The sequence below is a fragment of the Stigmatopora argus genome, chromosome 3 (assembly GCF_051989625.1).
Source record: "Stigmatopora argus isolate UIUO_Sarg chromosome 3, RoL_Sarg_1.0, whole genome shotgun sequence".
NCBI classification, from domain to species: Eukaryota; Metazoa; Chordata; class Actinopteri; order Syngnathiformes; family Syngnathidae; genus Stigmatopora; species Stigmatopora argus.
This window is the reverse complement of record NC_135389.1, coordinates 5217193-5361371: the sequence shown is the minus strand read 5'-3', so window position 1 is coordinate 5361371 and position 144179 is coordinate 5217193. Positions and strand designations below refer to the sequence as shown.

General features: G+C 40.1%; 6 protein-coding genes and 2 long non-coding RNA genes across 10 annotated transcripts; 3 read left to right on the top strand and 5 right to left on the bottom strand.

The window, feature by feature from the left end:
- The first annotated feature begins 6600 nt into the window (after positions 1-6600).
- Positions 6601-19494, top strand: has3 (hyaluronan synthase 3). The gene is made up of 5 exons (XM_077596020.1): positions 6601-6843; positions 14133-14226; positions 14303-14850; positions 15923-16024; positions 16097-19494. The coding sequence occupies exons 2-5, from the start codon at positions 14133-14135 to the stop codon at positions 17024-17026; spliced, it is 1674 nt and encodes a 557-aa protein (XP_077452146.1). The 5' UTR covers positions 6601-6843; the 3' UTR covers positions 17027-19494.
- Positions 19495-21628: 2134 nt separating this feature from the next.
- Positions 21629-23124, bottom strand: chtf8 (CTF8, chromosome transmission fidelity factor 8 homolog (S. cerevisiae)). Its single transcript, XM_077596023.1, has 3 exons — positions 22708-23124; positions 22457-22580; positions 21629-22307 (listed from the first exon to the last, which is right to left on the bottom strand). The coding sequence occupies exons 1-3, from the start codon at positions 22725-22727 to the stop codon at positions 22056-22058; spliced, it is 396 nt and encodes a 131-aa protein (XP_077452149.1). The 5' UTR covers positions 22728-23124; the 3' UTR covers positions 21629-22055.
- A 75-nt stretch (positions 23125-23199) lies between these two features.
- Positions 23200-36946, top strand: utp4 (UTP4 small subunit processome component). Its single transcript, XM_077596019.1, has 16 exons — positions 23200-23695; positions 24100-24288; positions 24375-24459; positions 25281-25370; positions 25470-25681; positions 27141-27312; positions 29112-29203; positions 29349-29445; positions 31594-31658; positions 31795-31917; positions 32431-32587; positions 34513-34619; positions 34704-34799; positions 34899-35084; positions 35163-35273; positions 36706-36946. The coding sequence occupies exons 1-16, from the start codon at positions 23537-23539 to the stop codon at positions 36820-36822; spliced, it is 2058 nt and encodes a 685-aa protein (XP_077452145.1). The 5' UTR covers positions 23200-23536; the 3' UTR covers positions 36823-36946.
- A 955-nt stretch (positions 36947-37901) lies between these two features.
- Positions 37902-43031, bottom strand: il17c (interleukin 17c). Of its 2 annotated transcripts, XM_077596021.1 has the most exons (4): positions 42870-43031; positions 41197-41429; positions 39404-39463; positions 37902-38617 (listed from the first exon to the last, which is right to left on the bottom strand). In XM_077596021.1, the coding sequence occupies exons 1-4, from the start codon at positions 42885-42887 to the stop codon at positions 38368-38370; spliced, it is 561 nt and encodes a 186-aa protein (XP_077452147.1). In that variant the 5' UTR covers positions 42888-43031; the 3' UTR covers positions 37902-38367. The 2 variants fall into 2 exon arrangements, with proteins under 2 accessions (XP_077452147.1, XP_077452148.1); XM_077596022.1 differs by lacking the exon at positions 39404-39463.
- Positions 43032-56849: 13818 nt separating this feature from the next.
- Positions 56850-92099, bottom strand: zc3h18 (zinc finger CCCH-type containing 18). The gene is made up of 20 exons (XM_077595616.1): positions 91884-92099; positions 90034-90995; positions 89701-89785; positions 87825-87973; positions 86782-86877; positions 85959-86101; positions 84435-84464; positions 84190-84304; positions 81742-82004; positions 74510-74692; positions 74275-74400; positions 72034-72126; positions 68130-68513; positions 65240-65356; positions 65023-65055; positions 64645-64853; positions 63364-63590; positions 61701-61803; positions 60447-60543; positions 56850-57860 (listed from the first exon to the last, which is right to left on the bottom strand). The coding sequence occupies exons 2-20, from the start codon at positions 90979-90981 to the stop codon at positions 57662-57664; spliced, it is 3600 nt and encodes a 1199-aa protein (XP_077451742.1). The 5' UTR covers positions 90982-90995; positions 91884-92099; the 3' UTR covers positions 56850-57661.
- Positions 92100-95054: 2955 nt separating this feature from the next.
- Positions 95055-124044, top strand: trhr2 (thyrotropin releasing hormone receptor 2). Its single transcript, XM_077597022.1, has 6 exons — positions 95055-95195; positions 105902-106665; positions 114354-114486; positions 115076-115227; positions 116813-116936; positions 122986-124044. Exons 2-6 carry the CDS (start codon positions 106283-106285, stop codon positions 123526-123528), a joined length of 1335 nt encoding a protein of 444 aa, XP_077453148.1. The 5' UTR covers positions 95055-95195; positions 105902-106282; the 3' UTR covers positions 123529-124044.
- LOC144071478 (uncharacterized) lies at positions 99156-99917 on the bottom strand. The gene is made up of 2 exons (XR_013299648.1): positions 99760-99917; positions 99156-99579 (listed from the first exon to the last, which is right to left on the bottom strand). It is a non-coding gene; the product is annotated as an uncharacterized LOC144071478 (long non-coding RNA).
- A 7719-nt stretch (positions 124045-131763) lies between the features above and the next one.
- On the bottom strand, positions 131764-136366 carry LOC144071371 (uncharacterized). 2 transcript variants are annotated; one of them, XR_013299619.1, is made up of 4 exons: positions 135969-136366; positions 133876-134030; positions 133552-133809; positions 131764-131895 (listed from the first exon to the last, which is right to left on the bottom strand). It is a non-coding gene; the product is annotated as an uncharacterized LOC144071371 (long non-coding RNA). The 2 variants fall into 2 exon arrangements; XR_013299618.1 differs by lacking the exon at positions 135969-136366 and having other exon boundaries at positions 133876-135955.
- Between the last annotated feature and the right edge of the window lie 7813 nt (positions 136367-144179).

The window sequence follows — 144179 nt, the reverse complement described above, 5'->3', positions numbered from 1 at the left end:
CTTGAAATCTGCTCTTGAGGTTTCTCATAGACTGCTGCAATGGCTGAGATGGGATACTGTAAATCTAATCCTGAATTCACCGTTTATTAAAAGTTTGTGCTACTTGCGCATGACTGACAATACACAGCTTTTTCATCAATGGTCAATAGCAGATTTAAGAATGTGTTTCATACCCTATTTAAAGGACAACATTTACAAAAAGCATTGTTTCTTAATGTGATATAAGGTTTCAATTGTGATTTGTTAAATAGTCAATTGTATCATAATTAGCGCATAGTTATAGATCTAAGGACCTATAAATGTATACGTACAGACAAGTGGTGGACCATCAAGGCCTGCAAGGCCTTCTCTGCTGGCCTAAAAAAATTCTGAATAACAGAATGATATTAATTATGTTTTGTCCATGAATACTTATTAAATAATTCCAAATTGTCTGTCAGTTTCCTTTCATTGCTTTTCCCCTGGTTGCACTGCTTCCAGATGTGTGTTTTCGTATTTAAGCATCTAACCAATCACATTTCAGCTATTGTTTGTTGCCAGGGTCAGAAATATGCCTTGAAGCCTTCACAATTGTTGGGTTTAAACACCAGACATTTGTATCACCAATCTGAAAAGAAGGAAATCACAGAGAATTTTAGTAAACTTTATTTAAAAAATGAGAGGTTCAGGGACTGTCCCTCGTGACAGTCCTCCAAAAAACACTCTGAAGAAAATCTTCCCTCGCCAAGTCTCTTATTGTTTTTTGGGAGTGTCCAAGTTACAGGAAGTTTCAAGCTGATCACAGGAGAGCGAGATCTCTCCCAGTTACAAAAGGTTCTTTGATCATGACCATATGCCCCTTCGAGATAACATCTTTACAGTCACCCTCCTGATATCTTGCAACCCTCACACAATAGTTCAAACAGACAGGCGTCGGCCCCCCTGGGTAGTTCCTCTAAGGTGAAACTTTCCAGGGCCCAAGACACTCTCATTCTATTAACTAACATTTCGACAGTCATACCAGAATCAGGATAACTTATATAAAATAATTCCAACAACAATCAGTTCTGCAGGCTCTTCTGCATAAAACAAGCGTCGATAAAACTGTTGCTTTAACCAATCAAATTTCGAGTTGGCGACACCTTCTCGCAGGCGTATGGATACGTCGTTGCCTTCTCGCAGGCTTAGGGATACGTCATTGCCTTCTCGCAGGCGTAGGGATACGTCATCGCTTTCACCAACTATGATTGGCTAGTGATAGAGTGGACTAGCCAGAGCTACCAAACTGTATCTGGAGCGAGCTGCACAAGCAAATATATTGTTGTGTTGATTTAATAGTGTTTTTGTCAACCAGCAATGGCTGAAGGAGGAGAATAAATTTATTTGTTTGCAGATTTACTGTCAAAGCCATTTTCAAGAAAAACTGGACATCATGAAGAACGGTCGGACAACTACGAAGCAAGCAAGCCTGTCACAACTGGGAACGAACATTTTCAGCACTAAATCGAATAAAAACGTATGCCAGAAATACGACAGGACAGGCTCGACTTTCAGCATTAGCTTCGATGGCGATAGAAAAGAAGGAGGAAAGAAAGGACGATGGATTGTGTACAAATAAAAAAGATTTTTGATGAGTAAAATATGGCTATATTCCTAAATAATATTTCAATTGTATGAGGTTATTATTGACGATTTTTATGTGTAGCAGCGGTAGCTGCAGTAAAGGTTTTATAGCCATAAAATAGTTTTTGAGCGTTGGATTGATTCAGATATAGAATTGAAGGCGTCGCTTAGAAATTCATGGCCCGCCGCTGATATATACATATACATATATATACATACATATATATATATATATATACATATACATATATATACATACATATATATATATATATATATATATATATATATATATATATATATATATATATATATATATATATATATGTATATCAGTGGTGGGCGGTGCATTTTCTGGTAGCGCCTTCAACGTATCAATCCAACCCTCAAAAACTATTTTATGGCTATAAAACCTCTACTGCAGCTACAGCTGCGACACGTAAAAAATAATCAATACATTAATACACAAAAATGGGGTAAAATCCACTTCCTAGCAGCATTTCATAATTAAATACAAATACTGGAGCTTTTCAGACATTAAAACCAGGCCAGGGGGTGATTTTCCTGGGAAAAGACAGCGATGAACGTCAATGGCGTACGGGCAAACATTGCCCGAAAATGGGGTAAAATCCAGCCGAAAACAGCATTTATTGATTAAATACAAATACTGGAGCTTTTGAGACATTACAACCAGGCCAGGGGGTGATTTTTCCCGGGAAAAGACAGCGATGGACGTCAATGGTGAAACGCCAAAAATTAAACTGGGGTAAAATCCACTTCCTAGCAGCATTTTGTGATTAAATACAAACACTGGAGCTTAAATACAAACACTGGAGCTTAAATACAAACACTGGAGCTTTTCAGATATCAGAACTTGGCCCACAATTGAAATATTATTTAGGAATACTATAGCCATATTTTACTCACCAAAAATCCTTTTTACATAATATCCATCCTCCTTTCTTTCTTCCTTCTTTCCTATCGCCATCAAAGCTAATGATGAAAGTCGAGCCTGTCCTGTCATATTTCCGGCATAGTCCGTTTTGAAAATAGCATTAAATCAACACAACAATATACTATTTGCTTGTGGAGCTAAGTTAGCGCGCTGAAAGTGCCCCACACACCATTTTCCCGGCTGTAACAGGCTTGCTAGCTTCGGAGTTGACCGCCCTTTCTTAATGATGTCCATTTTTTTCTGGAAAAGTCCGTCTGGAAAATAGCTTTGTGAGCAAACAGAATGCATTTGTTTTTGCTTCTGTCGGCCATAGTGGGTGGAGTTTGCGATCTCGGCTGCCTCGGGTACTGCTTTGGCCCGCCTACTAGCCAATCATAGTTTGTGAAAGCAATGACATGTCCCAGCCAGCAAAATGTTAACGCCTATGAAAAATCATTGTGGGGTTGCCAACTCGAAATCTGATTGGTTAAAAGCAACAGTCTAGTTTAATGCAGCAGAGCCCGCAAGAACTGATTGTGAAGGCTTTGAGGCAGATCTGATCTGGCAACAAATAATGGCTGAAATGTAATTGGTTAAATGCTTCAATATGAAAACACACATCTGGAAGCAGTGCAACCAGGGGGAAAAGCAATGAAAGGAAGCTAACAGACCATTTGGAATAATAAGTATTGATGGACAAAATATAATATGATTCAGATATTTCTTAGGCCAGCAGAGAAGGCCTTGAAGGCCCTGACGGCCCGCCACTGACATATATATATATATATATATATATATATATATATATATATATATATATATATATATATATATATATATATATATATATACATACATATATATATACATATATATATACATATATATACATACAATGCATGAGTCATTCCAGAATTAGAGGATATTTTACATCCCACTCTTCAAATTTAAATATTACGAAATTTGAAAACATGCAGAGCGGCCCGACAGCTGAGTTCAATATGTACCAGGTCTCAATCTTCACTGTGTGGAGTTTCTCCCCAGGCTTGTGTAGGTTTTCTCCAGGTACCCTGGTTTCCTCCCAAATCCCAAAGACATGCGTGGTAGGCTGGTTGAACACACTAAATTGCCCCTAGTTATGAGTGTGACTGTGAGAGGTTGTCTGACTCCTCGTGCGATTGGCTCGCCACCGATTCAGGGTGTCTCCTGCCTGGTGCCCATAGGTAGCTGAATGAATGACTAAAACATGCAGTTTCTCTGTAAATTTATTTTTCCTGAGTCTTATATACAATAATAATTAAAACAACGATGAAAAAAGAATGCCCAGGTTTAAAAATACCTCATATGTCTAAAGTTCCCCCTGAAATGCTTTTTTAAAATTCTTGTCTCACCAAATGATGACCCAAATGAATCTGGGGGGGGGGGGATAACACATTTGCAAGACTTTCATGTGTAAAACAAGAAATCTGTCACCCAAAAGATCTCACCAGTCTTAGGGTGGTACCCGAGGTAGAATAGGCTCCAGCATAGCCCAAGACACTCATGGGAATAAGCAGCATAGACGATAAAGGAATGTTTGAATTAAATTCATTGTCATTTTTGGGGTTAGAACCACCTGATGGTATAATGGTTCACTCACCTCACTTCGGTGCAGACAACCGTGGGATCAATTTCTGCTCAGTGGTGGTATCATTGTGTGTGCAAATGGTTGTCTGTCTCTCTGTGTGTGCTATGGCTGACTGGTGACCAGTCTAGGGTGTAGTCTCCCATTTTCCTGACATCAGCTGGGATACTGTCCAGCAACCCCCGTGACCCTTGTGAGGATGCGTGGTACGGATGAATGAATAAAAAGAAAAAACTTTGGGGAAAATTAGATTTTTTGTTTTCTCTTGAAACAGTGGTCACCATTGTTTTATTTATCATAATAATTTATTCATTCATTTCCTGAACTGCTTATCCTCACAAGGATCGGGGTGGGTGGGTGCTGGAGCCAATCCCAGCTAACTACATGCACCAGGCAGGGAAGACCCTGAATCGGTGGCCAGCCAATTGCAGGGCACAAGGAGACAAAGGACAACCAATCACCCTCACACTCATACCTAGGTGCAATTTAGAGTGTTCAATCAGACTACTCTGCATGTTTTTGGGATGTGGGAGGAAACTGGAGTACCCAGAGAAAACCCATGCAAGCCTGGCAAGATCATGCAAACTCCGCACAATGAGGACCGACCTGGGATCGAATCCACGCCCCCAGAACTGTGAGGTCCCCAGTTAGTCGCCGGGCCGCCCATGATAATAATTGTATCAAGAATGTAATAATATTACATAATTATTTTTCCAATATTATTCATTAGTGATGGAACGTGTGTCCAAACACATGCAAACAATTTGTTTTTATCATTGAAAGGGAGAAAAAGTTTTATCAAATGATTCTTCTTGATTAATGTCTCATACTATGTCATGTGACCCTGTTATGTAGGTAATCAGGGTAAAACTATTAATTAATTTATTAACCTATTTACAAAGAAAACAGTAGATTTTTCCTCTTGATCAAAGACTACTTCTACTAGAAACGCTGAGCCTAGTACATACTATATTATATCCTGTTAGTGTGAATATGCTGAATATTATGAATATCAAATAGAGTATTTAAGAAAAATTGGAGCATTGTATTTTAATTGAGCTAATCAAGCCTAGAGCGGCCCGGTGGATTGAGTGGTTAGCACGTCGGGCTCACACACTCTAAATTGTATGAGTGTGAGAGTGAGTGGTTGTCTGTCTCGCCGTGCCCTGTGATTGGCTGGCCACCAATTCAGGGTGTCCCCCGTCTCTGGCACGAAGTCAGCTGGGATAGGATCCAGCACCCCCCGCGACCAGAGGGAGGATAAAGTGGTTCAGAAAATGAATGAATGAATAATCAAGCCTTTGATAATTAGATTATCACAATATTTTTTGTACTATAAATTGCCCCTGAGCACAAGTCGCATTAGTCAAATATACCCAATGTAAAGGACAAAATATATTGTCTCACTGATTTATTTTAGGAGGGCAATTTTTTTATTTGATCACAAACCAAGAACAAACATAACTTCAAGTAATTATCATAACGTAGAGAACAACTGGGTAAATAGGCACCTGTTAACATAACAGTTACTCAGATAACTGTAGCCCCACTGGCTGGGGCAGTCTATCAATGAAAAACAGTGCGACTTATGGTCCGGGAAATACGGTAATCATGAATTGAAGTCTTATTTTTTAATAACTGGAGCTAAATTGTACCTCAATTCTGAAATGACTTTTTATTTTGGTTACTCTGTTCTCCTTTTGTCTAATTGAATTCCCTTGTAAGTGTTCCAAAGATAATCAAACCATTGGTTTAATCCAAGACAAGGCTCCATCACCATGCGAAAGGTCAACCAAACAGTGGGTTTGAATATTATACTACAGACCCTTTCTTCCTCATCTCTATATAAGATAATTGCACACTACAGTATTAATTCCTTGACTTGAATGAAGTCTGTTTAATGAATTTCTTTCTTTTGAGCCTGGTATCGATCCCATGTGAGGCGTGCAGGCAATCTGTTTCATGTAACCTGGAGCATGTCAGCAAGTAAGCCTCAGAGAACGGGAGGCGAGGAGGGAGGGAAGAATAAATAAGACCATAAAAGATGCTTTGAGGGAAGGAGAGAGGTGCGAACAAACAGTCCGGCGGCTTTTTGGACGGTGCTGGCTGCATTGCAGTAAGAAAGCAAAGGTAGGGGGGGAGAGAGAGGCGAGGACAGAACGGTGGCAGGAGATGGGGGCTCAGCATGTGGGACCGAGGGGGAGAAGGATGGAGCGTTTGCTGAAGTGGTGCGGGTACTGCCGCAGGGGACAGAAGGAGAGCGGCATGGGCTACCTTTAACCTTCTCAACCTCTTTGACCTGGCGCCGGGCCAACCGGGAAGGCGCTTGGGGAAGGGAGCTGATCATGTAAGGCTGGTCACGTCCAAGCTGCAAGGGATACTTACTCAGAGGGCGTCCTGGGAGACAGAAGGAGGGAGGCTGTTGGAGGAGGAGCGGACAGTGGTAGGTTAGATGGGGGGGCTGTCTCACAGAAGTGGTCTCGCAGGGGTTTGAGCTGCCGGCTGTATTTTTGGGATCCTGCGAATGAAGTGAGCACTCTGGAATAAAGATGTAGTGTGAGCTGCTGGAAGGAGGAGGACCGAACAAGGAGAGCGCTGTGCTCAGGGAAGGAGAGGACCTTCCAGCTGGACGTGCGGACTAGGAGGACCTAGACAAAGACGGCGGATTCGCTGGATCAGGAAGGTAAGGAAGTCATTCAATTTCCTTCTATGAGGAGCAGCAGTGTGTTCTTATCATGCAAATTGATGCCCATTGAGAGGTGACAATAGGCAAATCCCTCTCTTTTTTTGGTGAAAGTTTTCCAACAGAGCTCAGAATTCATGTTAAAAGAAATAATTAGGTAAACTCACAGTAAGGCTTCATGTTCTATTGTGAGCATAAAGTTGAATGAATGAAAGTATTCATCCATGAGCAAACATGTTCTGGAAGGACTGACACTCAATGGAAAAGTTTGTCCAAAGCTGAAGGAAGCGACATTAAAGTTGAGTTAGAAGACGTGGGACAAAGACCTGAGTGTGTTCAGAATTGAGTGGTCAATGTGTTTGCAATGGCAGGTACAGAAAATGTGTTTTTCTCTGCATGTTAGGAAAAACTTTTGATTCACACTACTTGCTTATACTAACTGTATATGTGTGCGGGCGGGTGTTTGTAGCTTACTATCTCATATAGTTAATTTTATTGACTTATACACTCGCTTATTTTGCACCTTTCTATATACTACTTGCTTAGATTTACAGTATGTGAGTGCACATGTGTGTCCAGGCACTTTTGAGAAAGTACAACCTTAAATAGAGAACACTCAGCAGCCTCAGGTCAATTTGGACCGTCCAATGGGGAACCAGGAACAAATGTATCAAAACTGAATTTGAGAATAAGAAGGAATTTGTTCTTACTATGGTAATTATGTTGCTATATAATCTGTGGAGGTTTAAGACTGCATTGCATAACAAGAGGTTTAATACTACATTATTTTGCTCCACTATAGTAGCCAAAAAATTGAGTAGTCTACTGTTATGAAGTGTAGCACATTTCAGTGTAATATAGCAAAAACAAATGTGTCATATCTCTTTGTGATTTCAAAAGGAATGGGATATTTATTTTATTAGAGGGTTTATTTATAACAGCAATACAAGAAAATGGAGAGCAGTAAGTTAACTTCTACAGGCATGAATTAATGATTTATTTTAGCCTTAGGGGGCAATTAATTAACTTATTGACTGCCATTGGTGGTGCTAGACGTCCAGTCTATTTTGACTGGAAGGAGCAAATGAGTGAACGTTCCTTTACCCCTCCCATTCAAAATGAATTGGACTTCTGGCACAGTCAATGGCACTGAAAGTTGAGCATGTATGACCAGTCTTCCCATTTTAATTGAATTCCATTTCTATTGCCATCAATAGTATAAACCATAGTATATAGCACATTAATTGTAGCTGGAAATTGCAGGCACACCATCTCATTTTCTGAACTGCTTTATCCTCACTAGGATCATGGGGGGTGCTGGAGCCTATCCCAGCTGACTTCGGGCCAGAGGCAGGGGACACCCTGAATCGATGGCCAGCCAATCGCAGGGCCCGAGGAGACGGACAGCCATTTACTCTCACACTCATACTTAGGGGCAATTCAGAATGTCCAATCAGCCTACCATGCATGTTTTTTTGGAATGTGGGAGGAAATCGGAGTACCCGGAGGAAACCCACGCAGGCCGGGGAGAACAGGCAAACTCCACACAAGGGGACCGACCGACCTGGATTTGAACCCAGGACCCCAGAGTTGTGAGGCCGACGCACTAACCACTTGTTCCGCCGGGCCGCCCTCTGTGTAAATATATATATATATATATATATATATATATATATATATATATATATATATATATATATATATATATATATATATATATACACACATGTATGTACATATACACACACACATATGCACACGTGTATACACACGTATATACACACATACACACACGTATATACACACATACACACACGTATATACACACATATATATACACGCACACATATATATATACCTTTATTTTCATCCCTGATAAATACTCTTTCATGTTGCCACACGATACTGCAGTGGTCCTTTCGCCTGACTTTGGCGCAGCTTGCGTGGGTTCGATTGCCACTTGGGAGTGTGAATGGTTGTCTCTATGTGTGCCACCTCATCGGCCACCAGTTTGGGTGTGGTCCGCCTTTTGCCTGAGGTCAGCTGGGATAGGCTCCAGCACCCCACAATCTCGACAAGGATCTGGGTTTTTGAAAATGAATGAATTTTGTCTCTTGGTGGTTTGTTCATTGCACTCCACATCTCCTGCTTTGTGGGGAAAAAAATGTCCATAAAAAAGCATGGGATTGACACTGCCATTTGCTGGAGTGGAATGATTTTTTAAACAATGTTTTTTAAGCACCTTTTCCAGGGTCACAGCCATACCACACCCCTTGTCCTTCCCCACTATTGGACAAAGTCTGGACTAATACAATCTAAAAATAAACCTTTGTTAGAAAGTGTCTATATCATTTTACTCTGAATTTATAGATGTACAATTATAGAAACACGTCAGAATCTCTGTGAGTCCTTACCAACTAAAATAATGAACATTTAGAACAATGACGATGCCTATGCCCGTGCTAGGCGAAATTCAGTGTATTATTGCAAAGGAAGAATTATTATAGTTATTTTAGTATAGTAGCAGGTCTATATTGATTCTTTTGTAGAGCATCAACCGTGATGGAGTATATCTTCATACATCTCATCTCATTTTCTGAACCGCTTTATCCTCACTAGGGTCATGGGGGGTGCTGGAGCCTATCCCAGCTGACTTCGGGTCAAAGGCAGGGACACCCTGAATTAATGGCCAGCCAATCGCAGGGCACGAGGAGACGGACAGCCATTCACGCTATTTAAAGTGTCCAATCAGCCTACCATGCATGTCTTTAGAATGTGGGAGGAAACCGGGGTACCCGGAGAAAACCCACACAGGTCTGGGGAGAACATGCAAACTCCACACAAGTGGACCGACCTGGATTGGAACCCAGGACCCCCACTGTGAGGCCCACGCGCTAACCGCTCACCTACCGGGCCGCTGTCTTCATACATATACATTTTTAATTTAGTTGATTATTTTCTGGTTCAGATTAGTAGATATTTCTGTGGTGTGAATCATTATCTTTAAATAATTTGCTACAATGGCTACAGGGCATTTTATCTATACACTTATATACAATTATTAGAGCTCAGCCACATAGCCTAAATTACTGCCCACTAGTATTCTGTATTGTTCATTTGCAACTAGAATGATTATAGAAAAGTATTTTCTAAAGATCGCTTCTACTCTTTCTTGAAAGACTAGTAAAAATGTTTCAACATTTCATATCCATCATTTCCCTGATATCTTTGATTAGTTGTAAAGTACAGTTTAATAGCCATCTACTAACTACGGTAAATGATCTCCATAACTACCTTAATGTCCTATGACATCCCCTCCTAGGACCATTGGACTGATATGTTTGGATTTGTGGGTTAATGTAAATGGAATGTCATCTCAAGTGGTTCTAAACTTGTAAATGGGCCTTCTAGAGGTGAAGGTAATTCCATAAATATCTAGCTGTCTTCTGTCACGGTCCGGCGAGGAGGTTCTGAACAGGTTTATTTGGGAAGTTGGGAATGAAAGGAGCGAATTGTACCTCAAGGTACATTGGCCTTAAGTACTGGCCACACCCAAACTGACCTTTAATTAGCGCTATTCACCCTGAAGTCACCAAACAAACCAGGGTATTCCCATGGGAACTTCATATAAAACAACTTCAATTTTAAACTTAGCAAACTAGCAACTTTCAGGGAAAAAAGGACCTGCTGTAGTGCATCAATTTGCATTGACATTTCGATGATACATTACTAATATAATAACAATTTAAAAAAACATCCCACTGTATTAACTAATGAGAACAGACTCACGAGGGAATAATGAATGCTTAAATAAGAGGATGCCTGAGAAGGCACAGAATGAGGGTAGATAAAAACAACCCTGATGGTGTCCATGAGTGTTTTTGACGAATTTCTATCCATATTAAATAGGCAGTGTTCCAACAGCTAACTGGATTCTCCCCAACAAACAGTTCCCATTCTCATTCACAGGAGGCTACAAACCTACAGCCCTGTACTTCCTGAGCCAAATCAGCTCAGATTGGTGTTATCTGTGCTGTATCTTTATGATTAAATGAACAGAATGTATATTGCAAATTCTGTACATTTAATCTTTGTGGTTTGTGCTTGATTGGGCCATAATGGTGGTAAAAATATGTGTTGGAAGATTGAATAGAAATCTAAATAAATTGTTTTTATATATTATTTAGAATGTGTGCCACTGGTAATAGTACTTTGTATCTATATTGTTAAAACTAGGAGTTGTAGTAGTACGAGTAGTTGTTGCACTACTAGTACAAAAAATCTATCATTGTTAGTGTAACAGAATGGGACATAATTTAAATAATCCACATACAAAATACTAATACCAAGAACAAACCTAAAAAGAAAAAACAGACAAAATTATATTACTGTATTCTCTGGACTATAAGTCGCCCTTTTTTTAGTTTGGCTGGGCCCTCGACTAGCTCTCAAATGGGACTTATATGTTTTTTATTCTCTGACCACCGACAACTTGTCATGTTTTTTTTAGACTAGTTGGTCTGCATTTTACTATTTTTATTTTAACGTCAGATCAAAAGCCTTTATTGTCATCATACACAGCTGCGTATAACGAAATTGGTGAAACGTGTGTTTGATTTTTGTTTTGGATCAAATAAAAAGAAATTGCCCTCCAAAAAGGGGCGTATACCCCTATTTTTTCCTCTTCATTTGGTATTATTTGGCTGGTGCGAGTTATACACAGCTGCGACTAACCTGGAAAATATGGTAATTTTATATTAAGTATGAGGTTGGACAGTGAATGAATGGTTAGTTAGTTGAGGGTTCACTCCCAGTTCCAGCCATGCTCTGTGGGGTTTGCATGCTCTCCGTGCCTGTGTGGGTTTCCTACGGGTTATCCGGCTTCGTCAAACATCCTAAAAAACCTGCATGGTAGGATGATTGAAAACTCCAAATTTCTGTAGGTGTGTGCATGAAGGGTTTTTGTTTGTATGTGCCCTGCAATTGTTTGATAACCAGTTCAGGGTGTACCCTGCCTGTTGTTAGCTGGCATAGGTTCTAGCACCCTTGCGATGATTAGCAGTTCAGAGGTTGAATGAAGGAATTTTTTGGTGGAATATGTATGCAACCCTGCCTTTTAGCTATACTAGAAATAACACTGTTGGATACGTTTCCAAAGAATGAGTCGGGTAAAAATATGTATATGCACATATTTTTCTCAAACTATTAAATAGGTAGCCCTTTGCTTATTTTTCCTTTACCTATATACCAGTGGTGTGCCGTCAGGGCCTTCAAGGCCTTCTCTGCTGGCCTAAGAAATATCTGAATCACAGACTGATGTTAATTATATTTTGTGCATGAATACTTATTAAATAATTCTAAATTGTCTTTTAGCCTCCTTTCATTGCTTTTCCCCCTGGTTGCACTGCTTCCAGATGTGTGTTTTCATATTCAAGCATTTAACCAATCACATTTCAGCCATTATTTGTTGCCAGGGTCAGAAATCTGCCTCAAGGCCTTCACAATCAGTTCTGCAGGCTCTGCTGCATTAAACAAGCGTTGATAAGACTGTTGCTTTAATCAATCAGATTTCGAGTTGGCAACACCACAATGCCTTCTCGCAGGCGTAGGGATACGTCATCGCTTTCACCAACTATGATTGGCTAGTGATAGAGTGGACTAGCCAGAGCTAACAAACTGTATCTGGAGCGAGCTGCACAAGCAAATATATTGTTGTATTGATTTAAAGCCATTTTCAAGACGGACTATGCCAGAAATACGACAGGACAGGCTCGACTTTCAGCATTAGCTTCGGTGGCGATATAAAAGAAGGAAGAAAGAAAGGAGGATGGATATTGTGTACAGTTAAAAAGGATTTTGGGTGAGTAAAATATGGCTATATTCCTAAATAATATTTCAATTGTATGAAATTCCAGGGGAAAGTCGTACTCCGGGCCCGGTTCTGATATCTGAAAAGCTCCAGTATTTGTATTTAATCACTAAATGCTGCTATGAAGTGGATTTTACCCCATTTCAGTGCAATTTTTGCCGTTTCGCCATTGACGTCCATCGCTGTCTTTTCCCAGGGAAATCACCCCCCCGGCCCGGTTGTAATGTCTGAAAAAGCTCCAGTATTTGTATTTAATCAATAAATGCTGTTTTCGGCTGGATTTTACCCCATTTTTGGGCAATGTTTCCCGGTACGCCATTGACGTTCATCGCTGTTTTTTTCCCGGGAAAATCACCCCCCTGGTCTGGTTGTAATGTCTGAAAAGCTCCAGTATTTGTATTTAATCATTAAATGCTGCTATGAAGTGGATTTTACCCCATTTTTGTGCATTGATTTATGTATTATTTTTATGTGTCGCAGCTGTAGCTGCAGTAGAGGGATTGGATTGGATTGAAATGATAGGATTGTTTGCTTTTGTCTCCCCTTCAAAATATTACAAAAATGACACTAATGTCCTCACAATAGAATAACTCACGACCACTTGCCAACTTGTCCTGGTGCTTTTCTCGTATTGGCGAGCCAGTTCCGTCACGCATACATACACCACTCATGTTTTTTTATCATTTCATGCTTAATATCGATTGTCATCATACGCCCTTTCTTTGTACTACCCTTCATTGCACCTGCTGGCTTTGGACCCATTGTTTTTCCCTTAATTCTGCAATGACTAACACAAAAAAACACGGGAAAAAATGCAATGCTCTGCCTAGTGCTCGTAGATATCTTTGCTCGAGGGAGATGCGTCTCGGCCACCTGGCTGTCTCATATGCTTGTATCTCAAAATTTGTCTCATATCTCAAGGCAAATATTTGCTCGGAATTTTACTCGTATCTCAAATTGCGCATATGGTAGGGCACTTGTATGTCAAGGTATTACTGTACTGTGGTGTCAGCTCAAGATAAAAACAACAAAAAAAACAACAACAAGAAACAACAACAGCAAATGGCACTTGGGCCAACTAATGACACTTACAAGCTTTCAAACAGCTCACGACTGAATGTTGGAATAGGATTGTGCAGTTTACATGGTTTACTGAAAAAATCAAAATGACAAAACTAATACTCTGTGAACCACTTGGGTCACTCTCCACAAAAACTATTTAAAAAGGGTTAAATAAATTAAACTTAAATTATTTCTCCTTACCTCCACGTTTTCCCAAGAACTTGGTTCCCCAGTTGGACTCTTCTTGGACTTTAGGTCGATTGAAAACAGTTTTGCCATCCTTTGTATTCCTTCCCATTTCCTCTATATCCATTTACTTTCTTCTGCTGACCTTTACCTTTATTTGACACTTCCCCAGATGACCTCCCGCTGCAGGAATGCGTTGAACATCGTGGTCACCACCCTTTTTGCTGTGGTGGTCCTCTTCACCATCGTTCTAGCTTATATAACAGGTTTGTCCCTTGATAGTGGTGATTTATTTTTGCGCCAATCCTTGATGAAACTTTTTGTTTCTCATGTGCTTTAAAGGCTACCAGTTCATCCAAACTGAGCAGCATCACCTCTCCTTTGGGCTCTATGGTGCATTCCTTACCCTCCACCTTCTTCTACAGAGCCTTTTTGCTTTTCTGGAGCACCGAGAGATGAAAATTCCCACCAGTCCTCAACATCTCCGTCGCTCCGTGGCCCTCTGCATTGCCGCCTACCAGGAGGATCCCAACTATTTAAGGAAGTGTCTGCGCAGTATCAGACGGATTTCTTTCCCAGGACTAAAAGTAGTGCTGGTGGTGGATGGGAACAGACCAGAGGACCATTACATGATGGACATTTTCCAGGAGGTGATGGGTGGGGCTGAGCAGGCAGGCAGCATGGTGTGGAAGGGAAACTACCACAGTGATGGAAGTGGAGGAGGGTCTAAGAAAGGACCAGGGAGCGTAGTTCACGTGGAGGAGGTGCTACGAGTTACTCGGTTGGTTAGAAGTTGCCGCTTTTCCTGCATCATGCAGGAGTGGGGAGGAAAGAGGGAGGTCATGTACACGGCCTTTAAAGCGCTGGGGGACACTGTGGATTATGTGCAGGTAAGGACCACTCACTAATCTGAGTCTTGCTAATATGATTCTCCTTTGAATCCAATCAGGAATGGGCAGAATTCCAATTTACTGAAGAAGGGAATCAATATATAAAGTAGACTGTATTAAATAAATTTTGAATCTAAATTGGATTTTCAGTACCCCTTGTTCCCATGTGAACTTCGGGCTAGAGGCGGGGGACATCCTGAATTGGTGGCCAGCCAATCGCAGGGCACAATGAGACAAACAACCATTCACGCTCACTTTCATACCTAGGGACAATTTAGAGTATCCAATCATGTTTCGAATATGGGAGGAAACCAGAGTACACAGAGAAAATCTACGCAGGCCCGGGGAGAACATGCAAACTCCACACAGGTGGACCAACCTGGATTTGAACCCAGGTCTCCCACTGTGAGGCCGACACACTAACCACTCAACCACTGGGCCACCCTCAATAAGGACCACTCACTAATCTGAGTCTTGGACTTTAGGTCGATTGAAAACAGTTTTGCCATCCTTTGTATTCCTTCCCATTTCCTCTGTATCCATTTACTTTCTTCTGCTGACCTTTACCTTTATTTGACACTTTGAAACAGTGTATGTTTCGAACCTGTCAAATTCTTGGTTTTGTTCACTACCCAAAATGCTTCATTCAGTCTCCAGCAAATTTTGATTTCCAATTGTGTCATCACACAATTGGAAATCAAAATTTGCTGGAGACTGAATGAAGCATTTTGGGTAGTGAACAAAACCAAGAATTTGACAGGTTCGAAACATACACTCGACTTGTTCTGTTTTTCTTGAGTCTAAGACATGACAAATTCTTTCAAAATGTGTTCTTAAAACCAAGACTGGTACCATGTGTATAACACTAGTTAGATATAGTTCAGTAGTCAGGACAATCTGTGCAGCAAAAGTGGTATAAAAAGGAATATTGGGTATACCCAGACTGACAGTCTCCAAATGCAACCTCTTTTAAACCCATTGTTCTTTGGCTAACAAATAACATTGTGACCCTTCCAGATTTCCTAACAGTTACAATGAGACTCATTAATTGGGCTCGTTTACTACTTATCAGGTATGTGACTCTGACACAGTTCTGGATCCCGCATGTACCGTAGAGATGCTGAAGGTCTTTGAGGCTGATGCTGCAGTCGGAGGAGTAGGTGGAGATGTACAGGTAAAACATCAGAAATCAACATTAAAATCTCTACTGGCAATGGATGATCAGTTATTCTCTTTCTCTCCACAGATTCTCAACAAGTATGACTCATGGATTTCCTTCCTGAGCAGTGTGCGCTACTGGATGGCCTTTAACATTGAGCGTGCCTGCCAGTCTTACTTCGGATGTGTCCAGTGTATCAGCGGCCCACTGGGAATGTACAGGAACTCTCTTCTCCAGGGCTTCCTCGAGGCCTGGTACCACCAAACCTTCCTGGGCTCCAAGTGCAGCTTTGGCGACGACCGTCACCTAACCAACCGAGTGCTAAGCTTTGGTTACAAGACCAAGTATACGGCACGATCGCAGTGCCAGACTGAAACGCCAACCCAGTACCTACGTTGGCTCAATCAGCAGACTCGGTGGAGTAAGTCCTACTTCCGGGAGTGGCTCTATAATGCCTTGTGGTTCCACAAGCACAGCCTTTGGATGACCTATGAGTCTGTAGTCACTGGCTTCTTCCCGTTCTTCTTGGTAGCCACGGTCATCCATCTTTTCTACCGGGGAAGGCTGTGGAACATCTTGCTCTTCTTGCTGACAGTCCAGCTGGTCGGAATGCTGAAGGCCACCTATGCCTGTTTCTTACGGGGTAGCCTGGTCATGATCTTCATGTCGCTTTATTCTCTACTCTATATGTCGAGTTTACTCCCTGCCAAAATGTTCGCCTTACTCACAATTACCAAAGCAGGGTGGGGAACGTCAGGCCGCAGAAAAATCGTTGTAAACCTGATAGGTGCCATCCCGGTCACAGTTTGGACGATGGTGCTGCTCGGAGGTGTGGCCTATACAATTTACTGTGAAACGCAGCAGCCTTTCAGTGAATTTGAAAAGGTCTTGTTGATAGCGGGGACGATTCTGTATGCCTGTTATTGGGTCATTCTGCTAGTGCTTTACCTCGCAATTGTAGCCAAACGTTGTACCAAGAGGGAGGAGCAGTATCACACACCATATGCCAAAGCGTAAAGCTACTCAATGACGGTCCAACAGGTCCATCCCAAGAAGGGCAACTGCTGTATAATCCTCACACTTGTGTGAACTGATAGAGCAAATGCAGAGGTCTATCTGGAATGCATCTGTTCAAAAGGTGAGGATGCGTAATCCAAGCAGCAGGGAGCAGATCCAGTCAGGACATATACTTTTGAAGAAATGTCTGGATCTATGAAGCACAAGATGGCTTGCACTGAAAGAGGTGTTCATGCACTATGTGACAGCAGAATCGAGGGCCCAAAGAAGCAATGAGAAAATTAAGCGTATTGACAAAAGGACCGTATAGATGAGGACAGCAATCTTTCAGATGCTCTAAGAACATGTTTATTTGCAGGAAATGCTGACGACGTACTTTAACTGATACGCAGTAGTATACCGTCAGTTTTGAGCGTTGAGATGGAAGAAAAACTGAAGTTAATAAACTGTTGTTTGCCATTGATGGCGAGAGACTTTTAGTCTATCTTGACTGGGACTGCTCACAGTGACCATTTGCCATATGTGAGGAAGTATAAGTAACAAGAGTTTCACAACTTAAAGATTGAGATAAAGTAATGTTAGTCATTTTTGGCAGAGGGCATTAAATATGTTATTAGTATAAGCAAATTGTCTGTCAAAATATGTCGAACTGACAAGTGTTATACCCTACATTGGTCTGTCTATGGCATTTTTCATTATTTGCATTAAGCTATCTCCATCAATGGCACCAATGAGTGAATAATTGTGTTGATTTTCGTCAAGCAAACACTGTTCAATTATGACTAGTTTAAGCACGAAAAAATCATACCCTGGCCAAATTTTCTAAATAATGTACCAGTACCTTTCGATCACTCTGAATATCTTTCAGTTTGAAATGACACAGGCGGTCATGAATTGTCTTCCAAATGTACATAAAAATATTTACCAATTTCATTTTACATTTAGAGCTTTCGATACAATTTTTGGGACAAAACAATGATGCTACTGAGTTTTAGCATCTATTTTAAAGCGTTTTATTCAAATGTCCATTGAAAGTACTGAAAATGCTTGTATTGAGAGAGATGACTGTGAATAATGCTGTATTCTTGGGGATTTAGCCATACCTGTATTAGAATATGTTCCCAAACAGTTTAAAAAAAAATTGATCGTCATAAATATTTTGCAATTATAATTAGTGGTCATAATCATTGTAGTGCTGAGCAGTACGTTTTCTCTTCATGACAAAAGTAAAATGAATGATTTGAATTAGCATTCACATCATTATAAACATATAAATACTATCTATAAGTAGTAGCAAACTACAGATAAAACAACCACATTCTTGTTGCTGATGTATGCTCAAAGAAGGCCTGATTTTAACATAGCAATGTTCAGGAGTACAGAACATTGAAATATGTCTTCCTCAGTGGAAATTCACAGCATGAAAACAGTCAATACGTGTATTCTGACAGACTGCTACAAGCGATTAGACAGAACGTGTGGATAACGTCCAAAGCTCAGAGAATGTGACCAAGTGACTGTGTCTGTTGGCCTATCCTTCAACTCTGACTGTATTCTCCAATAGTCAAGAAATGTAGACTGTAAAAGCATGGCTATATGTATTTAACTTATTTCTTATTACCTAAAGTATTTTAAATGTCTCATTTTTGTCATTGGTCTAATATGTTTTTCTGTATTTAAGGGATCCTGGCTTTTATACGATCACTTTTACACATTGGTAAGAGTTTAAAGCATGTAAAAAGGAACTTTTTAAAGAACCAATAGGCACTCTTGACCTTTTGAGTCGTTTTAGAACTTGATCATCTATTCCTTTGTTCTTGTGACTGTAACTGACAACCAAAGATATGTGTGTCATTTTTAGAGATTAGGGAACCTTTATTGCTGTTTCACTCATTTTTCCATGTCTTACAAACAAAATGAACCTGCCAATTTTGACTGTCAAATATACCGTATATACTCGCATACAAGCCCCCCCGCGTATAAGCCGCACCCTTAAAATTGTCTTAAAATGGTTGAATTATCCGATTTCTCGTGTATGCTCACTGATTCACAATTTTCACCTCCATATTTATGGTTTTTATAGGGAGTACAAATGTGTTACTTTGAAGGGAAAATCTTAAGAAAAATAATTACACGTGGTATTTCTGAGATACTGTATGAATCAAAAGCACATTATTGGGGTCAATATCATAAGGAATTTATTCATCCAGTAATGGTTGTTTTCTTAATGCAAAACAGAAAATAACCACCAAATAGTAAATGTTACTTTGCCGACATCTACTGGTGAAAAAGAGTATAGCAAGTCTTGTGCGCATATAAGCCGTAGCCTTGGCTCAGTCATCATTTTTTTAAGTTACAAATACGGCTTATATGTGAGAAAATACGGTATGCGTTTGACTTAGAACTCAGGAAAATACTGGAATGTTTCTCTGTCAATAAAATGTGATCTGCGTTTTGACACAACACAACCATTCATTCAGATTTGTAGGTTTCCATGACTTTATTTCATGTTGGAGTGTCATGCTGTGTAGGCCACACTATTGAGGATTAAGTGTTAAAAAACAAAGGTTTATTTTCTGTGTAGTCTAGGAGATGATCCAGTGACAATGTCCTTTGTCGGAGGGAATCTGTTCCTGGATTTTGTGTTACAACGGTCCTGGAATAGATTTTCGCCACTTTGCCCTCTTTCATTCAAAACAGTATTTAAGACTAACATGAAACACTGCATTAAGTCTATTTCCAGTGTTTGTGGCTGAATTTTAGAGGGCGGGCCGTGGGAGGTGTGTGAGAAAAGGTGAGCATGTGTCACATTAGCTGAATCAATTGCTTCATTTAGTCTTTTGAGGCAAGCAGAAACGTTTTTTTCTTCTTCTGAAAAGTTACCTTCATCAAAGAAACACAGTAAATATGAATGCTGCATGGCATTATTTCATAAAGCTCCCAGAGATCCAATACTTGAAATTCTTTACTTCAAAAGGTTAATATTAAGCATTCCATGCATGATTAGCGCTTTTGTTTACGCAGACATATCACAATGCATGAGTCATTCAAGAATTGGAGGACATTTTACATCTTTGCCTTGAAATTTTAAATAAATTATACACAAAAAAAATTACCACTTGCCCTTACAGAAAAATAAAAAGCTAAGAGAAAAGAATGCTCGAAAATATTTTATGAAATATTAGTAAGGTAAAAATAAAAAACATTTTTTCTCTCTCGTAAGAATGGGGATTTTTTTTTTTACCTTTACAAGGTACTCATTCAATTTATTCTCTGCCAATGGTACACGGTCGATTGGTCGCCGGTCTTTCAGTTGACGATCTTTTGGTCGCCGGTCTTTTGGTCGCCGATCTTTTGGTCGCCGGTCTTTTGGTCGCCGATCTTTTGGTCGCCGGTCTTTTGGTCGCCCGGAAGGTAAGTGATAATTACCATTTAAATTGTTGCTCAAATTCCCTAAATACAAACTGCGAATTATTATTTAGTCATACTTAATGCCCTAGTAATTATTAGGCTAAAGAAAAGCTCCAAATTTCCCAGACTTTTATTGTTTTTTGTTGGAGAACTTGTTAAGACCCTGAGTGACGTAGCTTCTTAAAGGTACAACGCATGTACATACAAAGTCTTATACACTCACACGTCGGCTCAGTGAAACTGCTCATGGCCATTGTTGGCTTTTATTGATGCCTAGACCGTGTTGTTTTACCTTGTTTTGTCGCCGGTCTTTTGGTCGCCGGTTGTCGCGGTCCGGGCGACCAAAAGACCGGTGACCAAAAGACCGGCGACCAATCGACCGCACACGCCGCCAATGATGGGGCTAGACGTCAATCCATTTTGACTGTAAGGGGTTGATCCGTTCATTGCCCCTTCCCGTTAAAATTGATTGGACATCTAGCCCCATCATTTGCATTGATAATGGGAATTCACAGCCAGCCCTCCAAATTCAAATAAATTAGATGCCTATATCTCTGCAAGATTTTGTACAAAAAAATTCCAACTCATCAACAAGGGATGGCTCTAGAAGTGACTGTATAGTTTCCTTCAAAAAGAGTGCATTCAGCCAAAGCACCTTCTCTGCCCGTGCCCCACATACATGGAACTCAATACCAATTACCATACGTGAACTCCCGTCTCTGAACCTCTTTGCCAATCAACTTAAAGCCTGGCTGTTAGACGGACAAAATTGCGATTACAAAGTTGTCTAAATCTGTGCTACTTGTATGTGTGTGTATGCATGTGTCATCATTTATCTTCAACCTACACATGGAACTAAAGATGGAAATTAGCCCTCTGCTACAATCTTACATATTTACATATATATGTACATTAACATGAATATGTTCATTAATATGTGCTGTCTCTTATTAAATAAATCAAACTCAAATACTATGGGGAAAAAATACATTACAGTTGCACTTTTAATCTTAATTTTTTTTTAATAATAAAATAGTCACTTGCCCTATAAAGGGTTGAAAGATTTAGCAGTGTCAAATTTTGTATTGGTGTCCAGTAAAATGAATACTTACAAAAGAAAATTTGTTCATTCTCCTATTTTAAATCTTACTGAATATCATAAAAATGAGACAATTATGATACACAAAACCCTTTGATTGGCTTTCTTTAGTACTTTAATAGAGATGTGAATGCTGAATGCTTCATCAGTCCCTTAATGTGACAGCATCATTTATTTTTTTATTTAATAAAGGTGACACATGAAGAACCAGACCAGTTGCCAAGGAAACTCTGGTTACCAGAGGATTTGATCACATTGGCGCGTGCTTGCTAGTATTTATTTGGCAAATTGCTTTTATGCCTCTCTCGACAATCAACTGCTCGCCTCAACCATTGAACACGATGTGTACTCCCCCAAATGCCCTGCTTCCTCACCCAATACATCAATACGAGCTAAAGATGAGCTTTGGGATCTAGCAATTTTCATGTAGCTAAGTTTTACTTCTGCTTAGCTTTTCACTATAATTTTGTCACCTGTACATTTTTAGGATGACACGTAATACCATGCAGTCCAACCACACTAGACTTTCTTCGGTACATTCGTTATAATGGGTTTGGGCCGTGTCTTAAAGATGATTTTTTTCTTGATAAGCGCAGATACTGAGTAGGAGGTAGATCTCTCCTGCTCAGTTGTCATGGCAACCAAGGAGGCGTCGTGTTTTTTAATGTCCTGCGTTTGGGTGGGATGCTTTGCAAGGACAGCAAAGGGTTTCTCCAATTTGACATGCTTCCCATATAACATGTGGTGCCCAACAATCAAGACAGGCACCCCCTGGTGGAGAGATAAAGAAATACACCCTGGGTTACATTGTCACTCATCATCTGTATTTGGATGACTGACTGAGTGTTGTTCACTGGCGATATGGCAACAGTCTTCCATGACAAGTTCGACATTATTGCGATATGTTGTTGATTATGCACCTCTTTTGTGTAGAGCAGGTCTCCCATCACATTCCCTGCCAGACCCGAGTTGTGTCTTGATATCACCTCTCCCTGCAACTCGATCAGCAGCCATTCTGGAGGACTGGTGCCATCAGCCCGACCACTAAAAGGATAATAATCCACCAGGTTGATGTAAATCATTTAATATTTAATACTGTATGCTATAGCAGTAGGTAGACGCATTCATTTTGTAAGGAAAAAAAAACTCAGTCCGAACGAATACGACTTACCGTATGATTATTTGAACCATTGTGATTACTCATACGCCTCTCAGAAACGAGCAAAAAACATGAATGTATTCCCAAAAAGTCTAGCTACTCTAGAAATTAATGGACTATTATGGTTCGTAGTTCTTAGTCTCGCTTCCCGCCACAGTCTTAGATTTCAAATATATAGAGCACTAGATGTGTAATGTTAGAGTCGGCAGCGTTCATAACCGACGGCCATCATTGCAAAAATCGACGGATTTTCAAACTGGTTGGTATATAACAATCCTCTTGAGTGGTGGTGGGATTCAGGCGGGACGTTGGAAAATGTTTCAAAATATTCTTAAAACATACTGTTAATTTTCTGTATATGTCACGCTGTAATGTAATGTTAATCAAATATCACCGATACAAAATGGCCGACAAGTCATAGCGGCCGTGCCGACTTGTTTACAGCGTGTATCAAACATCAAGTTCTCTCTCTATTTATATGTGATTTCTATGACACCGCCCCTGTATTGACGCATGTCCTGCTTGAGGCGGAAACCGTAATGTTCTTTTCCGGGTCAAATGGCATTAACGTGGCTGCCCATGTTTTCCAGCGTGTGTAAATTCTGTAAAAGTTGTTCGAGCCTCTCTTAAAATTGCGTGGGAAGCTTTCTCGAAGGAGATGTCGGGTTTTCAAAATGTTATTTTATTTTATTTTTTAGCTTATGCCAAGCCTTCCTCTACTTGCACTCATTTGAAATGTTAGCTGTTTTTTACTCGCTAGCACGTAGCAGAATCACGTGTTTGTCAGACTTCGACTAGTTTTGGGGTCCGACCTGAGCTTGGCTCTCTTTTGGGGGGCGACATGGGTGAGTTTAAGGTGCACCGGGTCCGTTTTTTCGACTACATGCCCAGTGCCATTCGAGCCATGGCGTTTAATAGACGAACTGAGCGGCTCGCGTTGGCCCGGGCTGATGGAACTGTGGAGGTTTTTAACTTCAGTGACAACTATTTCCAAGAGAAGGCAAGTCCAAAACACGGCTTTCAAACACAATCTGTTTATATATATATTATTATTATTATCTGTCTATTTTATGATACAACTTTAAAAGAGAAAAACAAACCATATTTGAAAATATTTTTTTGTTGCACTCTTGCGAAAATATGCTAAAACTTATCTTCCTTGCAGACTGAGAATATTTCACTGCAACATTTCTATAATAATAATCATCTAAATAAAAAATAATTGACACCTGTTTGAGTGCCGTTGGCGTTGCTAGACGTATAATTCACTGACATTCGTTCATTCGCCTCCCAGTCAAAATGAAATGAATTGGATGTCAATAGATCAAATGTAGAAATTGGGTATTAAATGTCACTCATTCCTGGTTCATAATAAACACTATACTCTCCACTGCACTACTACAGGTGATCCCCAGTCGAGATGGTGCTGGCATTGAAACTCTCTGCTGGGTAGGTCAGCGACTCTTCAGTGCTGGTTTCAATGGAGGGATCACTGAGTATGACCTGGAGAACTTGCAGCCCAAGTCCACAGTGGATGCCTATGGGGGACCAATTTGGACCATCTGCAGCAATGCCGCAGGAACGCTGTTGGCGGTCAGTAAGAACACTTAGTATCGATGATTAATCAATATGCAAATGTTTCAAAGTGAAGCAAAGATGCATTATATTTGTTTATACAGGTCGGATGTGAAGATGGGACTGTGAAAATATTTGAAATACTGGAGGATCGGATTCAGTTTCAGAGGAACTTTGACAGGCAGAAAAGTAAGATCAATTCATGAGTTTGAGAGAACCTGCATAGTTTTTGTTAGTGATATGGGTTTTTACAGGCTGATACCTTTTACTATTAGTTAGAGGAGGCCAATATTTGTAGCCGATATTCATTTGCAGTGAAAACACAATTTAATAAGCAAGCACTGAGTTCTCCCATTTCATGCCGGCTCGCAGAGTGTTGGGAGATTATTGTCCCTTTGGCTATCACGCTATTAATTCAGGATGCTACATGCGGATGATTCTAACATGTTACTGTGAAAGTACCAAATTATGTGAAGAAAAAAAATATCGGGTTATAAAAATTGACTAATCCATCAGCTAATCAAGCCATTTCAAGTTTATTTATAAAGCATTACAAACAATATACCGTATATATTTGAGTATAACGTGCCAAATTTTGTACTAAAATACTGAAGCAAAGTTCGGGTGCGCGTTATACATGAGGCCTTCACTTTTATGACAAAATCCCGGGGAAAAATGCCCTCCGCCGGTGAAAAAGTCCCCTCTGCAGTCGTTATAATGAGAGACGTAAAACAAAGTTCTTCTCTTTCCATAAACAAGGGGTACCAATGGCTGGAACTATTTTACCGTGACTTCTAGCGGCCAGGGAGGTTGAAAACTATAGGTGACATAAAATAATCTGCCCCTCGCCCTGTACTCCGTAAACTAGTTTGATTTTTGTAAAAGCCGTTGAAATCCACGGCAAGATTCTTGGTGGGCGATTTTAGTTATCAAAAATGTTGCAGTGAAAACATCCCATCTCGAATATCCCACAATTGATGAGTGACATTTGCCCTAATGTGATCTTGCAGGTCGTATCATAAGTCTTTCTTGGCATCCCTCTGGCAAGCTGGTGGCTGCTGGCATGATGGACATGATTAAAATATTTGATGCTGAAACTGGTAAATTGAGAATGTTGACATTACCTTCTACTGACTAGTCAAAACACTTGAAACACAGATGTAAGTTGAGTCTTTTGTGTTTTTTTTGTCTTATTTCAGGGATCAGTTCGCACAGAATGCTTGTAGAACGAGGTGTAGGAGCATCAAAGAGCAGGCAGGTTGTGGTTTGGAGTCTCGTCTTCTTATCCAATCACACTATCATTAGTGGTGACTCAGCTGGAAAAGTCCAGATGTGGGATGGCATCACTGGAACACTCGTCAACACTCACCTAGTAACCAAGTGGGACGTGCTAGCTCTTTCTGTGTGCCAGGCAAGTCATTAGTACAGTGGTACCCCTATTTACGAATTTTAATTGGCTTCTTGGTTTGTTGTTTCGTGACTTAGACTTTTCGCAAGTAGAGCAGTACTTTATATGTCAATTCTCTAATTCGTTCCAAAGTCCTCAAAATAACTCCCAACTAAAACCTTTAAAAATTATCAATGTCCCAATTTTGCACAAAAGATGTTGGAAACACAAAAAATGAGACTAAATAATTTATTATTTTAATAAAATGAAGAAAAAACATTTTCTATTTGTGCAGGAGTACTGTGCATTGTAAGGAGGAAGCTAACATTCACACTCGAACACATGCACAAAAACACATCTAAAGAACCTCAAATTATGAATTCAAAACAACTTCGCATCAAATAGAACTCCAAAGGGGTAAAAGTCTCGTTCAATACAGAGAGGCCATGCCAAAGAGGCGTCGCTTTTCATGCTTCCTTCTGCTTCAGTAGCGTTGCAATGCTAGTAGGTGGGTTATGGCCTGTACTGTGTGGCAATATCAGTCAACCGCACCCACTTTCTTGTCTTCTGGTTTTCCTCGATGGATAACAGGTCCCCCTTATTGATTTAATTTGCACCAATAATTTTAAATTAAAAAACTGATGAGAAATGGCGGTTAAAAGAGTTGTTATGAGGCTCCAATAGGAAGTCAGTGGAGTGTCAAGCAGGACAATTCCAACATAAAATAACAGATAAAGAAAAATGTAACTTGGATCCCGTTTTTGTATATTGGAACGTTCATTTGCATATCAGATGTTAAAAAAACACAAACGCCTGAACTGGGACAGTATTGTTAAATATGCAGATGCCACCTTAGTTTACAAAATCTTCCAACACAAAGCTCCTCCTTCACTGCAAGAGTTTGTCCCAAAAAATTCCAACACATCAACAAGCGCTGGCTCTAGAGGCGACTGTGTAGTTCCCTTCAAAAAGAGCGCATTCAGCCAAAGCACCTTCTCTGTGCCGCACGTATCTGGAACTCAATGCCAATTAACATATGTGAACTCCCGTCTCTGAACCTCTTCTCCAATCGTCTTAAAGCCTGGCTATTAGACGAACAAAATTGCGATCACAACGCTGTCTAAAACTGCTGTGTGTATGTCTAGTATGTGTCATCACATCTTTAACCTACACAAAGGACTAAAGATGCAAATTAGCTTCGGCTACAATCTTGCATATATATATGCTCATTAACATGAATATAGATATGTTCATCAATCTGTGCTGTCCCTTATTAAATAAATCAAACTGAAAGTGTTCCTTAACCTCAAAATGTCATGTAGAGGCATTTGTAAGTAGAGGTACTGCCGTAGAAGCAAAACATCAGCCTCACCTTAACAATGATTTGCTACCTTGCCTCCAAACAATGGAGCACATTTTATAGTAAAGGTTATAGACATTTTACAATGCTGACAATGTCAGTGAATTAAATGGTTTTGTACAGGATGAGAGCAGTCTCCTAACTGGGACGTCAGAAGGCACCGTTGTCCAGTTCCAGTTCCTTTCGCGCACCGTCAACCAACAAGACAAGGACTGGGTTCGAACGAGGACCTTTAAAAACCATTCACATGATGTGAGAGCACTGGTGCACACAGATACTGCAGTAGTTTCTGGAGGTACGTAGCACTCTTAACTCACTGCCTGCCATCGACGGCGTGGGGCGTTCGATCGACGTCGACTTGGAGAGGCTGGCAGTAATTGATCATTGCCTGCCCACCAGTCAATATGGATTGGATGTCTCGTGCAGTCACTGGCACTGAATAATGAGCATTCGCATACAGCAGGGGTGTCAGACTCGGGTTGGTTTGCGGGCCGCGTTAACGTCAACTCGATTTCATGTGAGCCGGACCATTTTAGATATAATATTTAGATTTTTTTTATAAATGAATTAAAAGCCCTGAATATTCAGTTTTTTTATATATCTAAAACAATGTTTATTTTAGCTTTTTTTTAAATATATTTTTAGATTTTACAAAATATTTTTGAACTAAAAAGAGAAAAAAATGATAAAAAAATTACATTTATTGATTTAAAAGGGGGAAAATCAGGAAATGTAATATACATCTATACTTTTCATTTTAATTTGATCCTAAAACAGAAAGTCGGCACTCATGATTTACTTTCCCGGGCCATACAAAATGATGCGGCGGACCAGATTTGGCCCCCAGGCCGCACTTTGACACGTGGCATACAGTCTTCGCAGTTTAACAGAATTTGACATCTATGGCCGTCAATGAGGGACAATGAATTAATTCCAAAAACAACTTAAGAGTATTATTGGGGGAATATTTTTGGCTTTTTTAATCCATTTTATTGATTTATTTTTTAATTAAAATTGTTTTAATCGATTGAATGTATTTATTCATAAAAATATGGATATTAAAAGTGATAATATAATTCAGTCATAAATAAATCACTTTTCACATTTATATTTTTAAATCATTTTAATTTCCAGGCTTCTACATTCACTTTTTAAGTCACCTGTCCATAAGGCAGGTAACCCTTCTATTTTACCTTCCCGAGGTGGCAATCCACCTGCCCTAATTTTTTGTTTACAGGATCACCATACAAAATGGCGCAACACGTGCATTAAGTTATTTTTTAAGCAGTATATGATTAATGTAGATAAAATCCCGAATGGAACATGATTTATGCGCACCGGCCTGCGTAAAAAAATATTCGTTGCAAAATGGCGGGTCCCTTTAAAACGTAGATAAATATTTCAAATGATCAGCGGAAAATGTTCACATGCGCAGCCATCTGCGCAGAATACGAAAATGTGTCACAAAATGCCCGTGCCCATGGCAGGAAACAAAAGAGCTGCTGCTGATTGTGGTTTACCTCATTTATTTTACATCACTTAATCAAAATGTTACCTGCCCTTTTGGGCACCTATCGATCGGAATTGGCTGCCTGAAACAAATACTTGGCTGCCCTGGGCATTCAGACAGTTGTTAATGTCGAGCCCTAATTTCACTGGTCAACAAATTTTACATTACTGTAAACCTTGTTCTTTTGTTATTTTGGTGGTTGAATCCAAATTTTAGTTTAGTTTTTTCTTTAAGTTTTAGTTTTCTTTTTCTTTTTGCAAATACAAATGTGTGCTTTTCATACCACGCCAAATTATTGTAAAGAGAAACAATATGTACAACATGGGTATATTGCTGGCACTACAGCTAAATAATACACAGTAAATAATAAGCAACATAACCCCTGCTATGCCATGTTCTAAACACCTGCAGACACAAAAATAATGATGGCGTGTTTAAAACCAAGGGCCAAAAATTATATAGGTTCGATTAAAAAAAAAATACTGCAACAGCAAATGAAAAAGTCCTGGTCATAAAAATGATAAATTCCTTAAAGTTATGAACTTGGCAGTTACAATTTTTTCATGCTATTGTATATGCCTCAGGTATGGATACAATGCTTGTGGTACAACCACTGCTGGACAAGGTGGAAAAGAACACCCAAGAATCAGCCTTACGTCAAATAGTCTTTCCTCATGTGAGTAATTTGCATATAGAAGTGTAGAAAGAATTGATTCATTAGTTCTATTTCGCTAGTATAATGTGTATTTTTTTTAAAATTGAAAATCAGCAAAGCACTGCACAACCATAATGTGGATCTACTGTATCTTTGTTCCATGTAGAGGAGTCTGGTGTGTTGTGCGAAGAAGTCAGGGCTGCTGCTGTTCCAGTTCCCTGATCATCTTGAGCTCTGGAGACTAGGGGAGACTGATGGGCATGGTGAGGGAACAATACAACACTAATTCTGGATATGAAAAATATACAAAAAATATTGGTGATGTATCGAAAATGTGTCCGCGTCAGATCTATGCCCAAAAATTGACTTGAAGTCTCATTTTGTTTGCTTTTTTCCGCTGACATAAATGTTGTGCATGTACAGATTTAAAGTTAAAGGGAGGCCACTGCTTTTTGTTGTATTTTCTGGGTGCGTCATGCCAAAATTAATTGATTTTCTTTTACCAAACTAATCCTTACTAATCCCCAACATTCATGTTTTGTCTTGGTACAAGGTTGACCGTTGAATGTCTGGGTAATTAAAAAGCCCACAGTCTAAATTTGAATATTTTCATTTATAAATCATGTTGCCAGGGAGTTTCTCCATTTTAGATCATTCCAAAGGTACCTCTACTTTCGAATGCTTCTGCAGTAATCCCTCGATTATCGCGAATTCAGTACTTCGTGATTTTTTTTCTGTCTTTAATTACTTTTTTTTAAGGTTCATAAAAATGTGGAAATCCACGATGAAACTCGTAATCTCAAACCACTATTGCTACTAGGACTCGGCACTGAACTATTTTTTTTTTTTTACAGGGGTGACCCTACTTCGCAATTTTTCGATTATCGCAACCATGTCTGGTCTACATTAACCGTGATATTTGAGGGATTACTGTATATACAAAATTCTCTGATTACTAAACACTTACATGGAAATCACTGTAACAAGAAATGAAAAGCTGTAAAGCAGATACTTTGATATTGCCAGGATTAAGAGTTGCAAGACAGGCTCACTTGCCACTCATCTCAATCGCCACATTCAGGCAGTTTAGCCTCGTTGACACCTATTTACAGTCATGGGCCCAGTACCTATCAGTGCTTACGCCCGCAAATGCATCACGTCGCCACAGACGAGCGACGCTACAATACACTTCCTGTATCCAATAGTTTGTCTTTTTAAATTGGTTTCAGTTGGTTTCCTAGTAGGTCTATGAATGTGCAAGGTTAGCGCCCCTTAGAAGCCACCCCGTTTAGCAGAGAAGCCTCTACGGCAGGGGTGTCAAACCGATTCCGCTGAGGGCCGCAGTGTGTCCTGGTCTTTGTTCCAACCGATCCAGTGCCGACATTTTAACCAATCAGGTGTCTTCTAAAAAAAGTAGCACCTGACTTTAATTTACCGATTACACTTGCAAAAGGCATCCTCTTGTTGAGTTGGAATGAAAACCTGCACCCACTGCGGCCCTTTGAGGACCGGTTTGACACCCCCGCTCTACGGCAAAGAGTACTTGGTGAGTCAAGATATGACTGACCCTCCTTGTTTCTCTGCTGGTGGTTTCCTGATTCTTCACAGAGTTGAGTTTTTCTCAGTGTGCCTAACATACATAAGTTGTGGGTTTATTATTGGGGTGGCTATATTATTTTTGTTTATATATTGTAAAGAATTGGGTTGTAACGCTGATGTAGTACTTAAATGCTGATCTTGCCGCTCATGTGAGTGACGTGAAAGAGAGGGCAACAGTGTGCTGAAAAGCTCAGGCTTTTTTTCAAGGGGGCGGGTGGGGTTGTGGTGTCAATTTAAGGCATTATTTAATCATTTTCATATTTTCTCATTTCTGGGTGTTTATCGCATCTTTCATACACAATTGGGAAACAGATCATTTTTAAATAGTTAGTTGTATTCATAAAAGTACTGCTCTGCTTAAGAAAAATCCATGTCATGAAACACGTTCTGGAACCAATTAATTTTGTAGGTAAAGGTACCATTGTACTCACTTACAGGTGTGCTCGGAGCATTAAAAGCATTCTGGGGTACGTTCTGTTAACGTAGTGCTGCAGTGCTCAATATGTCTAAGTTTGACTTGGTAGATTGCAAGGCGGTAAGATTTGATCAACTTGTTGAATTGTATTAAAATTTGATCAACATCACTAAAGAAGCGCAACCAGGAAGTGGTGTATTTTTAACAAATACTACTGTGTAAACATGCAACCTAGTCGCGAGTCACCTGCCTAGGAGATGCAAGGCTGCATAATACTTTAATAAAAGGGTTGGCTGGCCACCTATAAAGCTTGACAATATAAATCGTTGCCTCATGGCTTGTCAACAAATTTAAATGGTCTTTAAATCTTAACAAAATAATTACTGTCTGTTATCAGGGAAGGCTGGTGAGAGTTTACCTGTGAAGAGAAAACCAGAGAAAATAATTCACTTGAAAAAGAAGGTACGTATATTCAAGTTGAACTTAAAATGTCCAGTACCAATACAATTTAGAAATTTAGTAGATCAGACTGAATATAAACTCTCAAATTGATATCATGGTGATCTGTCGAGTAACTCTAGTCATACTCTGTGTGCAGGGTGAAGAAGTTATCTGGTGCAGTGCTTTGTCTCCATGTGGAGAGTGGCTGGCGTACTCGACTGTTTCCAGCTTTCGTCTGTACAGGCTACAGATCCACAATAAAAACATCAGCATTACAAAGGTTGGCACATCCCTGCTGACATGACAAATGTGAATTGTGGCTTCTTTAGTACTTCAAGCAAGACTTTGCAGTGCATGCAAATTAGTATGTATTACAGCCAGGAGGCGGCCTGGCGGATGAGTGTTTAGCATGTCAGCCTCACAGTTCTGGGGCCCTGGGTTTGAATCCAGGTCGGTTCTCCTGTATGGAGTTTGAATGTTCTTGTGTGAATTTTCTCCGGCTACTCCGGTCTCCTCCCACATTCCAAAGACATGCACGGTAGGCTGATTGAAGACTCAAAATTGCCCAAAGGTATGAGTGTGAGCGTGAATGGTTGTCTGTCTCCTCGTGCCCCTCGATCGGGTGGCCACCGATTCAGGGTGTCCCCCGCCTCTGGCCCGAAGTCAGCTGGGATAGGCTCAGCACCTCCACCGACTCTTGTTAGCATTAAGCAGTTCAGAAAATGAATGAATGAATATAGCCAGGAGGGGCCAGGTGAGTTTGACCTCTTGCTACTGTTCTTATTTGCCACAGCTTTCTAAAGTACCCAAGATCCTTCTGTCAGCCCAGCAACTCTGCTTTTCCCCCGACTCCTCCAAACTCTTTGCATCCTGCAGTCGCTCATCAGTCTTGGTGCTTTCCCTCACCCAGTCAGAGTGCAAACACATTCACACGTTCAAATCTCAGTCAGGTGAGTATGGAATGTACTGTATTTTTTAGACTTTAAGTCGTGCCTGAGTATGAGTCGTACTAGCCCAAAAATGCACAATGAAAGGGGAAAAATATATATATTCCTCGCATTAGAGCAGGGGTCTCAAACCGATTCCGCAAAGGGCCGCAGTTGGTCCTGGTCTTTGCTTCAACCGATCCAGTGTCGACAGTTTAAACAATGAGGGGTCTTCTAAAGTAAGAAGCACCTGGCTGCAATCAACTCATTACACTTGCAAAAGTTGTCCGCTTGTCCGGTTTGAATGAAAACCTGCACCCTCTGCTGCCCTTTGAGGACCGGTTTGAGACCGATGCATTAGAATAAGCATCACCCTTTTTGGGCTAATTTTATTTGATAAAATCCAAAACAGACCACACATGCCATCTTGAAAGGCATTTAAAAAAAAGAATAATTTTTTGGGAAAAAGTAATTAAATTTTTTCGGTGAACCAAAAGATTAGTTGAAAGTTACCTGCAATTCCATGGGTTCGCTGTAGTGGCCCCTGATGGGAGGAGACTAAAGTCCATGCACCTCCAATGTAAAAATGATCAACACAGGCCTAGAGAACCCTCTTTAGGTTCGATTTAAAAAAAATAAGAACATGAAATCATGTGTGAATATTTTCATACAGGTTTTTTAGGAGTTTAAATTGCACCCTTCGGCCAAACTAGTTAAAAACAAAAAAACTGCGGCTTATCGTCAGGAAAATACGTTACCTGTCGTCAGTTATCAAACAGTTGTATGCGTACCAAGATATGCCAGTGCCTCTTTTTTGTTTTAACACTAATTCAAGGATTCCATCTTGTGAGGAGGTATCCAAAAAGCCTCCACTATTGATTTTTGCCCCGTCATTGAAAACACCTAATGAAATCGCAGATTGCAACAGGAAATAAGCCAGGTGATGGCCAGTTAGTTTTTAGTTAAAACCTACAGTGGTACCTCGACATACGAGCACCCCGACATACGAGCATTTCGAGATACGAGTAAAATTTTGAGCAAATAATTATCTCTAGATACGAGAAAGCCAGGTGGCCAAGACATGAGAAGCTGTTTATCATTGTAGCACACTGTCTTTTTTTGCCGCATCTCTTTCGTGTAGATATCAGATATCTACGAGCATTGGGCAGAGCGTTGCATTTTTTTCAGTGTTTTTTTACCGTCACTCGAATGTCGGGGCGATCGCTAATACGGGAAGTATATATTCCTTCTCGTTGGCTGCTCATAAGAACATCGGGCACTGGCTCTCTCCCGCAACTACCTCTTTGTAATGTCTCTGCGAGCACTGGGTGGAGCGTTCCTTTTTTCCCCCCCATAGCCTGTTAGCTCCTGTTGGCAGAGCGATCGATAATTCAAGACTACTTCTCGTTGGCAAGTGGTCGTGCTATCCTATTGTGAGGACATTTGTGTGCATCATTTTCGGAATATTTTGAAGGGAATACAACAGCAAACAGCCCATCGATTCTAAGTCAGGTTGGAGGCGGGGCAAACAGCCAACCCGGCTGGAAGAATGGCATAAAAATGTAAAACAAAATTAGAATTAAGTTTAGTGTAAGGTTAGATTAAATTTATTTTTGAGTGTGTGCATCGTAATCCAAGTTCATTTAAATTAGTTTATTATATTACGATTCACCGGTGCAAAAAGCCAATTTTGAAGGGATTGGTTGGTAGTTGTGTGTGGACTGTGGAACGGATTAGAATTTACATATAAAGTACACCTATACATACGAAATTTTCAAGTTACAAAAAAAAGTTCTGGAACCAATTAATTTAGTAAGTAGAGGTGCGACTGTATTCAAATTTTTCTCTTGGAATATTGCAATGTATGACTTCTTGGCACACCATTGTGCCAAAACATTGTTCTAAATGATCCCACAGTCCTCAGGAACATTTGTGTTTTTGTGCATCAGGGTGCAGACAGCCAGTCCACCTATTGCACGCGAGTGACGACGGCAACTGGCTTGTAGCAGCCAACACAGGCTGCGAGGTTCACGTCTTTAACCTTCCAAAACTCAAGGTGATAGGAGATGGATTTTTGTTTTTCTGCACGGTACGTGTCCTATCGGCATTTAATCTCTTTCTCGCTTGCACCTGCCCGTAGCTTCACTGCTCAGTGCCAGTGTACAGCTCCTGTCCTACCGCCGTGGCCATCCACCCAACCACCAGAAACCTCGTCACAGTCCACGCCGACCAGCAGGTTGAACACTTTGTTGTTCTTCTCTGCCTCATAATTGTTCAATCTTTGCCTCGCCTCATCCACATACTTTCCTGACGCGCATGGGTTTTTGCTCTGCAGATATTTGAGTTCTCTCTGGTGCAAAAGGAGTACACGGAGTGGAGTCGCAAGCTGCAGAAAAAAGGTCTGCACCCTGTGTGGCTGCACCGGGACACGCCCATCACCCACGTGACCTTCAACCCCAGGAATTCAGCTCACATTCTTTTGCACGATGCCTTTATGTTCTGCATCATTGATAAGAGCCTGGTAAATGAACAGACCGCAATTCACTTGGAATGCCCTGCATTGTTGATCATGATGTTTTTTCTCTTCTCGCGCATGTAGCCCCTCCCAGAATCACAATCTCAGCTGTCTAATCAGATGACTCTTCGGAGTCTTCCCGAGTCTGAAAGGATAAGACACAGCCACTCGTTCAAGATTTGCAAGAGCTTTCAGGTAACCTAAAAATACCCAGGTGGTTTCATGAAATTCTAAATTTTGAACAGTGTGCATTTTTTTGGTCATTAGTGTAACAGACACACGGCTAAATGGTTAGTTTCACAATTACGATCACTGAGAGACGATCGTTTGTTACTTTTTAAAAGCTTTGCGAATGGTATCTGCTTTAAATGGTACTTGTTGTCATAGTTCTGCGCTTTTTTTTTTTGTATTTCTGTGAGTATTTACTCTGGATTCTCCGTAAAACGATACGATGTTTTCTAGTATTACAAAGTTGGTCGGGTATGATTCAATTCAAGGGGCTTCGACGTGTAACACAATCAAAGTTCCATTTCACCTAAAGCTACTAGGATATTTTTAAGGTTACAATTGCGGCCTACGTGATCCAAAATGTGATGTTTGGGCTTATGTGGGAGACTTGAGACTTACTTGAAGCTTGTACTAAATTCTGACTTGTGGTTTGCCCATTAACAAACAAACAGATTTTTAAAAGTTATATTATGTTACTCTGTGGGGTGTGTAATTTTAAAGAAAATCAAACTAGTAACCGAGCAATGCTTTTGGAATGTGCAATTGCCACGTGCCTGTAGCAAGTGGCTGGCATGGTAAATACCATTTTTTTCACACCAATAGGGTGCATTTAAGTCTATTTTTTTCTCTAAAATGGTCAATGCGCCCGCCCAATCGGTCAGTGCATGTTGTTTATGCACTAAATTCAATTTTTTTTATGACCCTGATCGCTTGACTGACTGTTTTCATTTCTTGCTGACACGCTACTTATTGCGATCAACCCAGTGGACGTTCACCCTAAAACTAGCATCCCCGTGTATTCCAAGCGTTACGGTAAATCCATTCAAAATATCCCAAACGAGTGGCGAGGCATTTGACTTCCATGTGTTCATAGCATTTTTAACCCTCAAAAACACTCCCAATACTAAAAGAAACAGCACTCCAGACCTGTACAGAGGAAATGCCTGACGTGAATGACAACAGAATGTGGGTGTGAACGCTTGGAAAATGGACTGAAGCCATGGATCGAACACAATTTAACAGCGAGGAGAAACGGCTTTGCGAACGGCTTGGGTGGGGGTGATGAATGTCGGATGGTCGCCAACATAGTAGTTCCATACAAGGAGAGGCAGGCAGCGTTGCACAAGTTACGTGACTATTTGGAATGGATTGTCGATACCTGGGCCAAAGTGGCAGCGAGCACTGTAGTTTGAGCTATCGACAAAGCTGGGATCACTATTATGAAACCCCACGGCGACAACTCTGACTGACAATGAGATGGAACCCAGCATTGTTGGCGAACTCGCCCATGATAAACAGCTCAATGCAATCACATTATTGGACTTGGATATCACATCTAGAAAAATAACCACGGCTAGTTAGCAATATTGACTCATGCCTGTGCTATTTCCTTACATAGCACCTCTTGAGTTTGACTCAGCTGGAGGACCAGTCCCTTGTCGTGGTGGAACGCCCCCTTCTCGACATCCAATCTCAGCTGCCTCCTCCTGTTCGACAGAAGAAGTTTGCCACATAATGAAAAGAACCCAATGTTGGCTTTCATCTATTAGCTTTTGTCAAAGAACTGATGCTGGGCCACATCCGGAAAGGTCGCTGATTTGTAAAGGAAGTTTTGATAAATAAACAACTAGTTACCAGTATTCTTGGATGAAACTGATTTGTTGGCCTCCATTACAATCTTCTCAATCTTGTACAATTGGTGGTTGACTAAATACTTATTTGCCCCACTGTACATATGTATGTGTATGTAATAATCGGACATAGGGTTTGTCATCATCATTGACTCGACAAAAGCCTAATTGTCATCATACCCAGAAACTGCGTATGACGAAATTGTTAGTGCTTCTCCATAAGGTGCGTTTTCCCGGCAAAAGACCCAAATAAGTGATAATTTCGGACTCGTAAGAGATGCGGCAAAAAAAGACTGTGCTACAATGATAAACAGCCTTATGTCATGGCCACCTTGCTTTCTCGCATCTCGAAATATTTCTTGTATCTAGAGCTAATTATTTGCTCGAAATTTTCCTCGTATCTCGATCATCTCGTAGGTAGAGCTGCTCGTATGTAGAGGTACCACTGTACGTATATATGTATGGCTATATATATATATATATCATACCCATAATTACGCTCTTAGCGGAATGACATTATCGTCAAAATCTTTTAAAAATTGATTGAGAGTTCACATGGTATATTTCCCAATGGTGTTTCCTCTTGCAAAGTGTTAATTGTATTTGCTGTGCGTGTCAAATGTTTCTGGTATTTTTGTTTGATCTAATAGTGCGGCTTGATGGCGGCAGTCCAGCTCAACGTGACTAAGCTAAATGCGTCATTTCAATCGCTGTGTTTGAGCGTAATTATGGGTATGATATATATATATATATATATATATATCCTAAAAGTGGCAGTAGATTGAAAATAACAATCTATTTTTGCTGATAAAAGATAATTAAAGGTGGATCTTCTACTGGTTAACTTAATTGTGGAATCTGCTCTTATGAAAAATGTGTAAATAACATTAAAGAAGCAACTTAAAAAAAGAAAATTAGACTTTGGTGAGGCATCTCATGAGTAAACAGAAAGAATACACAGAAAGTCATCACCATCATTTTTATTTAGCTTGAAAGAAGCTATAAGTCCGGTAGACTGGATCAAGTCCCACTATGGGACAACACAAAGTCAAACCCAATATCAGCTTAGACAAAAATCCACTGGTTTCCAATGTCAGACTTTCATTCACTCTCAGATCATCTAAACCTTGAAGCATATCATAAATAAGATGTGTACTTTGAAGTACTATAAATATCCTCATCCATAAAAGTGCTTTTGAAATACCCATTGTACTTAAGACATGAAATGCAGCACGATAAATATGACATGATAAATAAATAAATAAATAGGACAGATAAATAAAGGTTCATTCAACTTTGAGCTTCTCACGCCTGACTATTTTACGACAAAAAGGGGGGGGGGGGGGGTCAACTCTTATCCGTTTAGCATGTATGATGCCACATTCCAGGAATCATAGCCAACCTGAACATTGTGATACCGCCATGCGGAATCATGAGACGACTCTGGGTGTAGCGCAGGTGCAGGCCACCGAAACTGTCACAGAGACAGGTTTCAGATAGTACATTCCCTTGTCACTGCACGGTTCCCTCTTGAGAAAGACCCTGGTCTGGTTGACTGTAACTGAGTTGTAGTCGTTATTCAGCTCAGGGGGCCCTTTGTTCTTGACTATGATGCAACCAGAGCACAGACACTGGGCTTCAACGTACGTGTCAGGGTAGTGGTCTTTCATGGATTTCCGGCTAGAGGTAAACAGCATAACAGAGTGAGCAATGAAAGAAAAAATCTAAACAACTTAAAATACAGTGCACAGTGTTATTATTTGGAGTGTGTGCATCTAAATACATGATTTTTGTGGTCATATTTATGATAAAAAACACTTGTTGAGTGGAAAATTGCACATGAACACCCATTCAATCATTATCAATTTGTTAGCAGAGTTGGCTGAGATAGGCTCCGGCACCCTCCACGACCCTTGTGAGGATGACCCGGTATAGAAAATGAACGAACAAATGTTTTAATCATTTTTAGTAGAGAGTACACCATGCGGCCGTGCAACAAACTGAAACAAAGTCGGCATCAGCTGTTTTTTTTCTATGACAACAAAAACACAAAGAGCATACACGTAATTAACATAGTTGGTAACTAAAATAGTTGGTAATTAAAATAGTTGGTCATTAAAAAACATGCAGTACTAAAAGGTAATTTGATCTGACATTTGTGAATAACATCACATTTCATTTTCTGAACCGCTTTATCCTCACTAGGGTGATGGGGGTTGCTGGAGCCTATCCCAGCTTACTTTGGGCCAGAGGTGGGGGGGGGGACACCCTTAATTGGTGGCCAGCCAATCGCAGGGCACAAGGAGACAAACAACCATTTCCGCTCACAATCAAACCTTGGGGCAATTTAGAGTGTCCAATCAGCTTACTGTGCATGTCTTTGGAATGTGGGAGGAAGCCAGAGTACCCGGAGAAAACCCACGCAGGCCCAGGGAGAACATGCAAACTCCACACAGGTGGACCGACCTGGATTTGAGCCCAGGTCTCCCACTGTGAGGCCGACGCTCGAACCACTCATCCGCCGAGCTGCCCTTATGAATAACAAGTATATTTATATCCTATTACATCTCTTTTTACATTGGATACTTTTAAATTTTAATGTCTGTTTAATGGCAATTTAAAGTAAAGTAATTAGCAAAACATTTTTTTAAATATTATATACTCTTTCATCACAAAATATAAAAAAACTGATGTATGATGATGACGACATAGTGGTATGATGTAAAACGGGCCATATTGCAATTGAAAATGTTTCCTTATTGCACTGCACTCACCCTGTCAGCCGCACTATTGTTACTCAATGTGGGTGCTCCTTACGTGACTTGGTTCATTTCCTTCCTGTTGTTTATTTTTTTGTGGTATCTGTTATCATGTTACACTTTGAACAAAGGTCCAAGCAAGTTGCAAGCAACGTGAACCTAGCAACGTTGCCGTAACGCACCGTGACACAACTCTGCGATATGATGCAATTGTTAACTCTGCCAAAGGTGTCAAGCTCACTGGATTTTCCCTTTCGCGCCAGCGGGTCACATTCACTGATTCGTCAGGCCACAGAAAGGAAAACAATAACATTGTCGTTTATAGAAGTCAAACAGCTGACGTCAACTGAGTCACGCCTCGTCACGCCTCGTCACGAGAGGTGCTGAATAAACATTTCACGTCCAGTTTTTATTCAATTAGTGTAATTTCTAAGGTACTTGCCGTGCCTACCATTACTTGTAAATTGTCCAATTTTGTTATTTACAAGAAAATCTTACACTTTCAAAACATGACTGAAATTCATTTGAACTGTTAATGGTGTGTATATTTGTCAAGTAAATTTTTTCAAGAGCTGCAATTATCTTGTGTGGTTTAGAGAAAAAAACTGCAATGATTGACAAACAGGTCGGTGGAGACACATTGGATTTAGATTTTAGAATGGCACAGCTTTTGAATAGAAAATAACTATTATCTCACGTTTCTAAAGGAGAGAAATGCAGGAACGAGTTTAGGCAGTCCAAACTAAAATAGTGTGGTGTGTTTATTATTTGTGAAAGTCTTAAAATAGTAAAGACCATCTAAGAAAAAAAAAAAAAAAGAACCTGATCATCAACTTGAGCAATATGGAGTCATCAGTCATTCCTTCTTTAATTATTTTTTTTAACCTTAATCATTTGTTTATATTTGAATGTCAATTTTTGGATGTATAATTAAAAAAAATCATTCAGGTCAACTATGACTAGACTATGGCCCGCAGCAAATTTTGAAAATATCATTGAATATGGGCCAGATCAGAATTTTAAGTTAAGCCTACATTTTGTTGCATTTCTGAGCTTTAACACTAGAGAGAGCTTGTTACTTAAACTGTGTCCCTAACATACTCTGTTATACACTTCCTTGCCATAGATTTTACCACCAAAAACTCGACAGACAAGTAACAGTATCCAAGCGGGGCGGAGCTATTGTCAGTTATAATATTTAGTTATCTTAAAACAAGCACATAAGTTAAGTACAATTCATTTATTCATTCATTTTCAGACCCGCTTATCCTCACTAGAGTTCCGGGGGGTGCTGGAGCCTATCCCAGCTAACTAACGGACAGAGGTCTAGCTAGACCTGGGATCGAACCCTTGATCTCAGAACTGTGAGCCCAACGCGCTAAACACTCATTTTTTTTGTAATGAAGCTAAAAAAAAATAATGACCAAAAAGTTGCACATAAGCATCAATTACACGTTTAGCTAGATGATGATGAGATAGAGAATGATAAAGGATGCTTACACATATCTCCAGGGAGACAGAGACCTGTCTTCCAAATCCCAGAGATGCAAGTAGAGGTCCAAGGGGCACTCGTAGGGGGCGTCATGCGGCACCACCACCCGGGGCTCGTTCGGCTGCAGGTAGTGGCTGGCCAGCTTCCTGTTGGCGGCCTTGCTCAGCTCCGACTCTTCGTAGCAGCGGTCTGCGTTTGTCGTCTGCATGAAGCCCAGCAGAAGGGCCACCAAGGTTAGAATCTGCAGGGAAGAAGAGCAATTAAAACACAGGTGTCAAAGCGGCGGCCCGGGGGGAAAATCTGGCTGGCCTGCCACATTATTTTGTGCTGCCCGAGAAAGTAAATCTTGAGTGCCGACTTTTTGTTTTATGATCAAAATCCAATGAAGATTACTGTATTTTCTCGCATATAAGCCGCACCCTTAAAATTGCCTTAAAATCGTTGAATTTTACAATTTCTCGCATATAAGCCACACCCTTAAAATCGTTGAATTTTACAATTTCTCGCATATAAGCCACACCCTTAAAATTGCCTTAAAATCGTTGAATTTTACAATTTCTCGCATATAAGCCGCACCCTTAAAATTGCCTTAAAATCGTTGAATTTTACAATTTCTCGCATATAAGCCGCCCCCTGATTCACAATTTTTACCTCCACATTATGGTTTTAATAGGCAGTACAAATGTGTTACTTTGAAGGAAAATCTTTGGAAAATCATCGCACGTGGTATTTCTGAGATACTGTATGAATCAAAAGCACATTATTAGGGTCAATATCATAAGGAATTAATTTATCCAGTAATGGTTGTTTTCTTACTGCAAAACAGAAAATAACCAACAAATAGTAAATGTGACTTTGGTGAAAAAGAGTCTTGTGCGCATACAAGCCATACCCTTGATTCAATCATATTTTTGAGTTACAAATACGGCTTATATGCGAGAAAATACAGCATAGATGTATAGGAAATATTTCTTGTTTTTCCCCTTTTTTAATCAATAATTGCAAATTTTTAATCCATTTTTTGTGTTGTTTTTAGTTCCAAAAACATTTTTCAAAATCTAAAAATAAATATATAAAAATAATTTGTCTTTCACTTTCAAGAAAAATATTTTCTTTCCTTTTGAAATGAAAAACTAATGATTAAAAGATGTTTCCCTTACTAATAAACATTGTTTTAGATTATTTAGGGATTTTGATCCAGTTCTTTGAAACAGGTTTGTAAAAAAATTCTCTAAATATTATCTAAAATGTTTCCTCTTTCCCCTTTTATTTTCACTGTAAATAAACAGATTTTTAAAAATGCAATATTTACTCTTTCTCCTTTTTCAATTAAAAAAAACATAAGGTTAAAACACATGATATATTTAATATTTGCCCTCTTTTCTGATAAAAATAAAAAAATAAAAAAAATCCATTACAAAAGAATGTTTGCTATTAAGAGGCTCACAGAGATAATCAATACTTATTTGATTGTCCATAAATGATCTATCCATCAGCACGATCTGAAAAAGCTGTCAATTCATTAATCGATTCTTTTTGCCAGCCTAGTTGGAAGACATAACGGCCCTCCGGATCAAAGCGAAACTACGACGTGATAAAAAAAAAATCAGTTTGACTTTGACACCCCTGATTTAAGCCGTGCTGAGCGGAGCCGAGACGAGCGGAGTTCCCATGCACTCACCTGAGCCATCGCGTCCATGTTCTCTTGACCTGCTCCGGTTGATGTGTGCCTTCTGCAGCCGACATGCTCTTGCCTTTATTGGTCTCGATGGCACGAGGAAATAGAAAGATGCTAACGCCGCTTCAGACTTTGGATAACTGCCAACCTTCTACACACACGAACACGCCCCTTGCGAGGATTCAGGTGAGGTCACGTGACAGTCTATTTTTATCCAAATGACCACATCGCTCTCTCTTTTTTTTCTCTCTTGCAAACAACCCCAGGTTACACAGCGAACAGCAAATGAAGGTAAATCTTGCAGTGACGCAACGTTTTGTCATCATCTGATTATGGCTTCCAAAGGCACTGTTTAACTAGCAAAAGGGGGAAGAAGGAACACATTCCAAATTAGTGTAAGTCAATTGCAAATGTATTCTTTCCATCTATGAAAACCAAGCAATTTTGGTCTGTTCTTCAAACCTATCATTTTCATGACTTTAACCCCCCCCCCGAAAACTTTCATTTAAAAGACAATTTGTTAACGTACTAACCCCATCTCATCTCATTTTCTGAACCTCTATATCCTGACTAGGGTTGCGAGGGGTGCTGGAGCCTATCCCAGCTGAGAAGCACCCAGTTGTGGCAACCAGGTGATTAGCCGTTAGGACGTCGGCCTCACAGTTCTGGGGTAGAGTGTTCAATCCCAGGTCAGTTCTCACTGTGTGGAGTCTGCATGCGCTCACTGGGCTTGTGTGGGTTTTCTCCGGGTACTCCAGTTTCCCCCCCACACCATAAAAACTCTGGTCTATATTGACCAATGTGGGAAACCAGGGGGTGTGAAACTTTTTAACAGACAAAGCCATAAACAATTCATATTTTTAAATATAGGTCGGCCCGGTGGAGCGAGTGGTTGCGTGACCGGACTTTTGGTCGCCGGACGTTTGGTCGCGGACGTTTGGTCGCGGACGTTTGGTCACCCGGACCCAAACAACCGGCGAACAAAAGTCCGGCGACCAAAAGTCCGGCGACCAAAAGTTCGGCGACAAAACAAGGTAAAACAACACGGTCTACGCATCAATAAAAGCCAACAATGGCCCTGAGCAGTTTCACTGAGTGGACGTGTGAGTATACTTAGAGTTTGTATGTACATGAGTTGTCCCCTTAGGAAGGGACGTCAGTCAGGGTCTTAACAAGTTCTCCAACAAAACACAATATAGGTCACATAAAAGTACGGGAAATTTGGAGGGTTTTAACAAGTTCTCCAACAAAACACAATATAGGTCACATAAAAGTACGGGAAATTTGGAGCTTTTCTTTAGCCTAATAATTAATAGGGCATTAAGTATGACTAAATAATAATTTGCAGTTTGTATTTAGGGAATTTGAGCAACAATTTTAAATGGTAATTATCAATAACCTTCCGGGCGACTAAACATCCGGCGACCCAAAGTCCGGCGACCAAAAGTCCAGCGACCAAAAGTCCGGCGACCAAAAGACCGGCGACCAAACGGCCGAGTACCGAGTGGTTGGCATGTCGACCTCACTGCTCTGGGGTCCTGGGTTCAAATCCAGGTCACGTCCACCTATGTGGCAGACTGATTGGACACTCTAAATTGCCCCTAGGTATGAGTGAGAGCGTGAATGGTTGTTTTTCTCCTTGTGCCCTGTGATTGGCTAGTCACCAATTCACCCCCGCTTGGTGCACGAAGTCAGCCCCAGCACCTCCAGCGACCTTAGTGAGGATAAAGCAGTTCAGAAAACGAATGAACTAATGAATATGTTTTAAGACTTAAACCATTTATTGATAGTCACAGTTATCGGCATCACATCTCTTATTGACGAGGACAGCCATTGAACGATTTGCCAGGCAAAATCGATTGGTGGTCCCCAACCTTTTTCTCACTGCGGACCGGTAAAGCCCTTTCTATTTTCATTTCATGTGGGCCGGACCATTTTAGATCTAATATTTAGATTAAAAAAAAAATTGGATTAAAAGAACTGGATCAAAAGCCCTACATAGTCATTTTTTATAGATCTAAAGCAATGTTTATTTGAGCTTTTTTTTTTCTTAGTAATGGAAAATTTCTTTTAATCATGTTTTTCATTTCAAATGGAAACAAAATATATATTTTTAATTATTTTCAATATTAAAGTGGAAAACGGAAAATATCTATTTATTATTTATTTTTAGATCTTACAAAATGCACTTTGAACTAAAAACACAAAAGAAAACAATTGGATTAAAAAATTGCATTGATTGATTTTAAAAAGGGGAAAATTAGGAAATGTAATGTACATCATCTATACTCTTCATTTTAATTTGATCCTAAAACAGAAAGTCGACACTCATGATTTACTTTCTCGGGCCGCACAAAATGATGCGGCGGGCCAGATTTGGCCCCCGGGCCGACACTTTGACACATGTGCTCTAGATAGAATATAGCCAATTTGAGGCAAAAAATCTCTAGAATGGAAAGAATCATTACAGCACGAGAGGACTGACTGTACATTTAAATGCATTTCATGTCATGACTTGGTGGTTGGGGACCACTGGGCTATCGCCCTCAATGGCAGCCACTGCCAACCCACCAGTCAAAATGGATTGGACGTCCTTCATCTTCAGTGGCAACCAATGCGTTAAAACAAAAACAAAAAAATCCGAACTATTTTATTGTCGCTCTTTATGTTCATGGCTGAGGAAAAAACGCAAATCTTTGGTATTTATTTCCAATGTCAAAAACATTTAAAATTTCAAATTGTATATCCTCCTATGTTTTTTTTTACTGATCTACATAATTTAAACATAAAAAAATCTTAGGAAATCAAGGTGGACAAAAGTTGTCTAGTTTTTGCCAAATTTTTAAAAACATCCGCATCTCCAACGATCTTGGGAAAATGACCAAATATCAAAAGGACGTGATCCCCCAAAAATGCATGAATGCCCTAAAATGAACAAGAAATGATCCAAAATATACTTACACAACCACAACATACCCCAAAATATGGAGGAAATTTCCCAAACTAAACAGAGCGTGACATGGAAGTACCTTCAAATTAAGAAGAAAGAGCTGAACGGTAATTACCTCCTAATTCATTAAAACTGGGAGGAATGGCTGTGAACGTCAATCTCTCTGATTCAGCCTGCCACTAAAATCCCATTGGATGTCTTAAACAGCCCACGAGTGATTTGAAAAGCAACAGGAAACCACACAATTGCCCCACAAATGTCCTTTTCGATTTAGCATTGTCTTTGCAGTGATTGGTAAATCTCGGGAAATGGGGAGAATCTACGTATAAAGTATTTCAGAAAGAAATGAGTCTGAACACGTAGAGTGGGGTTTCCCCTTGTTAGCATATATGCAGGTACGTGCGCATGCTGGGTTTGTTGTCTTTTTTGTTTAATGCTGGTCTTCCTGTTGATAGCTTGAATCAGAATCTGACTTTTTGAAAAGAACACACATGGGTCATTCCAAAACTGGAGGATAATCCATCGTCAAAAATCTTGTCAGCCATTTAATCCCTGGCGCAATAGTTTCAGTTTAGCCAGTGCATTGTGCTCGTCGTGTGTTCATGCATTGGAAGTATCCCTCCTTTACGCGTTATGGCTACAAGAAGAAAGCTGGATCTTTCGCCAGGTTCAGCTAAAAGAGTAGCAATTATCATGGACACAAAGTTTAAAGTCATAAACAGAACAGAAAAAGGAAAGAGATACTGACAAATAGCTTTAAAATATGCTAAGTTAAACAACTTGCGGTTCATGTACCCTAAAAATAAGGATAGTAATGTAAAGAATCGGGTTTACATGTTTGTTTCATGTTCCAATGTTGATGTGCTTAGTGCTGTGTTTTCTGCATGTGCGGTCGATTGGTCGCCGGTCTTTTGGTCGCCCCGACCGCGCCAACGGCGACCAAAAGACCGGCGACAAAACAAGGTTAAACAACACGGTCTACGCATCAATAAAAGCTAACAATGGCACTGAGCGGACTTGTGAGTGTATAAGAGTTTGTGTGTACATGCGTTGTCCCTTTAAGAAGCTACGTCAGTCAGGGTCTTAACAAGTTCTCCAACAAAAAACAATAAAAGTCCGGGAAATGTGGAGCTTTTCTTTAGCCTAATAATTAATAGGGCATTAAGTATGAGTAAATAGTAATTCGCAGTTTGTATTTAGGGAATTTGACCAACGATTTAAATGGTAATTATCACTTACCTTCCGGGCGACCAAAAGACCGGCGACCAAAAGACCGGCGACCAATCGACCGTGTACCCTTTTCTGTGCTTTCCCCAAATGCACCGCGTTTCGGACTGGTGTGACAAGAAGGGGTGGAAGTTGGTGAGATGCTGGTGTTTGTGTTGGCTTTGGCCAAACCCTAACTCACCATCCATCTTGCACCATTATTGGTAAGAACAGCATCTTATATTCTTACCGTATTTACTCGCATATAAGCCGCCCCCGCGTATATGTCGCCCCCTTAAAATTGGCTTAAATTCATTGAATTTTACAATTTCTTGCATATAGCCGCCCCCTGATTCATAATTTTTACCTCCATAATCCTGGTTTTAATAGCGGTTCCAAATGTGTTACTTTGAAGGGAAAATCTAAAAAATCATCACATATGGTATTTCTGAGATACTCTGAATCAAAAGCACATTATTAGGATCATATCATAAGGAATTAATCCATCCAGTAATGGTTGTTTTCTTACTGTAAAACAGAAAATAACCAACGAATACCACCCTGGTCACAAACTGTTCCAGCTGCTGCCGTCTGGCAGACGCTATAGGTCCCACAAAGTACGGACAAATCGGCTTAAGGACAGTTTTTTTCCCACAGCCATCAGGACTCTGAACTTGCGTTAGCACGACACAAAATCCCTTCTGTGCAATAACTTTGGGGTGTCCAATAACAATGTGCAATATCTTAAATTGTGCAAAATTCTAGAATTTACCTTGCCAGGATGTGACTATATTTTTATATTACTGATTTATGTTTTTTCTTACTGGGAAAACGCACTTTGTGGAGTAGCATCACCAATTTCGTTATACGCAGCTGTGTATGATGACAATAAAGGCTTTTGATTTGATTTGAAATAGTAAATGTTACCTGGTGAAAGAGTATAGCAAGTCTTGTGCGCATTTAGGCCGTACCCATGATTCAGTCATCAGTTTTGTTATAAATATGGTTTATATGCGAGAAAATACGGTAAATCATTTCATTGTTTAAAAAAATATATTTAACTTTTTGATTATTATTTTGACGTGAATTTCGAATTTACAGTGGGGCTCGAGGACTGTGTATAACAGGGGTCCCCAAACTTTTTCCTGTGAGGGCCACATAACCTTTCCCTTCTCTGATGGGGGGCCGGTGTCAGTTTGTAACAGAAAAAGTGTGACGATCGTAGGGGAGCTCAAAAAATTTATTGTTTTCCAGAAAGCCACACAACCAAATAACCCTTTCCAGGTTCTTTACAGAAAAAAAGTCAGGAAACAAATAATAACACTATTAATGAAATAAATAATAACTAAATAACCCTCTCTGAGTTCTTCACAGAAAAAAACAGGAAATAAATAACACTATTTATGAAATAAATAATAACTAAATAACTCTCTCTGGGTTCTTCATAGAAAAAAAAGCCATGGAACATTAACTTTCTGTTGTGCCATGCACAATCTTCTCCCTTTGCTCTGAAGTTTATGCACGACACCACAACCGTCATTACAGAATCACGTCAACATTTTGCAGCACAGTGCTTGGTGGTGAATTAGGCAGTGGACTCGTAGCGGGGCGGTGAGACCCCTTTTTTCCAACTCCCGGTTCATGCGTCCTATTAAACCGCAGGTTTCGGCCACCATGCTAGGAGCCCCGTCAGTCGTGATGCTAGCTAGCTTTGACCAGTCCAGGTCCAACTTCTCCACGGTTTGGCACACTGTCAAAAATATCCTCTCCCGTTGTAGTCCCTTTGAGACTTTGGAGGGCTGCCAGATCCTTGCATATCTCAAAGTTTGCGCTAACTCCACGAATAAAAATGAGCAGTTGCGCTGTGTCTTGCACGTCCGTGCTTTCATCCAGTGCTAATGAAAAAAAGTCAAATTCTTTCGTCTTCTGCTGCAGCTGGGCATATACATTACTCCCGATTTCTTCAACGTGTCTGGCGATTGTACTCGCCGACAGACTTACGGCATTAAATGCATCTTTCTTCTCGGGACACACTTCCTCCACGACAACATCCATACATTTCTTAAAAAACTCTCCGTCAGTGAAAGGCTTACCGTTGCTTGCTATCAGTTTAGCAACCCGAAAGCTGGCCCGAACGGATGCCTGGTTCAGCTGAGCTTGGCGTAGAAATGTAGTCTGCTGAGATAATATTCCAACTTTTAGCTTTGAGAGTTTGTCTGCTCGTATTTGGCCTTGCACGCTATCGTACTTGTCTTTGTGACGGGATTCATAGTGCCGGCGAAGATTGTATTCTTTGAATACTGCCACCGTCTCTTGACAGATGAGAAAAACAGCCTTTTCTTTGCATTTAACAAAAAAATAATCGTTTGTCCACTGCAGGTTAAATACCCTGCATTCTGAATCAATTTTTCTCTTAACTAACCTTTTCGCCATTATTCCGTTCTCAAACAGGTTCCGGTTGCACAGTTTTTATATGCTTGAATAGCATCGCAATAGTGATGGCCCCAGGGCTCCGCCCTCACCTGCGATCGTCCAGATGTCTCGCTAACACTCTGCTCACGCATGCAATGGTGGAATGCCCGCATGCATCAAAGGCAAACACTCTCCCCGCGCGTGTCACCAAAGGAGCAATGCGAAGGCCCGCTTCACTGGGATGATTTGTGGGCTCAGCAGGGGTGCAATGAACTAAACACAAGATTAAAACGTCCCAGTCTTCAAGGCCAAATAGGAAAATAAATCCGATAGCGTCTCTGGTATTGTTCAGAGGGCCGGTCCAAATGTGCCGGCGGGCTGCATCTCCCCCCCCCAAATTTTTTTTTTTAAAAAAACAAACAAAAAAAAAACAAAACGATAGCGTCTCTGGTATTGTTCAGAGGGCCGGTCCAAATGTGCCGGCGGGCCGGATCCGGCCCGCGGGCCGTAGTTTGGTGACCCCTGGTGTATAAAGTTGGCAGAAAATAAATGGATTTTAAGAATAAAAGATGTAGGAGCATAAATAATGTTAACCTAAATTTAACTTTTCATAAAATACAGTAGTACCTCTACATACGAAATTTCCAGATTACGAATACCCTCAACGGGAAAATTTGTCTCTGGATAAGAAGTTATACAATACAAAATGGAGAATCTCAAACATCCTCTTGTAGCATCCTGTATTTTATTTTGAAACTGTGGCGATAGAGTTGCTCTCCCATTGACGACACAACTTTATGAAACATACGCAAAAAAGGTTACTTGTTAATAATATAAAGTATTACTAAGAGCCTTAAGCAACATTTCGTAGGTATGCTAACCTGTCAGAAAAGGTGTATTTCAGTGGGAATTTTGGGGGGGATAAGAACTTTTTTATCAGAAAATATAATGTGATTCTTGCCATACACATACTTCATTTGAAGATTTTCATGCCAACAAATGTGTCATCAACTTGTTTCCCCATGTATAGAAAATAAAAACTACGCTTCCTCTCAAAATCCCAGTGTAGGGAAGTAACGGACATGGTTAACACAAATAAGTTCCTCAGCTTTTTGCTGCTTCCTAATCACAAATATTTATGAAAAAGCCTAATAGGAAATCAAATCTCTCTTAAAAAAACAAGTTCCCTCTTTATAGGGGTAACAAAATCCTCTAATTGAAATGATATCCATACAAGTATGTAAGTATTGTAATAACAATTTGAATAACCGTGAAAGAAACCTATTAGGAAAAATGTCCAAGCTAAATTTGCTGTACAAGATACATTTGCTTGGTTTGAGCTATTAATTCTTACAAAAACAAAGTTAAATAAAGGCATCAGAATGTGTATGACTGTATTTCAGGTTGGGACAAATTACCTTTCAAAGAATGTGTAAATAAGATGATTACATGCTTGAGCGGTAATTACTGACAATGGGGGCGGAGCCAAAACAAAGAATATTGTCACTTGGTCAGCAGGCAATCATTTTTCAATCACCTGATGTGTGCAGCTAGTTTGTCGATGACGTGACTTGTAGTTTGTTTACAAAATTCTCACAATGTGCTCAAGCTCTTATAATACAACTTAAGCATTTCTTAATGAGCCAGCCACACAGGATGAGCTAATGAAACAATGAAGCATCCAATAATAGTGTAATGACAATCATGACATGTTGTCTGGTAGCAAAGTAAGGTGGAGCTAGCCAAAAGGAATGATTTATACTCTGGCCTCTTCTATTGTGGCCAACATTAACTTACTAATGGTTAGTGATATAACAGTTAGTGACAAACAGGACAAAATAGGGACATTAATGCTGGAAAAGCCAAACATATGTAAAAAAATATCTCTAAACTCGTGGCACTTGATTGGTCACGACTTCCCTGACCTGAACCCAATGGAAAATTTTGCAAGGTGAGACAATAGGCCTGATGGAAACCATTAAGGCAAAGCAGGGGTTTCAAAGTCATTTTTTGTGATGTGCCACGTTGCATTTATGGTTTTATCTGGAGGCCACCATGTCAACTAGGCTGTCACAATTTATTGGCTGATGACAGCTTTTCTGACATTAAAATTTGTCAAAATCCTTTTTCTATTGACATTTTATTAAGTAAAAAAAGGAAAACATTAACATTTTTCCTTTTAACCTTTTGCTTTTTAATCCAAAGGAAAGGAAAACAGTAAATATTGTATTTAAATGAATTCACATTAAAAACAGGAGAAATGTAAGAATTATTTTATATTTGTAATTTTTAAATCTAAAATTGGTTGGGATAATAAAAGTGAAACAAAAATCTCAAAATTAGTTTTTTAGATTTAAATTTATTTAAAGCTTTTTCTAAAATAGCAGAAAAGATTAAATATAGCTTTTTTAAACAAATGTTTTATTTACTTTAAAAAATAAAAGTGGAAAGCAGGAAATATTGTTTAAAAATATTTTTGATGATTTTTTTGCTAAATGAAAAATGTTTATATCATTTTCAGTTTTACCTAAAAAGGGTAAAAAGGAGTACAGTAATCCCTCGAATATCGCGGATTCACTACATCAGATTTTTTTCAGGAAAAATAAAAATGTGAAAATCCACACAGGTTTTTCTGGAAGAGGATGCCAGACATTTTTATTGAAGGCTTCACAGGGATTGCATGTGTGGGAATGCTGCTACGTGGTTTCATGGAAAAGCCAGCCTTAATCAACAAGTTTGACCGTCCGCATGCTATGTTTTGACAGATTTGTTTATAACAGACACAATGGTGTTTTTTTAAGTCGTTTTGTTACCTGACATGTTTAGTCAGGCGAGTACAGTAATCCCTCGAATATCATGGACAATCATCACATATGGTATTTCTGAGATACTCTGAATCAAAAGCACATTATTAGGATCATATCATAAGGAATTAATCCATCCAGTAATGGTTGTTTTCTTACTGCAAAACAGAAAATAACCAACGAATACCACCATGGTCACAAACTGTTCCAGCTGCTGCCGTCTGCCAGACGCTATAGGTCCCACAAAGTACGGACAAATCGGCTTAAGGACAGTTTTTTTCCCACAGCCATCAGGACTCTGAACTTGCGTTAGCACGACACAAAATCCCTTCTGTGCAATAACTTTGGGGTGTCCAATAACAATGTGCAATATCTTAGATTGTGCAATACTTTAGAATTTACCTTGCCAGGATGTGACTATATTTTTATATTACTGATTTATGTTTTTTTTACTGGGAAAACGCACTTTGTGGAGTAGCATCACCAATTTCGTTATATGCAGCTGTGTATGATGACAATAAAGGCTTTTGATTTGATTTGAAATAGTAAATGTTACCTGGTGAAAGAGTATAGCAAGTCTTGTGCGCATTTAGGCCGTACCCTTGATTCAGTCATCAGTTTTGTTATAAATATGGTTTATATGCGAGAAAATACGGTAAATCATTTCATTGTTTAAAAAAATGTATTTAACTTTTTGATTATTATTTTGACGTGAATTTCGAATTTACAGTGGGGCTCGAGGACTGTGTATAAAGTTGGCAGAAAATAAATGGATTTTAAGAATAAAAGATGTAGGAGCATAAATAATGTTAACCTAAATTTCACTTTTCATAAAATACAGTAGTACCTCTACATACGAAATTTCCAGATTACGAATATCCTCAACGGGAAAATTTGTCTCTGGATAAGAAGTTATACAATACAAAATGGAGAATCTCAAACATCCTCTTGTAGCATCCTGTATTTTATTTTGAAACTGTGGCGATAGAGTTGCTCTCCCATTGACGACACAACTTTATGAAACACGCAAAAAAGGTTACTTGTTAATAATATAAAGTATTACTAAGAGCCTTAAGCAACATTTCGTAGGTATGCTAACCTGTCAGAAAAGGTGTATTTCAGTGGGAATTTTTGGGGGGATAAGAACTTTTTTATCAGAAAATATAATGTGATTCTTGCCATACACATACTTCATTTGAAGATTTTCATGCCAACAAATGTGTCATCAACTTGTTTCCCCATGTATAGAAAATAAAAACTACGCTTCCTCTCAAAATCCCAGTGTAGGGAAGTAACGGACATGGTTAACACAAATAAGTTCCTCAGCTTTTTGCTGCTTCCTAATCACAAATATTTATGAAAAAGCCTAATAGGAAATCAAATCTCTCTTAAAAAAACAAATTCCCTCTTTAGACTGAGCAAAAAAGTATGGGTAACAAAATCCTCTAACTGAAATGATATCCATACAAGTATGTAAGTATTGTAATAACAATTTGAATAATCGTGAAAGAAACCTATTAGGAAAAATGTCCAAGTTAAATTTGCTGTACAAGATACATTTGCTTGGTTTGAGCTATGAATTCTTACAAAAACAAAGTTAAATAAAGGCATCAGAATGTGTATGACTGTATTTCAGGTTGGGACAAATTACCTTTCAAAGAATGTGTAAATAAAATGATTACATGCTTGAGCGATAATTACTGACAATGGGGGCGGAGCTAAAACAAAGAATATTGTCATTGGTCAGCAGCCAATCGTTTTTCAATCACCTGATGTGTGCAGCTAGTTTGTCGATGACGTGACTTGTAGTTTGTTTACAAAATTCTCACAATGTGCTCAAGCTCTTAAAATACAATGTAAGAATTTCTTAATGAGCCAGCCACACAGGATGAGCTAATGAAACAGTGAAGCATCCAATAATAGTGTAATGACAATCATGACATGTTGTCTGGTAGCAAAGGGAGGTGGAGCTAGCCAAAAGGAATGATTTATACTCTGGCCTCTTCTATTGTGGCCAACATTACCTTACTAAAGGTTAGTGATATAACAGTTAGCGACAAACAGGACAAAATAGGAACATTAATGCTGGAAAAAGCCAAACATATGTAAAAAAATATCTCTAAACTCGTGGCGCTTGATTGGTCATGACTTCCCTGACCTGAACCCAATGGGAAATTTTGCAAGGTGAGACAATAGGCCTGATGGAAACCATTAAGGCAAAGCAGGGGTTTCAAAGTCATTTTTTGTGATGTGCCACGTTGCATTTATGGTTTTATCTGGAGGCCACCATGTCGATTAGGCTGTCACAATTTATTGGCTAATGACAGCTTTTCTGACATTAAAATTTGTCAAAATCCTTTTTCTATTGACATTTTTTAAGTTAAAAAAAAGGAAAACATTAACATTTTTCCTTTTAACCTTTTGCTTTTTAATCCAAAGGAAAGGAAAACAGTAAATATTGTATGTAAATGAATTCACATTAAAAAAAACAGGAGAAATGTAAGAATTATTTTATATTTGTAATTTTTAAATCTAAAATTGGTTGGGATAATAAAAGTGAAACAAAAATCTCAAAATTAGTTTTTTAGATTTAAATTTATTTAAAGTTTTTTCTAAAATAGCAGAAAAGATTAAATATAGCTTTTTTAAACAAATGTTTTATTTACTTTAAAAAATAAAAGTGGAAAGCAGGAAATATTGTTTAAAAATATTTTTGATGATTTTTTTGCTAAATGAAAAATGTTTATATCATTTTCAGTTTTTCCTAAGAAGGGTAAAAAGGAGTACAGTAATCCCTCGAATATCGCGGATTCACTACATCGGATTTTTTTCAGGAAAAATAAAAATATGTGAAATTCCACACAGGTTTTTTTGGAAGAGGATGCCAGACATTTTTATTGAAGGCTTCACAGGGATTGCATGTGTGGGAATGCTGCTACGTGGTTTCATGCCAAAGCCAGCCTTAATCAACAAGTTCGACCGTCCGCATGCTATGTTTTGACAGATTTGTTTATAACAGACACAATGGTGTTTTTTAAAGTCGTTTTGTTACCTGACATGTTTAGTCAGGCGAGTACAGTAATCCCTCGAATACCATGGACAATGGACCCATGGCCACAACAAGACAAAGGACTTGGACTAAAACCCCCATTCACCTATTTTTTGGATTCATATCAAGCGGAGGGAACTATGTTCAAGTTGAGTACAGAATTTAAAGTTGTTACATTTTTAAGTATATACATTATACTTATATTAATACATTAGTCTTTTAGCATGCATAGAGCTGTAATCTTTAATAAATATACTTTTTGATAATTGTACTTGTGTACTTTTATTTCTGTATAGGCGCGAAAACATGTATTGTGGTAGTTATAATGGGGGTGATCCTACGTAGTGATTTTTCGCTTATCGCGACCATATCTAGTCTTCATTTAACACGATATTCGAGGGATTACTGTAAATATTTTTGACGCATCTATAATTCATTTAATTTTCCGAACCGCTTAAGTGTTGCGGGGTGTGCTGGAGCCTCTCAGCACACTATGGGCACCAGGTGGGCAACATCCTGAATTGGTGGCCTGCCAATACACAATTTAGAATGTTCAACCAGCCTACTCTGACTGTTTTTGGGATGTGGGAGGAAACTAATGGAGCCAGAAAAAAGCCACGCAAGCCCACGGAGAACATGAAAACTCTACAAAGTGAGGACCAACCTGGCAATGTACCCTTGACCCCGGAACTGTGAGGCCCGCTAACCACTTGACTACCTGGCTGCCCTATCTATGATGCCCATTTAAATTCTAGCATGAAACATGAAGTCGACACACTATTTACTTTTGTGGGTTGAACAAAGTGATGTGGCGTGCCGGTTTAGGCCCGCAGGGCGTCACTTTGAGACCTCTGACCTACGGAGTGCTACACGTTGACTGCTTTCATGTAGAAAGGAATACTTTTCAGAAGGTTGACAATTGTGATTTCTATTGAATGGTCATTTCTCATGTTCTTTTTTCAGGGGCATTTGAAGTCATAAATACCAATATTATATAAGGAATCTTTTTAGTTTTACCTCTTGAAATGAAAGTGTACATTTACACAATATTTTTCCCCTTATACGCTTTAACTCATTCGTAATTACCTTTTAATTTTTTTAAAAATCTAATTAGTAGCATTATGACAGCGCTTTTAATGGGTCACGGGTTGATCTCTTTAAAACAAGTTATTCTTTCTGAAGTATGATGTTGATAATTTGAAAAAATATTTCCTTATATCCTAAAACTGACACATTTGGACTCATTACTGTTTTACTAATTCTACAGGCATGAAATAATGCCTGCTCAGCCGTGAAACAAAACACAGTAATCTTCGAGAACCAGACCCACCTGTTCGCGATTGATTCATTACCTGAGAATGCAATGACTTGAATGAGAATGTTCCCAGGCATACAGTTCTACAAAGGACTGACTAACAAAGGAGTCACCAATGTTTTTGAATCCGAAAGCTAGTTCTTAGTACTCATTCATGCAAGGATATGCACGTTACTCAGGAAATATGTCCTCGGAAAGCAACATGTTGGAGAGCCATGCCTTACCGAAGCAAATATGGGCAACTGTGCTCTTTATCAAAATAGTTTATTTAGGCTTTTGTCACAAAAGCAAGACACAGCTTGTGCCTCCAGATGTCCCATTTGCAACCTCTCTCTCAAATACAAATATGACAAAACATTGGTTTATAACTTTTGAGAAGAGCTATGAAAAAAAATTTGTTTCTTGTTTGTTTTGTTAAAAAGGCAAAGCTCACTACGGCTTGGTGTAGTTTTCTTGAGCCTCAAGCTTGTTTTTGTTGTACAAGGTCTGATAAAGCAGTAAAACAAAACACCAAAACACACGGGCCTTTGGTTTACGGTGGGCCCACGACTAGTCGTGTCACTTTTGCGGGGACGCGAGAGAGACTGCAAATTGTTTTTGTTTTCCTTTTTTACAACAGATTGAGAAGCCGTGCCACCGCTCATACTGAGCTGGCTCTTAAGAGAGAAAACAACAGGGAGACAAAATCTAAGCGTTCAGACAACAGCAAGATCAGATTCTATTGAATTCTGAAATGAATTTTCTTTTGTCACTCAAAGATCAGGGTGACATCTTCTGTTGGTCAGTAGACAAAGTAGGCTATGCCAGCATTCCCCTCCTGTTCCTCGACTAGTAGCAGAGAGCGGCAATATGGGAGTGAAAGATGCTATAAGAAAACTCTGTTGTGGAGGCCACTTGCTCACTTACATAATGTGCACAAGAACCAGACAGTATTTGTACATGTCCACTGGAGGCAGAAAAGTAAAGGAGGAATCACTGGGAATTGATCCGACCTCTGAGTTTCCCAGGCTCTTGGTGCTCTTCGGTCAAGTTAATTGACAGCCAAGGAAACAGTCTTGCTTATTTGCCGGGGATCTTTGCTCTTTTCCGAGCAATTGCATCTTCGACGGCCTTCAGCTGCTTCAGCAGCTCCTCGCGCCGAGACAGTGTGTTGCTGGGTTTACTGGAAACAGCGGGTGGTGCAGGACCAGCAACTTTGCCTGACTGGACTCCAGAACCTTTTCCGGATGATTTGGGAGGTGGCGAGAGAGGACGTTTTCTATAAAACAAAAGAAGAAATGGATGCGTTTTTAAATGATAGTATGATTCAAATCACACACCTGGAGAGTTAAAGGTCGAAATGTGTCATTTATATTGTTCAGATTTTACTCTAGCTGTATTACCACGCTCGGGATGCATTTATGACAATATTTCCTAAAAAAATGTTAATATAGGTGAACTCCATGACCCCATATTCAATTATTATTGAGTCTTTTGCAGCTTTTATTTATTTATTTTACATTAAAATAAAAGAAAAGATTATAAATTTTCAGCTCTTTAATACTTGGGATAAAAATGTATTTTTTAATTAAAAATATTTTTATTTGAAACATTAGGGGAAACATTAATTTTAAAAAAAATGTGTCTTCCTTTCAAGGAAATAAATCTTTAAAAAAAATATCATTATTTTCTATTTATGCTAAAAATAAAAGTGGAAAATAAATATTGTTTTATTCATGTTTTATCTATACATAATTGCTAAGCAAAGCACACAAATAGTCACTACCATTTTCAGCCACCAGCCCAACTTAATTTGGGGAAAGTTTACAAATCAACCAATTTACACACTAGAACATGCAACATGTTCCTTATTGAGACCAAACATTTCTGTTAGAATTATTATGGAATATTCTATGTGTTGTAAGCATTTTTTTAAATAAGTAGTAAGGCTATAAACAGTCATGGGAACATGGACATTTTTCCTCCACATCATCGTCTCCTTTACAAGGCCAAAGCTCGAGGACACAGTGTTACGGACACTTCTCCCGGCAGGACCCAATGAGACTGTTATGACGAGACTCCAACAGCAGATTTGAAAATACTGCTTTGTTTACATTATAATCCTGCTTGGTTTACTTTAGAATGCTTTGTTTACATTATAATACTACTTGGTTTACCTTATAATGCATTCCTCACACTTGTTTTTCTAAACCATCGAGAGTGTTATTGTACTGATTACATAAACATGTTTTTCGAATGTCGCGATTAAATACAATGATTCAGTTACTGCAATTCAGAATGCACTGTGGACTGAGACGACGTCACAAGGCATCTCCTTCGAAGTTGTAAGCAGAATTTGTTGAAAGATGTTTTTCCTTTTTTAAATTAAATATTACTAATAATGATTTAAAAGGTTTGAATCATTATTCCAACAATTTCCTACCAAAGCAAACATTCCTGTAGCTGCTGGTAAAGATGACACATCCAGTGTGTTTATGTGTGTGGACACATTTGTGTAAGGAGTTAAAGGAAGTTGTTTTTAAAAATCCACACTAAGGATACAACTGTAGCTTATTACAACTACTGCTGCTACTAGAATCCGTGTTGTATGTATCAATATACCGTAATTTCGCACCTATATGGTGCACATAAAAGTCTAAAATTTTCTCTAAAATCAGCCCAATCAGTCGGTGCGTTTTGTCTGTGCAGTAAACTCAACTTTTTTATGGCCCTGACCGCTTGAGTGACTGGTTTTATTTCTTGCCGGCACGCTACTTATTGCGATCAACCCCAGCGGACGTTCACCCTTAAGATAGCCTCCCCGTGCATTCAAAGCATTACGGTAAATCCATTCAAATCATCCCAGGGGAGTGGCAGGGCATTTGACTTCCATGTGCTTGCAGCGCTTTTAACCCTCAAAAACACTCAGTACTTAAAGAAACTGCATATTAGAGCTATACAGAGGAAATGCCTGGCGTGAATGACAACACAATGGGGGGTGAACGATTGGACAATGGACTGAAGCTATGGATCGAACACAATTTAACAGCTTTGCTAACGGATTGCTGACAGATGGCCAACATTGTAGTTCGGGCAGGCAGCGTCGCCCAAGTTACGTGACGATTTGGAATGAATTGTCGATGCCGATATAACAGCGAGGAGAATCAAAGGCTTGAGAGTTATGCATGTCGGGAGTTACAATGGATTGTGGATGACTGGGCTCAAGTGTCGGCCAGCACTGTTCGAGCTTTCGCCAAAGCGGGAATCAAGTTCCCGGAATACACAACTCTGGCACTGACAGTGGAGCCTAGCATGTTAAACGCCCAACTCTTTATATCAGAGTGTATCTTTGAACACAATAAAGCATTATCAAACTTAGTTTTGCTCGTGCTGCCTTAAAAACAAAACACGCTAGTTCCAAGCCTAACATACGCTAGCGGATAGCTTAACATAGGTACGCTAGCGGCTAGGATAACATAGGTATGCTAGTGGGGAGCATAACATACGCTAGCCTAGTGTCATGCTAGCGCCTTATCGGACGAGGCTTCCAATGTATTGACAAAAAACTGAAAATATACCCGCAAATGAGACTGCGCCCTATCACACGGTGCGTTTTATAGGTGTGAAAATACGGCAGTTTTGCTCGTGCAGCCTTAAAAAAAAACATGCTAGTCCCAAGCCTAACATACGCTAGCGGCTAGCATAACATACGCTAGCCTAGTGTCCTGCTAGCGCATTATTGGACGTGGCGTCCAATGTATTGACAAAAAACACCACCCGCAAATGACACTGCGCCCTATTACACGGTGCGTTTTATAGGTGTGAAAATATGGTAAAACTTGAGAATGTCTGATAGTTTGCAAACCTGTCTCCTTGGTGGGGCACTGGCCGAGGTCCCTGCCCTCTAGGTCGATCCATTCGAGGAGAGAGTGGTGGTCGGCCAGATATCCTCCTATCACGACCTAGAAGAGATTGGTTAACCTATGAGCGATCATTCTTGACTTTTTCCAAACACATTTTTAGTAATACGAAAACGCCACCACTATTGCAATATCACACTCGCCCTCTACTGCCATCAGAAAGGGCAAACAATGGAATGGACAAACATTCACCATGATGGAGGCTTTGTTTGGTTACGATAGAAGTTTTGAGAATAAAAGTGAATTGGGATATTTTCAAGTATAGTAATACCTTGAGATACGAGCTTAATGCGTTCCGGGACCAAGCTCGTACGTCAATTTGCTCGCATCTCAAATCAATTTTTCCCATAGGAATGAACTAAAGGATATTACAATGAAGAAACATCTTTTCATTTGTTCTAATTCACTACCTACTCACAAAGTAACAAATACCTATCCAGATGTTATGGTCTTCAATACTAAAATGTGACATTTTTCAGTACAGACAGACGGTAGCGTCTTAACGAAGGCGAGAGAGGGAGAGAAAGGACAGGAGACTTGACGGCAACGCGCTCGTTAACATAAACGTTAAATTTGACTGAAATTAGGTTAGATTACTATACACACACAATACATTTTAATCTTATGTTACACTAAATTTAAACCTTGTGTGGTAACCAAGGAAAAATGTTGTTAATATATTCCACCACGGCTTTCGAGGTGGAACTTCCTGATTCTCCATGCCTCAGAACCGAGTGTTGGTTTCGCTGGTGTCTTTTTCAGATGCTTAATTTGCTTTCAAGTCCATGTAGATTCTGCTGTCTTTTTTGCAGATTATCAACTTGGTCACGCTATCTCCGGTAAAAAAAATGCAACCGGTACGGCCCGGTGCTCGTAGATATCTTTACGCGAGGGAGATGCGGCGAGAAAGACAGAGCGATGCTGTTCTCATAAACAGCCTTGCGCATACTCGACGACCCGGACGGCCGCATGGGGAACTGTCTCATATGCCCATATCTCAAATTTCTCTTGTATCTCAAGGCAAAAATTTGCTCTGAATTTTCCTCATATATCAAATTTCTCATATGTTGGGACACTCGTATACCGAGGTATTACTGTATTGTCCTACTTGAAAGTGGAATCAGAAATTTTATCAACATTTTTTTTGTTTCAAAAACATATCCATCATACCCAACTACTTGTTCGAATGGGTTTCTCACCTCTGTCAGGAGACATAGCCATTCTCTTGCTGAGCGGGGAACCAGGTATCCGGTCTTTGTCAGAAGGAAGATAACGCTTTCTACTGCCCTTATCACCTTGCTGCTTAAAAAAAAGAGAAGTTTTTAACTCAATTCACATTTCATAGTAAAAATCCAATTGACCTTTTGCACAAGCTCTGCTCCCCGTGGTTAAGGTTGTTAGCCCTACAAGCTTTGTGAAACGGCACAAGCCATTGCAGGCAGATGGTGTTAAAAGGAGGCTATCCCACCCAACAGTGGGCAGCAGGCGGGGGACACCCTAAATTTATGCCAGCCAATGTACAACCATCCGCACTCACACTCATACCCAAGGACAATTTAATCAATTGTGTTCAACCAGGATACTATGCATGATTTGGGGATGTGGGAGGAAACCGGAGTACCCGGAGAAAACACAGGCAGGCACGGGGAGAACATGCTAACTCCACAAAGGAAGGCCGGAACCCACTGGAGATTGAATGTTTGATTTCAGAACTGTGAGGTGGATGTGCTAACAAGTCTACAACTGCATAAAATATGCTTTGTTTGTTAAGAATGAAGGCAAAAAACTGTGACCATACTTGCTCTTTCTGTTAAAATACTAATATAAAAATACGTACCAACCTTTTTTCCGTTCAATGTTTATATTTACAGGTTGAAAAAATATCAGGCTTCAAAAGTTAGTCGAACGTGTTGGGTTGTAAAGAGGATATCAATAGTACAAATTTTGACAAACGAATTTAAGCTCTATCTTTTAGGGCTCAAATTTTTGACATACCGTATTTTCCGCACTGAGGAGGAACTAAAAGACTTCAATTTCCTCAAAAGCCATCAGTGCACATTAAAATCCGATGTACCTGATATATGGATCAATATTGGTTAATCATTGTATGAAATTCCCTTTAGAACAGCTCCATCTAGTTTATTTATAACACAACTCCTAACCACCACTACTACTACAGCTTGATCTAGTGCAGGGGTGGCCAACTCAGGTCCTTGAGAGCCCCTATCCAGTCTCTTATGCATATTTCCCTCCTCTACCACATCTGAATCAAATGATCAACTCAGCAGAAAGCTGTCCAGAAGCTTCATACCGATCCCGATTATTTTATTCAGGTGTGTTGGTGGAGGAAAACAGACTGGATAGGGGCTCTCGAGGACTGGAGTTGGCCACCCTGAGCTAGTGCATAGGTGTCAAACTCCTTCCAGAAAGGGCCAAGTGGGTGCAGGTTTTCGTTCCAACCCACCAAGACGACACCTTTTCACCAATCTGTTCTCTTACAACTGTAATCAGTTGATTGCAGGCAGGTGCTGTTTTTTCTCCAGCAGACTTCCTTAATGGCCCAACTCTCTGCGCTGTTTCAGTAGGGAGGGAAAACCTGCACCCTCTATGCCCTTTTTGGAATCACTTTGACACCTGTGATCTACTGAATGTATAACAGAATACCGTACAACTACTACTACCACCACCACTCCTCCTACTCCTACCCCACAATATTCAAGGGATTAATGTACCACTATATTTGAAAAAACTCCAGTTGTGTTACTTGTAAATTAAGGTAATCGCGTACTGTCTATAGAGACATTTAGAATCATCAATTGTCTTTCTTCTAACATTTCAAAATGGAACCAGCTGAATAATTACCTTGTTGAGAAGGGTCAGTTTGATGTCTCTATGTGAACTGGGACCTCCATAATTTCCTGGTGGGGGCATATTACCACTAGGGTGGTGTGCTTGATGGTGTGCAGGGTTACCACCCCTGCTTCCAGGGATTGGTCTAGGCATAGAATTGCCTCCTCTGGGTGGACCACCCGACAGGTTCATCTTTCTGCGATCTTCTCTTAAGTGTTCCTCTTTCTTCACCAGTCTCTCTACATAACAGACCAAATATATGAAAATACTGTGTATGCTCATTCTGCAAGGAACTATCACCATCAGAACTAGGCCTGGGCAATATAAGAAAAAAAATGTTATCACGTTAAATAAAAAATTATGCGTCGATATTGATTATTATCAAGATAACTATCATCTTTTTTCTTTCAAATTTGAAACGTCAAACTTCTGTGAATAAATAAATAACTTTCCTCATTCAATTGTGAAAGTAACTGTTACCTTACTTTAAAAGAAAAGAGAATATAAAATATGATTTTAAAAAGTATTTTTGTTGTTCTGTTGTGCAATAAGACAACTCCCTCTATGACCAATAATGAATAAAACCTGCAGAAAGTTTGGCAGGCGTTTTTTTTTTTTTAAATAAATTTGGCTTTAAAGCAAAAGTTGCGCTGCAATTAGAAATAAATACATTAATCAACTGAATCAAGCAAACTATTTTCAGCCCCAAACACAAAAAACGCTGAAATATACCTCACGTGGCCATTTCAAAAACATTTTGTTAAAAGTTGGATGAACTTAACCCATTTTAACCCAAGTTAACAAGTTTTAGATTTTTGCAATGTTTTCATAAAATTTGCATACAATGAGAAAACTCCTTGATATCAAGGAAGAAAAGAATTACAGGCTGTCCTTAAATGAGGAGAGTGGGGGTAAAATGGAAAAAAAGAAAAAGAAAACTACAGGCAGACTTCACTTGAGTGTTGTTCTGCATCTCATAATCGCTCATTTTGGGTGTGTTATAGTATTTTGCATTCATCTTCTGTGTTATCTGTGCTATAGCTAACCGAAGTAAAAAGAGGTGCTTCATCTTCACCATCTTCTTCGTCTACTGAACATTGGTCTGGAACGAGCATTCACATCACATCAGCGCCCCTGTACTTTGTGGTGTTCAGGTGGCGAAATTGCAGTTTAAATGTATCACATTTTATCAAAGTTTTTATTATTATTGTTGACAAAATTATTTGATGTTAATTATCATTCTCGTTTTATAACCCAAGTCTAATCAGGAATATGCATTACGCTTATACTGACCCCTGTTCTTGTCTCTACTCTGTGGGGGCCGTTCCCGAGGGGGAGGTGCTCGCTCCTTTCGGGGGTGGCCAGGCGTAGGTGAGCGAGTGCTGGCCGAGGACACGGGGCTAGCCAGGTCAGCATACATGTCATCAGAGTCTGCACTACGCAGTGAACTGCTTCCTGATGAACCTGACGATACTGATGACACGCTGCTTACGCTCAAAGACCTGTCGTAGGAAAAGTCGCAATTCGGTGAACTCTTTACTCTCAAACAATTGCATCACATATGCATTTGCACATTGCGCAACACACGCATGTTGACAGAAGCACATGCATCGTTTTAACTTGGCAAGAACAAACACAAAGACAATTGCTTAAACAAAATTTTAATCGTACCTGGACTTCCTGAAACGTTTCCCATGTTCAAGCATAAGGAAAAAATAGAGATTGAGCAATTAATGGTTGGTATTAATTAGAAAAAAAAAACAGAAAAAGGTGAGCATAAACTAATTCATTCAAAAAAGGAATTGTTGCAAATTGTAATTTGTATTCTACTATCTCATGGAGAACCAGGGGAACAAAAAAAAGTGGTGTTGAAAAAGTGTCGACGTACTTGGATTTTCTGGATCCAGAACGTGACTGTGACAAGGAGTTTGAAGAGGATCTGGACCTAGAGCTTGATCCAGTGTAACTACTGCCACTTCCACTAACACTCCCACTTATAGTCCGCCTACGAGAGAAGAAAAAAATAAATAAAAGGAATAGATCCATTCCGGTCCGGCATGCTTTAAAATGAATAATTTCATCACATAACACAATAACAATGAATATTTTATATCTTTAAAAATACTTATTTTTAGTTATGCAATTTGCACTGCCATTGGAATCTATTATTATTTATTAGAATTGCGCAATAACCACGCACACAGAAGAATTGTTGGATAATGGACCCCGCATGCTAGTTAGTTGATACATTTAAAGGTGCAACGCCAGATTATGAATACACGTGAAGGGTTGTCTGTGTCCTTGTGCCCTGTGATTGGCTTGAAACCAATTAAACCTACTGCCAAGTTAGCTGGGATAGGCTCCAGCACCCACCTGATAAGTGCCACGAAAGATGAATTAATGAATTATCTCATCTGAGATGAGATGACACCGTGTCTGCATTCACAAGAAAAATTAAAACAAAACTATCAAAAAAGAAATCACCTCCCATGGTTAAATGAAGACATACAGGCATTAAGGAAAAACAGAGACCATACTCTCAAAATATCCCTTAAAACAAGAGATTAATGACAGACAGACATTTACTTCTCTGAGAAAAAAAGTAATACAAGAAATTCGAACTGCAAAATCAAATTCCTTTATAGACATAATTGGCACCGCAAAAGGCAACACTAAAGAGATCTGGCAAAATATTATAAAACGGTCTGGAAATACTTCGAAGCACAGAAAAATAGAGGAACTACAGAAAACACTCCCCGATCCAAGGGAAATTTTTCTTTTTTCTTCGATATTTAAGCTAATTGGGACCTGTCGAGTGTAAAAACCAGTGGCGGGCGGTGCATTTTCTGGTAGCGCCTTCAACGTATCAATCCAACCCTCAAAAACTATTTTATGGCTATAAAACCTCTACTGCAGCTACAGCTGCAACACATAAAAAATAATCAATAAATTAATGCACAAAAATGGGGTAAAATCCACTTCCTAGCAGCATTTCATGATTAAATACAAATACTGGAGCTTTTCAGACATTAAAACCAGGCTAGGGGGTGATTTCCCCGGGAAAAGACAGCGATGAACGTCAATGGCGTACGGGCAAACATTGCCCGAAAATGGGGTAAAATCCAGCCGAAAACAGCATTTATTGATTAAATACAAATACTGGAGCTTTTTAGACATCAGAACCGGGCCCGGAGTATCATTTCCCCGGTAAAAAGACAGCGATGAACGTCGATACGTCCATACGTGAAATGACAAAAAATGCACTAAAATACTAAAATTAGGTAAAATCCACTTCCTAGCATCATTTATTGATTGAATACAAATACTGGAGCTTTTGAGACATTACAACCAGGCCAGGGGGGTGATTTTTCCTGGGAAAAGACAGCGATGGACGTCAACGGTGAAACGCCAAAAATTAAACTCGGGTAAAATCCACTTCCTAGCAGCATTTTGTGATTAAATACAAACACTGGAGCTTTTCAGATATCAGAACTTGGCCCACAATTGAAATATTATTTAGGAATACTATAGCCATATTTAACTCACCAAAAATCCTTTTTACACAATATCCATCCTCCTTTCTTTCTTCCTTCTTTCCTATCGCCATCGAAGCTAATGATGGATGTCGAGCCTGTCCTGTCATATTTCTGGCATAGTCCGTTTTGAAAATGGCTTTAAATCAAAACAACAATATACTATTTGCTTGTGGAGCTAAGTTAGCACACTGAAAGTGCCGCACACACCATTTTCCCGGCTGTAACAGGCTTGCTAGCTTCGGAGTTGACCGCCCTTTCTTAATTATGTCCATTTTTTTCCTGAAAAAGTCCGTCTTGAAAATAGCTTTGTGAGCAAACAGAATCTATTTGTTTTTGCTTCTGTTGGCCATAGTGGGTGGAGTTTGCGATCTCGGCTGCCTCGGTACTGCTTTGGCCCGCCTACTAGCCAATCATAGTTTGTGAAAGCAATGACATGTCCCAGCCAGCAAAATGCTAAAGCCTATGAAAAATAATTGTGGGGTTGCCAACTCGAAATCTGATTGGTTAAAACCAACAGTCTAGTTTAATGCAGCAGAGCCCGCAAGAACTGATTGTGCAGGCTTTGAGGCAGATCTGATCTGGCAACAAATAATGGCTGAAATGTGATTGGTTAAATGCTTCAATATGAAAACACACATTGGGAAGCAGTGCAACCAGGGGGAAAAGCAATGAAAGGAAGCTAACAGACCATTTGGAATAATAAGTACATATTGATGGACAAAATATAATATGATTCAGATATTTCTTAGGCCAGCAGAGAAGGCCTTGAAGGCCCTGACGGCCCGCCACTGGTAAAAACAATTATCTTTTTACATGTAGTTTCTGAGAAAAATGATCTCCACATCATACGTGGACCCTAGGCCCTTGTAGTCCAAAATTTAACATTGCAGTCTTGTGACAACCAAAAATGTGATGTCCACCTGTGTGGACGCCAGGTCCTAGGAAGTTAAATGATTATTTTATAGACTCCGTTAAAGAACTGACACCTAACATCCCTCAAATAGTGTGCACTACGTGGTGAAAGCTTTAAGTCTCATTATACTTGTATAATGACAACAACAAAAATCATTCAAATTGGTCAGAGTTGTTAATAAGTCTTTTGCTTTCAACAATTCATTTTAATTTGACCTTACAGAACCTTCACGGTCAAAGTAATTCCCTACCTTTAGACAGTGAGAACCTTTGACGTATGAACATTGTGTATACTTGTTAAGTTTCAGATAGACAAAAAGTACTGCCTACCTTCGAGGCGGATGCTGCTGCCGTTCTTTCTGCCTTCCTTCCCTCTGGCTGGGAGGTTTCTCGAGTTCACGGGAAGGTAGATGTCTAACCATAACACTGGGACCACCAGAAGTAGCATCACCACTGGCCCCAACAACTACTCCTCTAGCCCCAACAACTACTCCTCTAGCCCCAACAACTACTCCTCTAGCCCCAACAACTACTCCTCTAGCCCCAACAACTACTCCTCTAGGCTCCCTAAGATTGGTGGGGGGCTTTCCTCCATCTGGCAACGGTTTGAATGGCCTGCTCATTGGTCCACTAGGTGGTGGCGGAGTCTGAGGTTTCTTCATGGGAAGTTTGTCCCTGCGTGGAATGGGTGCAGCACTCTGCTTCAATGGCACACTGTAGATAAAGAGAAAAATACATATTTTAAACATACAGATAACCAAGACAAAGCATACTTTATAGCATAAAAAGTAGGAAAAAGAAAAATGGGTTTCAGCAAGTTTCGCGGCTTCCCTACATTGCGGTTTTTTATATTAAGTATATAAAAAAAGTTCATAAAATGTCAAAATTCATGCTGAAACTCCCAAGTGTAAGACAAGAGATGAAAAATGGGGGAAGTCAGGGCTTCTTCGGCGCTGAAATGGGTGGCAATCAGTGCAGAAGAGGCAGCGAAATTCCACCGAAGAAGAATGACGTGCTGAATAATACAAACAGGTGAGAAGGACGTAGTGCCTTTTCTTTGAATACATTTTGCATCGCGCACAGAAAACTACGATGAGCCTCTATTCCAGCATTGTTTGGATTTTTAATCGCCCTTTAAAATGCCTCTCAAGTGTCTTGCGTCATCTAATAAATGAATCTACCATGCGTTACATCAAGAAAGAAGCAGCGAACATGCGGAAAACGGCAACGATATCTTATTCCAAAGACACCAAGCGATTGGTAATAAAATAAAGCCATCGTTAAGATGGAAAATGCCCTATCGGTATGGATCTCGGACTGTAGGGAGAAAATATTTCTGGATATCAACATGATCAACACCAAAGCCAAGACCTTTTATGATAGCTTAGCTCCTGACAAAGACAAAGAACATGAACCTCAGCCTCGTTCCAGTGCCGTGAGTGAGCCTCGTGGTTTTATTGCAATCAAAGGCTGGTTCGAAAAGTTTAAGAAGAGGTATGGTCTACAGTGTTTGGCTGTATGGGGAAGCCTCTTTGGCAGACCAACGGGCAGTGAAACGGTACGTCGAGCAAGAGTTCCCTCACCTAATTCAAGAGAATGGTCTGTTATCTTCCAGTCAAGTTTTTGACGTGGACGCGATTGGGCTTTTTTGGAAGAGGATGCCTTCATGTGTGGGAATGCTGTTTATGGTAAAGCCAGCCTTAATCTACGAGCCTTAGTCTACGGCCGCATTGTCTTGCGTTATGGCATTTCATCTTGTCACCTTGCAGTTTCGTGCATGTCAAGTCTAATTTGTCCGCATATAAGCCGTACCCTTGATTCAGTCATCATTTTTTAAGCAACAATTACGTCGTCCATGCAAAAAAATACGGTAATTTTGTAAGTGGAGGAACCACTGTATTTTCTAGTGAAAATTTTAGTCTTAATTAATGATTGTGAAATGTTTCTCCCTATTTTTTTAAGTGAAATATCTAACAAGAGAGGATAAAACTGGATGTTTACTCTAACATCAAGTGTGCATAAAGAGCAATACCCCTCCCACACTTTGGACAGTCAGACCACCTCTCATTGTTCATGGCCCCTAGAAGACGACACCCTCAGCTGACAAATCAAGCCCAAAAGACGAACCATTATCACCTGGCCTCAGAATGCGCTCTACTCCAGGACTGCTTTGAACAGATACAGTGGGAGACTTTCCATCATGAGGACATGGGCACTTTTAAGGACAAAGTACTGTCTTACATCAAGTACTGCAAGGATATAGTGACGGTGTACCCAAATCGGAAACCGTGGATGACCAGCTAGGACTGGTCACTCATCCAGGGCTGTGAGGTAGCCTTTAAATCCAGCGACAGGGCATTCTACAGCGCAGCTCACGCAAACCTAAGGAGGGGCATCAATGCTGCCAAAGCAGACTACAGGGGGAAGATAGAAAGGCAACTTGACAACCCCTGAACGATGCGGCAGAGCATACAGTCCCTCACCAACTATAAAGGCTGTGCTACGACTCCTGCAGAATCAGGTGCACCCAATGGCATCAGAGTAAAACAACTTTTTTGCCCACTTTGAGTCCCAAGCCCAGCACTCAGTACACCACCTCAACCCCCATAACATCAAACACCAACCTCTGAAACCACCACATTCACTGTGGAGGTAGTAGATGTCAGACGTGTGCTCCGTGTTGTCAACTCCACGAAGGCTACAGGACCGGCCGGCCGGAGTATCAGAGAAAGTTCTCAAGGCATGTGCTGACCAAATAGCACAAGTCTTCACTGATATTTTCAACTTGTCACGAGAACAAGCCAACATCACTCCGATGCTCAAGAAGTTACCCGCAAACAATCTGGACTACTACCGCCCACTAGCACTCACACCAATCATCAGAGTGCGTTGGTTTAAATCATGTATTTTCCATTTTTAAAAAAGCATTAGCGAATAAACTTGGTCACGGGTTTAAAAAGACGCAGCTGAGGAACTCTGAACTTCCTGGTTGGTTGCCAGAACATGTGAGACTTAACTTTTCTATGAAAGAATCACACAATTGTGCCTGGTGGCTTTATTTTTGTGCAAAGAATAAGCTGAAAGCATGCAGTAAAAATTTGGAAAGGATGCAAAAACCAACAAGAGTGAAGATCTCAGGATGTCGTTTTGGTGTACAGTGGTACCTCGTCATACAATATTCTCGTCTTACGACGGAAATTTCGATCGAATAATTCGCCCGTGATCCGGTCAAAATTTCGTGATGTGACCAAGCCAGGTGGCCATGGCACTGTCTTTTTTTGCATCTCTTTCGTGTATAAAATCTCTTTCTACGAGCACTGGGCGGACTTTGCATTTCCATACCCGTTTTCCCCCCCACTTTGGTCTACATTTACATACCAGGTAAACAACAATGGTTTGGCAGAGTTTTGCAAAGAAAAGAACTGGAATATACACTCGGTAATCAGACACGGGGAAGCGGCAAGTTCCAAACAACTCTTGATGCGTTCGTTTTGAAGGCTCCGGCGGAACGTCGGGGTGGGGCCAACCCGTTACAAAGGTAAAAAAGATTAAAACTAAATTAGAATTCAGTTTTGTGTGAAGTTACATTAAACGTTGAGTGTCTGTATATATTAATCCAAGTTCATTTAAATTTGTTTGTTCGTTTACGAGTGCCGTGGATAAAGTCCAAAGTCCCCCCAACACCTCCCCCCGCCTCCGTGTGTATGTCGTTCCCTTCCCCTCCGCGAAATGTGTCTCATTTTACTTCTATTAAACACATGTTATTACTATTAAACCACTTGTTATTTATTACTTTGTCAATACATGGCGAATTAGAAGAAATAAAACATGTTTTACACGAGTGCGGCGTTGCCGTGGATAAAGTCCCCCCAACACCTCCCCCCGCCTCCGTGTGTGTCGTTCCCTTCCCCTCCGCGAAATGCATCTAATTTTACTTCTATTAAACACATTTTATTACTATTAAACCACTCGTTATTTATTACTTTGTCAATATATGGCGAATTAGAAGAAATAAAACATTTTTTCCAATCCAATATCCTGTTTTTGGTGTTTTTTCAGCGGGTTGGAACGAATTAATGTTTTCCATTCATTTTAATGGGAAAGGTCCGCTCGAGTTATGAGAATCTCGTCATACGATCTCAGTCTCGGAACGGATTACGATCGTATGTCGAGGTACCACTGTATAAACATGATTGATGGCTGTCTATTAACATAAAAATAAATGTTGCATTACCCTTTAGCAAGCAATGGAGGAGGGTCTGGTTTATTTTTGGCATTCCTTGCTACAGCTGGAGTCGGTGAAGGTGATGTGGAAAACGATCTTGACCTGAAACAATAATTGAGCAATCAACATAAACATTGTAAATCTGACTAACAATTATACTATTTATAACCACTGCTAAAAATAAATCAGTGCAATCCCGTATATCTTTTTTCATTTGAATATTTCTGAATGCTTTCCCATATACCGTATTTTCACGACTATATGGCGCACCGCATTTAAAGGCGCAGTGTCAGTACCGAGTGCTATTTCTGTATTTGACATACACAAGACGCACCGCACCAAAACACGCAGCCAGGCATGGCAAAACATACACCAGCTTAAACATACGGACACGGGTACTCGGATGAGTCGTGAAAATACGGTACAGACGCTCCCCTACTTACGAACGCAATTGGTTCCGAGCGATTGTTCATAAGTTGAATTTGTTTGTAAGTTGATTCAGTGCTATATTTTGTATTATAATTTATGTTTAAGGCCGATATAAGTATATTGAAGGTTTATACAAGTGCATTTGTATGTTTAAGGCTTGTATAAGTAACACGCATTGGTTTGTACTGAAAAAAAAAAACATTTAATAAAATGGAGAGAATATGTACAGTACTGTAGAGAGAGAGAGAGAGATTTATGTATTAGAAACTGGCCAAAAGAAGCGACCTAATGACGATTGCACAGTTTTCTTCTTTTTTTCATCATAAATGATGCGGTAGCACTGTATGGCATCATTCAATTGATTTGCAAACTTTGTGCAACGTTCAATATTTGGGTCCTGCTGCTCGATCTTTCTGTTTATAAATTGTACTGACGGTCGAACGATTCAATGCCCGTGAAACGCTCACCACTCTCACGCGCATCAAGCTTCGTTATTATTGCCACTCGTTTCAAATGAAATGGCTTGCCTCTTCCTTGCAACTCCCTCAATAGAAGCCTTTAGCTTTTTACCAACCATATTCAATATTGGATGCACGAGATATTTAACGATACAAATGAAAAAGGTTCTTTGCACACTGGAGATACATTCACGCACTTCCGCATTGCAACGAAGAAGAAGGTAGATGCTGGGTGAGCTGAGCTCTCACAGCGCCAGGCGTCGGTATTAGCGGCGGAAAGAAGTACTACTCCGAAAAAGGCGCGAAATACAAAATTGGACTTGCGAACATTTTTGGACTTAAACGCAATTTGCAGACATGTTCGTATGTACCGTTGTTCGTAAGTTGAATGTTCGTAAGTAGGGGAGCGTCTGTACTTTGCTTTGTACTTTTTGCTTTGTTGTTCTGCGACCTTTGCGACTTGACCCCACCTGTCACGTGGTTTGGTTTCTTTGTGCTAGTCCTAGACATCTTTGGAGCCGTTCAGCTGTGTCTCCGCTGTCATGCACGCGGGATGTGACAGTTTAGGAGGATCTAGATGATAAAACCTACAGACTACTGAGGGACTGTGCGGTAACCTCAGTCTCAGTCTGCAGAAGGTCCCCACCTTCTAAACTTCCTGTGTGTGGCTCCAGTTTTTTACTTGGGCCAAACTTTGTCTTGTGTGTCTGTCTTGCTAGTGTAACCAAAGAAACTTCCCGAATATGGGATGAAATAAAGTTCTAATCTAAACTAATGTCATAATTTCTGGATTGACATCTGAATGGAATCAGAAATATGTAGTTCTCCAGTGTTTTCCAATTGGATAATATTAGGAAAATATGGCCAAAGTATTTCAGGGCTTGTTATGAGGGCAATAAAACTATATTCTCTCGCGTTTTACTTAGCGTTTTGACAAACAAAGGTGAGGTTCAACTTGTGCACTTTGAAACGAAGCGTACTGCAAGCACGTAGGTGACAGAGTCATGAAGTTATTAGGCATGGAAAAAAAAACCTCGCACAGGATGCGTCAGCTCGTGTGTCAATTTGAGAGGCTTAATCAATGCATCTCTAATATTTAAAATTATGGATGTTCTAGTTTTCTGAACATCAACTACAAGAAATAGATAGAGGGTTTCAACATTGGAAGTACATAATCATTCAAATGGTGTGGTTACACCTTGGCAAATCAGCGAGTTTGAATGTGAAGGTGGCAGGCAATCCCTTCTGTATTGCTTATCCTCACCTATTCGGTAGTGCTGGAGCATATTCCAGCCATCTAGAACTAGAAGGTGGGGTAGACCCTGAACCAGTTCTAAAGGTGACTTCCCTATTACAAACCTACCTAGAATGGCTTCCACTGAAGGAGCTGTGATGAGAGGAGTGGCTGGAGTAGGAACTGAATGAGCTGGACCGGCTGCGAGAATGTGACGATCCGGAGCCTGTGTACGATGAAGAGTGAGACGAAGACCTGTAGTAGACAAACACAGTTTGGCTTGGTTAAGGAAACAAACAGAAAGCTAACCTACAATATCTATAGAGCACAACAGATGTTCATCACAGGAATCGGTTTCTCATACCGGGAAGAGTTTGACAGAGAAACAGAAGAACCCGAATGGCGATTTCTCCGGCGACCTCGTGGTGGGGAGCCCAGTCCAGATCTTCTCCTGGGGGATTTTGACCGACGCCATGGGTCCTTCCACTCATCTGGTTGTCTCATTAATGGAACTAGGTCTTTCTTTGTGGGAGGCTCCATTGGTCGACTGAAAAGACAATAGGCGAACAAACTTTCAGATAAGATGTGAGTCAGCATAAAAGCTTTCAGAATAGCTTGAGTCCTCCAGAGTAATGTAAGAATAATTTTCTTTGGAATTTAAAGTTTCTGGAGTTAAACTTAAATAGGTAGTCATTTTTTTTTAATTAGTTGACAAGATAAAATGAACTGCACCTGCAACAACAAATTGTTGCCAACATGGGGTGGGAAGAATGTCATAATTGATTTATCATATCGTATGCTTGTCATCGACCTGGAATTGGAGAATCCTACTTCCGCTGTATGCGTCTTTGCCTTTGGGCAGTATGACATCAGCCTTGCGAGCAACACGGTCCTACCTGATAATTCATTTATCATGCAGTACTGTCTTGACAACCTCAAGTCGTCTAACCAGCTCTCAGCCTTTTGATACCAAGCCAATAAGGGGGAAGAGACGAGAGCTGCAGAGGTGACTACACCAGAAGGGGACTCTCTTGTTGAAAACAATGGTGAGTCACAAGCAGTTCATGTAGATGGGTCTAATTCTGAGGTTTTGCCACAGTACGTTAAATTTCGTCATTAAAATAGAGGCAAAGAACAGCACGAAAAGGTTGTTTGACTGAAAGAGGTTTTTGCGCTTCTCCTGCCCAATTGGTCAACTGTGGTTTAATGTGGATAGGGTTTTGATAAGTGTGGCTAGAAGAGCCATTGTCCAATCACCAGCTGTATATTTTTTAAAGTTCCTCCCATGAAAAATGTCTTGATTGGATCATCACCGGAGGGATATATAAGAAATATTTCCGTGGCACATATATGGAACAATCAAACTAGCATGCCAGGTTAGTGTCTAAAACGTCTACCAATACAGGGTTTCAGAACTTTGGGTGGAATTGAACTTTTAAGAGTGTAAGTAGAATGTGTGTGCAGAGTACTATTGACTGGTAAAAAATTCACAAAAATAAGAGGGCATTCATTATCAAAATATTACTGATACTCTAACAAACTCCTTGGTCCATTTTCAGCAACAACTAGACATGAGTTAATTGTCAGCAATAAAAAAACACGAAAGGAAAATAACTTTTCTGTGATTCTAATTTTACACGAAAATATTTCTGTTGTATTGTATTGTTTCTGGTATGCAAGCAGAATGGTCCTCAGAGAGGCTGGAGTAAGACACAGCCAAATCCAGGCAGGGTGCTAGCTCGGCAGGTTTTTGCTTGTGTCATGATCATAACATTCTCTTTTCATTTTTTTCAAATACATTCTCTCACTTTTTGGAAACAGACTCACCAGAATGACTTTGTGATTGGACTTAATTTGACAAAACCGTTTTTGCTTGTACGCTTCTTGGATTTGCATTTTAATGTTTCTACTGTCTTGGGAGAATTGGAATACAAAGTATCAAAACAAAAATGAAAAATTACATTCACATTAAAAATAAAAAAAAAAGCCCTGGTCTTTTCAACTTTTTTTGGGGGGTGTGTGTTATTTTTGGAATTAATTGTTTTTTTATACCTCCATTCCAATTATTTTTTCTTCGTTTTTTTCGTCGCGAACCAACCTCGTAAGTAGTGCAAGTAATGGGATTATTGATGAAAAAATACAAAGGTTTAGTGAATATTGGCATTATTAATAATACTAGATTAGCATAGTCTTGAGACAAGGTAAATATCAGAAGGCAGTACAAGAGCGGTGACACTGCCTTGCCTTAAGTGAATGATGTGGTGTATGACAAATTCCAAAAAGTATGATGCAAGGGTAAATAGATGACTCAAAACAAAGATACTAGAGCTAAAAATAGAACATCAAGCTATTTGACCTGCGCATTTGATTAGTGTTTAATTTACTCATGGCTGATAAAACAGTAGATAAAGCAAGCAAACAGGTAACAATGTTCAGAATGTTTGAAGTTAAATTAAATTTCTGTGAGGCTTCAGGAAAAGTATGATGCAATCTGATTTAAGAGGAAGCCAACTATAAAAGTAAAGGCAAATAATGCATCCTGTTGGGGATTTTTACACTAACATAGTTGGGATTGGTCAATATTTATACTCGAACTACTCAAATACAAATCTTAAAGGGGCAAAAATAAATTCTATAAGTGAATCATAGGATAATTAATTGAGCTCCTTCAGCCAGCATAACAATACTGCAATTTTGCAATAGTCATTTTCTTTAATAACAACAACAGAATAAAAATAAAAATCTACTTCTGTTCTGATAATAAAGATAACGAAAATGGGCATGACAACCCAATTTACCGCATTTTTCAGTGCTTTCAAACTTCAAACATCAAGAAAAGAGTACACTTAAGTCACAAGTCATTTTCCAATATTTTAAACTGTGGCATGCACAGGCCAAATTGGATAGCGTCATAAATCAACAGTGTTATCGTCGTTGTATTTTTTTGGTTTGTTTATCACACAAGTTATAAAATGAATTCATTTCATTTCAAATCATTCTGGGAAAAGTAGGTTTTGAAATATGACATGGTGTGACAGCACAGGATGCATTCAAGTACATCGTACGACCGCTCGTCATACAAAATGCTCGTCTTACGGGGGAAATTTCGATCGAATAATTCGCCCGTGATGCGGTCAAAATTTCGTGATGCGACCAAGCCAGGTGGCCATGGCATTTTTTTTGCATATCTCTCGTGTATAACAATATTTACGAGCACCGGATGAGTTATTCAGACCGGGAAACGCACAACGCGCATGCTCGGGGACAAGAGGGCTTTCTGGGTAATGAAGTACAGTGGTACCTCGAGATACGAGCTTAATCCGTTCCGGGACTGAGCTCGTAAGACAAGATTCTCGTAACTCGAGCGGAAGTTTCCCATTGAAATGAATGGAAAACAAATTAATTCGTTCCAACTCTCTAAAAAAACCCCACCAAAAACAGGATATTGGATTGAAAAAAATGTTTTATTTCTTATAATTCGCCATATATTGACAAAGTAATAAATAGCGATTGGTTTAATAGAAATAAAGTGTTTAATCTAACTAAAATTGGGCAGATTTCGCCGAGGGGAGAGGGGCACAAAAGGGGCGGGGGGCTTTGTTTTTTTTCCCACACAACGCACTCGTAAACGGAACAAACACTCCACCCTCACGTTCGCTATCGATGGGCTGTTTGCTGTCGTACTATTCCCTTCAAAATATTCCGAAAATGATGCACACAAATGTCCTCACAATCGGATAACGCACGACCACTTGCCAATGAGCAGCAGTCTTTTATCAGCGATGGCGCCGCTGCTCATGGGAGCTTCGGGGGCGCTGGCTAGCGGCTCCTTTTAGCTTGTAGCATCTGTGTTCGCATCCCCTCGAACGGCGCCTATGATAGAGTTGCTACCGGGGATGCTGTTGCGAGCCAGTGCCCCTGACGTTCTTATGAGCAGCCAACGAGAAGTAATATAATACTCCTCGTATTAGATAAAAATAACAGGAAATGCAGCAGCTGAGCTTACCCACGTATTGATTGTGGGTAAAGTTTTATTCTGAGTGCCATTGCCTGTCGGCGTTGTGTGCACGAGTATACTTCATTACCCAGAAAGCACTCTTTTCCCCACGCATGCGCGTTGTGCGTTTCCTGGTCTGAATAACTCATCCGGTGCTCGTAAATATTGTTATACACGAAAGATATGCAAAAAAAATGCCATGGCCACCTGGCTTGGTCGCATCACGAAATTTTGACCACATCACGGGCGAATTATTCGATCGAAATTTCCCCCGTAAGACGAGCATTTTGTATGACGAGCGGTCGTATGACGAGGTACCACTGTATACTCGTGCACACAACGCCGACAGGCAATGGCACTCAGAATAAAACTTTACCCACAATCAATACGTGGGTAAGCTCAGCTGCTGCATTTCCTGTTATTTTTATCTAATACGAGGAGTATTATATTACTTCTCGTTGGCAGCTCATAAGAACATCAGGGGCACTGGCTCGCAAAAGCATCCCCGGTAGCAACTCTATCATAGGCGCCGTTCGAGGGGATGCGAACACATGCTACAAGCTAAAAGGAGCCGCTAGCCAGCGCCCCCGAAGCTCCCATGAGCAGCGGTGCGATCGCTGATAAGACTGCTGCTCGTTGGCAAGTGGTCGTGCGTTATCCGATTGTGAGGACATTTGTGTGCATCATTTTCGGAATATTTTGAAGGGAATAGTACGACAGCAAACAGCCCATCGATAGCGAACGTGAGGGTGGAGTGTTTGTTCTGTTTACGAGTGCTTTGTGTGGGGAAAAAAAAAACGAAGCCCCCCGCCCCTTTTGTGCCCCTCTCCCCTCGGCGAAATCCGCCCAATTTTAGTTAGATTAAACACTTTATTTCTATTAAACCACTAGTTATGTGTTACTTTGTTAATATATGGCGAATTATAAGAAATAAAACATTTTTTTCAACCCAATGTCCTGTTTTTGGTGTTTTTTCAGAGGGCTGGAACGAATTATTTTTTTTTCCATTCATTTCTATGGGAAACGTCCGCTCGAGTTACGAGAACCTCGTCATACGATCTCAGTCTCGGAACGGATTACGCTCGTATGTCGAGGTACCACTGTACCTGCCCTCTCTCGGCAACTAATATCGAGAGCAGTAAGCACCGAGAAAAGCTGTATGTTGGATGCTACTTCTTGGTTCTAAAATGTACAGACGGTCCCCTACTTACGAACGAGTTAGGTTCCGAGCGATTGTTCATAAGTTGAATTTGTTTGTAAGTTGATTCAGTGCTATATTTTGTATTATAATTTATGTTTAAGGCCTATATAAGTATATTGAAGGTTTATATAAGTGCATTTGTATGTTTAAGGCTTGTATAAGTAACACGCATTGGTTTGTACTGAAAAAAATAAACATTTAATAAAATGGAGAGAATATGTACAGTACTGTATAGAGAGAGAGATTTATGTATTAGAAACTGGCCGAAAGAAGCGATCTAACGACGATTGCAGAGTTTTCCTTTTTTCATCATAAATGATGCGGTAGCACTGTATGGCATCATTCAATTGATTTGCAAACTTTGTGCAACATTCAATATTTGGGTCCTGCTGCTCGATCTTTCTGTTTATAAATGGTACTGACCGTGCAACGCTCACCACTCTCACGTGCATCAAGCTTCGTTATTATTGCCACTCGTTTCAAATGAAATGGCTTGCCTCTTCCCTGCAACTCCCTCACTAGAAGAGTAGATATGCAAAAAAGACCTGGCTTGGTCGCATCACGAAATTTTGATCGCATGACGGGCAAATTATTCGATCGAAATTTCCGCCGTAAGACGAGAATTTTGTATGACGAGCAGTCGTATGACGAGGTACCACTGTATGTGTGTATATATATATATATATATATATATATATATATATATATATATATATATATATGTATGATTTTTTTCAGAAATAAAATAACTTGATAAAATTCGATTTGATAGTTATTTTATTTCTGAAAAAAATGATGATACCTTTTCATTATACCCTCCACCCTTCACACTTTTCGTTAATAACTAATGTCAATCTCGAGATGCTCAAATCGAATCCAAATTAACAGTGTAACATTATGGTGGTGGTCCTCGAAAAGTGATGTTAGGGTTTAACGTAAAGAGACCTGCAGGTAGTATAGTTTAAGAGTGTCCCTAGTTAATTCCAAAAGGGGAATTATTAATTTATAAAATATATAATAAACTAATTAAAATATTTCTTCAATTTTTATACATTAAAATTACCAAATGGTGGTTATAGTATGATTGCTACAATTAGTAGACACATTCATGTTAGGGATGCACTGGTCCGCATTTTTCACTTGCAATCCAATCCCTGAGTCAGCTGCCGGTAGCGATAGAATTCGGATACCAGATTTGTTGTTGTTGTAACTTTTTTATTATTACTCCTTGCTAATTCAGCAACCTCCCCTTACCCTCCAATAAAAACGCTTTCATTTCGATACACCATATACAGTGCCTTGTGAAAATATTCTGCCCCTTGAACTCTTCAGCCTTTCGCCACATTTCAGGCTTCAATCAAAGATATGAAATTGAATTATTTGTCAAAAATCAATAAGTGGGACACAATTGTGAGGTGGAACTAAATTTATTGGATATTTTATACTTTTTAACAAATAAAAGACTAAAAAGTTGGGCGTGCAATATTATTCGGGCCCCTTGCATTAATACTTTGTAGTGCCACCTTTTGCTGCAATTACAGCTGCAAGTCACTTGTGGTATGCCTCTATGAGTTTTGCACATAGACTGAATTTCTTGTCCATTCTTCCTTGAAAAACAGCGCGAGCTGAGTGAGGTTAGATGGAGTGTCTGTGAACAGCAGTCCTCAGCTCTGCCCACATATTCTCGTTTGGTTTCAGGTCTGGACTTTGACTTGGCCATTCTAACAGCCGAATACATATATTTGTGAACCATTCCATTGTACATTTGGCTTTATGTTTTGCATTATTGTCCTGTTGGAAGATAAATCCCCATCCCAGTCTCAGGTCTTTTGCAGACTCCAACAAGTTTTCTTCCAGAATGGTCCTGTAATTGGGCCATTCATCTTCCCATCAATTTTAACCATCTTCCCTGTCCTTGCTGAAGAAAAGCTGGTGCAAGCCATGAGGCTGCCACCACCATGTTTGACAATGGGGATAGTGTGTTCAGTGTGATGGTAAAGCTGTGTTGCATTTACGTCTATAACATATCGTTTTGCATTGTGGCCAAAATCTTCAAACTTTTTGTTGTTGAATCATTTTATATCGTTATGTTTGAAGCCTGAAATGTGGCGAAAGGTTGGAAAGTTCAAGGGAGCGAATACTTTTACAAGGCACTGTAGAACACTGGGTTATTTTCTTGTAGTGTTCCAAGAGTTGACTTGGAAGCTTTCCAAACAGCATTTACGCAAGATTGCGAACACGAAGACCATTAGAATTCGGCACAAAAATCTTAGAAAGGTGCTTTAGACTCTCTCAGGAAGAATGCCTTCACACGCATGCACACACGTGCTAAAAGATTGGTTCAATTTTCCAGTCTTTTTGCACTTCATTAATATGAAAGAGTTGAACTTAGACTTACTTGGTCGGCAGAATTAAAGGTGACTGCGGCACTAGTTTATCATCTTTCTTCTCCCTTATGTCTCGAGGAGGACGCATTTTGGGCCTTTCCTTCTCATCTCGCTTTATCCTGTCCCTTTCCCAATCTTCCTTCCGCCTCATTCGTTCTTTCTCCCGCTCTCTCTCTCGCTCCCGTTCCCGTTGCCGACGCTCCCTCTCTCTGTGATCTCTCTCCCGTTCCCGATCTCTGTGCCTCTCCCGAGGGTCTCGTTCCCTTTCACGCTCCTGGAATGGTAAAAAATAAAAAAATCATTCAAATAATAAATGGTGTTATTTTTAACAACAATCTAAGTAGGACTATCCAATTTTTGTGTGTGATAAAACTAATTGTAAAGCCATACTAATTTTGTTTTGGGTCTGCATGGTTAAGCCTACTTAAAAAGGTATATACTGTGAGAAAAGCAACATTGTAATCTTTTGAGGGACTGTTCAAAATTTGCCAAATTCGTCAGTTTCCATCAGCACTACGTATATATTTTTATGGACCGATGACCAAGATCAGCAGATTTTTTTTTTTAAAAAGCTTGTTTTAAAATTGCTAAACCTCAATCATTCATTCATTTTGCTTACCGCTTATAATGACAAAGGTCACAGGGGAGCTGGAGCATATCCCAGTCAAATCTACACAGTAGGTGGAGGACACCCTGAATTGGTTGTCAGCCAATCACAGGGCACGAGACAAACAATCATTGATGCTCACACTTAAACATAGGGACAATTTACAGTGGTCAAGTAGCTTACCATGCATATTTTTGGGATGTGGGAAGAACTGCTACTGCGACAGTGAATTTCCCAAATACGGGATGAATAAAATAATCTAATCTAAGAACCCGGCTGGGTAAATTGATAAAACCCACGCAAGCAATGGGGAGAACATGAAAACCTCGACACAAGAAGGTAGAAACCGACCCAGGATTGAACCCTTGATTTCAGAACTGTAAGGTGGACGTGCTAACCACTCGAACGCAGTGCCACCCTATACCTTAATCATTAGGATTAAAAGGTACACTAATCCCTCAATTTTTGCAGATAATGTAGACCAGAGATGGCCACGATAATCGAAAAACTGAAGTAGGATCACCCCTATTATTACTATCATACTGTTTTTGCGCTTATACAAAAATACAAGTACACAAGTACAATTATCAAGAAGTGTATTTATTAAATTTTATTTATAATATGAAAAGACTAATGTATTAATATCAATGTATATAATCTCTAAAGGTATACATGTTAAAAAAAAAATCTAAATACTGTCCTCAGTGAAAATTGTTCCTCACCGCTTGATATAAATCCCCAAAAAACAGGTTATCATCCAGTAGACATGCAGCAAGCCTTTGTTCTAGTTTGTTAAAGCATGACGACGGCCGAACATGTAGATTATCCCCACACATGAGGGTCAGGCGATCCATGTGAACCCTGGAACTTTCAGGTCATCTTTGAACAAGAATATCCGGGAAGACATCCTCTTCCAAAAATCTTGCTCTGGGAGATAACCATTCTGTTCTTCAGTTATGTTAGGGAACTCTTCCTCGACGTACTGTGTCGCTGCCTGTTCCAGCTGGTTTGCGGGGCAGACCTAGCTCGCCGCCAGCACACCGGCCGCTCGAGGCATCGCACCCACTCCGCTCTTGGATCGCTGTGGCCACGCCACAGGATGCTCGGAGGCATTTTAAACATTTTAAACGACGATTCAAAATCCAAAGCTGGAAAAGGCTCAGCATTGTCTTTATCCAAGTGGTACAGTGCGCGATGGGAGATTCACTTGCAACAAAACAGGAGAAAGCAAGATTTTGCACTACTTGGCCTTTTATGCACATATTCGTCGCGTCATTCTTCTGCGGTGAAATTCTTCTGCGGTGAAATTCTTCTTTGGCGCTGACTACCACCCAATTCAGCACCGAAGAAGCGGAGCCCTGACTTCCGCCATTTTTCATCTCCCGTCTTTTGGTTGCGATTTCAGCATTTGACATTCTTATACATTTTGTTTATATACTTAATATAAAATGCACGATGCACTGAATGCGCGAATGTTGAAGCTGCGTAGTGGTGAGGGATCACAGTACTGTACAACTGAATGGACTCCTGCATTGATAAAATTCTGTTTTTGGAGAGGACGTTTTTGAATGTTTCTGCTGTGATTTGGATACCCTACCCTCTCTGCCAAATCTAGCCAGCACTTAGACCACTGACGGTGATAGACGTCCAATCCATTTCAACGAGAAGGACTGAAAGCTACCAGTTGAAAGATTGGATGTCCATTGCAGTCAATGAGTTTAGTGGAGACCGGCAAAAAGAAAACAAATAAAGAAAAAGGGCATGAAGCAGTAAGTTAAGAAAAAAAAGTCCCCCACACAATGGGGTAATTGAACAGCCTGTGTAAATCAATGAAATAATGGAGAATACTTACATTATAATGATAAGGAAGAGGAGCTTCTGTATACTGCACTCGGAAGTTTTCATACTGCCCACCTCGCCACAGCGCCTCCATTTCATACTCATAGTATGGATCAGCATATTGGTCACTGCAAACATTACAGAAATGCAATGAAATCAATAATAATGGTTTACTTTAGAAAACTTTATTTCATTATGAATATAGCAAATAAATGAGTTCATAATGAAAGGTTATAAGAAAGAGTAGTCTATACCTACCCATATGCTGGTTCTCTCATGTCGATTTCACTGGAAGAGAAAAAAGAAACATGTTATTTTCCCTCCAAAAGTAAATCTAGGGGAAAAAAGCTCCATTATTGGTGTAATTGTGTAGATGTCATTTAATTAACTACAAAATACAATAAATGCTAGTGACGGCCTAGTGATACAGATTGGACAAAGACACAAGTAAGCAAGTTTCTCAACCATCAAGAATGTACGTGCCGCGTAATTAGATTTTTTTTTACAAGGGCAACTCAACTGACCCTAATCTGGCATTGCCGTAAGTATCTTGTCATTATAAAAAGAAAGGGGGAATAACTCCAAAAAATGTATGGTTGTCAAAAGTATTGAAAAGTATGTGTTGCTAAAGAAATTCTGTATCCGGATAAGATAGTTTTGCACTTCCATTAGTTACCAGATATTTCCTGTCATGGGAAGTAAAATTTTGAGAGAAAAGACATTCGCATTTTCCTTGTTAATAATAATTTTAAAAATATATATCAGTGGTACCTACATCTATATCCAAAATATTCAGGTTAGGAAAAGCCCCATGGGGGAAATTTTTGTCTCTAGATACTCAAGACATTTCTGTGATGAAACGTGAAATCTAAAATATTCAAACATCCTCTTGTAGCATTCTGAATTTTATTTTGAAATTGCCACAATAGAGTTGCTCTGCCATGGGCTATTAATGGGGTAAGAGCCACCAGCGGAAAATGAGCGTGACTGTCCAACAAGAAAGCCTCCTTTTCGGGCACTTTCTCATCTTTTTCTGGGACCGTGACTCCGGCGGTGAGTTTCTGATTCATGCCTCCAATCCTCATCTGTCACAGAGTTCTACCACTACCACCACGTTGTTTTTCTCAGTGTGCTTAATGCTGGTTTATTCTTTACTCCTCATTATGGGCCCAGAAATTTAGGCTGAGTGAAAAGAAATATCAAAATGAAAAGCGTTCGAGTCGTGCTATCGCCAGGCTCACCAAAGACTATAATTGTTGGATTGATATTTCACAAAACGTAACAATATTTTAAGTTGTGTTTACATGCGTATATTTAATCAGCTGCCAAACATTTGCCTCCTCCTGAGTCCTCACTTGCCTATCCCTCCCAATGGAAAATGTCTTTGCATGTCTTATCAAATTTTACTGGCTTAAGAAATTGTTTTCCTATCTTTTTTTGCTTTTTTTAAATTTCTCAAATATTCCATATATATTCATATTACAGGGTTTCAGGGACCGTATTGGGAATCTTAGAACAGGTTGGAATGAATTAAAGTACATGCTAAATGGTTTTCTAACGAAAAATCCAAGTTACGAAAATACTGGAACAAATTAATTTCATAAGTAGAGGTACCACTATTTACAGTATTAAAAAAAGGTTGTTTTGAGTATCAAGTTGAAACATGAGTCTCTCTAATTTCAGTGAGGTCACATGTCACCAATCAGTGACGTCAGCAAGCATCTCTATTCTTCACTTTGAACATCTAAATAATTAGTGAAGCAAATGTAGATTTTGTCATACTCTCTGATAATGCGGTAGCTGCGTTCCCTAAAAAACTCGTTCTCCTTGTCAAGTTCTCTTTCATCTTCTCCAATTGTCACATTGAAACGTTTTTCCTCAAAGTCTGGCTCCTGTTCCTTTCGAATGGTGGCCTTTTTCAACATCTGAAAGACACAGCAATAGTAATAGTTTAAAACAAATACATCAGTAAACTGACAGACAGAGCAATATTTCACAAGGTAGACCAAGGTTATTGGGATAATGGAGGATTTACAATATGTATCCAAATCAAATTACGTAGGGGCAATTTTAGGCACCCCAACAGAAAAAAGAATGAATATTTAGTAGAAAATTTGCAAAATATCTAGCTTGAATTCTGTAAATCATTTTTTCTGATATACTAGTTCAGGGGTCAGCAACCTTTTTGACCAAGAGAGCCATAAACAATTCACATTTATAAATGTAATTACCAGCCATAACCAGAACTTGAAAGTAACAATAAAATGCATTTTTTTGGTCATTTATAAGTACAATGAGTATCTCAGTTCTTTTAATAACATTGTTACGCTGTTGCTAATCAATGAGTATATGCAGCACGGACAAGGACGTCTAATGAAAAAATAAATTTGGACTAAAACAGCCAACGCAAAGCTACCATTGGTCGATATAGTGGACCCTATTGGTGTGCTTCGCTCACCACTGGGTTCCACATTTTAGCTTACAGGTTAGCAGAAAGCCCTACCCACCAATCAAAAGAGACGAGTGACTCGCATGCCATAGGTTCCTGATTCGTGCTAGCCCCGATCTTCAGTAGTTTTCCAGTTTTGACACATGAGGAAGTTACCTCTTTGGCATGCCTGAGGCCCCTTTCCCACGCACTTTCTGAAGGAGATTCAACAGGTGGTGGCGGAGGAGGGAGCTCCTCTATTGCAGGTGTAGCCTGGAAAAAAGGTGCGCTCATACTGTATTAACAAAACATTGTGCAAGCAAGTAGCAAGGTAAAAATAACAGATTGTGCTACCCACGCTCGTGATTCAATTCCAATTTTCTAACGGCATGTGATATATTGTTGTGCAACGTGAGCAATATCCGCTTGTACAATATAGAATAAAAAAATATATTCAGTGTTTGAACTCATGTTGAGTAAATGGGGACTATGCAAAAAAAACAACCCTGAATGACACTGCTGAAAAATAGTTTCTGTATTTAAACGGTAACACAATGGAATCTTTTTTTTAAACATTATTATTTAGCACTTGAAGGACTGTTACCCCATATAATGGTGGGAGGAAAACTAGATGTATGCCATGCAATATAAAAATCATTCTAAAAGATTGAAAGCTATAAAGTGATACCTTGAGATACAAGCTTACTGCGTTCGGGGACCCAGCTCGTATAACAGTTTACTCGTATCTCAAATCAATTTCCATAGAAAATAACTTAATACAAATTAATCTGTTCCCCCCTCTAAAAATACCAGAAAACAAGATATCACATAGGAAAAACATCTTTTTATTTGTTCTAATTCACCACCTACTCACAAAGTAACAAATACCTACCTAGACCTTATAATCTTCAATACTAAAATGTGACATTATTCAGTACAGACCGAAACTTCAATTGAACTTGAACTTGGATTACTATACACACAAAAAGTTTTAATCTTACATTACACTAAATTTAAACCTTGTGCGATAACCAAGGCAAAGATGTTAATGTATTCCGCCTAGGTTTTCGAGTGGGAACTTGCTGCTTCTCCATGCCTCAGAACCCAGTGTATCCCAGTTCGTTATTTAAAATGATCAAACCAGCGGTTTGGTGTGAAAATACGGTATATTTAAAAATTATGCAAATACCCACTGTAAAGACCAAGCAAGAGACACTTACCCAAGAATTGTTTGGAATAAGCGGGACAGGTCCTCCAGGCTGTGCTCCATTAGGTGAAAAGAGGTCTGGCTTAGTGATGAGGGAATAGTTACCTTTGTCATTGACCCCCGGGTGGATGAACCGGCAGTTCATACCCCAAGTACAATTTCCTGGTAAAACAAAAAAGTGAGTGAAAATAGACCCCTTTTCCACCACAGATTTGTTTAAAGATTCCGATTAGTGTCAGAATTCACTCAATTTAGAAAACAAACTTCCATTATAAGGGTTATTGTTACTGCCAAGCATGTTGACTATCAGTCAGGAGAGTTGCATGGAATTGGGACAACCAATTATACATTGTACATACCTCTATTTACGAATCCCTCTAGGTACAAAATTTTCAGATTACAATTTTTTTAATATTCAAATGAGTGACTCGAGATAAGAAAAAGATCCAAGTTACGAAATCCCCCAAAAAGTAAATACATTTCCTTATCCGTTATTTTGAAAAGATTGTCGCGGAGCCATTGATTCTCACTTTAGAACACCGCTACTCTCTACTGGGCCCTCATTTCATCGCTCTCATTCTATCTCATTTAATGACAATAAAAGCATTCAATTCAATTCAATTGGTTGTCTCACATCAACCACTGTCCATGTTTCAAGATTCTCTCTTAAATACCTGTCCACTTCGACTAAATGCTCCCCTTATCAATGATTGCAATTCCCCTTATTAAGCGTAAAAGCTGTACAAATGCAATGCAGCATATTTTCACACACATACAAACACAGGGCACAGGTAAAAGTCTAAAATGTAGTACAAAGTAGACGGCTTTTGGCCCTGCTTATAATGGGCTCTTGCCGCCATCTGGCGGACAAACACGGTTATTACGTCTATTAATACGTCTACGTCTACTATTTCATACTAAATTGGGACACTGACCAATTTTAAAGGGTTTAGTTGGTAGTGGTGTGAAAACCGTGGAACGGATTAGAGAATTTGCATTTAAAGTACCCCCCTTCTTACGAAATGTTCAAGTTAATAAAAAAGTTCTGCAACCAATTAATTTCGTAAGTAGAGGTACCACTGTATATTGAAATCCTTCAGTGTCTTGAAAGAATACAAAGAGTTGGAACTAATGCAGCAGTTACATGCATCACCTAAGGAAACTAACTTTTGCCGTAACAACTAACATAACGTCTTACATTTTTTAACCTATAACGGAGCTATAGTTATTGTCCAAGCGTTATCCGCATTACCCTGTTACTTATGTGATCCAAATTAAACGTCTTTATTTGTGCTTATGAATGGACGTGAGACAATGTGTGAGCAAACGCGACAGACTTTTATTCAACTGATTTGTGACGTGACTGTCATTTACAGACATCTCTCCTGCGCTCTCAGTGGTGTCGCAGTTGGCAGCGCTGGTTTCTCGAGCAAGCCTAGAGTGCACATGGCTCTTTTCACACTTACGTGAATAAAGCACGCTACGGAAGAGGTTATTGATTGGCTAACATACTAACATCGTCTAACGTCTTTCGTTAATTTATACTCTACCTCCACCCACAGCGTTTTTATGCCCTAAACTGGGCCCCTTTTAGCCACACCCTCAGCACAGTCCTAACTTTCATTCCTAGGCCTGAATAACCTCACCAGCACTCAACCCTAATTTTCCCACAGTACAACGCCTTGCAAGACAGTGGCACCACCATTGGTGTGTGGGAATGGGTGAGCTAATGTAAAGAAGGATAATGGTAAAAATCTGTAGATAAATGCCTCGTGTAGGCCGTGATTATTGATAAAACGATATTTTTTGACACTTTCTACAGCACTTGTTTCCGTTAAAAAAGAAGCTTGAAACCATGTCTCTCTGAATGTTTTTCTGACATTGCCTACCTTTTATGAAGAACCTGCAGATAGGACGTGGTCTGATTTTTCGATCTGAGGGATCCTTGACCTCTCCTTCCTCCAAATCATCATCCTGTACATGAAATAGACACATATAATGAATAATGAAAGTTGTGAATATTGAATGTTTCAGACTTGGGTCCAAGCTGGACTTCACACATTACAACCATTCAAAGCATAAAATGCTCCATTTTTACCACACACAAACAACTAGATCATCCAAATAATAAGGAAAACATAATTTTAGCAGATGATTTGCAATAGGCAATAGCTCTTTTCATTATGTAGAAAAACATCAGCCAAACTATGTTGCATACTTACATCAATTTCTCCTTCATCAATCTCACCATCATCCTCTTCTTTTCTTTTATCTCTGAAGGACTCTCTGCGGGCTTTCGAGTCATCTTTCTTTCTAGATTCTCCGTCTTTGGGGGATGGGGGCAAGATTGGCTTTTTTTCACTTATCTTTACAGTTGGCTCTTTGTTCACCTCTTCTAAAGTTTTTGCGTACTCTTCTTCATCCTCATGTGTAGGGATGTTGGGCTCCTCTGGCACCTCCTCATCATAATCCAGTTCATGTTCATCTAGCTCCCTAGAAACAGGCGGCGAGTCTTCCTTAACCTTTCTTGATTCAGCAGCTCTCCCCACACGGGCACGCAAATTGTCATTTTCCCTTTCTTCAACGCTTTTAACCACCTTCTCTTCCTCCTCATCATCACCATCATCCACATCAGCTCCGAGTTCTGACGAATCCCTTTGGCAGTCTCCATTCGCTTCCGATAAATCCTCTTTGCTTCCCTTAGAGATAAAGTTCTTGCCTTGTTCTGCCTCAGACTCAGGGGACTGTGGAGTGTCAAGTAGCTGATCATCAGCATCACCTACTTCATCCTCTCTAACAAGGTCAGCCCCCCGTTCTATATTGCCATCATCTTCGTCATCTTCATCATCATAATCATCCCCTTCCATGAGCAGAATTGCCTCCGTCTCTTGCCCCATTCCACCAGCTGCTTCTAGAGGTTCCTCATCCTCAGGTTCAGAAACAAAGTCAGGTACAACCTCATCCTCTTCTGCCACCGCTTGTAACGCCAGACTTCCTCCCCCAATTTCAACTATATCCCCCTCTTCATCCTCCTCTGCCAGTTCTCCATTTTCTTCATAGAGAAGCTCACTTTCTGAGAAGGCCCTATCCTCCTCGTCATCAGTTGAGTCTAATAGCTCACTGTCATAAAGGTCTTCAGGAGGTATCAAGGACCTTTCAGGTGTATCCATTTGCAAATGTTCTACTACAGGCCAGAAAGAAAAGTGCAGTGTAAGGCAAAAACAATAAAACAAACTTTATCCTGAGAGTATAAGGTGCGCTGCTGCATAACACACAAATGCATTTCCATTTCTTAGTACACCAAAATTGTCATTCTAATGAAGTCGCTAGACGTCCAATCCATTTTTACAGATGATGGATTAGACATCTGCACCGTCAATGGCACTGAAACATAGCATTTAGAGCCAGTCATCCCATTTTAAATGAATTGGACATCCATCTATCGTGGTCAATAGAAGCAATGGGTTAATGTTTGGTTAGTCAATCTTCCCGGCAATTGTAACGAATTACTGTCTAATTCTTTGTACAAAGAGAAGAAACAGAGAACTTCAAATTATGTTAATTGACCTGAAGTTAATAAGTGACGTATAATTAAGTGCCAATAATGGCATACTTCAATGGCTATATGTACTACTTGCTTGTTATCGAAAGGTGCATCTGATGTTCAAAGTAAAAACCTTCACTTAGCATGATCGGATGTCAGAAATTAAGCGTACAGTAAATTGTGTTACTTACTAGAGCGCACAGTAATCAAGAACAGCGCCGAGTATGTAAACACTTCATATTTCACAGCAGGGTCATTGACTGATAACCACGTTAGCTGGGTTGTGCTAGTCGCTAACAAGGCCCATAACGCGAGGTAACATTTAACAAGCTGGTCATCGGACAAACCACTCGGTTTAGAAAAGGTTTGGAAAAACGGGCAATTTAAATTTCTCAAGGTTACATCTCCGGCTATTTCAGCAAAGGCACCCCGTTTATGAATTCAACGAATTTTACTAACAATACGCGCCTGTCTGCCCCAAAGTGGTGCTATCAGCGTAATGCCACTATGCTAACCCCAGCGATTCACCTTGCCGGTGGGAACTCCTTCAACACGTCACTGCTGCGTTAAGAACTATCCTTCCACGGTGCTCGTGATGTTTGAAGTGTATAATTAGTCATATACGCTATAATTTGACCGATGGGATGCAGAAAATAAAACACCCCACTCGGCAAAGCGAGTATGGCTGTTAGCTGACGTCATAAAGACACGACGGGACTACGCAAAAAGGCCGCGCCAATGAGAACAGGTTGCTGGGATGGAGGATTGACTTGCAATTTCAAGCAGCTTCAGACTTGAGATTTGTGAATTATAAACAACCAAAAACATTTGGTCAATATGGAAAAAAAGAGTTCGAAAAACCGAGGTGATAGCCGTTTAAGCGGTGAACAGAAGCTAATTAAGAACATGAAGAAAGGGACATCAGCAAACGCAAGACTTTCAGCAAGTGACGGCGAAAAGTCAGCAGTTATGAATTTATCAAGTGTGGAATGCACAAAAGCTTATTCAAGGGCCGCACTGGACTCCTCGAAAGCTCAACCTAACAGCACAACCGCCAAGTCTGTGATTCAACCAAGAAAAAGGGAGTCGAGAGAAAACAGTGATAGTTCCACGCTTAGTGATGGCCTTTTATCAGCTACCCCAGAGACGTGCCAAAATATGATTTCGACTATTGAACTCATGATGGAAACAACTTCATCTTCTCGGCGCATTGAAAGGTTAACATCTACTATCGAGCAGCTTGGTGTAGACGTTAATTACCATAAAGAAATTCTGGAGCAGACAAAACTGGAAATAGAGCAACTGAAAAAAGAAAACCAAATGCTGAGAGCAGGAGTTGCTGAAAACAAGCGCAATAATCAGGGACGTTATTAGATCCCTTCCAGACCATTTCAAATGTAGCCCTTAACATGCAAGAGCTGTCTGTATAGCTCATGAAGTTGTAAAGTGCAGAGATTATTGGTTTCCACTTGGAGTCACCATTCTCACACATAACTGTTGCCACCTTGTTGATTCAACAGTAGTTATCTTTGTTCAGACACCCGTCATGTTCATCTTTACTGTACCGCTATTATAGGAAGAGCAAATGGCATTCACGAAGTGAAATATGAATGATGAAAATTGGACCAATAAATTGCATGTCTTTTTCATTCACTTGATGGAAGTCTAACGTCTCATTTTTTTTTCTAGTGTACCCAGGACCCATTGGTTGTATACCAGAAAGTTGACAAGGACACACAGAACAAAGTTGCAACACAAAGCAATGTTTTTCTATCTTTCTTCCAGGTCACCATGGAGCTTAATCCATAATGAATGAAAGTCATGTAGTACTACAAAGTGGATGACTTTCAGCCCTAAATCTCCCATTAACCAGTTTTTTTGGGCGGGGGATTAACAGTCATACCTCTACTTATGAAATTAATTGGTTCCAGAACTTTTTCGGAACTTGAAAATATCGTAAGTAGAGATGTACTTTATATGTAGATTCTCTATTTTTTTCCACGGTCCTCACAACTACCAAATAAACCCTTTACTTTAATTGGTCAAAGTGTCTGAAATGTGTATGAAAGATGTGAGGAAACACAAAAATGAGATAAAATTACAAGGAAATAGTTTATTAATGTGTTCGGATGCAAATGTTCTTGATAAATCAGCTATATTTTGGGGGGTGTATCACTGGAGGTACACTTTAATGATGTTTTTCCATGTCTTTTAAACTCTGGGCTACACTATCTGACCCAAGTCTGCTGTCTCAGAGGTTCCTATAACCATATTCCTTTAGTCTAATTTCTTTAATGGGGCGGCCCGGAAGCTGAGTGGCTAGCATGTCGGCCTCACAGTGGGAGTCCTGGGTTCAAATCCAGGTCGGTCCACCTGTGTGAAGTTTGCATGTTCTCCCCTAGCCTGTGTGGGTTTTCTCCGGGTACTCCGGTTTCCTCTCACATTCCAAAGACATGCATGGTAGGCTGATTGAGCACCCTAAAGTACCCCTAGGTATGAGTGTGAGTGAGTGTAAATCAGGGGCGTCAAACTGATTTGGCATCGTGGGCCACATACGGCCTAGGGAGATGTCAAGTGGGCCGGACCATTAAAATTATACCATGCTCTGCTATAAATAACCAAAATATCATGTGTTTCCTTTGTTTTGGTGTAAAGAAGCACAAGAACATTAGGAAAATATTGAAATTTTATGAACTATCCTTTTACAAAACATTTCATGAAACACCTCATATTTCCTTAGACCAATGTGCAATTGACTTTTATCATTCACAAATATGCATTGCAACTGATCCCACTGATTGTACAAAGGCACAAAACTTTAATTGGTACTGAAAATATAGTAATGCACTTTAAGATTAAATGAGACTTTTAAAGAAAGGAATTTTTAAACCACTTACACATACGCATATAAAATCTAAATGTAATCCCTGCGTGCACTTTACAAACTAAGGAGAGTGATTTTAAATGTGTAATGAAGAAAGTGTTCGCCTGTCCTGTAAATCTGTAAACTTCATACATGAAACATACATACACATACAATACATACTGAAAATTTATGGAGTTGCTGCTATTTTCAGTCTGTCTCAGTGATGCGGCGTGTCTTTACTCTGATGGAAAGAGTGCGCCCCTTAGCGGATAATCCATGAATTGCAGTGAATTAAAAATATTAATTCCATGTCTTTTATGCATTTTTTCCACTTTCAAATTATCCTGCGGGCCCGATCGAACCTCCTTGGGGGCCAGTTCCGGCCCGCGGGCCGTATGTTTGATACCACTGGTGTAAATGGTTGTTTGTCTCCTTGTGCCCTGCGATTGGCTGGCCACCAATTCAGGGTGTCCCCCGCCTCTGGCCCAGAGTCAGCACCCCTCCCCCCCCCACCCACCCCCACCCACCCCCGCGACCCTAATGAGGATAAAGCGGATCAGAAATGAGATGAGATGTTTACAAACTGGAGTTTGCATGTTCTCCCTGGGCTTTGCTTGGATTTTCTCTGGGTACTCTTGTTTCCTCAAAATGAAGAGTGGATCTACACATTTATTTTTATGTGACCCGTTAATTTTGAATTCAATGTCACGGTCAGAATTTTTGAAAAATTGTATAAATGCCGCAACGAATTATGATGTGGAGGTTGATTTATTCTGAAAGGATCAGGCTTTTATTTTGAAGTCACCCGCACTGCTTCCCAAGTTGTACACGATGTCGACTTGTCTGGCGAAGGTAACCCACGGAATGACACATTGAACTGCCTCGGCGCAGACAGACACGTGTGGGAAAAGGAATTTTAATTATGTAATTGCTGCGGCTAAACATGATGATGTCACATTGGAGAGACACTGAAGGTAAATAACTTTTTCTTCTTTTAGGATTAGGTAATAAAAAAGAAGTTTGCTCACAACATATGCGCATCTGCATTCATTTCATTGTCTTACATTTCAACAAGAATTTGACACGAGTACATCAATGTAATGTCATAAGAACAGAATAATACATTCCTATTGTGAAAATAATTAGCTTTTTTTATGTAAACCTACCAGCCATTGAACATGTTAGCCTATATAATATTGGCTTTTCGCTTAGCAATTCGAGATTTTCACTCGAAATAAACAGCTCACTTTCATTTTCTGTCATAAAGGCTTATTTCGTTCATTATTATTATTATTTCTATTTCTTTAATACGATTTTACGACCTCCACCAGCATATAAAGTTTAAATTTAAACAAACAAAATAATCTCAATATATTAATAAAATGTTAGTTCATATGTTACCCTATTCATATAGTTTTCAGTTTTTTTTAAATGGTTGATACATGCTCCACTTGGGCAAAGTGACTTTTTTTCATTTTCTGAACCGGTTTATCCTCACTAAGATCGCTGGGGGTGCTGGAGCTTATTCCAGCTCCTTTCCGGCACAAGGTGGGGCACACCCTGAATTGGTGGCCAGCCAATCGCAGGGCACAAGGAGACAAATAACCATGGGGGCAATTTAAAGTGTCTAATCAGTGTCCAATGCATGTCTTTGGAATGTGGGAGGAAACCAGAGTACCCGGAGAAAACCCACGCAGGCCCAAGGAGACCATGCAAACTCCACACAGGTGGACCAACCTGGATTTGAACCCAGGACCCCCACTGTGAGGCCAACGCGCTAACCACTTAAAGAGATTTGGGGTCAGAAAGAGTAGCTCATTTAAGAGATCCACTCGAGATCAAGTCTCCGTGTGTGTTTTCAATGATACCCACACTCCCCAACACACACACACACACACACACACACACACACACACACACACACACACACGCACACACACGCACAAACATACCAGTAAAAACAGGACCGAGAGATATTTACACACACACACACACACGCACACACACGCACACACACGCACACACACGCACACACACGCACACACACGCACGCACACACACGCACGCACACACACGCACACACACGCGCACAAACATACCAGTAAAAACAGGACCGAGAGATATTTACACTCACATTCACACCAGGCGATGTATGTAAATACATCATGTTCCCTCATTGAAATGACATTCTTGGATATTTGTAACCGATTTTGAGGAACATGGAGACGAGTTGGCCTGAAAAAAATGTTGCACGGGGGTGCTGGAGCCTATCCCGTTTAACTACGGGCAGTAGACACCATAAATAGTTTGACAGCTTATCGCAGGGCACAATGAGACGACCCATTTGTGCTCTCACTCATACATACAGACAATTTAGAGTGGCCATGCTTCGTTTCATGAGTAAAATCAAGAAGAACAGTTTTTATCAGAATCCGAGTGGGATGTATATGGCAACAGCATTCCAAGGAGGTTAGCCAAGATGTTGCTTGACCTCAACCAAGAAGTGGATATATTTTCATTAATGGCTCAGTAATGCAACAAAATTACTTTTCCATTTCAAGTCCACCTCAATTTGTTAGAGTCAGCTCCCTGGAGACGGTAGAATATACGCTAGCGCTCTGGCTCGGAAATGAGTCAACATATACGTATGTAGCTTTTTAATTTTCACTTCATTTATACTAGTCTTTTTTGCAGAAAACCACCAAATTAAGGTTTTTAGAAGTTCAATATGTTAAAATGACCTTAAAGATACTGTAAATATTTTGTCATTTAGAATTTTTTTTGAAAAGATAAACTATGTTAAAAACATACTAAGACTGAGAGCATTTTTGTTTTGAATTGCTGATTTGAAGCAATACATTGTTTTTATCCTCCTCAAACTGCTGGATTTTTTTTAGGTTGGCCCAAACAGAGAATCTATAGATGGTATTCATTCATTTCTTATCTGTACTGCTTATCCTCACAATGGTCGTGGGGATCGCTGGAGCCTATCCTAGCCAACTACAGGCACCAGGCAGAACTGTGAGGGTGACACGATAACTCCTCGACCACCGGGCCGCCCTCTCTATAGATGGTAACAAGTTTAAATGATCTATGCCTTCCTGGCTAGTTCCCTAAAATTCTCATCAGCATAGAGATATGGATAAGTACAGTGGTACCTCGAGATACGAGCTTAATGCGTTCCGGGACTGAGCTCGTATGTCGATTTACTCGTAACTCAAATGAACGTTTCCCATAGAAATGAACTAAAACGAATGAATTCGTTCCAACCCTCTGAAAAAACCCTAAAAACAAAATATTGGACTGGAAAACATTTTATTTGTTCTAATTCGCCATCTATTAACAGAATAACAAATAACTAGTGTTTATGATGTTTGATAGTACTAAAATTAGACGGATTTGACGGAGGGGAGAGCGAGAGAGAGACTTTTTGCACAGCAACGCGCTCGTAACATAACATAAACAAATTTAAATGAACTTGGACTACGATACAGACACTTTTAAATTTAATCTAATCTTACACTAAACTTAATTCTAATTTTGTTTTACATTTTTATACCTTTCTTCTCCCGGGTTGGCTCTATTTGCCCCACCTCCACTCTGACTTTCAGCTACAGCTAAAAGGAACCTATTGAGGGTTGTTTGCTTTTGTCTTCTCTTCAAAATATTCCGAAAATGATGCACACCAATCTCCTCACAATAGGATGACGCACGACCACTTGCCAACGAGAAGTAGTATACTCCTCTCGTATTACTGATCAAGCTCTGCCATTCTGCACTGGCTAACGGGGGGGAAAACACTGAAAAAATGCAACGCTCCGTCCAGTGCTCGTACAGACATTACACGAGGGAGTTGTGGGGAGAGAGACTGTGCCCATGATGTTCTTATGAGCAGCCCCGTATATCAAAATTTGTCTTGTAACTCAAGATAAATATTTGCTCGAAATTTTATTCGTATCTCAAATTGCTCGTATGTCGGGGCACTCATATGTCGAGGTATTACCGCATAAGTGCATAGGCCCTCTATTGATTAACATGTAACCTACAGGTAGTCCCTAATTAATTCATGTTAATCAGCCCAGAGACAAATGATAGGAATCGTTTAAAAAAATTCATTCTGACCTGTCCACAACTAATGCCTGTCCCAGAATACACAATTTCTTTGGTCTCTCGAGATCAGGGGTGCTCAAACTTTTTTGCTCAAAGATCTACTTTTCAAGGAGCCATCATTGCGCGATCTACCCTTTTTTCTGGACCCTGGACAAAACTGTAGGCTGATGATATACCTAATGCAGCAGGACCCAAAATATTGTGGGCAGGAAGTAATCATGCTTGGACTCGCGATGGCGCCAGCTCAGGTCCAATATTTATATACAGTGGTACCTCGAGATACGAGCTTAATCCGTTCCGGGACTGAGCTCGTATGACAAGATTCTCGTAACTCGAGCGGAAGTTTCCCATTGAAATGAATGGGAAACAAATTAATTCGTTCCAACTCTCTGAAAAAAACACCAAAAACAGGATATTGGATTGAATTTTTTTTTTTATTTCTTATAATTCGCCATATATTGACAAAGTAATAAATAACGAGTGGTTTGATAGTAATATGTTTAATAGGAGTAAAATTAGACAAATTTTGCGGAGGGTAGAGACAGCGGCATACACGGAGGCAGGGGGGGGGCTGTTCGGGGGGGCTTTATCCACGGCAACAATGCACTCGTAAACGAACAAACAAATTTAAATTAACTTGGATAACTATATACAGACACTCAACGTTTAATGTAACTTCAAACAAAACTAAATTCTAAATTTGTTGTAATCTTTTTTACCTTACGTCAGGGGTCCCCAAACTTTTTCCTGTGAGGGCCACATAACTTTTCCCTTCTCTGATGGGGGGCCGGTGTCAGTTTGTAACAGAAAAAGTGTGACGATCGTAGGGGAGCTTAATTTTTTTTTATTGTTTTCCAGAAAGCCACACATAACCAAATAACCCTTTCCAGGTTCTTTACAGAAAAAAGTCAGAAAACAAATAATAACACTATTAATGAAATAAATAATAACTAAATAACCCTCTCTGAGTTCTTCACATAAAAAACAGGAAATAAATAACACTATTTATGAAATAAATAAGAAGTAAATAACTCTCTCTGGGTTCTTCATAGAAAAAAAGCCATGGAACATTAACTTTCTGTTGTGCCATGCACAATCTTAACAGATAAAAGTTCAGCTCAGTTGTCAGAGCAGAATCTCTCTGACACATATGAGCAGTCTCCTAAAGTTCTTGTGTTTCTTCCTTATAATCCTTTTGTTCCAATAGGCTTGTAGACACCGCTGTTTGCAGCTCTCTCATCAACTTCCCTGTGAAAACCACAAAGGAAGCAGGTTGAGAAACTGAACTAAGTGAAACCGCACCTACACAGCACAATACATTTCACTACCAGTATGGTTGTAAAGATGGATTTTATCCCAGTAGATTGTATTATGATTATATTTGTTTATGCTCAGAATGACTCATTCAAGTCAGAAAAGTGAGCTTACCTATGTCTGTTCATCAGTGTGAACTGTGGGCCTGCATCTGGCTGGTGAGAAGTTGAATATCAGGTTCCATTCTAGTTACAGCCAGTCTCAAGCACTGATGCAAATGTTCATCTGTCAATCTTGATCTCATCGGAGTTTTCAGCAGTTTCATGCGAGAAAAGGTTTTGTCGCAGATATACGTGCTGCCAAAAACTGAGGACATTTTCATTGCATGTTTTTTGATGTTTGGATATGTGTCGTTTGGGAGGGAGGCATAGAAGTCAATGAGACTGTTGATCTTGAATGCGTCTTTCAGAACATCACAGTTCTGTAACTCAGCCAACTCAAACTGATATGAAGGCTGGGCTTCATCAATGTCGGCAACAAAGGGGTTATGAAAAAGACGGATTTCTTTTGCATGAACATGTAGTTCAGTGAATCGCACACCGAACTCCGCCTTCAGCATTTCCAGTGCTTCCACGCACTTTTCAGCTGGGAACGGGACCGCTGGGTTCTCTGTCGACAGGTTTTGGGTAGCAGGAAGACAAAGTTGCGCTTTTTCACTTGTTCCAAAAGCAGCGCTAATTTCACCTCAAATGCTTTTATGTGTGAATACATGTCGCAAATGAGTTTCCCTTCGCCTTGTAGCTGCAAGTTAAGGCGGTTAAGTATTTCTGTCACGTCTGTTAAAAATGCGAGGTGCCATTTGCATTCTGGGTTGATCAGCTCTGGGACCGTTTTGTCTTTTAAATGAAGAAATGCGTTAATTTCGGGTAGAAGCTCGTAAAAACGCCTCAAAACTCTGCCCCGGCTCAGCCATTGGACCTCTGTGTAGTACAGCACATCTCCGTGCGTAGACTCCAGTTCAGACAGGAATTCTTGGAACTGCCTGTGTTTAAGTCCCTTTGCCCTGATGAAGTTTATGCACGACACCACAACCTTCATTACAGAATCCCACGTCAACACTTTGCAGCACAGTGCTTGCTGGTGAATTAGGCAGTGGACTCGTAGCGGGACGGTGAGACCCCTTTTTTCCAACTCACGGTTCATGCGTCCTATTAAACCGCGAGTTTCGCCCACCATGCTAGGAGCCCCGTCAGTCGTGATGCTAGCCAGCTTTGACCAGTCCAGGTCCAACTTCTCCATGGTTTGGCACACTTTGTCAAAAATATCCTCTCCCGTTGTGGTCCCTTTGAGACTTTGGAGGGCTGCCAGATCCTCGCATATCTCAAAGTTTGCGCTAACTCCACGAATAAAAATGAGCAGTTGCGCTGTGTCTTGCACGTCCGTGCTTTCATCCAGTGCTAATGAAAAATTCAAATTCTTTCGTCTTCTGCTGCAGCTGGGCATAGACATTATTCCCGATTTCTTCAACACGTCTGGTGATTGTACTCGCCGACAGACTTACGGCATTAAATGCATCTTTCTTCTCGGGACACACTTCCTCCACGACAACATCCATACATTTCTTAAAAAACTCTCCGTCAGTGAAAGGCTTACCGTTGCTTGCTATCAGTTTAGCAACCCGAAAGCTGGCCCGAACGGATGCCTGGTTCAGCTGAGCTTGGCGTAGAAATGTAGTCTGCTGAGATAATAGTCCAACTTTTAGCTTTGAGAGTTTGTCTGCTCGTATTTGGCCTTGCACGCTATCGTACTTGTCCTTGTGACGGGATTCGTAGTGCCGGCGAAGATTGTATTCTTTGAATACTGCCACCGTCTCTTGACAGATGAGACAAACAGCCTTTTCTTTGCATTGAACAAAAAAATAATCGTTTGTCCACTGCAGGTTAAATACCCTGCATTCTGAATCAATTTTTCTCTTAACTAACCTTTTCGCCATTATTCCGTTCTCAAACAAGTTCAGGTTGCACAGTTTTTATATGCTTGAATAGCATCGCAATAGCAATGGTACCAGGGCTCCGCCCTCACCTGCGATCGTCCAGATGTCTCGCTAACACTCTGCTCACGCATGCAACGGTGGAATGCCCGCTTGCATCAAAGGCAAACACTCTCCCCGCGCATGTCACCAAAGGAGCAATGCGAAGGCCCGCTTCACTGGGATGATTTGTGGGCTCAGCAGGGGTGCAATGAACCAAACACAAGATTAAAACGTCCCAGTCTTCAAGGCCAAATAGGAAAATAAATCCGATAGCGTCTCTGGTATTGTTCAGAGGGCCGGTCCAAATGTGCCGGCGGGCTGCATCCCAAAAAAAAAAAAAAAAAAAATTAAAAAAAAAATAAATTAAAAAAAAAAAAAAAAAAAAAAAAAAAAAAACGATAGCGTCTCTGGTATTGTTCAGAGGGCCGGTCCAAATGTGCCGGCGGGCCGTATCCGGCCCGCGGGCCGTAGTTTGGTGACCCCTGCCTTACGTAGTTATACGGGTTCACACCACCTGGCCGCTCCGCCGAAGTCTTCAAAACGAACGCATCAAGAGTTGTTTGTTTTTGTCTACCATTCAAAATATTTCAATAATGTCGCATACAAATGTCATCACAATAGGATAACGCACGACCACTTGCCAACGAGAAATAGTCTTTAAAGAATGATCGCGGGAGCTTCTTTCCTTAGAAAGAATAACAGGAAATACAATAGTTGAGCTTACCCACGTATTGATTGTGGGTAATGAAGTTTTATTCTGAGAAAGGTTGCCATTGCCTATGGGTGTTGTGTGCACGAGTATACTTCATTACCCAGAAAGCCCTCTTTTTGCCTGCGCGTTGTGCGTTTCCTGGTCGTATGAGAAACTAGTCTGAATTAATCGTTCCGTGCTCGTAGATATTGTTATACACGAAATACATGCAAAAAAGACCTGGCTTGCTCGCATCACGAAATTTTGATCGCATGACGGGCGAATTATTCGATCGAAATTTCCCTCGTAAGATGAGAATTTTGACGACGAGCGGTCGTATGACGAGGTACCACTGTATATATATTTTTTACTGGATCAAATCTTACTGTCATAGATCTACCAATAGTACCTTAGCGGTCGACTGGTAGCTTGCGATCAACACTTCCACTATAAACAAGATGGAAAAATGGGATTGACGGTTTATTTTGTAGGTGTCCCAGTGGTCTAGTGGTTAGCTCGCCGGCCTTACAGTTCGGCGAAGGTTCAGTCCCAGGTTCGGACCTTCCTGTGTAGAGTTAGCCTGCTCCCCCCAGTCTTGCATGGGTTTTCTCCGGGTACTCCGATTTTCTCCCACACCGCAAAGGCATGCATGGTAGGCTGGTTGGACACTCTAAATTGCCCCTAGGTATGCGTGTAAGCGTGAATGGTTGTTTGTCTCCTTGTGCCCTGCGATTGGCTGGCCACCGATTCAGGGTGTCCCCTGTCTAGTGCTCCTAGTTACTTCACTCCAGCACCCAATGTTTATTTTATCTGCGTGGCATTGAGGAACATAAAGCACACGCCTGTCATGAAATTACACAATTGGTCTATATCAGGGGTGGCCAACTCCGGTCCTCGAGAGCCCCTATCTAGTCTGTTATCTTTCTCCTGTACCACACCTGAATCAAATGATCAACTCAACAGCAAGCTGTCCAGAAGCTTCATACCGATCCAGAATATTTGATTCAGGTGTGTTGGAGGGAGATATGGAAAACAGAGCGGATAGGGGCTCTCGAGGACCGGAGTTTGCCATCCCTGGTCAAAATTCATCAACAAATAGCAGGAACATGTTGAACGCATCTCACTATGCAACATGACCAGTGAAAATTCGGACATGCCAGGCCTTCTGGGACGTGGTCGGGAGATGCCTGAGATGGCAGATCAGCAATTAGTGGACATGTCCACATACACAAGGCGTTATGACCCCCACTTCAAAATGTCAGATATGACAGTCAACGATTCTCCATGACGTGTCTTTTGGGCTAAAATTGAGCTAAAATTTTGTTGTCTGAGTCAGGCGTAATGCAGGAGTAGCATTAGTTATTCATTTAGCTATTGTCCTCAAAAAGATGAGGAAGAACAAAGTGTGTGAGACCTTGACCCCTCTCTCTGCGCAGTCCAACAATGTGGATTTGTGGCCTGCCACTCACACTATATAATGACTAAATGCCATCCGTAGCTATTTGACGCCATTGTATCTTGCTCATTCACTTGGCTATCAATTTAAGACTACAACTTAATCCACCCAACCTCAAAACACATTTTCTCTCAAGTGTTTTTGTGTTTTATGTCATTTGGGATTTGTGTAATAACGCATAGCGAAAAATCTGACAGGCTGCGTCACAGCATAGGAGGAGAGAGAAAGGGGTGGGGGTTGATCAAAAACCTCGGCGGGTAGCAGTGCATCTTGCAGTAGTGACCATGAGAAGGTGCGCCACGGTCAGCTAGGGGTCCCTAAATTACAGCGTACATTGGGTTAGAGATTTAAAGGCACATTTCTGCCTGCAAACAGTTAAAAGGCTGCAGGCCTGCTAAGTTGTCTCTCAAGTAGTTTTTCTTCTTTTTACACAAAAGTTGAAGTCTTATTCTGTCATGTGTCAACCGATCGTCATAAACTATTGTCGCTACATAGAATTGACAATTATCTATGGATCTAAGGAGGCGTATGAATTTTTTTTGTCAGGGCTGATTATTTAACTGCGGGCTTATTGTGTCCTGTAGCCCACTTATGCTTGTTTTTACTTGGCACATTTACCAAGCTCAATATTACCCATTAGGGAGCGCACAATGCACAGAGGCGGCCCGAGGGCTTGAGTGGTTAGCACGTCAGCCTCACAGGTCTGGGGTCCTGGGTTCAAATCCAGGTGGGTCCACCTGTGTGGAGTTTGCATGTTGCCTGCGTGGGTTTCCTCCAGGTACTCCAGTTTCCTCCCACATTCCAAAAACATGCATGGTAGGCTGATGGGACACTTAAAATTGCCCATTACCCTCTACTGGCCTCTCATTGGCTGTCTCACAACAACCACTATCCATGTTTCAAAATTCTCTCTTACATACCTGTCCACCTGGCTAAATGCTCCCCTTATTAATGATTACAATTCTGTTACGTCCACGGGAGACGTCGAGGCGAGGTACGAGGAATTAGGACCCAGTCGCAGGGAAGCAGCCGAGGACGAGGGAAATAGTGCTTATAACCAAAACTTCAATAACTTTGGCGGGATCTTACAAAATAGCAAAGACTTAGGAAACGAAACACGAAACCAAACCGGACTAGCGTAAACACGGGGAATCGAGGAACGAGGTAACGTGGATACATGGCAAGGGAATTTAGGCAGACGATCCGACAATGACCTTATAATCAGTGGGGTTTAAATTAACACAACAGGGACTAATTTTGACTCACGCGCAGCTGTGCGAGCACAACGGCAAGGCAGGAGGGACAAACAAGAGTAGGGAAAAAGCAAACGGAAAAACAGGCTACTCCTAACAAATTCCCCTTATTCAGCGATTAATAACCATACAAATGCAACGCGGCACATGTTTTCACACACACACACAGCCACACGTAAAAGTCTAAAATGTACTACAAAGTAGATGGATTTCGTTCCTGGTAGAACGGGCTCTTGCCGCCATCTGGCGGACAAACACAGGTATTACGGAGGGAACTATTTCAGCGGCACAGGGCACATTTTCACTGGGATTTTTGGCCATTATAATAATTTTAAGACATTAATAAATCATTTTCTTTTAATTTTCTCTCATTTTTGTGGGTTTCTCACATCTTTCATACAGAATTGAGACACTTTGACCAATTTTAAACGGTTTAGTTGGCAGTTGTGTGAGGACCATGGATTGATTTAGAGAATTTACATATAAAGTACTGCTCTACTTACAAAATTTTCAAGTTACGAAAAAAGTCCTGGAACCAATTAATTTCGTAAGTAGAGGTACTATTTTCTAAGTCCTCAGATATGTGTGGTTTCAAGCCAAAGTAGTAGTAATTATACCAATTTATTCAGTGCCCCTATGGTCACAATGCATCAGTTTGGATTTTTCATTTATACATTACTACATACATTCAATTCCCGGAATCGTGCACTTTATCATCCTTCACTGTCACTCTCTTTATCATTCATGATTTGTTTGGGCAACAAGAATTCTACATTTCGTTAACTCAATTGTTCCCTCAGGTGTCCTACTGCCTCCAAGGAGACAGTAACACATTTTCTAATAGAGATAAAGATATTAAATATCTGTTTTCATTCTTTTTTTAGGTGGCTTTTAGCGACCTGTGGCCCTTCAGAAATCAAGGAGATATTCATCTTTAATGTAATAAGTGGTACCTCTTTAATGTCTATACTATACATACATTGGATTTTAACAATTGAAAGATGCAAACACAAAAGAAATACAAAAGTTCACGAGGGCAGTGTCGCTATTGTTTTAACGGACTGATGAAGAAATAAATAATAGATTAAACATAGAACCTAAATTGTTGGAACAAATGGGCTTCAGTGAATTTTAAATGAAATAGCACAAACTGAGAGCCAGTGCTTTAAATGCAGCAGCACATCCCTCATTAAATGATTTTAACCCAATTTAGTCTTTGTTATTTCAAATTTCGAGAAAAAAACAGCTCAGCTTTTTAAGTAGACATGACTGACAATATGAGCTCCAGAGTTGACACCCCAACCAACATTTCCCTGAGTCCCGGCATTGCTATTTCTCAGTACCTTGAGTACAAGACAGTTTCTGTTTTCTTAGTCCTGCTTGTGTGTGGTGTTGGAATTGTGGGAAATATAATGGTGGTGCTTGTTGTGCTGACCACACGTCATATGAGGACACCCACAAATTGTTACCTGGTGAGCTTGGCCATAGCTGACCTGACTGTACTAGTAGCAGCGGGACTTCCCAACATCTCAGACAGTCTCACGGGAACCTGGGTGTTTGGACATGCTGGCTGCTTAGGAATCACCTACTTGCAGTACTTGGGCATCAACGTCTCATCCTGCTCCATCACTGCCTTCACTGTGGAAAGGTGAGGATAGACGCAATACTTTGAAAGAGAACCTCAAACACCCTTTTTTGGAATGTATTTATTTCTTTACACTTTTAGTGTACACTGTACACCTCTACACCAACAGATGAACATTAATCAAAAGCATTTTCTTATTTTTATTTCTTTTTTTTGGGCTGACTCAAAACAACAAATCTAGACATAGTCAGGCAACAATAGTAACATGATTAAATCCCTTGACATTCCAGTTGAATAAAAATGTTAAGAATATTTATAATAGCAATCAATCTAGTATTACTGCAGTCTTGGAATAAAGACGTTCTGGGTTCAACTCTTCGGACTGTATTTTTATGCTCGGCGCAGAAGGGCTTTTAAGGGTCGCGGGGGGTGCTGTAGAATATCCTAGCTGACTTCAGGCCAGCGGCAGGGACACCCTGAATCGGTGGCCAGCCGATTGCAGGGCACCAGGGGACAGACCGCCATTCAAAATTACACTGATACCAAGGGACAATTTAGACTGTCCAACCAGTCTAGCATTCATGTTTCTGAAATGTGGGAGGAAACTGGAGTACCTGGAGAAAGCCCATGCAGGCCCGGGAAGAAGATGCAAACCCCACACAGGAGGACCGACATGAATTCGAACCCAGGACCTCATAACTGTGAGGCCGACGCACTAACCACTCACCCTATAAATTACACTCCTTGCAGCTCCAATGTAGATGCGCCACAACTACAAAAGTGTCCCAAGTCAGCTCGACTGGTTGCTTTTGGGCAAAGAATGTCCGTAGCAATTAGAGCAGGGGTCTCAAACGTGCGGCCCGCGGGCCAACTGCGGCCCGCGGGACGATAATTTGCGGCCCCCGTCTTAATATGAAATATCGATTTTTTTTTTATTTTTTTTTTTTTTTTTTTTTTTTTTTTTTTTAAATTTTATTTTTTACCCCTTTCCCCATGATGGCGCCGTTTAAGTGGCAGCCAGTGGCAGTAGCTCTGTCCACTCATGTTTTTCTTGTTTTACAGCATGTTTTACATGAAAAATTAGAGGGAACATTGACATGCACCTGCTTGTGGCAGGTGTGATACTGGTGTGCCGATAGCGAGCAATGATGATGTCGTGACCGGATGATTCGCCTAAAGACGTTTCGCCGACGGACGTTTGACAGACGGACAGGTCGTACTAGTATTTGTTAGTTTAATGATTAAATACAAATACTAGTATTTGTATTTAATCATTAAACGCTGTTTTCAGCTGGATTTGACCGAATTTGAGAGCATTTTGAGCCGTTTGGCGAATGGACGTCTATAGACGTTTTTTTGCCTCCATCGCGATATCATCCAGTATTTGTATTTAATCATTAAATGCTGTTTTAGGATGGATTTGACCCGATTGCTGTCATTTTACGGCTCGGTTCTGCTACATCTGCCTGCCCAAGAGTGCTTATTCCCGGACTGCCATTGATGGTAGACGAACATTGATTTTTACTATAATTTGGAAAACACCGGCGGCGGGCCGGATTAAAAATCCTAACGGGCCGTATATGGCCCGCGGGCCGAGGTTGAAAAACTTGTACACACACGATCCGGCGGGGCGAGCGTTCGAATCCCGTTTCGGCGAAACCTCCGTTCGGCCGAATGAACGTTCGGTGGAACGTCCATTCGGCGACCTGCCCGTCTGTCAAACGTCCGTCGGCGAAACGTCTTTAAGCGAATCATCCGAGTACCGATGATGTCGCTCACACTGGTACTCAGTGCGCTCAGGGAGGTTGTCTTTCTGCTCAGACCAACAAAAAATTAGAGGGAACTTTGGTTCGGAGCTGAATGAACCAATCACGGTGAGGTATACGGCTCTGGAGGGCGGGACATCGGCCGGGCTGTCCAGTGCCTCGCTCACTCACTCATTCATTCCTCCAATCAGCTGGGCGGAGGAGAAGCCGTGAGGCCGATCACTCCGCTCGGCGCGCACACTCCTCCGCTGCTTTCAGCATAGAACTGAATGAGGCGCTATGATCCGTGATCCAGCCTGTGTCAGTGTCTGTAGCCATCTCCGCGATTGAAACGGAGAGCGAAAGTGCACATGCGCCACAAACCCGCGCGACTGAATGTGAAAGATCAACCCGAGACTCATTCCAAGTGGAAAAACATATTACAGAGCCCCAGAGATGTCTCTTTCAAAGCCTGCCGTGAAGAGAAAGGTCGGTGATGAGCACAGACAGTTTCAAGAAAAGTGGGGAGTGCAATATTTCTTTGTTGAACACAGGAGCACCCCGACGTGTCTCATTTACACTGAAAAAGTTGCGGTGCACAAGGAATACAATTTGAAACGTAATTGTACTATGAGACATGCTGAGGAGTACGAAAAATACCAGGGAGATGAGAGAGCCAACCAGGTTGCCAGTCTTAAAACACGTCTTCTGAGGCAACAGGATCTCTTCAAGAAGGCTACCAAAGACAGTAATGCAGCAGTCAAAGCTAGCTACGCCGTTTGTGAGTTGATTGATCCTGTGCTAAGTGATCCCAAATGGCTCATGGACTTGGCTTTTCTTGTTGATATCACACATGAGCTTAATGTACTGAACAAGAAGCTACAAGGCCAGGGGCAACTTGTCAGTGCTGCCTATGACAACGTGAGAGCATTCTGCACTAAACTTGTGTTATGGAAAGCCCAGCTCTCTCAGACAAACCTTTGCCATTTCCCAGCATGCAAGGCTCTCGTGGATGCAGGCACACCATTCAGTGGTGAGAAGTATGTTGAGGCCATTTCGAAGCGACAGGAGGAATTTGATCACAGATTTGCAGACTTCAAGACACACAAAGCCACATTTCAAATTTTTGCGGACCCCTTCTCCTTTGATGTGCAAGATGCCCCTCCTGAGCTTCAAATGGAGCTCATTGACCTGCAGTGCAACTCTGCACTCAAAGCCAAGTTCAGGGAGGTGAGTGGAGAAGCAGACAAGCTTGGGCAATTTTTGAGAGAGTTGACCCCCAGCTTCCCTGAACTTTCCCGAAGGTTCAAGCGGACCATGTGCCTTTTTGGGAGCACATACTTGTGTGAGAAGCTCTTCTCCACCTTGAACTTCAATAAGTCCAAGTACAGGTCCAGACTTACTGATGAGCATCTTCAAGCTCTACTGAGGGTCTCCACTGCTTCCTCCCTCAAGCCAAATGTGACTATGTGAGAAGAAGCGCTGCCAGGTCTCTAGCAGCAAGGAGTAGGCAAAAGAAGCTGTGTTCAGAATATTTCATGTTCAATGTTCCATTCAAGTTCAGAAAGTTAAAGGTTAAAGAGCTGTAAATACAGACATTTGAAACGGAATAAAAATAATTCATTTTCTCTACTTAGCCAGCCAGTATATATCTACTGTATGCTCATTAGTATTATTTGGTTTTATATTACTGATTGATTTATTTTTTATTCATCTTTAAGTTAATTTATTTAATTCATTATTTTTTGTTAAAAAATAAAGATATTTGATAACGTTGGAAAGTTTTATCAGTGCTTTTCTTGTGGAAATCCTGATGCGGCCCAGTCTCACCCAGACTCGGCCTCTAGCGGCCCCCAGGTAAATTGAGTTCGAGACCCCTGAATTAGAGAGAGGGAATCACAAATGTGAGAATTCCGGCGCAATTACCTGGTAACGTGTGAGACTCACAGAAACACCCAGGTGGTATGTACATCTCACCACAACTACTTCGTCATCCACTTGTGAATAAAGGATGGTTAAAGGCACAAAACAATAATAAAACAGTAATTGTCATATGAGTTAGTCTTTTTTCTGCATGAGAACATTACAAACTCATGAAAAAAGCAAAATATATATTTTAGCTAGTCATGAAAATGGAAAGCATGGACAGACAGTGTGATCCTCATTGATAACAGAGCCTTTTTTGGAAAGGAAACTGTAAGTTTTATTTTGTATCTTTGCTAAACTGTCTTTCCAGCACAGGGGTATTCTGTCAACTTCATGCAGTCGGCCACACAGCCTGTAAAAAATAGACTTCTGCGGCAATTCTACAATTAGATTTGTAACATCGTAGACATTTTTTTAAGGCGATGAAATTTGTCAGGTTGACTGGTATCCTTGAGAATACCTACGACGTCGTGAACGCAGCCAATCTTGTTGTAGCTGCAAGCAATGTAATATAGACTTATCTCATTTCCTTTTCTGAACCTCATTAGGGTCGCGGGGGGCAATGTTCCCTCTAATTTTTCGTTGGTCTGAGCAGAAAGTCAACCTCCCTGAGCGCACTGAGTACCAGTGTGAGCGACATCATCGGTACTCGGATGATTCGCCTAAAGACGTTTCGCCGACGGACGTTTGACAGACGGGCAGGTCGCCGAATGAACGTTCGGCGGAACGTCCATTCGGCGACCTGTCCATTTTTCATGTAAAACATGCTGTAAAACACGAAAAACATAAGTGGACAGAGCTACTGCCACTTGCTGCCGCTTAAACGGCGCCATCATGGGGAAAGGGGTAAAAAAAAAAAAAAAAAAAAAAAAAAAAAAAAAAAAAAAAAAAAAAAAAAAAAAAAAAAAAATCCGATTTTTTTTTTTTTTTTACTGCGCGCCATATGATTGCTGGACGAGAGTAGTGCGCAATTGCGCACGCGCGCAGCTTAGAGGGAACACTGGCGGGGGGTGCTGGAGCCTATCCCAGCTGAGTCAAGGCTAGAGGCCGGGGACAACCATGCACACTCACACCCATACCTAGGGGCAATTTAGAGTGTCCAATCAGGCTACCATGCATTTTTTTGGAATGTGGGAGGAAACCGGAGTACCCGGAGGAAACCCACACAGGCCCGGGGAGAACATGCAAACTCCACACAGATGGACATGACCTGGATTTGAACCCAGGACCCCAGACTGTGAGGCTGACGCACTAACCGCCCGTAATCTAGCCTTAAGAGTACAATTTACACTGCCTTGGTCACATAGGATCTAACTCCATTTGCTGCTACTCAAAGCAGCTTCTTTCATTCCCTTTAAATATGGCTCACATGGAGACAACTGGAACACACAGCGGTCCATCAGGTGGGTTATTATTGATGATTTGACTGGTGTGGCAACACAAAATGTGAATGGGCATTTTAATTTAAATGACCGAGTACTAAGTAATGTTGCACCAATACCGATTATAGGATTAGAAAGGCCTTATTCTTGTGCGCTAAACCGTTGCTTTTACGCATGCGATTGCGTTAAAACGCACGCATTACGTGGAATAAGTCTTATTTTAAAAAAAAATCATCACAATCACGAAATGCTTTTTTTGTCTCTGTCTATATATGCTTTTTTAAAATCATTTCATCCCATAATCCCACAATGCATTTTTTTGTCTCTCTCTGTTTTAATTTGATGTTTATTGAAAAAAAAATCATCCCATACTCCTGCAATGCATATTTTGTCTCTCTGTGTTTTATTTTTTCAATTTTTTATTTTTTTTATTTTTATTTTTTATTTTTTGTAAGATTTTTAAGATTAAGATTTTTAAAGAAAAAAAAAATCATCCCATACTCCTGCAATGCATATTTTGTCTCTCTGTGTTTTATTTTTTTTAAGATTACGGCACTGAAATGGACGTAACGGGATCAGTGAGTACTAAGCAATATTGCACTGATGGTGCGCAATATGTACTGTTCGAGATTTAATGTCCAAACACTGGTTCTCCTCCATTTGATCACTGCCGTGTTAAGAACACTAACTGACAAGAAGAAAGAAAATCTGAAATGAAAAAAGAAAATACAATAAAGGTAGAAAAAATATCTTATTGTCGTTTAATGTTTTTTGTAAAATGGAAAATTAAGGACTCAACTCCTGTGGTCATTTAGCCCAAGGAGGGGAGTTTTTATTCTGCTCATGACATGAGCAAAGGTGTTAGCTATTTTAGAAAGAGTAGGCCAGGAGACTTGTGTAGCCTCCTACCAATTGATGAGCACATGAGGTAATCTAATGACTAACATGGTACAACGTCAAAGACGGTGCACTTACAAAGTTTGTATTAGTATTTTTTTTACCATTTTTCACAAAGACTTTGAAGAAGTGTCTGACCAAGCCATGCTAGCAATTATTTTACATACAAGCATGTATGCAGGAATTAAGTTTTTAAAACATAACGAAACAAAACAAACAAACAAACAAACAAATTTGTACGTTTAAAAAAACTAAAACAAACTGTTATCTATACAGTTTTGGTATCGGCTAATGCCATACAGCCAGGTATCGGAACGTAGGTTTCAAAGAGTGTTCTCATTTTCAATAAATAAATAGATAGATGGGAAAATTAACGAGAAAAAAAGGTAGTCTATCCATGCTTTTGGATTTATATTTTGTTGTGCATACCAGTTAGCTTCAGTGGAGGAACCAACATACCCTCCCTCTGATTGATATACCATAATAATAGCAAGCCAAAGCTCGTTTTTGCACGACTTCAAATCACATGAACAATCAACCTTGTTTGCCACTACAAATCACAGGCATCTTCAATTTTTTGCCTCAGGGAGGGTAAAATACAACAGCAGGTGCCAAAAGAAGTAGTCAACAAAACCAATTTTTTTAATCTTTTTCCCTGTGACCTGTCCGAGTTATTGCCCATTGTGATCACTTGTCGTTTCTCCGCCCCTGGTGTATCCCCTGCTTACCCCCTGTTATGTATCCCAGGTATTCCTAATTGTCTCATCAACCCATGTCTGTCTATTTAAACCCATTGTGTTTGTCAGTTCATTGTCGGATTGTCTGCTTTGTTATGCTCCATGTTCTGCATTCCACATTCCATGTCCCGTGATCCTCGTTTTCCCGTCAGGTTTGAGTCTGTTATATGAAGTCATTGGTTTCCTGCCTCAGTTTTTTCAGGTTTTTTTAAATTTAGGTTTAGTTTGAATATCTTTGTCCAATGCCTGCTTCCCTGCATTTGGGTTCACTCTACGTTTCCACGCTTGACGTCGCTTAAGACGTGACAGTACTGAATAATGTCACATTTTAGTATTGAAGATCATAACCTCTAGATACGTATATTTGTTACTTAGTGAGTATGTGTTGAATTAGAACAAATAAAAGATGTTTTCCATTGTAATGTCCTGTTTTGGGTGTTTTTTTTCAGATGGTGGGAACGGATTAATTCGTATTTAGTTATTTTCTATGGGAAAAAATTGATTTGAGAGACGAGTACATTGACATACGAGCTCGGCCCCGGAACACATTAAGCTCATATGTCAAGATATTACTGTAAACAGACACGCTGATACACCAATGCAAATTGAACCCCTTAATTGCTGCTATAAAAATAAAGTTGAATTGCTCATTCAATAATATACATCAACATAAGTTGTAAGAATTCTCAATATATTTTTAGAATAGATCATTGTGACTGTCATTTCTTTAGTATCGATCTATTGATCAATCTGTCTCATTTAATAAAGATCTATGAAGTTCAAGCCTTGTAGAAATAATTTCTTTAAACCAATTTTTACTCTTTTACTATAACTGAATATCGGCTACAAAAATCCGTTATCCTCTCACTACTAATAATCGTTACCGGTCCTGAAAAACCCATGTCAGTCCATCAGTAGAATGAATAACGGAATCATAGTATTGATCGGAATGAAAACTATACACAGAAAGTTAATTTCTGTTGGACAAACTAGATGCAAACCCAAGAGCCATAATTGACTATTGTATATTAATATGTTGTACTTTCCTTTCCTCACATATGCAGGTACATTGCTATTTGCCATCCAATTAAGGCTCAGACAGTCTGCACAGTGTCCAGAGCCAAGAGGATTATTGCAGGGGTTTGGATCTTCACCTGTGTTTACTGCATATTTTGGTTTTTCCTTGTGGATATTCAGGTAGGAGTAATGTGTTTTGAAACCCAAGTTGCCAATATATTGACAAACAACCTTTAAACACTATTGGTAATGTGAAATCTTCAAAGGACAAGTGTTTGTGCCTGAAATACTACAAAATAATAGAGCTGCAAGGTTACATTATGTTTTCCAATTGTGTTCCATTTTGAACGTACTTAGCAAACATCCAATCAATACCGGTAACCTTTACTACGCATAAAATGTTAACGAGATCCTCTTTTGTACAAAACTCGCTCGACAATAAGAGGAAGTCAAAAGCCATTTGATAACAGTATGATCAGTGCTGCTGCTTGACGGTGTAGTGGTTCACTCAGCTAACTTCGGTGCGGGCAGGCGTGGGCTCAATTTCCGCTGGTAGCTGTATGATTGTGAGTGTGAATGGTCGTTTGGCTCTCTGTTTGCTCTGCGGCTGACTGGCTACCACTTTCTGCCTTTCGCATGAAGTCAGCTGGGGTAGGCTCCAGCAACTCTTAGGAGGATGCGCGGTACGGAAGATGAATAAATAAATTATGAGTGCTGATGTACATATATACATTTGTAATGTCTATTCCTCCAATACATTTCTGATCAGGTGAGCCTGGATGGACATGTTCAGTGTGGTTACAAGGTCAAGCGAGAGCTGTACCTGCCTATCTACCTCATCGACTTTGCCATTTTCTACGTTGTCCCATTACTTGTCGCTGTCGTGCTCTATGGCTTGATAGCACGGATTCTCTACCTTAGGTAAGTAGAGTTTTATGATTGACAATATCAGAGACCTTCTAGCGCAGGCGTAGGGAACCTATGGCTCGGGAGCCATATGTGGCTCTTTTAATTGGTGCATCTGGCTCTCCGCTAACCTGTGAGGTAAAATAGGGAAACTGCTGATGAGAGAGCTGAGCCCCGTACAAATCAATAGGACCATCACGTCGGTTCAGTGGCGTTGACATAACTTCTAACACCTTTTTAATCATTTTTTTTCATTACACTTCTGCATACATATTCTCATTGATTAGCAACAGCGAAAAAATGTTGTCAAAAGATTTCATAGACTTTTTCTTACTTTAAAAGTGGTGAAATGACAAAAAAATGCACACTTTCATATATTTATACTTTTAAACTGTGAGTATGGCTCTCAAGGAATAATATTCGAAAATATGAATTGTTTATGGCTCTTTTCATCAAAAAGGTTCCCGACCCCTGTTCTAGCGGATACATTTTTTTTCATTTTAGTCCTCAGACATGAAATAAATGGCCACTCACAATCTTTCATCACAATACAGAACAGATGAAGACAAAACATCTATCCTCCATATTGTCATTCTAGGAGAAATAATACTTTTGTGGAGTCTTTTGAATGAGCTAAGGCTATCCCCCCATTACCCTGTACTGTTGCAATGCAATTATGTGACTAATTTTCTGTATGGAAAGACAAAGTAACAACCTTATCTGTATTTTCACCCATGGAGACAGCATTGCATAAAACCCACAAATTCATTCATACACGTTCGGTACCGCTTATCCTCACAAGGGTCGCGAGGGGTGCTGGAGCCTATCCCAGTTAACTAGGGGCACCAGGTGAGGGGCACCCTGAATTGGTGGCCCGCCAATCACAGGGCACAAGGAGACTGACACTCATACCTAAGGAAAATTTAGTGTTTTCAACCGGCCTACATGCATGTTTGCGAGTTGTGGGAGGAAACCGGAGTACCCGGAGAAAACCCAGCCAAGCCCGGGAAGAACATGCAAACTCCACACAGTGAGGACCAACCTAGGATCGAACCCTCAAGTCCAGAACTGTGGGGCCGACGCGCTAACCACTTGGCCGATATATTCAAGGAAATGTCAGATGTAGTTGACACTTCATGACACATTGTGATAATCTATCAGGGAAATTAACTTTTTATGTTGATTTTATGGTGTTACCTTGCAATCTGGCCACTCTATGATAAAAGCATGTCATTAAATGGAGAAAATTAATGTAGCATTGAAATGTACAGTAAATGAGCTGAAATTATAATTCAGAAAAGCTTGTTAAAATAGGAAACTTCTGTAATAGGCGGCAAATAAAAGATATTTTTGTTTGTGTAATTTCACAGATGATCGTTAAGAAGGCACTTCAGAGGAAAAAAACTGTTTGTATATAAGCAATAAAAATCAACAAAAAGTACAGTTTTCACATTTCACATTTTCATTTGTATCATTGTCTGTCTATTATTTATGTTCTAACAGAAGTGATGAAACCCAAGTGTAAATGGGAGCAATAGGGAAATTACTGAGGGTGGAGAATTTGGAAATTGACCAACAATACGTTAATGTGTCTCTCCAGCCCTCTGCCAAACCAACCTGAAAACACTGCCTCCACAATGCGCCAAAGCTCTCGAGAAGTCACAGACCTGGGGAAAAGGGGTCGGTCTCGACGCCCCAGAAGTGCACTCTCCTCAAGGAAACAGGTCTGTGCCTTAGTGGCACATTTATATCTTTTATTTTTTATTTTTTTACCTAGGTCTACAATGTCTTGTGTGTCTTGTGTCTGTCTTGCTACTGCAACCAAGAAATTTCCCGAATACAGGATGAAATAAAGTTCTAATCTAATTTAATCTAATTTGTCAACACCTTCTGCTTTTGTCGAGAAAACCCTGATACCCCCATGATTTATATATTTATTTATTTATCGGTTTCTGTTTTTCTCAATTTACAATTTGACATCTTACCTCGTGTGTATATCTAGTATTTTGAGGTTGGAGATGGAATAAAACTTTTCACCCCCTTAAATTACATTTATATGTTTGTGTTTAGCAGAATTTTCATGCACTGAACACTGCAGTTCTTTCAGTGGTTTCCACAGGCTTCCTTTTCTTCAAACTGCTAATGGCTGTGTACTGAAGTAAAATTTACGGTATATGAATATCATACTGATACCGTCTCGTGGTGTAGAGGTTCAATTGCCTGACTTCGATGTGGGCAGGCACGGGCTCAATTCCCGCTGGTGGCGGTATGATTGCGGGTGCGGATGGCCATTTGTCTCTCTGTGTGCCCTACGGCTGACGGGCGATCAGTCTAGGGTGTAGTCCGCCTTTTGCTCAAAGACAGCTGGGTTAGACTCCAGCATATGAATGAATGAAGCCTATCCCAGCTGATACCGGGCCAGAGGCGGGGGACACCCTAAATCGGTGGCCAGCCGATCGCAGGGCACAAGGAGACGGACAACCATCCACACTCACACCCATACCTAGGGGCAATTTAGAGTGTCCAATCAGCCTACCATGTATGTTTTTGGAAGGTGGGAGGAAACCGGAGTACCCGGAGGAAACCCACGCAGGAGAACATGCAAACTCCACACAGGTGGACACCCGGATTTGAACCCAGGACCCTAGAGCTGTGAGGCCAACACGCTAACCGCTCACGCTACTGGGCCGCCGAATGAATGAATGAATGAATGAATGATGAATGAATATAGTACTGCCTGTAATGTGTACTTAGGTACACAAATATTTTATAACTCGTTTCCATCAATGACAACATCCTTAGCACGACTTGTGAACACTTTTTCCACAAAGTCATAAAGTTCGTAAAATTTCTCCCACATTTTTTTTCTCATTTGTGCTGTTAGAATGGTGGCTGCTGCCTCCTCAGCCACCTTCTCGTTGAATTCCTCGTGTATTGCCGGGCGTTGCATTTACTTGTGCTCCGTTGAGAGCTCGTTTTGGTCCCCCTTGACCAACTCGACAATGTCCTCCTTACTGACCACCATCATCATCGCCTGCCCCCGCAACACAGTTTTGCCCACCGCAGGCTGCGGTTCAAGTTGAGCATCGACGATGAGTTCGTCGAAGGCACTTGGCGGGCACAGCTTCCTCCAAGCAAAACTTCAAGCCCACAACAACGAACCGCGGTGAAAAAAACATAAGATAATCTTGAAACATGAAGAGTTGTTGTCGACTGCGAGTCCATTGAAGGCACTCAGCCGCAGCTTCTTCCAAGCATAAGGTTAAGCAGACAACGGCGGTCAAATAAACATGGAAGGTTTTTGTGAGACAGCCAATGAGAGCCTAGTAGAGTGTAGGAAAGTTGAAGAAGCAGTGCATCTGCGAAAACTTCAAAATAAAATAACGGATATAGGAAATATATTGACGTTTTCGTAACTTGGATCTTTTTTAGTATCTGAGGCATTCATTTGCATCTCAAAAGCTTTCATAACCTGAAATTTTCTTACCTAGGGTTGGCGGTATGACTATTCCTCAATAATCCTTTAAGTTCCTATTTTGAGATCAATACCTTTTCAAGAAAATGAATTTTATCATGCTTGCATGCAAAGCATTGCATCGCCATGTGAGCACTGTGCCTAAAGCCTGAGTTTTAAAAGATTGCAATCTCCTGTAGTCAAGGACCTCCATCTAAGAGCAGAAAATTTGCATAATGTGATTTTGGATGTACAAAGAAGTGTGCTTAATACTGCAGATAATTTTAGCCTCTTAGTTCCTGAACAGGCAATTCACACTTTTTCACCCATCATTTGATAGGCCAACTTAATCTGATAGAGTATTGATCAATCTTGCAGGCTCAAGAATTCTACTTTTATGCATGGAGATTAGTCCAGTGTGTTGTCAGATTTTTATTTGTTCAATTTTTTTTACACATTTAATCTTATTTGATTCCTGAGGGTTATGATCTTTTGGCATGTATCTTGAAAAAGATAAAGGGCAATTGTTACATGCAGCATAGTGATCTAAATATTTTCTATAGTACATTAATTCTGGGGCGGCTGAGTGGTTAGCGCGTCGTCCTCAAGTGGGGGACCTGGGTTCAAATCCACGTCGGTCCACCTGTGTGCAGTTTGCATGTTCTCTTCTTTCATGTGTGGGTTTTCTCCAGGTACTCCCGTTTCCTCCCACATTCCAAAGCCCTGCATGGTAGGCTGATGGGACACTTTAAATTGCCCATAGGTATGAGTGTGAGCGTGAATGGTTGTTTGTCTGCTTGTGCCCTGCGATTGGCTGGCCACCAAATAAGAGTGTCCCACGACTCTGGCCTGACGTCGTGACCGGACGTTTTGTCGAAAGACGTTTGGTCGCCGGGTTCGCTCGAGTTTACTGTTGATATTTTGATATTAAATATTTAGATATTAAACTCACTCTCTCTCTCTCATGATTATAATTTTGAGAGTTGGTTTCAACAGTAACAACCCGGCGACCAAACGTCCGTTCTACCAAACCTCCGTTCTACCAAACGTCCGGTCGACCAAACGTCCGGTCGACCAAACGTCCGGTCGACCAAACGTCCGGGGACCAAACGTCTTTCGACGAAACGTCTGAGTACCGCTTACTGTCAGCTGGGATAGGTTCCAGCACCCCCCTCGAGTGAGGATAAAGCGGTTCAGAAAATGAGATGAGATGAGACATTAATTCTGAGGGCAGAGCTAGTCTTCAATTTCTAGAGAGGAAATTCTCTTATATTCTTGATATATTTGACAGAGTTAGCCTGCCACCACATTATCAATGTGCATATTCAAAATCCTTCATGCTGATCTGTGTTAGGGTTCTTATTGTTTGGTCCATTTCATGTTTTTGCCTTACGGTGTCTTGTTCCTATGATCGCCCATTGGTTTCCCCTGTTTTGCCTGCAATGGGGCCACCACAGGATGGCTAGGTATGGCCCCGGCCACCCTTATCAAAATGTTTGTTATCTCACTCGCCAGTATAACATTTGTTGTAGTAGTATTACTTATGCATTTCATAGTTTTACCGTCGTCCTCACACCTGGGAAACTATGGCTTTAATTTTAGTTTGCCATCCCAGAAATTTCTGTGGCCTCATATGGTCACCCCTATGAAATATTTCGGTAGGCGCCACTGTTTGACTGCCCTCATTGTCTCGTTCCCGACTGTCTCTGTATATAATCCCTCAGTTTTTGTTTGCCCCTTGTCACATTGTCATCCGTGTACCTCATGTGTCGTTGCAAGTTTCTTTCGACCGTGGTTTTGGTTTGCTTCTTTGTGTTTTGTTTTGCTTGCATTCATTTGTTTAGGTCAGGTGTGTCCAAATTATTCCACAAAGGGGTCCAGTGTGTGCAGGTTTTTGTACCAGCTGATCCAGCACAGACACTTTAACCATCCAAGTTTCTTCTGAAAGCAGCAGCACCTGACGGCACCTGACACTCTTAAGACACCAGATTGGTGAAAATGGATCCTCTTCTTCAGTTGGAATGAAAACCTGCACCCACTGTGGCCTTTAAGGACCAGGTTGTAAACCTGTGGTTTAGGTGAACGAGTTTAAATCCATACCTTTAAGTTTGCACCAATATCCCTGCTTTTGCCTTCACTTGGCTACATTCCCATTCCATGTCCACTAGTCAGCACCCCTCCACATTTAACAGTCTGGACAATATGTCTAAATTACAAAGCTTCTTTTAAATTAAACATTTTGCTGTGTGTAGACTTTTTCTCTTTATCTACCAGCTGAGGTTGCCACAGCTGGCATACCACACAGCCTGGACTTGTGTTATCTCAAAACACACTTATGGCATGCTGCCCCTCAGCAAAAATTGTAAAAGGCAAGCCGCCTATTTGTCTTTCCTCGGTGGAAAAAAGAGAGACAGCTGCATGAAAGTAAGCGTACGCAATTGAGATGAAAAGCCATTGCACGAAAAAGGGGGAGTGAAAGCTTTTCCAACAAAATAAATGACAGCCAGAGCACTGAGCCAAACAGAGTTAAAAGGTTAAAGGCATGTGGTATTATTAGCAATTGATAACATATATGATATTTGAGCTGTTGCCATGACCACTCTGTGAAAGGAATGTGACAGGGAGGTAATCCAAGCGAAAATATAAACTGTACGTAGCCTTTTGTTTTGACATCAAAATAAGTGATCATTTCTTTTGAAATGACGCTTATTCAGATTTTCAAATGATGGAATCGGATAATCAGGATGCCTGTTTAGTCGAGTTACTACTGTAATACCGTGACATACGAGTGCCCCAACATACGAGAAATTTGAGATATGGGGAAAATTCCGAGCAAATATTTGCCTTGAGATTCAAGACACATTTGAGATACGAGTATACGAGACAGCCAGGTGGCCGAGTGTGCGAGGGGCTGCTTATGATAACAGCGCATGGTCTTTCTCGCCGCATGTCCCTCGTGTAAAGATATCTACAAGCACTGGGTGTACAGGTTGCATTTTCACGTGTTTTTAGCGTTAATCAGTGCAGAATTAAGGCCTATGCCAAGGGCCAGCACTACTCCGAGGCAAAACATGAGAAATTGCATCCAGTCAATCAATGTTGCTAAATTCATCTTTTACATATTGTTTTGTGGGCTTTCCAACATAACATTTGGTCATATTCTTCCACTGTAAAATTAGATTAGATTAACTTTATTCATCCCATATAGATTTCACTGTCACAGTAGCAAGAGGGTGAGAATACAGACACAGGAAAATACATTTTAGACATAAATAAATAGGTAATGAAATAAGTTAATAAATAAATAGATAAATATATATATATATAAAATATATATATATATATATATATATATATAAAAATAAATAAGCGTGTTGCTGAAATATATATATATATATATGGATACATGTACATATACATATATAAATATACATACATACACATAGATGTATATGTATACAGCAAAATTAAGGAAGACGTGTGATGTACCCATATCTGAAGGCTTCCCCCACAAAAGGCACAAGAAACAAAAGAATTCAAAAAGCAATTGTCATTGTTACAGATGTTCGCGAGGTTTTAAGGAAGCCTTCAGCCTTCAGGTTGAGCTTGAATCACCTAATTCAGTGTTTCCCAACCGAGAGCGATGCTCAGGTATGCCGTGGAAAATTACAAGAAGTCATAATAATCCAAGAGAGAAATCTCAATATTAACAGATTAAAATCTAACTATTACGAGGTTAAAATTGAAATATGAAATCATAGATTGTACTATAACAAGATTCAAATCGTAATTGACCAAATACTTATTTTTCACCATGATTTGCAAATAAATTATTTAAAAATAAAACAATGTGATTTTCAGTTTCTTTTTTCCACATTCTGTCTCATGGTTGAGGTTTACCCATGTTGACAATTACAGGCCTCTCTAATCTTTTCAAGTAGGATAACTTGCACAATTGGTGGTTGACCAAATACTTATTTGCCTCACTGTAACTTGTCAATATTTCAAACTTTTTAAACAGCGGAAATACCTATATGTCGATGGCAAAAATGTCAGAGATGATATTTTTTCTTCCAACTTGGCCTTAACTGTACCTCTCTGTAACAGTTATTTTGAAAGAATTGTGTAAAACAAAACGCCAGATCATGGGCAAAACTACACAAATATCAAATAACAAAAAAAAAATAGTCTTTCATAATTTTTTGCTTAAATTGAATAACATTCGGTCCAATTCATTTTTGCATTAAATTAATTTTGTGACGCAAAATGACCTCTAATAGTGTTTAATGCTTTCTCCTCTCTCTGCTTCCTTCCCAAAGGTTACAAAGATGTTAGCTGTTGTGGTGATTCTATTCGCTCTGCTGTGGATGCCGTATCGAACATTAGTTTTGATCAATTCTTTTGTGTCCACGCCCTATCTCGATGCCTGGTTCCTATTGTTTTGCCGGACATGCATTTATGCCAACAGCGCAATTAATCCAGTGATATACAATGCTATGTCTCAGAAGTTCCGCTCAGCTTTTCGTGGGCTTTACTACTGTAAGCACCAAGAGGGAAAGCACAGGACATTGTCAGCCATTCCTACCGGCTTTAGTATTGTTCGCGGACCGAATAAAGACCCCAAAAGAGACACTGTAAATACTGCTACAGATGTAAACACAAAACATGGAAACAATCAGCCAGAGACAAATGTGATCAAAGGCAACAAAGCAGACAATTTTAGCAGATCAGCAGCGTATTGTTTAGGCATTAGTTCTATTGACACTTCCCCGTTAAATGATGTTAAGGCTTCTTCATCAAATGATGGCACTATTATTATTCCTGACACACATCTAACAGAAACTCACCTGGACATTATGTGAATATTTACACAGATTTGAATATATTTTAAAATGTTAAAAGCCAACATCCGGTTGTGTTGATGTTAAAGATGCTCCAAAATACTGCTGCAAGTGACATTAAAATGATAGCAGACAATATGTATATTGGACACAAATCAGTTCCAAATAAATGACAGAAAAGGCTTAATATTGCAATTAGATCACATTAGTCTTCTCAGCTGCCTTGGCCCTGCCCACTACAAAAAAAATCTCCTATACTATTTATAGGCTGCGATCGGCTGGCCCCCGATTCCTGGTGTCTCCCGCCTCTGGTCTGGAGTCAGCTGGGATAGGCTCCAGCACCCCCCGCAACCCTAATGAGGATGATGCGGTTCAGAAAATGAGATCAGATGAGACTATTTATTGGCTTCTCTTGTTGCTGCGTGACCGTTCTGTTATTCTGTCAACATGTTCTAGATAGCTAGCGCAGTAAGTTAGAAATAATGATGGAAGTTAGAAATAATGATCAATTCTGGTTGTGATGTTTGTAAAATACATATTTACTAAATGTCTTTCTTAGCAAATGAATTCATCAGCTCTGAGATTTGTCACAACCAATTTTTTTTTAAAATAAGTACGCATGCTCTGATGCATTATTTTGTATGATAAAAATACACAGATTTAAGTGCCAAATTCGTGTTCTAGGTCCACGTGTGGAGTTTGCATGTTCTCCCGGGCCTGCGTGGGTTTTCTCAGGGTACTCCGGTTTCCTCCCACATGCCAAAGACATGCATGGTAGGCTGATTGGACACTCTAAATTGCCTAGGTATGGGTGTGAATGTTCATGGTTGTCCGTCTCCTTGTGCTCTGTGATGGGCTGGCCACCGATTTAGGGTGTCCCCTGCATATGACCCAAAGTCAGCTGGGATAGGCTCCAGCACCCACCGCGACCCAAAAAGTCTCACAGTTGAACATGAGCTCAACTGCTTTATCTATATAGATGATTTTAATAGATCGCCCATTGGGATTTCTTATTTTCTCACTTACTTGTGACATTGATGAGACTTTTTAGATTTTTAGACTCACACTTAACTCTCACTTTACTTGTTAACTTTTGGGGAGGACAAAATGTCCACTTCTCCATTATTAATGGGTGGATCAGAATGAACATGTGACATGTAAACGCATTGATCCTTGGAGATGGCTTTTCATTTTTTTTTTTTAAATCTCAGGGCTGATGAATTCATTTGCTAAGAAAGACATTTAGTAAATATGTATTTTACAAATATTTGTGTGTGTTTTGGGGTTAAATAATGGTCTGACGCAGCTCTTCACCAAATTTAGAGAGCAGAAAACCAGCCAGTTTGTAGCGAGGTAAGAAAAGGATGAATAAAGACAAATTTAATGCAAAGAATAAATAAATCGACCTCATCCTTGAAGGGTAACTAACATACATCGGCTAAAACTATAGTTTATAAGGAATTTCTAGACATGTACGAGTTCCCAATGTGAATATTGTCAAAGATATATAGTATTTTATTTGTGAATAATGTATTTTGATGTCACATGCGATTTTTTTGTGTTGGTTATGTTCTGATATATTAGAAAAGTATTGTTTGGATTTTTGAACTGCCCCAAAAACAAAATATATTTCTGTCAGATTTATGCTTGAAATGTGTCATGTACAAAAAGTTTTTTTTCTCTGAAATCTGCCCTGAAGTCAAGCTCTTCCTGTCTAATAGAGACAAAAAGCTGCTTGAGCCCAAGTTATTCACAATTTGAAGTAATGTTGGCGATGCCAATGTATTTGTACAAATTTCCCATCCATTTCCAAAATACTGTACAGTATATTTGTTTGGCACTGAAAAAGAATATTTGATTCATTATACTTTGGAGACATAATTTTTATTGCTATTTGCTGTCTTCTTGCTGCTGCTGTTCTTTTTTATTCAAATGAGTGTTCTGTATTGTTGATATAGCAACGGCCTCTTATAGATTGTTTCCTGAGAACGTCATTTTTATCAATACTACACTATGAAAATGGGGTAAAAAAAAATCATGACTGTGGTTCCCAGAAAATAAACAGGGGGAAACTATGAAGTTTACTGTCAAAATGACAAGTTACCTTAAAAAGAGCTATTTTTTCAACTCTTGTTGACTGTAAAAAGCACAGCATGTGTAATTGGACTAGTAATAGTGATGACGTCAAATGCCCGAGCTAGATGCATTCAGGTGTTAGCCTTTCTACTTTCTCAGGGAGTACAGTTGTGCTAACCTTCGATAAACATCGCAGTGACGCCGACTGCATTTAAGTAGCTCAGCAGTCTGCATGTTCAGCTTCTGTAATATGGCTTCAAATCCTGTTTTGAGAGGGAGAATGAAAAAAGGCGGCTGAGTGGTTAGCGTGTTGCCCTCACATTTCTGGGGTCCTAGGTTTGATCCCACACTGTGGAGTTTGCCTGTTCTCCTGGGGCTTCCCTGTAGATTTTCTCCTGGTACTCCGTTTTTCTTCCACTTCCTAAAAACATGCGTGGTAGGCTGATTGGACACACTAAATTGCCCCTGACCATGAGTGTGAGCGTGAATGGTTGTCCGTCTCCTCGTGCCCTTTAATTGGCTGGCCACCAATTCTGGACGCCCCCCGCCTCTAGCCCGAAATCAGCTGGCATAGGCTCCAGCACCCCCTGCGACCCTTATGAGGCGAGGTGGTTCAGAAAATAAATGAATGAATCTATATGTATGTATATACATACACACATATATACATATATATATATATATATATATATATATATATATATATATATATATATATATACCTGTGCAGAGTTTGCATGTTCTCCCCGGGTCTGCGTGGGTTTTTTCCGGGTACTCCGTTTTCCTTTCACATTCCAACAACATGCATGGTAGGCTGATTGAACACTCAAAATTGCACCTAGGGTATGAATGTAAGCGTGAATGGTTGTTTGTCTTCTTGTGCCCTGCGATTGGCTGGCCACCAATTCTGGGTGTCCAGAAGTCAGCTGGGATAGGCTCCAGCGTGCCCCGCGACCCTAGTGAGGATGGACCGACCTAGATTTGAACGCACGACCCCAGAGCTGTGAGGCCGACGCGCTAACCACTAAAGCCGCCGGGCCGCCCAAAACTAGAATTATCTACTATAAAAATTACAGTCACTGAAGCGCTATGCCATTTTACTTGCATCTTACAATTTTCCACTCTTTCTCTTCAATGGGAGTTTGTGTTTTGAAAGAAAACATTGATTTAATAATATATGAAGTACATTGGACAATCCTTGTGATAAAAGCTCACAAATGATTTGGGTGGTGTAAATATTTTTTTTGTGAGGCAACGTTAATTTAAAAATCTGTATTTCACAACATGAAGCATTTATTATTCAGCCCTGGAAGGTGTTTTTGTTGTAGAGTAAGTTCAATGTTCTATATATTTAAATATTTGGGGTTTTACCTGACTTTACTCATATTTGTGTAATATTGAGCTTGTTTTTCTCTTCCTCTCTCGCTTCAGAGTTTGTGCATGTACGGAAACCGGTTTCCTCAGTAAATGAATGTGAATAAATAGTTTGAACAGAATCTTTTGGTCTAGCTCTTTTCTTAGAAAACCAATTCGGTTCAAAGATGAGAAAGATCAGAAAAAGTAGCAAGCGAGTGGTCAGCGCGTCAGCCTCACAGCTCTGGAGTCATGGGTTCAAATCCAGGCCACGTCCACCTGTGTGGAGTTTGCATGTTGTCCCCGGGCCTGCGTGGGTTTCCTCCTGGTACTCTGGTTTCCTCCCACATTCCAAAAACATGCATGGTAGGCTGATTGGACACTCTAAATTGCCCCTAGGTATGGGTGTGTGTGCATGGTTGTCCGTCTCCTCGTGCCCTGCGATCAGCTGTCCCCCGTCAGCTGGGGTAGGCTCCAGCACCCCCGGCAACCCTAGTGAGGATAAAGTGGTTCAGAAAATGAGATGGCTACCTTTTCGTTCAGTGTGCACCCTCTCCATTTGTTTGTTACTTTGGTAACTTTTGTCCAAGTTTGTGTATGATTATTTTTCATTAAAATCCTGAGTTGTTCACTAGCACTTTCTCGCATCCTGGTTTCTACTTCGCTGCACACCCGAGGCGGTCATGACAGTTGTAAATCTAATGAATCTGTTCCAGACACAGACAAATATTAACCAAAGTAATTTTCAGATACATAAAATTTAATATACAGAAGTCATCATGTATTATTAATGACCAAAATAAAGAAATCACGCAATGAATATTAAACACCAATTATTTTAACTAAAGATACACTTTATCTATTTGGCATTACCATCAATACAGTGAGATCACACATTTCATATATATAACCACAAGTCAACAATATGCTTGACGTGAATAAGATTAAGAAATATTCACACATTACATGCTTGTAAATAACATCAATGAATTATAGGGGCACAAGTTTGTTTGGAGGTGGAATTAACTGTTGTATCAAGAGAGAAGGTGGTAGTCTTGGTCACACAATTTAATAGCCTTATGTGTGACACCTGTATGAATATTGCATACTGATATAGTGTATGCGGCAATGTTCAATGAAGGTTATAACATCTGATAACTGCTTAAATATATGATGTGTACTGCTCTCCACGGTCCCAGTGGGCACAGGACAAGCCATGTTTCATACTGATATTCAATTTTTGTTTCCCTGTTTACAGTAGAAATCATATCATGAGATGACTAGAATATCATTATTTTTCTAATCGCACATAGGTAATTAGTGCATGCTTAATTCATGAGTGCATGTCAAACTACAGGCGGCCCGGTGGCGTGAGTGGTTAGTGCGTCGGCCTCACAGCTCTGAGGTCCTGGGTTCAAATCCAGGTTGGTCCACCTGTGTGGAGTACGCATGTTCTCCCCCTGCCTGCGTGGGTTTCCTCTGGGTACTCTGGTTTCCTCCCACATTCCAAAAACATGCATGGTAGCTGATTGGACACTCTAAATTGCCCCTAGGTATGGGTGTGATTGTGCATGATTGTCCGTGTCCTTGTGCCCTGCGATTGGCTGGCCACCGATTTGGGGTGTCCGCCCCCTCGGGCCCGGAGTCAGCTGGGATAGGCTCCAGCACTCCCCGCGACCGTAATGAGGATGAAGCGGTTCAGAAAATGAGATGAGATGTCAAACTGCAGATCTTGTCTGCATTAATTAACTCAAAATGTACCGGTTTCAAAGATGATGGTGATCACTAGTATTCATGGCTGTTTTATTAAACCTATATTCATCAAGAAATCGGTTGTTATTTGTTAAGTGTAAGGATAAAAATCTAAAAAGTCTTATCCATGTGCCAATCCTTTAACTCAACCTTTGTTTAGCTTCTGACAGGTGATTTGTTCCTGCCAATAGGCCACATGGGAAGACTCATTAGAGACACAATTTATTTTCACCCTGCAACTTCTCAAAATAAATAAGCTATTCCACCTAGTGTGCCATAGAGTGGAGATTGCTGTGACCAAATCTGTTTTCTAATGTGTAACCCACGTGTGTCAAAGTGGTGGCCCGGGGGCCAAATCTGGCCCGCCGTATCATTTTGTGCGGCCCAGGAAAGTCAATCATGAGTGCCAACTTTCTGTTTTAGGATCAAATTAAAATGAAGAGTATAGATGTATATTACATTTCCTGATTTCCCCCTTTTAAATCAATCATTGTCATTTTTTAATCCCTTTTGTCTGTGTTTTTAGTTCAAAAATCATTTTGTAAAATCTAAAAATATATTAAAAAAAAGCTAAAATAAACATTGTTTTAGATCTATAAAAAACTGAATATTCAGGGCTTTTAATCCACTCTTTTAATCCATTTATATAAAAAAATCTAAATATTATATCTAAAATGGTCCGGCCCACGTGAAATCAAGTTGACGTTAAAGTGGCCCGTGAACCAACCCGAGTCTGACACCCTTGGTGTAACCCCTATTGACTATATTAACTACAATATGGTCATTCATTCATTCTCCGTAGCGTGTATCCTCAAAAGGGTCGCGGGGGGTGCTGGAGCGAGTGTGTGATGGGCCATGAAAAAAACAGAGGAAAAGAAGATTCAATGTTTTTTGGACCGAATTATTTGCATTCATTGCCAATGCGGAAGGATTGCCTGAATATTCGCTTTGTAGCGACAATTGAATTGATTTGAATGCATTTATTGTCGTTATAAAGTACGACACAAGTACAAAGAGATTTAAAGCGTCACCCTAAAGTGCACACATATTGAGTAGTCAACATAAATAAGTAGTCAATATAAATAAGTAGTCACATACCGTATTTTCTCGCGTGTACGCGGGATTTGTTGCTCCAAAAACTGATGAGTGAATCAAGGGTACAGCTTATATGCGCACAAATTAGACTTGACATGCACGAAACTGCAAGGTGACAAAGACGAAACGCCATAACGCAAGACAATGCGGCCGATACGGTCATTTATTTCAAAATAGAGAAAAGATAAACAGATAAAATGCTTAATAAAATTTATTTTGACGTTTATGAATGAAATTCAAGAAAAAAAACGTATCTTGCATAAAATGTGAAAAAACTCACTTGTACTTTTGCCTGCCATTGCTCGCTCAGGGCGCCGCCATCTTACCTAGGGATGACAAACTAGACCGCTACGGATCCACTTTCTGGTTGTACTGCTCACGTGACTTCCTTTTTGAATTTGTCTACGTGCAGGCAACACGCTTTCGGAATGTGCAATCCAGCAGACGATCCTTTTGATTCATACAGTATCTCAGAAATACCACGTACGATAATTTTTCTTAACATTTTCCCTTCAAAGTAACACATTTGTACTCCCTATTAAAAACATGAAGATGGAGATGATACTGAAAACGATGCCTGTAAAATGAATAAACTTATGTGGTTTCAGATGGATAATAAATATCTAAGGACAGAGAAGAATTTGATCCCTGATGATTTAAGCTGAAAGACAGGCATGTCCTGGAATGTGCAAATTTATAGAGCATTATAAGTTGAAACGTTACACTTTTGGAGTACGTACTACAATATTGGTGCGTGCTATGACGACATTTCTAAACCAGTATCTCATAACTAGAACATTTAACAGAAAAGGAACTCGGTCCGAAAGGTACGGTAACACAAAAGTTAAAGTCCGTCATTAATATCTGATTTTACTTTTGGAATCATATTTACATCAAATGAACCTTACTTTTTTATTCTGACTTTGTATACAAGCAGGGAGACTTCAAAACTCACTTCAGAAAAAAATATCTTTAGAGCAATATGCCCAGCTGTATGATTTCTAAGTGGTGCAATTAGCCTTTCCAGGGTGATGCGTTGCCTTTACATTTCTCTGAAATGGGCCGTTTCAAAGCAAGTGGGAGAGCCAGCCATAAAAGCTTGTTTGCTTGGATCTAAAAAAATCTATAAAACACTTTGCTGTGAAGATGAAAATTTGACTCAAATTGATCTTGGTGGCATAGACAATTTCTTTATTTACAAAAACGGATTCCAGGGCATTTATTAGTTAGTTTTCATTTAAAATCCTTGATTAACACAAATAATTTTATCTATCACACGTGAGAAGAAACAAAGGTTATGTAATGTCAATTTTAAACCATGGAAAATACAAGGAGTTATCTTTTGTACTTTTTGTACAATTTCTTACAATGCATTATTTCATTCATTTTTTTAGTTGGCAAAATCATTATTTGCTTTTTTTTCTTACAGCAAAGACAGTTGGCTCTAAAATGACCAAATGGAATAGGATTTTTAACAATTGTTTGATACAGTGCCCTGTGATTGGCTGGCCACCAATTCAGGGGGTCCCCCTGCCTGGTTCCCGTAGCTACCTGGGTTAGGGTCTAGCACCCTCCGTGTGAGGATAAGTGATTCGGAAAATGAATGTTTTCTACAGTATATTTGGGATTGTGTGTAACTTATTTATGGACAAAGTAACATCTATTTAAAAAAACTGCAGGATTTTCTTTGCATTCAAACTTGTTATAAATAAATATAGTGTTATACTTGAGGTGCATATCTTCCTATCATTTTAATCATTGTTGTTTATGGTTTATGGTCTTACATCTGGTTCTGTTAAATTGCTCAATAAATGGAACTAGCGATTTTAATCGAGGAGGTAGGCGCGTTTTTTCTCAAAAACCCCATAAATATAAGTGAACTGAAAAATGTATGTTGAATTGAATGCTTTTATTGTCATTATACAAGTGTAATGAGATTTAAAGCTTTCACAAACAATGACAACAAACAGACAAATAAGTAATCAATAAATAAGTAGTCCGAGTAAGATTAGCAGAATGGAGCGGGCTTGTTCCGTCTGAAGTCCAGGATGAGTTCCATGGTTTCGGAAACGGTCAGCGCCAAGTTGTCGAGACACTCACCACTCGCTGAGTCTATGGACGTAACAACACACAAGCAAACACATAGATAATCAATATATAGTAATGATAAATAAAATTAATAGATAGTAATAGATAACAGTAACAAGAGTTGATTAGGTCCTAGGTGCAGAACTCGAGTTGGTGACAGCTCTTGGGAAGAAACTGTCCTTGAGTCTGTTTGTCTTGGCTGTAATGGCTCTGTAGCGCCTTCCAGAGGGCAGCAGGTTGAAGTGGTGGAAGCCGGGAAGCGTATTAGATTAGATTAGAACTTTATTTCATCCCGTATTCGGGAAATTTCCTTGGTTGCAGTAGCAAGACAGACACAGAACACATTGTAGACCTAGGTAAGAAACTGGAGCCACACACAGGAAGTCTACAAAGTGAGGAGCTTCTGCAGACTGAGACTGAGGTTAAATATCCAGAATCACTCTTTCAAGCTGATCCGCACAGTCCCTCAGTAGTCTGGAGGTGATCATCTTAATTGCCTAGATCCTTCTAAGATGTCCTATCACCTGTTGTATTGTCTTTTGTGATGCTCTCTATCTTTCCAAGGCACTGGGATTTGTAGATGCTTATGATCTTTTGGGCTCTGATGATCACCCTCTGCAGTCTTTTCCTGTATGTGGTCATGAACGACCTTTTACAAGCTTTAAGGTGATGATTTGACCACTGCCAAGCACTCACACACTTTGAATTATACACAAAGGTGTTTTTGAATTCACAAAGACTGTGCTCTGCTGAGTTTACATGTCAACTGCCCTGTGACTAGATACACAGTCAAGATGCAACAATGAGAGGCAGAATACTAATGGGCTTCAACATAATGCAAATAAGACCAACATCAAGATCAAGTCGCAATTGAGGTCTAGTGATGTGAGGCTGTTTAAGCGGTTCACGCTGTATAAACAGAATCTGCTGGCTCACTTTACCCCGACATTACTCGTAATTGACCGCCTAGCAAGCTAGTCATGATACACGATCATTTGTGGTCGCGTTGTTGTCTGACTACAAGCAGTAGTGTTCTGCGTCAAATGCACAAGTTGATGATATCAAAATTATACAACAGTGCACGACGGAGTGCTTGATGTCATTTCCTTTTTCTTCACAGCAATACAGAAAAACCTTTGACAAGCAGTAAACAATGAACACAGAAACAATCAACGTGGAATCCTGGAAAGACAGCAAAGATTGACAGATGCTTAACCATCTTAGGTCTGAGAAAAATAAATTTGTTAGACTTGTTCAACTTACTACTGCCCAAAAATGATCCTTTAAAAAATAATGTTTGTTTATTATGTTTTTTCTCATATTTTTTTGTTTTTAATAAACATTGTTATGGCGAACGTGTCAGTCGAGTTTAAGAGTCCACCCCAAACAAGGAAGCTCTCTTTTGTCAGAAAGCAACACGCAATGATCTGGCACATTGTGCTTTGACTGAAAAGAAAGAAATCGATCTTGTGTAATATATGTGGTAGTATGTGTATGTATGTATGTATGTACGTATGTATGTATAATAACAATGTCATGGCTCTCTTGAGTTTCCAGTTATTTCTACAACTCTGATTTTTCTCTGATAGAGTGATTGGAACAGATACTTCTTTGTCACAAAAAACATTCATGAAGTTTGGTTCTTTTATGACTTTATTATGGGTTAACAGTGTTACGTACGGGGATGGAGGACCCCAAAGCAGGCGAGGGTGCAAGTCTGGTTCTTTTCAAATATTTCTTTCGATCGTCCGCGAGGCGGGCGAGCACAAGAGGGGACGGCAGAGGCGGGTCGTTGGCCGTAGCGGGAAGGTCGGTTGCCGTGGAGTCCGTGTGGCGTATACAGGTTCGAAGGCGCAGTCGTTGTCCATGGTCCGTGATCCGTGGTCGTTGTCCGTGGTCCATGATCCGTAGTCGTGGGGGCAGAGCGTGGTCGGAATCCTGGGTGCAAACAAGAGGTCGAATATCAGTAAGACAGGCAAGGAAAAACGCAAGAGGGTACCTCACAGTAATCTGTGACGATCCAGCAGCATGGTCATGTTCCTGGTGGCTTTGAATACTCCTTGTAGACTAATGACTCACACCTGGCAGCACTCGAGTCATTAGGGGCTGGACCTGTGATTGGGTGACAGGCGCAACCAGACTCCCGTCTAGTCTGGGGCCTGACAAACAGAAAAAGTGATCAAATCTGCTGGGTCAAAAATATACATACAGCAACATGAAGGAGCAATTTTGGTGACTTAGAAAGTTGTGTCAATGAAATGGGATTCATAGCATGGCCTCTTAACTTCTTGTGAGTGATTATGAGTGACTACAGCTGGTGACTTCTCTGAGGCCATCTAAATAGGGCTCATTGGATGCAAACGCCCACAAATGCTTCAATGGGAAAGTCAAAGGAGCTCAGCATGGATCTGAAAAAGCGAATCCTTGATTGAACAAGTCAGGAAAGTCACTTGGAGCCATTTCAAAGCAGCTGCAGCTCCCAGGAGTAACAGTGCAAACAATTGTTTGTATGTATAAAGTGCGTGGCACTGTTTTGTCACTGCCATGATCAGGAAGAAAACGCAAGCTATCACCTGCTGCTGAGAGAAAATTGGTCAGGAGGGTGAAGATTCAACCGAGAATCACCAAAAAGCAGATCTGCCAAGAATTAGAAGCTGCTGGAACACAGGTGTCAGTGTCCACAGTCAAGCGTGTTTTGCATCTCCATGGACTGAGAGGCTGCCGTGTAAGAAGGAAGCCCTTGCTCCAAAAGCGGCACCTTAAGGCTCGACTGAAGTAAGCGGCACCTTAAGGCTCGACTGAAGTTTGCTGCTGATCACATGGACAAAGATAAGACCTTCTGGGGGAAAGTTCTGTGGTCAGACGAAACAAAAATTGAGCTGTTTGACCACAATTCCCAGCAATATGTTAGGAGGAGAAAAGGTGAGGCCTTTAACCCCAAGTACACCATGCCTACCGTCAAGCACGGTGGTGGTAGTATTATGCTGTTGGGCTGTTTTGCTCTCAATGGAACTGGTGCTTTACAGAGAGTAAATGGGATAATGAAGAAGGAGGATTACCTTCAAATTCTTCAAGATAACCTAAAGTCATCAGCCCGAAGATTGGTTCTTGGGTGCAGTTGGGTGTTCCAACATGACAATGACCCCAAACACACATCAAAACTGGTAATTGAATGGCTAAATCAGGCTAGAATTAAGGTTTTCGAATGGCCTTCCCAAAGTCCTGACTTAAACCCCATTAAGAACTTGTGGACAATGCTGAAGAAACAAGTCCATGTCAGAAAGCCATCAAATGTAACTGAACTGCACCAATTCTGTCAAGAGGAGTGGTCAAGATTCAACCAGAAGCTTGCCAGAAGCTTGTGGGATGGCTACCAAACGCGCCTAATTGAAGTGAAAATGGCCAAGGGACATGTTACCAAATATTAGCGCTGCTGTATGTATATTTTTGACCCAGCAGATTTGATCACTTTTTCTGTTCACCCATAATAAAGTCATAAAAGAACCAAACTTCATGAATGTTTTTTTGTGACAAAGACGTATCTGTTCCAATCACTCTATCAGAGAAAAATCAGAGTTGTAGAAATAACTGGAAACTCAAGAGAGCCATGACATTATGTTCTTCACAAGTGTATGTAATCTTTTGACCACGGCTGTATATATATACAGAGCTCCCAACATCCGTCGACCCCATTTCAGGAGTACCCATGTCCCATTTCCGGAGTATTTCCGGAGTGAATGTGATTCACGCAAAATTGATATAAAATATTTTAAATAAATAAACGTAGTGCAATTTAAATCAAACTGTTATTATCATGTTTTTACATTAATTGAAATCTTGTTTTTGCAAACTATTGAAAAAGTACAGCATAATGAAAATAAGTTTATCTTTGTGTTTGGGTCCTTCTACATGCTTTTTTCAGTCAGTAATTCCAACATGTGTCACGCTGAAGCAAATGGAGACGGCTTCAACATGGGATATTTTGTCAAATATGAGCCAATAAACTTCTGCGAGTGTCTGAGTTTCTTATTAGAAGTTTCATCCAAATTGCCATCTATTTTGCACTTAACCCGAGCAGGCATATTGATAAGACTTACCAGTGCTGTGTTGTACTCCTACTTTCTTTAGAACAACCCCGGAAATGATAGGATTTGTTTCAAAACAAAAGACTCGTGGTTTAGCCTTAATAATACTTACTTCCCTTATGAACAAAAACGAAAACGTAAATGTTAAAGCGATAGAGCCTTATGCAGTAATCGATTACGAATTGGTCGCAGTTGAATCATTCGTCAGAACTTGTAACTCGGATGATTCACAATGCACTCGTGATACCGAAATCTTACGGTTTACAGTGCAGTTGAATCAAGATGGCGGAAACCGTACCGATGGTGTGAATTTCGAGGCATTTAAAGTGGAAATTTGGTACTTTTCCGAAATAGTTGCTTAAAAAATATTTAGTGAAATTTTGGGGGGATTTCCGGAGTTTAGGGAGGTTGTCCGGAGTTCCGAAGTTTGCGTTGCATTTCCGGAGAAACTCCTGAAATTCTGGAGTAGTTGGCAGCCCTGTATATATATACGTATATATATAAGTAGATATATATATATATATATATATATATATATACACATATATATATATACACATATATATACATATATACATATATATATACATATATATATATATATATATATATATATATATATATATACATATATATACATATATACATATATACATATATACATATATACATATATATATATATATATATATACATATATATATATATATATATATATACATATATACATATATACATATATACATATATATATATATATATATATATATATATATATATATATATATATATATATATATATAAATGTGGGAGGAGATTGGAGTACCTGGAGACATCCCACTCAAGCCCATGGAGAACATGAATAATCATAAAACCCAGGATGCCAGCACTGTGAGGCTGACGAACTAACACCTCAGCCGTTGGGCCGCCCGGTATAATATATAGAAAGTATACTCAACCATTCCGTGGGGGACCACTAAGGCACCACAAAAAATTGCTTTGTCATCAAATCGGTTGTTGTCCTCTCGTTCTGGACTGGCCACTTTGACTCCTGTGGTCTATATTTGTTACCATGGGACCCTAAATTGTCCGAATTCAACAAGATCAAGCACTGGAATTGGACACCTGCAAATTGTGTTTAGTTGACACACACCTTGTAATCAAATCACACACCCCCATTATAGTGGTAGAAAATACCCTTGTTTTTGTCCCTGAGGTTCTCAGACTTGGAATGAATCAGACAGCTGTCGCTTTTAAAGATCCAAAGAGAATGATATCACACTAAACCTAACAGGAAGTGACTCATGAAAAGCATCTTAAATGCCACTTTTGAAGAAGATTCATGGTGTATCTACATAGCTGTATTTAGGATTTTTTTTACAATCTGGAGGCCAAATAATGCTGTAGTCCGTATATTCAATTATCAAACATTTTTACAACTCAGAATCAGTGGAGAATTCATTCATTCATTCTCTGAACCGCGTCATCCTCATTAGGGTTGCGAGGGGTGCTGGAGCCTATCCCAGCTGACTCCGGGTCACAGGCGAGGGACACCCTGAATCGGTGGCCAGCCAATCGCAGGGCACAAGGAGACGGACAATCATGCACACTCACAGCCATACATAGGGGCAATTTAGAGTGTCCAATCAGCCTACCATGCATGTTTTTGGAATGTAGCAGGAAACCGGAGTACCCGGAGGAAACCCACGCAGGCCCGGGGAGAACATGCAAACTCCACATAGCTGGACTGACCTGGATTTGAACCCAGGACCCCAGAGCTGTGAGGCCGACACGCTATCCGCCTCGGTGGAGATTTGCCTTTTCATTTTCCCAATTATGTAGTACATATTTTTGTCACATCATTGTATTCGTTATTGCAATTTCATTACTTGACATTTGGGGTGTTTAAACCTTTCCTCAAAGAACATTGTGGGTGAAGGTATTTTTTTTCTCCATCCGATCCAGCAAAAATAATTTTAAACAATTAAGTTTCTGCTGAAACAAGCAGCACCTGACTGCAATCAACTGATTACACAGTGTGGAATACTGACTCCGGTTAATCGCAATAATTTAGTTCATTTGTATTACCACAGCTCAGTAGTACACTTCTACAGCCTTTTCACACTAACGCAAAGCATGAACTTTTCGGCTCCTCTCGACATTTGCCATGATGTCCAAATTTGGAAGCACCGAGGAACCCTAAGCACTTAAACAGTCTCGTAAGAAAAATGAAGCAATAATCAGCTGAAATTCAAACACGTTATTTTACCTAAAATCAATAGATTAGTTGATCTATATAAAAACACATCACAAATTCTTATTTGATACAATAGAAATGCTAACCTTGGAACAGACTAATTCCCATGCTTCCCCCACACAGCGAATGATTTCATGATTTTTTAATGTAAAAAATACAGCTCATTAGGAATAGAATTAACCTCCATCAGATCCAAACTCTTGCAAGGCATGCATTTTTATTTTCTCTTTGATATTTAGGCTAATTGGGACCTGATGAGTGTAAAAACAAAGAATTATCATTTTACATGATTTTTAGTGGACGTCGGGCCCTTGTATAGTCCAAAATGTAACATTGTAGTCTTGTGACAACCAAAAATGTGATGTCCACACGTGGACACTTACTAAATTTATTGATAACTGAGATTAATATGGACACTCAGACAGTCACTTATTTGACTATGCTTTCGAAAACTATATGGAAGTGAAACAAAAAGGATATCAGAGCAGTAAAGCGGACAACATGCTTACTTGACTTTTTTTTTCTGGGAAAGCTTTTTACAAAGAACTGTTCCATTTCTGTTTGCCCATTTAAAAAATTTGAAATTCATCAAGCGCCTCTCGTACTGTACTCGCAGCTTAACAGGACAGCTAACTGCATGTCCTTAGTTTGTTTACATGCTACATACTATACTATATACTACATGGGGCAAGAAAATGAAGGTAAAGAATGAAATATATAATAAAACTAACACAACTATAAAGGATCAATAAATCAACTCAAATAGAAAGTAGCAATGAATTATGAGGAAACAACAGACGTGACAATGGACACTAACAAAAGCTGCTAACTAAACACAAATACTGAGGCGACAACGAAGGATAAGCATTGGCGAAAGAGTCTGAAGAGATCAGATTACTTTACACAAGGAAAGCAGGATAAATAAAAGCAGTTAAATAAGGGGTTACCACACACAATGACTATAAACCATAACAAACAAAAGATTCTGTCAGTCCTGGCCATTTTCAGAGTTGGACAACTATCTTACTGTGCTATACATACATACCTAAGATCACAGAGTAAGAATTGATCGCATACTGGTTGCACCAGAACGAACTGATTGAACAGAATATTCCATCTTTATCTTTGGTCTAATGAAAACCATGGATGTCTTTGGAATGTGGGAGGAAACCAGATTACCCAGAGAAAACCCACACAGGCCCGGGGAGAATATGCAAACTCCACACAGGTAGACTGACCTGGATTTCAACCCAGGTCTTCCACTGTGAGGCCGACGCGCTAACCACTCAGCCGCCGGGCCGCCCCTCTGAACTAGTCTTCTGTACCAGTCTTGTACTGTAGAGTGTATGATATTCTTTTACAATTCTAATAGTCTCATTTCTCATTTCTGAACTGCTTTATCCTCATTAAGGTCACGGGGGGTGCTGGAGCCAATCCTAGCTCTCTACAGGCCAGAGGCGGGGGACACCCTTAATCGGTGGTCAGCCAATCACAGGGGACAAGGAGGCGGACAACCATTCACGCACACACTCATTCCTAGGGGCAATTTAGAGTGTCCAATCAGCCTACCATGCATGTTTTGGGAACGTGGGAGGAAATGGGAGTACCCAGATGAAACCCACGCAGGCCCAGGGAGAACATGCAAACTCCACACAGATGGACATGACCTGGATTTGAACCCATGACCCCAGAGCTGTGAGGTCGACGCGCTAACCACTCGTGCCACCGGGCCGCCTTATTCTAATAGTATGTATTGAAATTCAGATTAATGATTAAGACTTGAATCAAACAAAACAGAATACAAAAACGAAAAACCAAAGGTTAAGAAATATATAATGAAACTGATAAGGACCAGAGTTGTGATGTGGCCTAACCATTACTGCTTTGATTCAAGTAAAGTTTCAAGCTCAGACAAAAAACTGGAAAAAAAGTAAGACAACTGTGAAAGGACTGAGAGAACTGTGAGAAATTGCACATCAATGCAATGTGAGAAGACAATGAGTTGATCAAGTGAGTCATGGGTTAAAATGAATTAGGACGAATGCCATGTCAAATCTGTTTTAATGAGGATTTTTCCAACATAGGTGTTGCATATTATATCAAGATGCTGATTAGACAACAGGATTAATGCACAGCTGTGTTTCCATTTGGCCAGATTAAAAGATGGCCTTTTAATTGGAAATCTTTAAATGTTACACATCCAGAATCCATAAAATGGTACGTTGTTGGTGGATGAGTGGTTAGCGGGTCAGCCTTACAGCTCTGGGGTCCTGGGTTCAAATCCAGGTCATTCCACCTGTGTGGAGTTTGCATGTTATCCCTGGGCCTGTGTGAGTTTACTCTGGGTACTCTGGTTTCCTCCCACATTCCAAAAACAGGCATGGTAGGCTGATTGGACACTCTAAATTGCTCCCAGGTATGAGTGTGAGCGTGAATGGTTCTTTGTCTCTGTTTGTGGGGGGCTTCAAAGCATACAAGCAGCCCAGCTAGCTCCTCCATCTGACCGGGGAGAGATCTCACGCTCCCATAACAATGATGGAATGCTCGGTCTGGAGCGTTGCCTCTTCTCCCGGCACTATCGTCCACTGCTTACAGCTGATCCTGCGTGCATGTCAGCGGAGGCACGGCTGAATGGCTCCAAAGACGTCTAGGACGAGCACAAAGAGTAGCAACGGCCGCACAAAGTACAAAGCAAAGCAAAGTATATGGGATCATTAAGAATCACCAAATCAAATCATTAAGACAGAAAAGCAGCAAAAACACAAAATGAGCAAAAGCGGACGGAGCTACCGCTACCGGCTGCCACTTGAGCGGCGCCATCTTGGTTGCAGTAGCAAAAACTGATATAGACAAGAAAAAGAAGTTGTAGAGTTGGATAAAACTGGAACCACACACAGGAATTCTTCCACAAGATGGCGAACTTCTGCAGACTGTGACCGAGGTTATCCGCGCAGTCCCTCAGTAGTCTGGAGCTGAAGAATCAACAGCAACAGAGTACAACCCCTCAACTCCGTTTCCGGCCTGGTAAGCGCCCACAGCTCTTGCATCTTATCGGGGAGGGATCTCACTTTCCCCATAATAATTGATGGAATGATTGGTCTGAAGCGTGACTTCTTCTCCCGGCACTTTTGTCCAGCTCCGGATTTCCAGCGGCATCGAGGTGTTGCTCCTTCTGCTGCGCATTGTTCACAGCTAATCCCATGTGTATGACAGCGTAGGCATGGCAGAATGGTTCCAAAAAAGAAGTAGCAGAAAGAAGCCAGGCTAACAGAACAAAGAAAGTTGTAAAAACATTAAGTAAAAAGTATAAAGTACAAAGTTCCAAAAAAGAAGTAGCAGAAATAAGCCAGGCTAACAGAACAAAGAAAGTTGTAAAAACATTAAAGTAAAAAGTATAAAGTACAAAGTAAAGTAAAAAGGAATGTATTAAGAAATATTAAAATGTAATAAAAATATATGGAAAGGCTGTAAAACACGAAAAACAAATAAGAGTGGACAGAGCTACTGCCACCGGCTGCCGCCTGACGGCGCCATCTTGAAGGCAGCTGGGATAGAATCCGGCACCCCCCACATCAACTATAGTCAAGTTAAGAATGTAAATAGTATAAATAAAATGATATCTGAATGAAGTGAATAGAAACACTATAATGAATCTAGAAGTCTAATAAATGATGGTTACGTGCGCCATTTGTATGCTCGTGAACACAGCACAGAAATTTAATGAGCACCAGTGGCTGAATGGAGTCGGAGAAAAGAGTGTAAAGGGAAGGAGTCAGGACTCGGGCCAGGCTTTGATACTCATCATTAGGCTACTATATATCCTTCCTGTGCCACTTTAATGACAAAAACACTATTCTAACTTCAAATGTATTCTATTTAATAACAGTCGCACTTTGGCATACATCGTTACAATTTTAACAGTGTCGGTGTTCATCACCAATCATACCAGTGGTAAATTAATCACTCAGTGGGCTGAATGAATGATGATGATTTTGTGCAAACACAATTTATGACCACCACTATTCGCTGTCCACTTACTTGTTACGACCCTGAGAAAAAAATGGCACATTAAAAGAATCCATTATGCAAATGACCTGAATGCTTAAAATATGCCAAGGCAAGTGATGATTTCCAATTTGAAAGGGTATTTTCATATGAGCCTGCTGATGAAATATCGAAGCGTGTGGCGAAAATACACGTAGTGCGTAAATGGAAATGTGAAAAAAATTCCAATATAGTCAAAGGCAGCCATAACCTTAACTGACACTTGATCTTTATATGGTTCAAAATTATTTTAATGGGTTTTGAATTTGTTCTTGTTCATTAGAAAATCTAATCTCTTGGCCAAACAGTCTATTGGCTGTTACAGGTGTAGGCACGATAAAGCAAATATTAAAAGTAAGTGCCATGGAGGTGATCATATGTCAAGTTTATTCCATTTCAAACAAATGGAATTTACCAAGATGCAACTGGGGATCATCAATATTGTTCATTTTCACGACTTTGCTACAAACCCAATGATAAATGTGGACAAACTTTCTGTACTTAAACTCCTGCTGATCGAATAGCAGATGCCTTCACCCCATTTCTTTTATTTTTTATTTGTTTTATTTTTATAAAATATTATATAAAGCATATAGGAACAAATGAGATTGGCATTTAGAAGTATCAGAGAAGAGATTGCTTTGACATTGAAAAGCAGACATCGTTGCCAGTAGGAGTGGGGTCTAAATGTTGTCTATCTGTGATGCCATCGCTGCTGCATAAAGCTGGTCAACACTGTTAAAAATAAACAAGAAGATATAGCCAAGAGATTTATTTTCTAGGTTTTAACATGGATTTCTGAAATAAAATCTCCAAGGCAACAAGATGAATGCGCGTGGGGGTAGTTTCATAGACAGAGACCAAACCAATCATTGACTAACTGAATTCTACTTGCTTCATTGAGCCACCACACATATGCTCAGCATGCTGATGTCGAATCTTGAATTAATCACTATTATTTCAAAAGTAAATACACAAACAAAACACAAAATATGTATAACTTATAACTATGCCTTTTCTTGCTGCTGTCACAATGAAATTTCCCGAATACGGGATGAATAAAGTTATCCGATCCAATCCAATCCAATCCAATCCAATCCAATATTGGCAGTACTGAAGAATAAAGCATTCTGAAGGATTCTGACATACAGCAGTGTTTGGAAGTACTGCACACTAATCTGCCTTAGTGTTATTCATTCATTTTTTGAATCACTTATCCTCACAGGGGTCACGGGGGTGCTGGAGGCTATCCCAGCTGACTTTCGGGCATGAGGTGGTGGACACCCTGAATCAGTGGCCAGGCGATCGCAAGGCATGAAGAGATGGACCACCATTCACGCTCGCACTCATACCTAGGGACAAATTAGAGTGTCCAAACAGCCTAGCCGACCATTTATTGGAATGTGGGAGGGAACCCCACGCAGGCCCAGGGAGAACATGCGAACTCCACACAGGTGGACGTAACCTGGATTTGAAACCAGGACCCCAGAGCTGTGAGGCTGACGCCCTAACAACTCGCCCCACCGAGCCGTTAATAAATATATATATTATATATATATATATATATATATACATACATATATATATATATATATATACATATATATATATATATATATATATATATATATATATATATATATATATATATATATATATATATATATATATATATATGTATATATATATATATATATATATGTATATATATGTGTATATATATATATATATATATATATATATATATATATACAGTGCATTTTCTCGTAGCGCCTTCAATGTATCAATTCAACCCTCAAAAACTATTTTATGGCTATAAAACCTCTACTGCAGCTAGAGCTGCGACACATAAAAAATAATCAATAAATCAATGCACAAAAATGGGGTAAAATCCACTTCCTAGCAGCATTTCATGATTAAAT

Bases quoted from the DNA above. Each gene is read 5' to 3' on its own strand.
- utp4 (XM_077596019.1), top strand. From the start codon at position 23,537: ATGGGTGAGTTTAAGGTGCACCGGGTCCGTTTTTTCGACTACATGCCC. The intron at 23,696-24,099 runs GCAAGTCCAAAA...GCACTACTACAG, and splicing joins ACAACTATTTCCAAGAGAAG to GTGATCCCCAGTCGAGATGG. The intron at 34,800-34,898 runs GTTGAACACTTT...TTTGCTCTGCAG, and splicing joins CAGTCCACGCCGACCAGCAG to ATATTTGAGTTCTCTCTGGT.
- trhr2 (XM_077597022.1), top strand. From the start codon at position 106,283: ATGACTGACAATATGAGCTCCAGAGTTGACACCCCAACCAACATTTCC. The intron at 115,228-116,812 runs GTAAGTAGAGTT...GTGTCTCTCCAG, and splicing joins GCACGGATTCTCTACCTTAG to CCCTCTGCCAAACCAACCTG. The intron at 116,937-122,985 runs GTCTGTGCCTTA...TCCTTCCCAAAG, and splicing joins CACTCTCCTCAAGGAAACAG to GTTACAAAGATGTTAGCTGT.
- chtf8 (XM_077596023.1), bottom strand. From the start codon at position 22,727: ATGGTTCAAATAATCATACG. The intron at 22,581-22,707 runs GTAAGTCGTATT...TTATCCTTTTAG, and splicing joins ATGGTTCAAATAATCATACG to TGGTCGGGCTGATGGCACCA. The intron at 22,308-22,456 runs GTGCATAATCAA...TCTCTCCACCAG, and splicing joins ACCTGCTCTACACAAAAGAG to GGGGTGCCTGTCTTGATTGT.
- has3 (XM_077596020.1), top strand. From the start codon at position 14,133: ATGACCTCCCGCTGCAGGAATGCGTTGAACATCGTGGTCACCACCCTT. The intron at 14,227-14,302 runs GTTTGTCCCTTG...TGTGCTTTAAAG, and splicing joins CGTTCTAGCTTATATAACAG to GCTACCAGTTCATCCAAACT. The intron at 14,851-15,922 runs GTAAGGACCACT...ACTACTTATCAG, and splicing joins ACACTGTGGATTATGTGCAG to GTATGTGACTCTGACACAGT.
- il17c (XM_077596021.1), bottom strand. The intron at 39,464-41,196 runs GTAAGCATCCTT...TCATAAGGGCAG, and splicing joins CTGTCTCCCTGGAGATATGT to CTCGGCGGATGAGTGGTTCG. The intron at 38,618-39,403 runs GTCGGTCCACCT...GTTTACCTCTAG, and splicing joins AGACCTGGGCTCAAATCCAG to CCGGAAATCCATGAAAGACC.
- zc3h18 (XM_077595616.1), bottom strand. From the start codon at position 90,981: ATGGATACACCTGAAAGGTCCTTGATACCTCCTGAAGACCTTTATGAC. The intron at 87,974-89,700 runs GTAGGCAATGTC...TTGTTTTACCAG, and splicing joins CTGCAGGTTCTTCATAAAAG to GAAATTGTACTTGGGGTATG. The intron at 86,102-86,781 runs GTAACTTCCTCA...TGTGTCTTTCAG, and splicing joins GCCTCAGGCATGCCAAAGAG to ATGTTGAAAAAGGCCACCAT.